We start from the raw sequence: 144,179 nt of genomic DNA, 5'->3' as shown, positions 1-144,179 counted from the left end.
AACTAGCTCCCCATGCTGACTGTGAATGAAACACTTCTAAGGCACTATTCCTGCAAAAGGTTTTTATGTGAAAACATGCTGGGATTTTTCTCATCCTTGTGACATTATTCAGTTGAAGAAAGGATGCTGCATATTACCGTTCTTTCTCTGTTGACAGAAAACTTCTTGAGTAATGAATTTGGGGACCGTGTGGAGCCAGACTATGGTAAGTGAAATGTGACCATTTACTTGCACATTCAGTTACTTATTCAGTCACAGAGGGATCTAGGTGTTCTAGTGTATGACTCACAAAATGTTATGCAGGTACAGCAAGTAATAAAGAAGGCTAATGGAATGCTATCCTTTATTACAAGAGGAATTGAAAATAAAAGTAAGGGTGTTATGTTTCAGTTATACAGGGCATTGGTGAGATAACATCTCAAATACTGTGTGCAGTTTTGGTCTCCTTATTTAAGGAAGGATATGAATGCCTTGGAGGCAGTTCAGAGGAGGTTTACTAGATTGATCCTGGAATGAGCGGGTTGTCTTATGAGGAAAGGTTGGACAGACTTGCCTTGTTTTTACTGGAGTTTAGAAGAGTGAGGGAAGACTTGATTGAAGTATGTAAGATCCTGAATGGTCTTGACAAGGTGGATGTGGACAGGATGTTTCCTCTTGTGGGGGAGTCCAGAACTAGGGGGCACTGTTTTAAAATTAGGGGTCATCCTTTTAGGACAGAGATGAGGAGAAATATTTTTCCCTCAGAGGGTTGTGCGACTTTGGAGCTCTGTGCCTCAGAAGGAGGTGGAGGCGGAGACATTAAATATTTTTAAGGTGGAGGTAGATAAATTCTTGTTAGGCAGGGAATCAAAGATTATCGGAGGTAGATGGGAATGTGGAATTGGCGACACAAACAGATCAGGCATGATCTTATTGAATGGTGGAGAAGGCTAGAGGGGCCGAATGGCCTACTTCTCCTAATTTGTATGCTCGTGTTTTCATATTTTCGAACAGAAGTTTCAGCCTTTGATACTTGGTCTAAAGTCTATCCTGGGATTGTTATACTTGTACCATTCAGTGATAGCTGGCCTTCACTTATTCTTTTTAGAGATACAGCACTGAAACAGGCCCTTCGGCCCACCGAGTCTGTGCCGACCAAGAACCACACATTTATACTAACCCTACAGTAATCCCATATTCCCGACCACCTACCTACACTAGGGGCAATTTACAATGGCCAATTTACCTATCACCTGCAAGTCTTTGGCGGTGGGAGGAAACCGGAGCACCCGGCAAAAACCCACGCGGTCACAGGGAGAACTTGCAAACTCCACACAGGCAGTACTCAGAATTGAACCCGGGTCCCTGGAGCTGTGAGGCTGCGGTGCTGACCACTGCACCACTGTGCCACCCGTGATATTTGCAATAAAATGTGATAGTGATTGCATGGAATTTTTCTGTCCAATAGTTAAACAGACACATTTATTTCAAAATGGTTTAATACCAATTCTAACAACAACTTGCATTTTTATGGTATCTTTAATGAAGTAAAACATCCCGAGGAGCTTCACAGGAATGATTATCAAACAAAATTTGACACCAAGTAACACAAAGAGATATTAGGACAGTAGCCAAAGCTCGATGAAAGTGGCAGGTTTTAAGGAGCATCTTAAAGGAGGAGAGAGAGAGGCGGAGAGGTTTAGGGAAGGAATTCCTGAGTTTAGGGCCTTGGTAGCCATAGAATGGTAGAGCGATGAATATCGGGGACGCTCAAGCTGGAGGACTGAACCAGAGATCTTCACTTTCCACCACATCAGCCTCCATATCCAAAGGATCATCCCCCGCCATTTCCGCCACCTCCAGCGTGATGCCACTACCAAATGCATTTTCCCCTCCCTTCCCCTGTCAGAATTCCGAAGGGATCGTTCCCTCCGCGACACCCTGGTCCACTCCTCCATTACCCCCACAACCTCGTCCCCGTCCCATGGCACCTTCCCCTGCAATCGCAGGAGGTGTAATACCTGCCCATTTACCTCCTCTCTCCTCGCTGCTCACAATGTGGTCTCCTCTACATTGGGGAGACCAAGTGCAGACTGGGTGACCGTTTTGCGGAACACCTCCGCTCAGTCCGCAAGCAGGACCCTGAGCTTCTGGTTGCTTGCCATTTCAACACTCCCCCCTGCTCTCATGCTCACATCTCTGTCCTGGGATTGCTGCAGTGTTCCAGTGAACATCAACGCAAGCTCGAGGAACAGCATTTCATCTATCGATTAGGCACACTACAGCCTGCCGGACTGAACATTGAGTTCAATAATTTCAGAGCATGACAGCCACCCATTTTACTTTCATTTTTAGTTCTTTTTTCTTTTTTACATTTTTTGCCATCTTTTTTTTGCATTTATTTCATTTCATCTTAGTTTGTTCAGTTTGCTTACCCACTGTTTTTTTTCCACGTTTGCACTTGCTGCTGTTCAATATTCAGTCCGTTAACACCTTATCTATACTAACGCTTTGTCTTTCAACACACCATTAACATATTGTTTGCCTTTGCTCCATGACCTTTTGGTCAGCTATGTGGCCTTGTCCAATCTATACCTTCTCCTTTGTTATCTCTTGCCCCACCCCCACCTCACTTGCTTATAACCTGTGACATTTCTAATATTTGTCAGTTCCGAAGAAGGGTCACTGACCCGAAACATTAACTCTGCTTCTCTTTCCACAGATGCTGCCAGACCTGCTGAGTGAATCCAGCATTTCTTGTTTTTATTTCAGATTTCCAGCATCTGCAGTATTTTGCTTTTATGATCTAGAGATCTTTCCCATTTGTACGGCCCAGCTCTTTACAGTCCTGCGACTGGTGACCATATCAACAACAGCAACAACTTGCATTTATCTAGCACCTTTAGTGCAGTAAATCCTCCCAATATGCTTCCCAACATAATGAGACAAAAATACAGTCACCAAAATAGCAGACTGAGGAACTTCATTGGACCACAGTAACGTGTTCTAGTATCACACAGCACAACATCATCCATTTGTTGGTAAAAACGTTCGCAGTGATACCTGAATATAAAACCTCTGACTAAAGTGAAGAGCTCCCTCCCTGCCCCATGCATCAGTGGGTAAAAGCAACTGTGAGGTGGAGGAAAGCCAGTCAGAACAGAAGGATCCAAGTTCAACACTGTTTCGCCATTCAGTTAGAGCATAGCTGATCTGTACCGCAACTCTATTTATCCGCCTGAGCTTCGTGTCCCTTGCTACTGTTGTCCAGCTGTGGAATTCAGTGAGGCCAGTGGGTGGTGGTGGTACGGTTATTTAATCATTGTCCTCTGAGGAAGGCTAAGGGCTTCCAGGACCCCCCCAAGCACAAACCCAGTACAAGCCCAACTCTTCCCAAAAGGAAGAAAGAGTGAAAAGAAAAGCATTGGATTAGGATTTCCCATGCTCAGGTTCTCATAAACAAGCTTGCAGAACACGATTAATAATTCACTATAAATACTGGACAGCAGAAATGTTTGGAATCCCATGCATTTAAAAAAAAAAGAATCATTCTTCGAGAGGCATTCATCACTGGCAAGGCTGGCATTTATTGCCCATCTCTAGTTGCCCCTTGAGTCGGTGGTGATAGGCCTTCTTCTTGAACCACTGCAGTCCTTGTGGTGAAGGTACGGTTCGGTTTGGGAGTTCCAGGATTTGGACCCAGCGATATTGCCACACCTAACAACCAGAACTATTGCTGGTTGGTGAGATCAGAGCTGTCCCGCGCACACTTGGGGTGCGGATGATGTATTCCCTTGCCAGCCACGTGTAACATAGGGCGGAATTTAATGGGCCGTGCTGAGACGGGTTAGGCAGTGGGGGGCCCATAGAATTACGAAGGGGTGGTGGCGCGGAGGACCTGTCACTTTCCTGTTGTACCGTGATTAGGTAGGGCTCGGGAAAGGCCAATCTGTAGCCACTTAAGGGCCTATTCCCGCCACTGCTGGAATTAAACAAACGGCAGGAGGGGGGTTGCTTCCACCATGTGGGGATGTCTTGTCATAAAACAACGTGGTCTCCCTATGGGCTTGGGGATGGGTGGGCCCCTCCATGGGCCTCATCTGTGTTCCACGGAGGGCCCCCGGTGGCAAAGGCTGTCCATCCGGTAACACCACCCACCACCTCCCCACCCCCACTGCACCAACCCCCATTGCCCACCCTTTCCCCAACAGTGCCGGAGCCTGCCGGACTGGCATATATGTGGACTGAGGCCCCGCATTAGGGTTGTCAATGCTGGCTGGATGCATTCCTGGAGGTCTTATCATGTAACCTTGTGCTTTCAAATGCCTCTGACACAGTGGCGCAGTGGTTAGCACTGCAGCCTCACAGCTCCAGTGACCTGGGTTCAGTTCTGGGTACTGCCTGTGTGGAGTTTGCAAGTTCTCCCTGTGTCCGCTTGGGTTTCCTCCGGGTGCTCCAGTTTCCTCCCACATGCCAAAGACTTGTAGGTTGATAGGTAAATTGGCCGTTAGCAATTGCCCCTAGTATAGGTAGGTGGTAGGGAAATATAGGGACTGGTGGGGATGTGGTAGGAATATGGAATTAGTGTAGGATTAGTATAAATGGGTGGTTGTTGGTCGGCACAGACTTGGTGGGCCGAAGGGCCTGTTTCAGTGCTGTATCTCTAAGCTAAACATCAATTGCTTAAATTATCCACCTTTGCGGTTTAACGCCTTGTCTCACCAATTTGAAGGCAAACAGATTCTACCCAATTGGATGATTCTTGGATGTCTCAAACTGTCTTTTTTCCAATCTCCTGCATGTTTACAACAAATGAATTTGTTCAAAAATAAAGACAAAACACTTTTTTTTGTTTAACGCCCCATGATTTTTCTCCTGGATGTTGCTCGTAGCAGTGTCTGGAACATTAATCTTTAGTTCCTGGAGAATATTCCTGTAGAATCCTGGACAGTTGGCAACCTTGTTCCATAACAAAATGGTTCACTCTTCTACGCCCTCTGAAGTGGCCAAGCAAACCACTTTAAGTGGCATCAAGAAGAAGACAGTGCACCAGCCCCTTCAAAGGGCAACTAGGGATGAACAATAAATGCCGAACTTGCCAGGGATGCCCAGACCCTGAGAATGAATTTTTAAAAAACTGTTGTAGAATGCTGGGTTCAGTTACATTTGTCACTGAGTTTCCGCTTTGACCCAAGCCAAAATTTCAGTTCCGTTGTGTCATCTAGGGAACTCATTTTAGAGATGGTTCCTTTTTGATTGTTCCTGCTGGAAACTGTTGTGCAAAAGGAAAGCTAGAATGATTCTAATCTTCACCAGTTTCAGAAAATGTGTCTACGGGGCCAGAGGTCAAGATTCACGCACCCAGTAATTCCGCCGATGACCAACACCACATGGTTGTGACAGAATCATCAGGTAATTTCTGACATCAGTAATTGTGTGATTAGAGCTTTTCATTCACGAGTTTAGACGACAATGGGGTAAAAATGTCTCTGGGCCTTTATTCCGTCTCACCAAAAGGCCTGAGACCGGCCTGAAAGTGGGCCTAATTTCACTCATTTGGGCCAATTGTCAGTGCCAGTCGCACCTTCACAGGCAGCTCACCCATCTCTTAAAATAAAAGCCAGGAGAGGTATAAAACAGGCTGCAATTTGCACGAAGCCCAATGCGTGATCATGGAAGTGGATCCTTGTCCCCACCGCTGTATGGGGAAATGTATCGGAACCATAGCCTCCTCCACTTCATTTACAGTTATTTGAAGCTTCTTTGTTCTATGGGCAAGGGGGTGAGTGACAACATTTACCTTTCCAGCTTATAAACGGAAATTGTTTCAGTGCTGAACTGCAGCCAGTCTGCAGTAAGGGGTGTATTCGAGGCACAACACTGACGTATTTGTCTTAGTTAGGGGCTTCCCCTCCATGCATTCTGTTAGTAAATGCATTGACCATTATGGAACTTAGTCATAAAGATCAGGAGGGTTCGATCGCTAGTCTGTTCTAAGTTGGCTGGTCACAATCTGGGCGCTGGTTAGGGGTAGTTTAATTGGCCTCAGTCAATCTGAGCTAGGGACGGGAAGAATTTATCCAAGATTTCCACCCCTGGAGGCTGTCAAGTGACTCAGGCTTGGTCCATATAGTCCCTGCGCTGAACAACCTGCTGATCGATTCTGTCTAAACTCACACGTGGAAAGTAGGATCTGGAATGAGGGCTGACGATGCCTGTGGAACTTTGGCTCTGCAATAATTAGCAGTATCAGCTAGAGTCATATATGGCATAGAAGGAGGCCATTCAGTCCATCGACTCCATGCCAGCTCTCCAAGGAGCAATCCAGTCATTCCCACTCCCCCACTCCATCCCTGTAGCTCTGAAAATGTATTTCCTTCAAGTGCCCATCCAATTTCCTTTTGAAATCATTGATTGTCTCCAGTTCCACCTCCCTCATGGGCAGAGAGTTCCAGGTCATTGCCACTCACTGCATAAAAAAGTTCTTCCTCACATTCCCCCTGCATTTCTTGCCCAAAATTTTCAATTTGTGTCCCCTAGCCCTTGCACCATCAATTAATGGGAACAGTTTTTCCTTGTCTAACTTATCTAAGCATGTCCTAATCTTGTACTCCTCAGCCAAGTCTCCCCCCATCTCCTTTGCACCAAGGGGAATAACCCCAGGTTTTTCCAACCTAACCTTGTAACTAAAATCCTGCATCCCTGGAACCATTCTGGTAAATTGTTGACTTGGTTTCACACAATGACCACATCGTGGTTTAGTGCAATTCTATTTTTATTCAATTTGGATGCTCTCGTGAGACAGTTAGATCGATTTTGTACATGTACGAAACTTCACTTTCAATCCACATTAAAGACACTTCTCTTGAGTACTCTAAATGCTAGCCTCTTGGCGTAGCTGATGCAAGTCCCTGACTTGTCACTTAAGCAATTCTAACTAAAAGCTCAAATATTACCCATAACCGGAATGGCTGGCCAGGCACGATATCCGACAGGTGATCCTCCTTCGATCCCTTGGCTCGAAGTCTGTAGTTCTTGTGTGATGGTTGGTCTGTACAGTTGTCGCTGAAGAGAGGCTCCGAACCTCCACTTTTATATGGTTTCCTTTAGTATCCAAAATGTTCAAATGTGCCCCCTCCAGTTATGAGGTCATCCGTGGGACTTATTTACTATTCTTTGTCACCTATCTGTCTTTCTGTAAACAATTTAATGCTGTGTTTTCAGAAGATATCAGTTCTGTGCAAAACAGGATAAACTGTTTACCACCTCCATTGTTTTGGTACCTCTCGTCTGTCCCTGAACGGCTGAGTTTGTTTCCTCTGGTTACAGACATGATGCAAATCGGCCATATTAGGCGTCTGCAGTTATCCACTGATTGATTTGCACCAGAACAAGTTCAAACTTGTTTCAGACTGTTGGGTTCGCTTTGCTTGGCCATTCTGCTTCCCAGCATGCTTCAGAAACGTCTCTGACCAGCCATTTTAGGTTACAGAGATTTATAATGATTCAGCATAACTTCCCTTCTTTTGTACTCTCTGCCTCTATTTATGAAACCCAAATCCCATATGCTTTGCTAACCACATTCTCAATATGTTCTGCCACCTTCAAAGATCGATTCACATGCACCCCCAGGTCCACCTGTTCCTGTACACTCTTTAGAACTGTGCCATTAAGTCTATACTGTCTCTCCCTATCTCTTCTGCCAAAATACATTACCTCATATTTGTCTGTATTAAATTCCATCCACCACTTGTCTGCCCATTCTGCCAGTCTATGTGCATCCTGTTGCAGGTTCCTATCATCCTCACTGTTTGCCACTCCTCCAAGTTTGGTATAGTTGACAAATTTTGAAATTCTACTTTGTATTTAAAGATGTAAGTCATTTATACCTAGCAAAAAAAGCAGAGGTCTGACCCTTGGGGAACACCACTGTCTACCATCTTCCAATCGGAAAAACAACTATTTACTACGACTTGCTGTTTTCTGTCCTTAAGCCAATTTTTTTATCCAGTTGGACACTGACCCTCCTATTCCATGAGCCTCAGTTTTGATTACCAGCCTTTTAAGTGGTACTTTATCAAACGTTTTCTTAAAATCCATATAGGCAACATCCACTGCATTCCCTTCATCAGGCTTCTCTGTTTCTTCATCAAAAAATTCAATTAGATTCGTCAAGCATGGATCTGCCTTTTACAAATTTATGCTGGTTATCCTTAATTAACTCAAACCTCTCCAACTGCCTGTTGATTTTGCCCCCCGATTATTGTTTCTACAATCTCACCCACTACTAATGTTAAACTAACTGATCTGTAGTTGCTCAAACTGTCCTTACACCCTTTCTTGAATAAGGTTGTCACATTTGCCACTGTCCAATCCTCTAGTACTTCCCCCACATCCAGGGAAGATTGGAAGATTATGGAAAGCCCTTCTGCTATCTCCAACCCCACTTCTTTTAGCAACTTGGGATGCAAGCCATCTAGACCAGGTGACTTGTCCACCCTAAGCGTAGCCAGCCTTTCCAGTACCTCCTCATTCTCAGTTTTTACCCTCTCCATCGCCTCTGCTGTTTCCCCTTCTGCTGATATTTTGTCAGATTCCTCTTCCTTAGTAAACACTGATACAAAGTACTCAAAAGTATTCTAGCATTGCCTTGTGCCTCTAAGCAGATATTATCCTCTTCGTTGCTAATAGGTCTCACTCCACCTCTTACTACCCATTTACTATTTACATGCAGGTAGCAGTTTTTGGGTTCCCTTTTATATTGACTGCCATTCTGTCTTCATCAGTAGCGGTCGGGGGAAAAGGAGGAACTTGTTTGTAAACTTCTAGCTTGCGTGGCTTGTCGGAATTTCTTGAACCAATAATCTTGTTTTTCAGGGATAATGCCCAATGTGGTGTACGTCATCATTCCCACAATTCCACTGCTGTTATTGCTGGTGGTTGCCCTGGCAACCTGCTGCATCCAAATGCTGAGCAGAAGGTATGTGAGCGATATTAGCCTATAGCCATGGCTGCGGCACTGGTTCTGGTGTGGATGGAGGAATGGGGGCCAATTGCTTCATAACATCCGCAAGAGGGTCAGATTTCATTCTGGTGTAAATCTTTTTATTTGAAAGAAAGGCTTGTATTTTGAATTGCGGTCAACGTTGCAATGTAGAAATACAGAAAGCTCCCACAAACAACCATATGATAATGTCCAAATATTCTGTTTTAGTGATGGGATAATTATTGTCCAGGACACTGGTGAGAATTCCCCTGCTCTTCTTCGAAATAAAGCCATTGAATCCGTTACGACCAGGTGAGAAAGAGGCCTAGGGTTGCTTTTCAGCCTTCACCTGGTCTTACTGTAACAGGGTTTAATTTTAAACACACTGTGTTTTGAGCTTCCCCTTGATGCATCGTTGTTCACCGCTTTCCAATTATAGGCAAAGAAATGAGCACAAACAGACTTTCTTAGGTTTAAAGAAGAAAAGTGAAATTTATTAAAACTTAAACTCTAATTTGGTTAGCGCCTACGGATACACATTATGCCCCATGCTAGCGTGCATACGCGATACACACATGCAAATAGAGACAGAAAAGAGCAGAAGAAAAGATAAAGTGGAACAGTTTGAGCAATCGCTGAGGAGGGGATTTTGTTACTGTGCTTTGAGCTCGCTGTAGTCCCTGATTCAAGATATGGTCTTGCTTTTCTTTGGGGCCCAGTATTCTTCTTAAACTTTGTTCACGGTAAGAGGTTCATGTGTCATCAATGGTTTTCAGTTCTCTGAGAAAGAGATGAAAGCAGACAGGAGAGGCTGTGGCAAGCCAGCCGTGTGAGGTCTTTTCAGTCCAGGAGGAAACAGCTTTCCTGCCAGTTCAAAACTCTGTGGCAAGTTCAAATTACTTCAACAGCCAGTTAGTCGTGTGAATTCGGCCATCTGAGCAGTTAACCTGGAATGCGAGCTCCTCCATCCTCAATGTCTGGTAATCAAAAGTCCATTGTGGATTAAATTGGAGCAAGGAGTAGCCCCTTTGTCCTTTCCAAGTACTGTGTGTTAATATGCAAGAATGTCTCTACAGCCAAGGATCCATTGTGGGTTTTTTTTTAACCAGTTCTATCTTCACTCCAGTGACAGTTTAAAATTAATGTTCATGTGGTGAAATTAATATTCCTCATTCTTGGCAGGTGGGGGCCTGCATGACAAATCTTTTATATGCGCCTGAGAGGGAAGACACGGTCTCTTTTTAACATCTCATCTGAAAGGCAGTACCTCCGACAATGCAACACTCCCTCAGTACTACACTTAGTGTGTCAGCCTGGATTTTACATCTCGTTTGACTTCATAGAGTCATTATGGCATAGAAGGAGGTCATTCAGCCCATCAAGTCCATGCTGGCTCTCTGTAGAGCAATCTAATTAATGGAAATAATAATCAGGAGAGATGTAAGATGGGCTGCTGATTCGTTCTCACCTGTTTTACACCATCACACAAAGCCAAATGTAGCCCCCAGAGAGTGTACAAGCTGGGGAACTGTAGATTTGAGATGCCCAGTGTCTGTATCTGGCACTGCTAAGTCAGGTCGAGAACAGCGGTGTGCAGAGTAAGGTTACCTTATTCCTGTCCCCATGTGACACTCCCAATTTCAGAAGAGCTCCTGCTACTGGACCTTAAATGCCACAGAATGCTTGTGATTTTTTGATGATCGATGTTACCACTTTTGTGCCCATTCTGTGGTAAATAACATATTAAGATTTATGCTGTGGGCCTCGGATCTAAATTGGGAACACTCAAATTCTTTGCACTTAAAATCCTTACAGCCATTAGAGAGAGATTTCCTTCCTGTTGTTCTTGGCTAGATTCAAATCAAAGTCTCGGTGGTGAAAGTGCAGTGTGGAAACCCATGGGGCAGTTGAGTCCATCTGCTTTTAGATGTGGGTGAGATTTGTTCTATTTTGACCCTGCTGCAGGAACTTCCCACTGGTCAATGCTGGTGAGATCAGGAGCCAATTAATGTGGCAAATAGTAGCATAGTGTTTAAGTTACTGGACTAGAAATCCAGAAACCGTGGCTAATGATCCAGGAGTATATGGGTTCAAATCCCACCATGGCAGTTAGAGAATTTAAACTCAATTAAAAAATAAATCAGTACACCCTGTAACTACCAGATTGTCATAGCAACCCATTTGGTTCACAGATGTCCTTCAGGGAAGGAAATGTGCTGTCTTTACCTAGTCTCTGGTGTATATGTGAGTCCAGACCCACAACAATGTGTTGCCTCTGAAATGGCCGAGCAAGCCACTCAGTGAAGTGCAATGAATACCAACAACACCCACATCCTGTGAATGAATAGAAAAAGTTGCAACAATAGCAGTCGCTAGTTGCTATTTGATGCTTGACATAATCACCTAGACTTGGCAGCTTATTATTGGACGGTACTGTAGGAAATAGACACGCTAACTGCAAGGTTGTCTCACTCACTGAAGACTTTGTTTTCTTTTATTGCTCTCAGCAAAGACCGATCGAAGAGCAGCCCAAACGAGTCGACTCTCTGGATATCCCCAGCTCCAAAGAAAGAGAACCAGGCTGATGTTTAGTAACCTGCAGGCCTGATTTAACCAGTGGAAAAGAGACAAGCAGCGACTATAGCAACACGTACCCAATCCCAACAGTCCGACAAGCTGATTATAGACCTCCAAGAGAATGCGCGCGTTGGCAAGACAAGTTTGATAGAAAGGACCAAGAAACATTCAACCAGCCCATCAAAAGAAATGGGAAAACAAAATCCCCTTCCTCTCGTCGATTTATTTTCATTGCTGTGTTCAGGATGGACCTCAGGAACCGGTGGAAGAGATGCAGTCACTGCAGGTAGTGGCAATGAGGCCAATCAGTACTGAGAGTATGCAGCTTTCGTACAAATTACAGGAGGCCGAAAAAAAAGCAAGTTCTAGACTGAAAATGTTGGCAGAGAATGGACTGCTTAGAGGTTTGAAAACATTTTGGTGGGCTGGGGATAGGATGCGGCAAAAAACACGCTCCCGATTGATAGCAGTGAATGGCTTTAGAACAATGAAGCGTTATCATTACTTCAAAGTCAAGCTTCTGGTGAAGAAGCCATGGTCAGTGATCCTGGACACAAGTGATAACCCTGACTAACAGAAAGTGGAAAGAGAAAGTCAAATTCCGCTTCACTACAAATTGGAATAGCTTCCAGAGATAAAACAAACCAGTCCTCGTTATGCCCCTCCCTTGTCCAAGCTAAGTATTTAAGTTTTTGGCATGTTCATTGCCCCTTGTTTGCTACAAATTGCGCTCGTTTTGTTGTGCTGGGAAGATATTAAGAAAGGGGGAAAAATGTGAAATATTTTTAATTAAAGTGGATTGTATGATTAAGTGAACTGTTTTCAGTTATAATTCTTCTCGGGGATGGAGGTGAGCAGAGTCAGTTTGGGGTTTGGATATTGGCATGACTGGCTGTGGTAGATTGGAACCATGTCAACCCAGCATACATCACTCAGTAATCCAATACCAGACATAGACGGGTCTGCCGCATTCGTTGGCACTAATTTAGTGATTAATGAGTTAGGCTGGTTAATTAGTGAGATCCAAAGAGTACACTTGTCACTAACCCTGAGGGTTCTTTCTACTCAGCTCTCGATCACCCAAAGCCAATGTCCTAATTGGTAGGGTGGCCCTACTTCGTCTGCCCCACCTCAGCTCATCTGCTGCTGAAATCTTCACCCATGTCTTTGTTGCCTCCAGGCTCGATTATTCCACTGCTCCCCTGGACGGCCTCCCACCTTGCATTCTGCATAAACTTGAGCTCATCCAAAACTCTTTTACCTTTATCCTAACCTCGCACCAAGTCCCATTTACCCATCATCCCTGTGCTATCTGACCTACATTGGCTCCTGTTCTGGCAACCCCGATTTAAATCTTCTCATACTTGTTTTCAATTCCCTCCTTGGTCTTGTCCCTTCCTATCTCTGTAACCTCCTCCAGCTCTGCAAAACCTCTGAGATCTCTGCACCCCGACAATTCTGACCTCTTGCATATCCCTGATTTTTTTGCTCCACCATTGATGGCCGTGCCTTCAGCTACTGAGGCCCTATGTTCTGGAATTCCCTCCATAAACTTCTCCGCTTGTCTCCTTTAAGACACTCCTTAAAACCTACCTCTGACCTGTCTCCTTATCACAGAATTGTTACAGTGGAGAAGGAGGCCATTCGGCCCATCATGTCTGCATCGATTCTCCTAATGAGCATTTCACCTAGTGCCACTCCCTGCCTTCTCCCCGTAACTCTGCACATTCTTCCTTTACATATAACTGTCTAATTCTCTTTTGAATGCTTCAATTGAACATGCCCCCAGCACATTCTCAGGCAGCGCATTCCAGACCTTAACCTTAATTTTCCTCATGTCACTTTTGCTTCTTTTACCTAATACTTTAAATCTGTGCCCTTTCAGTCTCGATCATTTCACGAGTGGGAACATTTTCTCCCGATCCACTTTGTCCAGACCCCTCATGATTTTGAATATCTCTATCAAATCTCCTCTCAGCCTTCTTCAAGGAAAACAGTCCCAACTTCTCCAATCTACATAACTGAAGTTCCTCTTGCCTGGAAACATTCCCGTAAATCTTTTCTGCACCTTCTCTAACGCCTTCACATCTTTCCGAAAGTGTGGTGCCCAGAACGGGACACGGAACTCTAGCTGAGGCCGACCTAGTGCCTTATACAAGTTCAACATAACTTCCTTGCTCTTGTACTCAATGCCTCTATTAATAAAGCCCAGGGTACTGTATGCTTTATTAATCGCCCTCTCAACCTGTCCTGCCACCTTCAATGACTTATGCACATATACACCCAGGTCCCTCTGCTCTTGCACCCCCTTTAGAATTGTACCCTTTATTTTATGTTGTCTCTCCATGTTCTTCCTACTTCACATTTCTTTGTATTGAACTTCATCTGCCACCTGTCTGCCCATTCCACCAACTTATCTATGTCCTTTTGAAAATCTACACTATCCTCCTTGCAGTTCACAATGCTTCCAAGTTTTGTATCATCTGTAAACTTTGAAATTGTGCCCTGTACACAAAGGTCTAGGTCATTAGTATATCAGGAAAGGCAAGGGTCCCAATACTGACCCCAGGGGAACTCCATTTCAAACATTCCTCTAGCTCAAAATACATCCATTAACACTACTCTTTGTTTCCTGTCATTCAGCCAATTCCATATCTGTTGCTACTATCCCGTTTATTCCATGAGCTATAACTTTGTTGACAAGTCTGTTGTGTGACACTATTAAATGCCTTTTGGAAGTCCGTGTACACCACATCAACTCTTCACTGTCAAAATGGTTTGATAATACTCCTGTGAAGTGCTATATAAATGCAAGTTGTTGTTGATTGAAGAAGCAGTGACGTTTACCATCGCTTTGTTCTGCTAGGCCACATATTTTTGGTTGGTTAAACTCCACAATATCTCTGTGGACACTTGAGGATATGCAAGCCTTGACATAAGCCCGCCTGGACCAACATGCCAGGCTGATTTCTCACCAACCCCACCTCCCTGATACAGGGATTCTGAGACCAGTTGTTCCACCCCGATCATTGCTCCCCACCTGAGATCAGTTAACTTGACATAAACCAGGAGTCAAAACTGGGACCTTCTCTTCTGCTTACCATCTCCAACCAGGAAGTGTGAGATTATACACTTTGGATCCAAGGAAGACAAGCATTTTTTAAATGGTGAGAAAGTAGGAAATGTGGAGGAGTAGAGATTCAGTTGTTTCAGTTGTACAGAGCCTTGGTCCAACCCCATCTAGAGTACAGCATTTAGTTCTGGGCACTGCCTCTCAGGAAGGCTATATTGACCTTAGAGAGAACGTGCAGCTTAGGTTCACTAGAATGATGTTAGGGCTGAAAGGATTAAATTAGAAGGACAGGTTGCATAACTTGGCTTGTATTTCCTTGAGTTTAGAAGATTAAGGGATGATCTAATCAAGGTCTTTCGAATGTTGAAAGGATTCAGTAGGGTGGGTACCATTTCCTCTGGTATGGGAATACAGAACAAGGGGGGGAATCATTTTAAAATTCAAGCCAGGCCATTCAGGAGTGAAGTCAAAAAGCACTTCTTCACACCAGGTGCTGTAGAATTCTGGAACTCCTTTTCCCAAAAGGCTGTGGATGCTGTGTCAATTGAAACTTTCAGGACTGGGATCGATAACTTGTGGTAGGGTGTGGGTGTCAGGGGATTATGGAGTAAAGATGGGTAAATGGAGGTGCAGATCTGCCAAGATCTAATGGAATGGAGCAGCAGCTTGAGGGGCTGAATGACCTCTCCCTGTTCCTATGTTTAGGATTGTCTGTTAGCCTACAAGTTCGCCCTTGCATCATATTCGGGAATACAAGTTAGAATAACAACAGTTTGCAGTTATATATAGCGCTTTTAGCATAAATAAAATCCAAATCATTTCACGGATGTGTAATAAAAATGGGTGTAATAAAAGAAGGGTGACCATAAATAAGTCTGGTCGAAAAAAAGTTTTTTTTTTAAGGAGGAGGATGATAGAAGATTTAGGGATGGAATTTAAGATTACAGGGCCAAGGCGGCTGAAGGCACAGCTGTCAAAGGTGGAGTGGAGGAAGGGAAGGCAGAAGAGTCCAGAATCAGAGGAATGCAGAATTAAAAAAAAATATTCTTTCATGGGATGTGGACATCACCGGCAGGGCCAGAATCCATTGTCCATCCCCAATTGCCCTTGATAACTGAATGGCTTGCTAAGCTATTTCAGAGGGCAGTTAAGTGTCAACCACATGGCAATGGGTCTGGAGTCACATGTAGGCCAGACCAGGTAAGGACGGCAGATTTCCTTCCCTTACGGACATCAGTGAACCTGGTGGGTTTTTATAACGATTGACGATGGTTTCATTGCACTATTAATGAGTCCCATTTTCATTCCCAGATTTTTATTAATGATTTGAATTTATTGATTAATTAAATTTAAATTCGACCAGCTGTTGTGGTAGGATTTGAACCCCTGTCCCAAGAGTATTAGCCTGGTACTCTGGATTACTAGTTCAGGGACATTACCGCTATGCCACCGCTCATAGGGAGGCCAGTTGACCCATTGTGTCCGCGTCAGCTGATAAGTAGCCATCAAACCCAATCCTCCTAAATCTCCTCTGTACCCTCTCTTGTGTAATCATTTCTGTCCTGTAGTGCTGTGACCAAAACTGCATGCAGTACTCCAGCTGTGGCCTAACTAGTGTTTTGTACAGTTCCAGAAAAACCTCCCAGCTCTTATATTCCATGCGTAGGCTAATAAATGCAAGTATCCTGTATGCCTTCTTGACCACCTCATCTACCTCTCAGCCACCTTCAGGGATTTGTGGACTTGTATTCCAAGGTCCCCCTGTTCCTTTACATCTCTCAGTATCCTTCCATTTATTATGTATTCCTTTGCTTTGTTAGCCTTTCTCAAATGTATTAACTCACGCTTCTCCAGATTGAACTCTGTTAGCCCACCTGACTAGTCCATTGATATCTTCCTGCAGTCTACAGCTTTCTTCCACATTATCAACCAAATGCCAGTTTATGTATCGTCTGCAAACTTCATCATACCCTCTACATTCAAATCCAAATCATTGATATATATATCATAAAAGCAAGGGACCTAGTACTGAGCCCTACAGCATCCCACTGGAAAAAACTTTCCAGTTACAAAACCACCCATCCACCATTACACAGTGGCGCAGTGGTTAGCACCGCAGCCTCACAGCTCCAGCGACCCGGGTTCAATTCTGGGTACTGCCTGTGTGGAGTTTGCAAGTTCTCCCTGTGTCTGCGTGGGTTTCCTCCGGGTGCTCCGGTTTCCTCCCACAAGCCAAAGACTTGCAGGTTGATAGGTAAATTGGCCATTAGCAATTACCCCTAGTATAGGTAGGAGGTAGGGAAATATAGACAGGTGGGGATGTGGTAGGAATATGGAATTAGTGTAGGATTAGTATAAATGGGTGGTTGATGGTCGGCACAGACTCGGTGGGCCGAAGGGCCTGTTTCAGTGCTGTATCTCTAATCTAAATCTAATCTACCCTTTGCTTCCTGCCACTGAATCATAGAACGATTACAGCACAGAAAGAGGCCATTCTGTCTGTTGTGTCTGTGCTGACTCTCTGCAAGAGTGAATCAGCTATTCCCCAGCCCTTTCCCATAGCCATGCAAATTTTCTCTCTTCAGATGTTTATCCAATTCCCTTTTAAAGCCACAACTGAATCTCCCTCCATAACACTATCAAGCAGTGGTTCCAGATCCTAACCACTTGTATAAAAAAGTTTTTCCTCATGTCGCACTTGCTTCTTCTGCGAATCATCTTAAATCGATGTTGTCCGGTTCTCGACCTTTCTGCCAATGGAACACTTTTTCCCTATCTTCTCTGTCCAGACCCCTCATGCTTTTAAAGACCTCTTTTTAAATCTCTTCTTAATCTTCTCTTCTCCAAGGAGAACAACCCCAGCTTCTACAATCTATCCACATAACTGAGGTTTCTCATCCCTGCAGCTATTTTCGTGAATCTTTTCTGCACCCTCTCCAATACCTTCACATCCTTCCTAAAGTGTGGTGCCTAGAATTGGATACAATACACAAGTTGAGGCCAAACTAGTGGTTTATAAAGGTTCATCATAACAGTCTGCCTTTTTGTGGGGTATGTCAAACATTCCCTGTTCCAGTCCTACTCAGGCCCCCTCCAGCAACTCTTATTGATGACTGTATCGGTGCCGTTTCCTGCTCTCGCCCAGAACTGGAAAGCTTCATCAATTTTGCTTCCAATTTCCACCCTTGTCTTACCTTTACATGGTCCAATTCTGACACTTCCCTTCCTTTCTTTGACTTCTCTGTCTCCATTTCTGGGGATAGGCTATCTGCTAATATTCATTATAAGTCCACCGACTCCCACAGCTACCTTGAATGCACTTCCTTCCATTCTCCCGTTTCTCTGTCGCATCTGTTCTGATGATGCAACCTTCCACAACAGTGCTTCTGACATGTCTTCCTTTTCCCACAACTGAGGATTCACCCCACTGTGGTTAATAGGGACTATGACTGTGTCCAACCCATTTTCCGCACATCTGCTCTCACCCCTTCCCCTCCCTGTCAGAACTGGGATAGGGTTCCCCTTGTCCTTACTTTCCACCCTTCACATCCAAAGGATCATCCTCCGCCATGTCAAGCATGATGCCACCACCAAACACATCTTTCTCTCCCCTCCCCATCAACATTCTAAAGGGACTTTTCCCTATGTGACACCCTGGTCCACTCCTACATCGCCCCCCGGCACCTCAACCCCTTTCCACGGCACATTTACCTCCTCTCCACCCAACGCCTTCAAGATGAAGCAATGATTTACTTGTACTTCTTTCAATTTAATATTCTGTATTCGCTGCTCACAATGCAGTCTCTAGATTAGGGAGACCAAACTGAGATTGGGTGACTGCTTTGCGGAGCACCTCCACTCAGTCCACAAGCTTCCGGTTGCTTGCCATTTTAATTCACCACCTGTTCTCACGCCCACATTTCTGTCCTGGGCCTGCTGCACTATTCCACTGAAGCTCTATGCAAGTTCGAGGAACAGCACCTCATCTTCTGATGAGGCAGTTTAAGGCCTTCCGGACTCAACATGCAGTTTAATAATTTCAGACCATGACTGCCACTTTGTTTTTACCATGTATTGGTCTTAAACTTGTTTGTTTTATTATTTTGCTTTTATTCAGTCAGTAACACTTTTTCTGGACAAATGCTTTGTCTTTTACTACAATTATTTAGAGATACAGCACTGAAACAGGCCCTTCGGCCCACTGAGTCTGTCCCGACCATCAACCACCCATTTATACTAATCTTACATTAATCCCATTACCCTCTCACATCCCGACATTCCCTCAATTCCCCTACCACCTACTTATACTAGGGGCAATTTATAATGGCCAATTTACCTATCAACCTGCAAGTCTCTGGCTGTGGGAGGAAACCGGAGCACCCAGCGAAAACCCACGCGGTGACAGGGAGAACTTGAAAACTGCACACAGGTAGTACCCAGAATTGACCCCGGGTCACTGGAGCTGTGAGGCTGTGGTGCTAACCACTGCGCCACCCAATTATTGCCAATTCCTTTGCCTTATGTTCCATGACATCTTTGACATTTAATTTCTCCTGTCCTCTGCCCTATCACAGACCTTCCTTTTCATTCTTCTTCCCCTTCCCCCCTTTCACTTGCTCAAAACCTATTACATTTCTAACCTTTGCAAGTTCTGATAAAAGGTCATCGACTTGAAACATTAACTCTGCTTCTCTCTCCCCAGATGCTGCCAGACCTGCTCAGTATTTCCAGCACTTTTGGTTTTTATTTCATCATAACTTCCTTGCTTATGTACTCTATGCCCATATTTATAAAGCCCAGGATCCCATATGCTTTATTAAATGCTTTCTAAACCTGCCCTGCTACATTCAATGATTTGAGGACATATACCCTAAGTCTCTTTGATTCTGTATCGCCTATAGAATTGTACCCTTTATTTAATATTGCCTCCATTTATTCTTTCTACCAAAATGAATCACTTCACACTTCTCTGTGTTAAATCGAGCCAATTTTGGATCTAACTTTCCACTTTGCCTTAAATCCCATGGACTTTTACTTTTGTGACAATTCTGCCATGAAGGGGGTGGAGGTGCTTATTTAAGCCTTGCTAAAATCATATAGACTACATCAAATGCACTACCCTCATCAAACCTCCTTGTTATCTCCTCAAAAAATTCAATCATGTTAGTCAACCTTCCCTTAACAAATTCATGTTGACTCTCTTTGTTTAATTCATGTCTTTCTACAGGAAGATTTATCCTGTCCCTCAAAATGTTTTCCAATAATTTTCCCACCGCTGAGGTTAGGCTGACTGGCCTGTAATTACTTGATCTATCCCTTTCTCCCTTTTTAAACATTGGTACAATGTTAGCTGTCCTCCAGGCCTCTGGCACCACACCCATAGCCAGACCGGATTGGAAAATTATGGTTAGAGACTCCGCTATTTCTTCTCTTGTTTCCCTTCACAGCCTAGGATACATTTCGTCTGGGCCTGGGGATTTATCCACTTTCAAAAATGCTGAGTCCTTAATACCTCTACACTCACTATGTTAATTTCATCAAGTATTTCACACTCCTCCTCCGATTGCAATGTCTGTATCATCCCTCTCTTTTGTAAAAACAGATGCAAAGTATTCATCACCAACGTCCTCCAACTCCACATATAGCTTACCCTAATAGGCCCTATTCGCTCTTTAGTTATCCTCTTTCTCTTTATGTATTTATGAACAATCTTTGGGTCTTTCTTTATTTTACTTTACAACATTTTTTCATGTCCTCTCCATGCTTTCCTAATTTCTTTTCTAATTTCACCTCTACACTTTTTATATTCCTTTAGGTTTTCTGCCCTCGGTATCTGTTATAAGCCTCCCTTTTTTCTCTTTATCCTCTCCTTTAAGCCCCTTGACATCCAGGGAGCTCTGGATTTGTTAGCCCCACCCATTTTCTTTAAGGGAACTGGCTTGCTCTGAATTCTCACAATCTTTTCTATTGAATGCCTCCCACTGATCTGGCACTGATTTACCTTCAAGTAGCTGTTTTCAGTCCACTATAGTTAAATCACATCTCAGCTTAGTAAAATTATCTTATCCCCAATTGAGAATTTTAAATCCTGGTCTATCTTTTCCTTTTTCCATTACTGTCTTAAATCTAGCTGAATTATGGTCACTTCTACCCAACTGATACCACTTCTTCCTGCCCAGCTTCATTCACTAAAACTATGTCTAGAACCGCCCCCTCTCTTTTTGGGCTTGTTACATATTGTGTAACATGTTCTCCTAAATGCATTTTAAGAATTATGCTCCCTATGTGCCTTTCTTACTAATTCTATCCCAGTTAATATTAGGGTAGTTGAAATCTCCCGCTATTAATTCCCTATTGTTTTTGCACTTCCCTGAGATTTGCCTACGTATTTGCTCTTCTATCTCCCTCTGACTATTTGGGGGTCCATAGTACACTCCCAGTAGTGTGATTGCCTCTTTTTTGTTCTTTAGTTCAATTCGTGTTTCCTCATTTGATGATCCTTCTACCATGGCATCCCTTCTCACGTTTATAATTGTTTCTTTAATCAATATTGTGCCCCTCCTCCTTTTTTTAATCCCCCTATCATATCTGAAAACCCCATAACCAGGAATGTTGAGTTGCCATTCTTGCACTTCTTTCATCCATATCTCAGTCATAGCTATAATATCATATCCCTATGTGTCAATCTGCGCTCTCAGCTCATCTGTCTCATTCTCAAGATTTCTAGCATTGTAGTATATACCTTTGAGCACTGCCAAGAACACAAGAATAGGAGCAGGAATAGACCATATGGCCCATTGAGCCTGCTCTGCCATTCAATATGATCATGGCTGTTCTTAGCCTTCAAGTCCGCATTCCCCTCCTGCTCACCATATCCCTTGATAGGAACATAGGAGCAGGAGTAGGCCATCCAGCCCATCGAGGATGCTCCACCATTCAATATGATCATAATTGATCATCCACTTTAATGCCTTTTTCCCACACTATCCCCATATCCCTTTATGTCATTGGTATTTAGAGATCTGTCAATCTCTGCTTTAAACATACTCAATGACTGAGCTTCCACAGCCCTCTGGGGTAGAGAATTCCAAAGATTCACAACCCTCTGAGTAAAGAAATTTCTCCTCATCTCGGTCCTAAGTGGCTTCCCCTTATTTTGATATTGTGTCCCCTGCTTCTAGACTCCCTAACCAGGGGAAACATCTTACCTGCATCTACCATGCCCAACCCTTTCAGTATTTTATAGGTTTCAAAGAGATCACCTCTCATTCTTCGAAACTCTAGAGAATATAGGCCCACTTTCTCCAATCTCTCTTTATAGGACAGTCCTGCCATCCCGGGAACAAGTCTGGTGAACCTTCATTGCACTCCCTCTAAGGCAATAATATCCTTCCTAAGGTAAGGGGACCAAAACTGCACACAGTACTCCAGGTGCGGTCTAACCAAGGTTCTATACAATTGAAGCAAGACTTCACGACTCCTGTACTCAAATCCTCTTGTGATAAAGGCTAACATACCATTAGCCTTCCTAATTGCTTGCTGCACCTCTTTGTTAGCTTTCAGTGACTTATTGATGAGGATACCTAGGTCCCTTTGTAGATCTACACTTTCTAATCTTACCATTTAAGAAATACTCCGCACATCTATGCCTCCTACCAAAGTGGATAACCTCACATTTTTCCACATTATATTCCATCTGCCATGTTCTTGCCCATTCACTTAGCCTGTCCAAATCCCCTTGAAGCCGCTTTGCATTTTCCTACTAACACACATTCTCACTTAGTTTTGTGTCATCCATGAACTTGGAAATATTACATTTGATTCCCTAAGAGACCAAAAATCTGTCTATCCCAGCCTGAATCAACAGTGGAGCATACAAACCCTCTGGGGTAGAGAATTCCAAAGATTCATAACCCTTTGAGTGAAGTAATTTCTTCTCAACTCAGTCCTAAATGATCATCCCCTTATCCTTAGACTGTGCCTTCATGTTTTAGGTTCCCTGACCAGCGGAAACAATCTCTCAGTGTCGACCCTATCTAGTCCCTTCAGAACCTTGTATGTTTCAATGAGATCGCCTTTCGTTCTTCTAAACGCCAGAGAATATAGTCTGAATTTACTCAGCCTCTCATCATAGGACAACCCCTTCATCCCAGGGACTAATATAGTGAACCTTCGCTGTACTGCCTCCAATGCACATATATCCTTTCTTAAATGTGGAGACCAAAACTGCACACAGTACTCCCAATGTGGTCTCACCAAAACCCTGTACAATTGTATCAAGACTTCTTTATTCCTGTACTCCAATCCCCTTGCAATAAAGGCCAACATGCCATTTGCCTTCCTAATTGCTTGCTGTACCTGCATGCTAACTTTTTGCGTTCCTTGTATGAGCACACCCAAGTCTCTTTGAACAGCAACACTTACAAGTTTTACAACTTTTTTAAAAAATTCTGCTTTTCTATGATGGCTAAAGTGAAGAACTTCACACTTCCCTACATTATACTCCATCTGCCATCTTGTTGCCCACTCCGTTAACCTGTCTATATCTCTTTGCAGCCTCTTCATGTCCTCCCCACAGCTTATCTTTCTGTTGCATGATCGCCTTAAGAATGATGTCCCTTTAAGAACTCAGTATGCTAATGAGCTAAGTACCAGGATGTAGTCATGTGGCTAGAAGTCATAGCCACTCTGCAACTGTAACACACTAGACAAAGGTTCTGTACATAGTTTGCTCTATATTGTGTCTACTAGTTTAGCTGTTAATAAACCTTGTGTTGCTTAAGGTAACACAAAGAACACATGACACTTTCCACCTACCTTTGTATCATCAGCAAACATAAATACATTACTCTCTGCCTCTTCATCTAAGTCACTGACATAGATTGTAGGTAGCTGAGACCCCAGCACTGATCTTTGCAACAGTCCACTATTCACTGCCTGCCAACTTGAAAATGCTCCATTTATGCCCACTCTTTGCTTCATGTCCATTAACCAATCCACTATTCATGCTAATATATTACCTTCAACTCCATGAGCTCTTATCTTGCCTATTAACCTTTTGTGTGACACCTTATCGAATGGCTTTTGGAAATATAGGTATACAACATCTATTGGTCCCCCTTTATCTACCCTACTAATTACGTCCTCAAAAAACTCTAATAAATTTGTCAAACTGGATTTCCCTTTAGTGAAACCATATTGACTTGTTCTAATCATACAGTCCTTTTCTAAGTGCATTGTTAAGACTTCCTTAATAATAGTTTCCAGCATTTCCCCAACAATTTATGTTAGGCTAACTGGCCTATAGTGCCAATGTTTTCTCTCTCCCTCCTTTCTTGAAAAGCGGTGTAACATTTGCCAACTTCCAATCTGATGGGACCGTACCCTGATCTAAGGAATTTTGGGAAATCATAGCTAAGCATCCACTATCTCTGCATCAGTTCCTTTTAGAACCCTAGGGTATAATGTGGCTATCGGGTCCCAGGGATTTGTTGGATTTCAATCCCCTTAAGTTTCTCTGCTGATATTAATTTCCTTAATTTCCTCACTTTTTTTAGCCCCTAGGTTATCGTCTGTTTCTGGTATGAAGCTTATGTCTTCTACTGTGATATTTGTTCCAAACTCCCTTATTGTCTATTTTCTAGCCTTTGTTTCCTCTGCCTTCCAAACATGCTTATTAACTTTCTGACTTCCATTTCCAACATTTCTTCTATCCCATCTGAATCTACTCTCAGGTTCTCATCTTGCTGCCAAGCTAGTTTAAACCCTCCCCAATAACACTAGCAAAACCCCCTGCAAGGATATTGGTCCCAGCCCTGTTGAGGTTCAACCCATCCGGCTTGTACAGGTCCCACCTCCCTCCGATATGGCCCCAATGCCTCAGGAATCTAAAGCTCCCACTCCTGCACCATCTCTCCAGCCACATATTCAACAGCTCTATTTTCCTATTTCTGTGCTCACTAGCACATGGCACTAGGAGTAATACGGACATTACAACCTTTGAGGTCCTACTTCTATCTCCCTAAACTCTGCCTTCAGTACCTCATCCCTCTCTCTGCCTATGTCATTGATACTATGTTCACCTTCCCCTCTCAGAATGTCCTGCTGCCGCTCGGTGACTTCCTTGACCCTGGCTCCAGAAAGGCCAGCATATAACTCTGGAGTCACGTCTCTGGCTGCAGAAGCGCCTGTCTGTTCCCCTCACCGTCTAATCCTAGACCACTATTGCTCTTCCACTATTCTTACACCCTTCCTGTGCAGCTGAGCGACCCATGGTGCCATGGACTTGGCTGTTCTGCACTCCCCAGAGGAACCGTCATTCTCACCAGTATTCAGAACTGAATACTAATTGGAGAGCGAGATGCACTCATGGGATCCCTGCCCTGCCTGCCTGGTCCTCCTTGTGCTTCTGGCAGTCACCTATTCCCTCTCTGCCTGCACATTTCACAGAATCACTGAATTTTTACAGCACAGAAGGAGGCCATTCAGTCCGTCGTGTCTGTGCTGGCTCTCCAAAAAGACCTATTTCCATACAAGTTTAACATAACTTCCTTGCTTTTGTAATCTTTACCCCTATTAATGAAGCCTAGGATCTGTATGCTCTATTAACCACTCTCTCAACCTGTCCTACCACCTGCAATGACTTATGCACATATAGACCCAGGTCCCTCTGCTCCTGCACCCCCTTTGGAATTGCACCCTTTATTTTATATTGTCTATTCGCGTCCTTCCTACGAAAATGTATCACTTCACACTTCTCTGCATTAAATTTCATTTGCCACTTGTCTGCCCAATCCACCAACTTGTCTATGTCCTTTAGAAGTTCTATACTATCCTCCTCAGAGTTCACAATGTTTCCAAGTTTCGTATCATCCACAAATTTTGAAATTGTTCCCTGTACGCCAAGATCTAGGTCATTAATATATATCAGGAATAGCAAGGGTCCTAACACTGACCCTTGGAGAACTCCACTACAAACCTTCCTCCAGCCTGAAAAACATCCATTAACAACTATTCTCTGTTTTCTGTCACTCAGCTAATTTTGTATCCATGTTTCTACCGTCCCTTTTATTCCATGAGCTATAACTTTTTTCACAAATCTGTTGTGTAGCACTTTATCAAATGCTTTTTGGAAGTCCTTGCATGCCACATTAACAACATCACCCTGATTAGCCTTCTCTGTTATCCCATCAAAAAACTCCTGCAAGTTAGTTAAATGAGTTGCCCTTCACAAGTCTGTGCTGGCTTTCCTTAATTAACCCGAATTTGCCCAAACCTGCGCAGTATCTTTTTCCTTGGTAAAGACAGATGCAAAGTATTCATTTAGTGCATCAGCCATGATCCAGAATGGTGGAGCAAGCTCGAAGGGCTGAATGGCCTACTCCTGCTTCTATGTTCCTATGTTGGATCCAATGTTTACTTGGAGGTCTAGATGTCAGTCAAGGCTAAGAGACTATAGACAAGACTAATAGTGGAGGGTCAAGAGAGGCAGTGGACAGACAGAACTGGCTATTGCTAGTGCACATGCAGAAGGTGCCCTCAGGACTGTGGATGATATCGCTCAGGGGCAGCTTCTAGATGAGGAAGAGAATTGGTGGCCAAGAATAGATCCTTGTAAGATTGCAGAAGTAACAGTGTGACGACTGGATGAGAAGCCATTACCAGAGACTCTCTAGCTATGATCAGAGTAAGAGTAGAGCCAAGTAAGGCCAACATCTGAGCTGGACAGTGGAGGAGAGGCTATTGGAGGAGGTCATGACATGGGAGCAGTAGTCACATCTTCAATGCACTGTACAGATTTTTCCTTTGGTAAAATTTTCATTAAGCAGCAATTTGTATGAACACAATTCTTTAATGTCCCATTAAATTATAAAATTCAGTAATTTAATAACAATTAATGTCAACATAGATTCCATTAAACAGATCTTTTGAAATACCTGCTGTGTGTCCAACACTGAGAGGTTTGATTTCCACTGGTAATGTTCTGTTTTAGCATATTCATATAAAATTTCTTTTTTTAAATTCATTTGTGGGATGTGGGCGTTGCTGGCTAGGCCAACATTTATTGCCCATCTCTAATTGCCCTTGACAAGGTGGTGGTGAGTTGCCTTCTTGGACTGCTGCAGTCCATGTGACATAGGTACACCCTCAGTGCCGTTAGGGAGGGAGTTCCAGGTTTATGACCTAGCAACAGTGAAGGAGTGGAGATACAGTTCCAAGTCAGGATGCTGTGTAATTTGGATGAGAACTTGCAGGTGATGATTTTCCCATGCTTCTGCTGCCCTTGTCCTTCTAGGTAGTAGAGGTCACGGGTGTGGAAGGTGTTGTTGAAGGAGCCTTGAGGAGTTGCTGCAATGCCTCCTGTAGATGGTACACACTGCTGCCACTGTGCGTTGGTGGTGGAGGGAGTGAATGTTTAAGGTGGTGGGTGGGGTGCTGGTCAAGCAGGCTGCTTTGTCCTAAATGGTATCACGCTTTTTGAGTGTTGTTGGAGCTACACTCATCCAGGCAAGTGGAGAGTCTTCTATCACACCCCTGACTTGTGCCTGTAGATGGTGCAGACTTCGGGGAGTCAGGAGGTGAGTTACTCACTGTAGAATTCCCAGACTCTGATCTGCTCTTGTAGCTGCAGCATTTAGCTGGGTAAATTTCTGTCGAATAGTAACTTCAAGGATGTTGATGGTGGAGGATTCAGCGATGGTAATGACATTGAATGTCAAGGAGAAATGATTAGATTCGCTCTTGTTGGAGATGGTCGTTGCCTGACCCTTGTATGGCGCAAATGTTACTTGTGCATTATTTTAACTCATGTGAAAGAAACAGGTTCAAGAACTGTAGCAAAATAGCACACAGGAGAAGTTTATCTGACTGCATTCACCAATGTTCTACCAGAGAAAATTAAACCCTTTGGTGTTAAAGCAAACTCTAAACTCAGCCACTACTTTCAAAGAGTGGCGTAAATAAGAAACTCTTGTATCCAATCCACAAATTCTGTAACACGCACATAAACCCCCGCACTGTTAGGAAGCCCACATCCATGTCCGAATGAAGTCACTCCAGCCAGAAACCACTGACTGTCTTGTTTACATACGAGAGGGCCTCCAGAATCTCCCTAAATAGAAACAATAAAGATTTAACAAAAATACATTTATATATTGCCTTGTTACATATCTCAATGAATTATTTTTGAAATGAGTTATGTTGGCAAAATTGGTAGCCATTTTTCAAACAGCTAGAACAGCAATTGTCAATCTGTTTTTGGTGGTGTTTTGGTAGCAGGAGGCATGTTGACCAGAATAGTGTGAAAGTTTTCTCCTCTTTGACTATAGAAAGCAGATCTTTAATGTCTACTTGAAGGACTCAGTTTGACATCTTATTCAAGGAGCCGAATCTCTGACAGTGTAGCACTACCTCGGTACTGGTGCCAGACCAGATTATGTGCTGAAGCCCTTGAACCTGCTGACTTTGAGCCAAGATTGTTGCCAACTGAGCCAGAAGATTAAGAAGTGAAGCTGGTATGTAAGGTTGGAGAGGTAGGGTCGAGTATGACCATGAGGAATTTGTAAACAAGGACTTGTTTTCGAGTAGGATGCAGATGTAGGAATTGTTTTGCATTTGAGCAGGTTTGAACCAGGGGTAATTTGGTTGAAAACACTGTACCACATTACAGTAGATATACTTTGAGGACATACTCAACTGAACTGGTAATTGTTACACCTGATATTTTGGAATAATCTTCTTTTGTATTTGTGCTGTTGGTACAAGAGTTTTACCTGGCACGTGTCCACGCCTCCTTCTTCATAACCAGCGCACATCATATTTCCTGTAATGTTATACTGTGGCAACTGCTGCTGACACTTTTCATTGGATACGAGAGGGATCGCTGCCTCTTGCAGGACACTTGCTGGTGGCCCTGGGTGGAAAGGGTGAGAGAAAGATCAAATGCAAATAATGGGGTTGGGGAGGGAAAGCAATCAAAAGTCTCCCTCAATTTATAGAATCACGACATGTTATAGCACAGGAACAAGCCCTATGGCTCATCAAGTGCTTCCCTCCATAGCATCCATCTAGTCTAATTTTCTCTCCTGAGTACTTCTTATAGCTTTTAATGTTCCTCTACTTCAAACATTTATCCAATTTCTTTTAAGAGCATTATGGGTGCTGCCTTAACAATAATTTGTGGAAGCGAATTCCATATTTTAACCACCTCCTGCACAGAGATTTTCTAAGTTCCCCTTTAATTATTGTTGCAATAGTTTAATATTTTTGCCCTTTCAACAGCAACTAGCATATATATATATATGTAAAATTTAGTGCCTCTGAAAGAAAGAATTTGCATATAAATGTCCACAAAAAGCAGGACAAATGCAATCTGGCCTATTACTGCCCCAATCAGTCTACTCTCGATCATCAGCAAAGTGATGGAAGACGTCATTGTCAGTGCTATCAAGCGTCACTTACTCAGCATTGACCTGCATACCGATCCTCAGTTTGGGTTCCACCAGGGCCTCTCAGCTCCTGACCTCATTACAGCATTGGTCCAAACATGGACAAAACAGCTGAAGTCAAGAGGTGAGGTGAGAGTGACTGCCCTTGATATCAAGGTAGCATTTGACTGAGCATGGCATCAAGGAGCCCTAGCAAAATTGAAGTCAATGGGAATCGGGGGAAAACTCTCGACTGGTTGGAGTCAGACCTAGCTCAAAGGAAGATGGTTGTGTTTGTTGGAGGTCAATCATCTCAGCCCCAGGACATCAGTGCAGCAGTTCCTCAGGGTAATGTCCGAGGCCCAAACAGCTTCAGCTGCTTCATCAATGACTTTCCCTCCATCATAAGGTCAGAAGTTGGGATGTTCGCTAATGAATGAACAATGATCGCAACTGCTCAGACACTGAAACAACCCATGCTTATATGCAGCAAGACCTGAACAACTTTCAGGCTTGGGCTGATAAGTGGCAAGTAATATTTGCGCCACACAAGTGCCAGGTAATGACCACCTCCAACAAGAGAGAATCTAACCATCTTCCCTTGACATTCAACAGCATTGCCATCGCTGAAACCCCAATCATCAACATCCTGGGGATCACCATTGACTAGAAACTGAACTGGACTAGCCATATAATACTGTGGCTCCAAAGCAGCTCAGAGGCTGGGAATTCTGCAGCAAGTAATGCACCTCCTGACTCCCCAAAGCCTGACCACCATCTACAAGGCACAAGTCAGGAGTTTGATGGAATACTCTCCACTTGCCTGGATGAGTGCAGTTCCAACAACACTCAAGAAGCTTGACACCATCCAGGAAAAAGCAACCTGTTGATCGATACCCTACCCACCAAGCTAAACATTCACTCTTTTACCACTGGTACAGAGTGGCAGCAGTGTGTACAATCTATAAGATGCACTGCAACAACTCGCCAAGCCTCCTGTAAACCTGCGACATCTAGCACCTAGAAGAACAAGGGAAGTAGAAGCATGGGAACACCACCATCTACAAGTTCCTCTCCATGTCACACATCATCCTAACTTGGAACTATATCGCCATTCCTTTACTGTCAAAAGCCTGAAACTCCCTTCCTAATAGCACTTTGGGTATATCTACACCAGATGGTCTGCAGCGGTTCAAGAAGGTGGCAACACCACCTTCTTAAGGGCAATTAGGGATGACAACAAATGTTGGCCTTGCCAGTGATGCTCACATCCCATGAAAGAATAAAAAAAATGCATAGTTAATATCTATATTTGCCTTAAATATAGAAATATGTATCCCAATATAACTGAGAGGTGTAAGAGCCAGTGGAAATAATCTATTGCCTTTAATGACTTGTATACCTGCTCCTCTACTCCATTTAAAATCTTGCCATTTAGGTGTATTTCCTTATCCTATTGTGAATTCTAAAATCTATTACATCACATATGTTTATGCTGAACAGCATCTGCCATCTACCTGCCCACCCTGTTCGCTTATCAATGTCCCTCTGCAGGTTCTTATACTCCTCATTACAATTTACTACTCCTCCAATTTGGAGTCATCAGCAAATCCTTGATATTAGTCCTTCACTTCTTAAATGCAGATCATGTATACATATAGTCAATAAGAATTATCCCAGTATAAATCTCACTCACCACATGTTTCTAGTCTGGTTGTATTCCCATTCCATATGACCTTTCCTTAATTCCATGTATCCTTAGATCTTGGCTATAAGTTTTTTATTTGATACTATATTAAATTGAAGATCCATATAAATCACATCCACAGCATTTTCTTAATCAGTTATCGTCATTATTTTTTAAAAGACTTCTAGAAGATTGACAAACATGATCAAACTAGCCTGATTAACCTGATTATTTAAATGCTGAATAATTTTGTCCAATGTGATAGACTGCAGTAATTTACCAACAGCTAATGTAAAGCTAACAGACTTTTGATTTCCTACCTCTCACACCATTAGGAACCCTACAGCTAGGGCAGCAGTGGCTATGTCCACAGTGCCTCTGGACTATTTAAAGTTTTAAAAGAAAATTAGAAGAGGTTTCTGCTCCTGATCATTATCCAGTAATCCTGTGGGAAATGGACAGAGTTAAATATCACATGAAGACAGAATTTGGACTCGCTATGATGGCTCCCACTGCCAAATAGTTTGCAGAAACTTTCTGTCTAAGTTCACAGATCAAGAAAGGCATTTTGGGTGAGGTGTTAGAGGTATTGGAGTGATCCCTTTGACCAGCGCAAGGATGCAAAGGGAGAAAACAAGTTGGAAAATTAAAAAATAACAACTACTTGCATTTACATAGCACCTTTAACATAATAACACATCCCAAGGGGCTTTACAGGAGCATTATAAAGCAAAATAGAGCCACATAAGGCAATATTATTGCGGATGGACAAAGGTTTGGCTAAAATGTTAGGTTTTAGGGGGCATTATTAAAGGAGGAAAGCGAGGTACAGAGGCGGGGAGGAGGCAATTCCAGAGCTTAGGACCTAGGCAGCTGAAAGCATGGTCACCAATGGTAGAGTGGAAACAAATCAGGGATGTTCAATAGGCTAGAAGTAGAATTATAACTTGGAAGGTTGTGGGGCTGGAGGAGATTACAGAGATGCTACAACTGTACAGGGCATTGGTGAGACAGCACCTAGACTACTGTGTACAGTTTTGCTCTCCTTACTTAAGGAGGGATATACTTTCATTGGAGGCAGCTCAGAGAAGGTTCACTAGGTTGATTGCTGGAATGAAGGGGTTGTCTTATGAGGAAAGTTTGAGCAGGTTGGGCCTATACGCATTGGAGTTTAGAAGAATGAGAGGTGATCTTATTGAAACATAAGATCCTGAGGGTGTTTGACAGAGTAGTTATTGAGAGGATGTTTCCCCTCAGGGGGGAATCTAGAACTAGAGGGTAGAGTTTCAGAATAAAGGTTCTCCTTTTTAAGATGGAGATGAGGAGGAAGTTCTTCTATCACAGGGTGGTTAATATTTGGAATTCTGTACCCCAGAGAGCAGTGAAGGCTGGGTCATTGAATATATTCAAGGCTGAGTTAGACAGATTTTGATCTACAAGGGAGTCAAGTGTTATGAGGGCCAGGCAGGAAAGTGGAGTTAATTCTAATCAGATTAGATCAGCCATGATCTTATTGAATGGCACAGCAAGCTCGAGGGGTCAAATGACCTTCTCCTGCTCCTATTTCTTATGTTCTTATGTTAAGGAGGCAGGAATGGATCCACAATTGTGTTGCCAACCCTCCAGGATCGTCCTGGAGTCTTCTAGACCCGGCTGCGAGAAAAACTGGGTGAGAAATCATAGGGGCGTTGAAAAAACAAGTGTATATTTTTTCTTTTTCTTCGTGTTCTAGTTTATTAGTTCTAAAAGTACTGGCGATGAGGGGAAAGTGGTTATTTGACTCGGAGGGGAGGCTGGAGGAAGGAGGTCATGTGATGAAACCTCCAGGAAGGCATCCAATTGGAGTAGGGTTGCCAACTCTGTTTGGACATAGGCCTAGAGGTTTGATCACATGACCTGCTGTCTACTTCTGCCCTGCCCCCACACACCTGTCATTGGTTGCCAGACATATCCATCCTCACAATGCATCATTTTCCCACACCAATCGGAAAGTGAACAGACTCTTCCTCTCCCCATTGCATGATTGTTGGTCAAACAGACTTTTTCCCCCATGTCTGATGTTTTTGTAACTTGTAAATTAAAGTGTTCAAAGAAGATTTAAAAAATCTAATTTTTTAATGTTCCAATGATTTTTTTTTTCTCCAGGGTGTTGCTTGCAGCTGTGTCCTGGAAATTAGTCTTTAATTCCCGGAACTTACACAATTCCAAAGAGTTGGCAATGCTAAACTAGAAATTAGTATTCCTCAATGGTAAACTCCCAACTTAGGCCTCTCTGCCCAGGCACCCACTCTGCTTCGCACTGTTAGCAAGTCCTGCCGAGCTTACCATTTTCTACCAGTGCACCCCAACCAGCAATGTAGCATCTCATTCCCGGCAAGAACTGTTGCTTTCTGTCTGGGAGGCAGACGGGTTGGACAAACTCTGAAAAATAAACACGCACAACCTGTTAGCAACCATACACTGCTCTCCCAAACTGATGTGGCACATTTGCCAGCACTTGATTAATTGAGCAACAGCGAGGAGTCAGAATGACTCCTTAACAGTTGTGAGAAGCTGAACTGAGTGTCGAAATTTTCTAAACTACTCTTGTACAGACAGTTGCACTACATGTTGTGACAGCGGACGTGCTAATTGCTAATGCAGTCAGTTGCTACTGTCTAATTCGACAGTCACCACATCTCCAAGGAACCTCTGACATTTCTTCAACTAGCATATGTATTTTTTGTTGTTGCTTGAATTATATTCTGCACCATCCCTCTAACTTGGTGACAAACAAGTTTTCAAGTCTGTGCTGTAGTCTATGGACCAGTTAATATGTTTTGATAGTATTGATTGTTGAATAAATATTAGCTCAAGACATCAGGGAGAACATCACTTTTTATCTTCGAAATAATAGTGGAATATTTTTTTATCTCCACCAGAGTGGGCAGACAGGGTCTTGGTACAATGTTCCATCCTGAAGTTGCATCTACAACAGTGCAGCACTCTCTCAGTACTGCACTGGGAGTGATAGATGCTTGGGGTTTGATCCAATGACCTGCTACCTCTGAGGTGAGAATGCAAATGCTGAGCCAAGGCAGACATGTCAGGTTATTGAATTGGGACAGCAGTAACATAGTGTATTCTCTGTATTGCTCTATTCAGGGGTCCAATCAGGTCGCTGAGCACTGCACCATTATGGTTGTGTTACTGGGCTAATAGTCAGGCGGGCTAAGCTAATGATCTGGGGATATGAGTTCAAATCTCACTGTGGTAGCTGGGAAATTTAAATAAAGTTAATTAAAAAGTTCTGAAATGAAAAAGCTTGCATCCATAATGCTGACCATGTAACTATTGGAGTTTTGTTGTTCACTAATGCCCTTTAGGGAAGGAAATCTGTCATCCTTCTCTGGTCTGGCCTACAGGTGACCCACAACAAGGTGATTGACTCTTAACCACCCTCTGAAATGGCCTAGCAAGCCACTCAGTTGTATTCAAGAAGGCAGGTCTCCAGCATCTTCTCAAGTGCAATTAGCAATGGGCAATAAATGCTGGTCTTGCCAGTAACTCGCACATCTCATGAATGAATAAGTTAAAGAGCAGAATCCATGCAAAACTAATTGCCCTCCACACCATTCCAAGTAAATGTTCTGTCACCTGTGACTGAGAGGAGGTAGAATGGTTGAAATGCAGCAGATATACCTGTGTAATTCACTGCTGACTCCAGATGCATCAAGGCGATGTCACTGTCTTTAGTCCGCTTGTTGTAATGAGGATTCATCAAGATGCGATCGATCGGTTGGCTTTGTGTCTGTGGGTAGGTAAGATTCAGTTGTGTGTACAGACCCAGCACTGCTGTCCAGTGTGAGGGTTTGAGGTTTCTCCTGGAGATGAGGAAGTGATCACAAGTCAACTCTTTATTACAATGTCTCCTGCTCTTTAGGCCTCTCCCATGACCAATTCTGCACTCAAACCTCTTACTTGAGACCTGTCATTATAACAAGCTCTGTTACTGACCCCTCATTAATAAACACCTTGTACTTTTCTAATCTAATTGCAAAGACGCATATATTTGTTGGAGTACAGTTCAGGACGGGAATGATCCTGTTCCCTTCAGAGAGGTGTGAAGAATCAATCACGCAGAAAGAAAAGAAGAACTTGCATCTGGGGTTTAAACCCACAACCCTCGAACTTAGATGTGAGAGTGTAACCACTGAGCCAAGGCTGACATGCAAGGTTATCAAGTTGGGACAGAAGCAATGTAGTGCTCCCCCTGTACTATGCCAGTCAGGTACAAGGCAGAATCAAATCAAAGCTCAGGACATCCCAAAGCACTTTATAGCAAATGAACTACTTTTGTAGTGTATTCACTGTTGTAGTGCAGGGAAACATAGCAGCTAATATGCACACAGCAAGATCTCACATCCAACAAGCAGACAACGACCAGATAATTTTAGTAATGTTGGTTGAGGAATAATTATTAGCCAGGACACCAGGGAGAACTCTCCTGTTCTTCTTCAAAATAGTGCCCTGGGATATTTCACATCAACCTGAAAGGACAAACAGGACACCTCTGGCAATGAAGCACTGGAGTGTTGGCCTAGATTTTGTGCTTTAATCTCCGGAGTGGGGCTTGAACGAATAACTATTGACTCAGAAGGTGAGACTGCTGCCCACAGCAGTGCTGAACTGTCAGAGGTGCCATCTTTCAGATGAGATGTTATATCAAGGTCCCATCTTCCTTCTCAGGTGCATATAGCTTTTAGTGATGTTGGCTGAAGGATAAATATTGTCTTGGACATTCTGGCCTTGCAAACACCAGCCAGATTAGGTCCCCTTCCTTACTTATCTGTACCACTCATTTCCGTGGAACAGTCAGCAGTGCTTTCTGCTGTAGCACGACTCCAGATTAGCAGTCACTTCCTTTGAAACTGATCCACTCCAAGATGAAGCTAAACAGTGGAGCAATTCAGAATACTGGCAGCAGTGTGTACCATCTACAAGATGCACTGCAGCAACTCATCAGGGCTCCTTTGACGGCACCTTCCAAACCCGCAACCTCTATCTTCTAGAAGGACAAGGGCAGCAGATGTATGGGAACACCACCATCTGCAAGTTCCCCTCCAAGCCACACACCATCCTGACTTGGAACTATATCGCCGTTCCTTCACTGTTGCTGGGTCAAAATTCTGGAACTCCCCTCCTAACTGCACTGTGGGTGTACCTACCTCACATGGACTGCAGCGGTTCAAGAAGGCAGCTCACCACCACCTTGTCAAGGGCAATTTGGGATGGGCAATAAAGTCTGGCCTTGTCAGCGGTGCCCACATCCCATGAAAGAAAAAATAAAGGAAGGGGATTATTGCCTCTTTATTGGACATGCTATATGTTCAAATCCATATTTTTTGCAAGCACAGATGACGGGTGGTTGTGCGAACACTTTAAACAGAAAGGACCCCCTATTATCCTTCTTTAAGATAGGACTAACAGGGTTAAGTTATGAGGACAGGTTGCATCGACTGAATTGTATTCCCTTGAGCATAGAACATTAAGGTGTGTTCTAATCGAGGTGTTTAAAATGATTAAAGGATTTGATCGGATAGATAGAGGGAAACTATTTCCCCTGCTGGGGGAGTTTAGAACAAGGGGCATTACCTTAAAATTAGAGCTAGGACATTCAGAGGTGATATCAGGAAGCACTTCTTCACAGAAAGGGTAGTGGGAATTCAGAACTCTCTCCCCCTAAAAGCTATGGAGGCTGGGGTTAGTTTACAATTTCAAAACTGAGATTGATAGATTTTTGTTAGGTAAAGGCATTAAGGATTACAGAACTAAGACTGGAGTTAAGGTACAGATCAGGCATTGAATGATGAAACAGGGCTGAATAGCCTCTTCCTAAACCTATGTTCGTAAGCCAGTGGTTACTACTCTCTTTATTGTGCTTGAAGTTTTCTGTAATTCCTTCTCATTGATATTGTGCATCAAGCCTTTGATAAGTTTCCTCAAGAATCCATGGATATGAGAGAATGATAAAATGAATCCTGAAGTAATTGTGGAAAAGAAAGCACAACAAGAGTTACCCATATACACAGTGAGCTGCTGAAACAAGCCACTGTTCATTGACTAGTGTAGCTCCACACACATAACGACCACCAAAATAAAGAGATACGATCCAGGGCCAAGTGCCGTCAATTGCATCGTTACCACCTACAATCTTTCCAACATCCTTTGGTGCAAGCAGACTCTTCCCACATGCTGAAAGGCAGGAAGCATAGAATCATAAAATCATACTATCAAAGCATCACAGAATCTTACACCATCATGTTAGTGCCAGCTCTTTGATACAACTAACCAATCAGTCCCACTCCCCTGCTCTTTCTCCACTGCCCTGCAATTGTGTTCTCCTTCATGCATTTATCCCAGTTGAAAGTTACTACTGAATCTGCTTCCACTGCCCTTCCAGGCACTGCATTCTTGATCGGAACAATTTGCTTTGTAAAAGACTTTCAACTCATCTCCCCGCTGGTTCTTTTGCCAATTACATTAAAGCTGTCTCCTCTGGTTGCCTTCCCTCCTGTCAGTGGAATGAGTTTCTCCCTATTTGTTTCTATCAAAATGTCTCACAATTTTGAACACCTCTACGAAATCTCTCTTTCTCCTTTTCTGCTATAAGGAGAACAGTCTCTGCTTCTCCAGCCTCTCCATATAACTGAGGTCCTGAATCCTTGGTGCAGTCTAGCAAACCTCCTCTGCACCCTCTCCGAAGGAGTGATTATTTTTTTACAAAGTGAAAGATCGGTGCTGAGAATTGGAATATTTTGTAGTTCAAACACTTAGGGCAGAATCTTATCAGGTCAGCAAAAGTGGCTTTGAAGGCAGGAGTGTGGAGAAATTTTTGAAAGTTGCACATTGGGTGAGTTCCCCGCTGCGCTCCCGCCTTCGTGCGATCTTGCTGGAAGCTGGCTGCCTCTGCCAAGCTCTTACGATCAGCTTGTGAAGAGGAAAATCTGCCTTAGTAATTTTAGTGCTAATTATTACAGAGCTATGTGTGCATTGTGGGCCCTAGTCCTTTAAGAAATTAGGTTCTTTAGGCACATTAAATGGTTACACCAAAGTTGATGTGCTTCCTCCTTCCAATTATATTTTTTATGAATTAGTTGTTCGCCGTTAGTGTCAGATGTTTAGTGTCAGCCTTGGCTCAGTAGTAGCTCTAACATGTCTGATTCAGAAGGTTGTATGTTTAAGTCCCACTCCAGACACTTGAGCACATCATCTAAGCTGACGCTCCCGAGCAGTACTGAGGGAGACGTCATCGTTTGAGTGAGACATTGAACCAAGGCCTCATCTATTCAGGTGGATGATTGGAAGAAGAACAGATGAGTTCTCCCTGGTATCCTGTCAATATTAATCCCTCAACCAACATCACTAAAGCAGATTTTCTGGTCATTTATCTCATTGTTGTGGGCCCTTGATGTGCGCAATTTAGCTGCTGTGTTTCCTACATTACAACAGTAACTATCCCCAAAAAGTACTTCGTTGTCTGTACTATGTTTTGGGACATCCTGAGTTTGTGAAAGGTATAAATGCAAGATCATTCCTTTTTTTCCTTTCTTTTGTTCTTTCATTCTTTCACCCTGCCTTGTTGCACAGAAGAGAGGGAGCACAGGAAATACACAGAGACATTAACTGCCTCAGCCCATCTGCTAGTGAAACCTTCATCTATGATTTTATCACCTCCAGACTTAACTGTTCCAAAGCACACCTGTCCCGTTTCCTATCTTCCATCCTCCATAAACTTCAGCTCACCTAAAGCTCTGAATCACACCAAGACTCATTCACCCAACAGTTGACCTACATTGACCTCCATTTGCAGCAATGCCTCAAATTTAAATTCTTATTCTTGTGTTCAAATCCCTCCATGGCCTCACCCCTCCCTATGTCTGTAACCTCCGCCAGTCCTACAACCCTTCCAAAAAGCCATTTTCCTCTAATCTGGCTTCTCGTAAAGCCTTGATTTCTTTTGCCTCTACATTGGTAACTGTGCCTTGAACTGCCTAGGCCCTTAGCTCTGGAATTCCCATTCTAAACCTGTCTGCCTCGCTACCTCACTCTATTCTGTAGCGTTCTAAAAATTGCGTTGTGCATCTTGTTCACTTGAGGCTTCTATACACACAAATGCCAGAAGAGGGGCTGGAAAGTGAAAGTAAAAAGAATAAAGAAGAATCCATTGTTCTTAACAGCATGCAGGCTCATATCTTTTACTAAACTCGGCTTAATCTTACTTCAAACCCAAGAACACCACAATGGCAATGAGGTAAATAGAAAACAGATGGTGAAAAACAGGAAACATTGCTTCCAGGTATGAAACCTTTGAAAGGTTTTTGTCTCCTTTCTGCAGTCAGCATTTTAAGTTGGAAACTATGTTAGACATACACAGGAACCTTGTACAGTGCATACACACACACTGATCTCTCCAAAATAACCATCCAATCAAAAAAAAACTAATCTTGGATCATTGCAGAGAAGTTTTCTCTGAAAGGAACGCGATCCCACATCCCTGATCATGCATTATCACTGCATTGCTGTTCAATATGGTGTTGTCTATGCCCAACCAACCACCATTTCATGTACATTCAAAGCCATCATCTGTATTCCCATGTTGGCAAAAGTGGCTGTGAGGTTTCGAAGGTGCAATGGCAGGTTTTGCAATCACAGATGACAAAAAGAAAAAGGCCTTGCTTCTACAATACAGAGGTGAAGAATTGGAAGATATCTTTGAGATACTTATGCCTGAGCAAAATGACTACAACTCAGTAAAAAATGCGCTGACAACCTACTTAACCTCTAAGAAAAATACCATACATGAAACTATTGTCTTCGGATGTACTAAGCAAGAAGCAAACAAGACAATTGACCAATATTGCATGTGATTGAGGCAACTAGCAAACAAATGTGGCTTCCGCGATGTTGAACACATCGAATGGGAAATCAAACCACAGATAATCAAAGGTTGTCTCTCTCGTCAACTATGCCGAAAAGCACTTGAGAAAGATAGACAACTGCCAGAGCTGCTGGAGTTAGCAAAATGACTACTGTTCTCAGAGTCCAGAGCTACTGAAGTTGAGCCTGCTAACAGTAGATACCACACTCCAAGTTCAAGTCCTGTGAGCACTATTCATTGCTCACATGCCAGGAAACCACTTGCAAAGCACCAAACAGAGTTGTGGCTTGTCTAAAGAATGTTTCCACTGTGGCAGTGCTTACCTACACCAGACAGAGTGTCCTGCTACTGGTAAACAGTGTAAAGCTTGTAGAAAACCCAACCACTTTGCTTATGTTTATCGCTCATCAGCAAAATCAACTACTCAGACTAATAACTACAAAGGGGTGCCACAGAAAAAGGCGAGAGAATGTAACTAACGTAGTGGCGGATGACCCAAAACATACTTTAGTCCTCTGTCTCAGACACAGCAAACAGCCATATGTGACTGTAATCACTGGCTGCTTGGACATGGATGTTGTCATAGACACAGGAGCATCTGTCAATGTCATGGGAAACAAAACATTCAACAAACTTGAGGATTTTCCCATTCTCTGCAAACCAGGGAATATGAAAATTTTCCCTTACAACAGTGCCAAACTGCTGAAAATTCTAAGAACATTTGAAAGGCCAGTCTCATTCAAAGACAGTAGAACAAATACTCTATATGTCACAGTCCTGTAGCTTTTTTGGAATATGCAGTTTGCCTTTAAGGCTTGCAAGGGATCAGTATTGGTTTAAGAGCCGGCAAGCCTTAGGAGTTACAGGAAGGTACATTTTCGTTGCCTTTTGGAGACTGCGATTCAAAGGGTGCATTCTCGATACCATGGAAACAGCCACTGGGAGTCAGCCTGATGCGATACATTTGTTAAAATTCAGTTTTGAACCGGCAGTTGAGGACAGTTTGTGCTAACAGAACACACTGACACAGAGGACACAGACAGCTGTGGTGTCAGCACTGAAAAAGAGCTCTCAATCACTTAAACTGAGGGAAATAGGATTTTTGTCTATTTAATTATTATCTCTCGAAATTCTAAATAGTCAAGCCAAGACAGAGATCTCAGGTAATTTAAATTGAAGAAAGGGAAGTTAGACTGTGACAATCTTTTTTCCCTCAAAAAACTCTAAAATCAGATTGATTCTGTTGAAAGTGTTGGCAAGTTGTTAATTGTTGAAATTCGCTGGAATAATAGCCGAACATCTGGAATTGGTAGAAGAAAATGACAATGGTAATACAGATGAGGGGCAATACGAGGAACAAGAAAGCAAATACGAAAGACATGAAGGTAGTAGGTCCGAGAGTAATGCAGTGGTATTGGCTAGGATTCAGTTAGAAATTAGAAAACTTGAACTTCAGAGAGTGAGTGAAAGAGAAGAGAGGGAATTTAGGTTAAAAGAGATGGAACTAAGACAAAGGGGTAGTCTTAAATCCAGGGAAAATTTGGGTCAGGAAGAATCTGAATTGAGATCAAGACACAGTGAGAAGTTGTTTAAATTTATACAGGCTCTTCCTAGGTTCAAGGAAAGGGACATAGAGGCATTTTTCATATCTTTTGAAAAAATAGCCAAACAAATGAAATAGCCGAAAGAAAGCTGGACACTGCTCATGCAGGGCAGGCTGGTAGGCAGAGCTCATGAAGCTTATGCCATACTTTCTGAAGAGGCTTCTGCAGATTATGAGATGGCAAAAAAGGCGATTCTCACTGCATATGAGTTAGTCCCTGAAGCTTACCTTCAGAAGTTTGGGAACTTACAGAGATTGACTGGGCAGACATATTTAGAATTTGAGAGGGTGAAGCAAATGAATTTTGACCGTTGGATGCGGACATTAAAGGCAGAAACCACATATGAGAACCTTCGAGAATGAATTCTCTTAGAAGAGTTTAAAAACGCCATTCCTTCAGTAGTGAGAACTCATATAGATAACCTGAAAGTTTTGAAAGCTAGGCAAGCAGCAGAGATTGCTGATGATTTTGAGTTTGTGAATAAGCCAACCTATTTTGTCCATCACACCCATAAACCCGAGAAAGATAGAAATTGGGAGAGTGAAAGGAACACAAGTAGCCAGGGACAAGAAGGAACAGCTGGGAATGCCCCAGGATCACCTCCTCTGGTCAGAAAGGAAGGTGCTGAGGGTAGAAGTAAGCTTCGCAAGCCAAAGTGTTATCATTGCAACAAAACGGATCATCTTCATTCAGAGTGCTGGAAATTGCGGGATAAACCCATAGGACTTGTTGGGGTACACAGAGTTAGTGCAGAGGAAAAGACTGACTGAGAGTACAGCAGACCAGGGTATAGCTTTAACAACAGCTGTGAATGTGAAACCAGATACTAAAACTAAGAGGAGTGTAGAGGTTAAGAATAAAATACCTGAGAGTTATAATGATTTTTTGTTAAAGGGGAGAGTAACTCCGTATCCTGTAAGTGAGGCAGCAAAACCTATCATTATACTCAGGGACACAGGAGCAACTCAAACACTCTTGCTGGGGAAAGATATGAGGTTTCCACCAGAGAGCGCCTTGAATGCTAAAGTTTTAGTAAATGGAATTGGCGGGGTGTGTAATCCCATACCTTTGTATAAAGTACGCCTAGACAGTGAATTAATAACTGGGATAGTAACTGTAGGTGTTGTCCACAGTTTTCCAGTAAAGGGAATTGATCTACTCCTAGGAAATGATTTGGCAGGATCAAAAATATCATTTTCTCCTATGGTTACAGAGGAACCATGTGCAATTAAGGAAACAGAGCAATTACTGGAGCAAGTTCCGGGAATATTTCTTGCGTGTGTAGTTACCCGAGCAATGGCTAAACAGGATCCATTGTTGGAGGTAAAAGGGGCACCACAAACAGATAATCAGGCATCTGAAACCTTATTTGGGGATTTAGATAATCCAAATGAGCTGTTTAACAGATCATCTATCATTGCAGCACAGCAAGCTGATCCAGAGATCAACTAAATATCACAGACGGCTCTGTCAGAAGCTGAGGTGAAAGGAGTTCCGGAAGGCTATTATATGGCAAACAGGGTTTTGAGGAGGAACTGGAAACCGTCTCATAGACTAGCTGACGAAGACTGGACAGTTGTTGTACAGATAGTGGTACCACCTAAATATCGCCAAGGATTATTAAGGTTAGCAAACGACATTCCTTTTTCAGAACATAGGGGAATACGGAAGACCAAATCACACAGGTGTAAACATTACTGGCCAGATCTTACAAAGGGTGTGAGACAATTTTGCAGGGCATGCCACACCTGTCAAACAGTGGGAAAACCACAAACTACCATAAACCAGGGGATGAGGCATTAGTGTTGTTACTGTCACCGGGAGAACCAGTGAAAGCATGGTTCAGTGGCCCATATAGAGTGATCAAAAGAGTGGGTATGGTAGATTACTTGATTGACACCCCTGATCACCGGATGAAGAACGGGTTGTGTCACATTAATATGTTCAAACCGTATTACCGCAGGGAGGAGGATAAGCCAGTACAGGTATGTCAGGTAATTGTAACTGTGGAGAAGGAAAAGGATAGTGAGGATGAGGCAGAAGTAGGCCGAGGAAATTCTCAGATTGAACCTCCAATTATCCCATTAGCGAATGCAGAATGGAGAGGCAAATCAAACAATAGGCTTTTACACTCAGAGGCAAAACAGCATGAAGTCCTAACCAGGGTTTCAAAAAGTTTGTAGGGATAAGCCAGGATGTACATCCTTGGCCACACATGATGTGTTTTTTAAAAATTCATTCCATGGGTTGTGGGCGTCGCTGGCCAGACCAGCATTTATTGCCCATCCCTAATTGCCCTTGAGAAGGTGGTGGTGAGCTGCCTTCTTGAACCGCTGCAGTCCATGTGGGGCAGGTACACCCACAGTGCTGTTAGGAAGGGAGTTCCAGGGTTTTGACCCAGCAACAGTGAAGGAATGGCAATATAGTTCCAAGTCAGGATGGTGTGTGACTTGGAGGGGAACTTGCAGATGGTGGTGTTCCCATGTATTTGCTGCTCTTGTCCTTCTAGTTGGTAGAGGTCGCGGGTTTGGAAGATGCTGTCTAAGGAGCTTTGGTGCATCTTGTAGATGGTACACACTGCTGCCACTGTGCGTCAGTGGTGGAGGGAGTGAATGTTTGTAGATGGGGTGCCAATCAAGTAGATTGCTTTGTCCTGGATGGTGTCGAGCTTCTTGAGTGTTGTTGGAGCTGCACCCATCGAGGCAAGTGGAGAGTATTCCATCACACTCCTGACTTGTGATTTGTAGATGGTGGACAGGCTTTGGGGAGTCAGGAGGTGAGTTACTCGCAGCAGGATTCCTATCCTCTGACCTGCTCTTGTTGTCACGATATTTATATGGCTACTCCAGTTCAGTTTCTGGTCGATGGTAGCCCCTAGGATGTTGATAGTCGGGGATTCAGTGATTGTAATGCCATTGAATGTCAAGGGGAGATGGTTAGATTCTCTCTTGTTGGAGATAGTCATTGCCTGGCACTTGTGTGGCACGAATGTTACTTGCCACTTATCAGCCCAAGCCTGGATATTGTCCAGGTCTTGCTGCATTTCTACACAGACTGCTTCAGTATCTGAGGAGTCATGAATGGTGCTGAACATTGTGCAATCATCAGTGAACATCCCCACTTCTGACCTTATGATTGAAGAAAGGTCATTGATGAAGCAGCTGCAGATGATTGGGCCTAGGACACTACGCTGAGAACACCTGCAGTGATGTCCTGGATCTGAGATGATTAACCTCCAACAACCACAACCATGTTACTTTACGCTAGGTATGACTCCAACCATCAGAGGGTTTTCCCCCTGATTCCCATTGTCTTCAGTTTTGTGAGGGCTCCTTGATGCCATACTCGGTCAAATGCTGCCTTGATGTCAAGGGCAGTCACTCTCACCTCACCTCTTGAGTTCAGCTCTTTTGTCCATGTTTGAACCAAGGCTGTAATGAGGTCAGGAGCTGAGTGGCCCTGGCAGAACCCAAACTGAGCGTCACTGAGCAGGTTATTGCTAAGCAAGTGCCGCTTTTTGGCAATGTTGATGACACCTTCCATCACTTTACTGATGTTGAGAGTCAGCTGATGGGGTGGTAATTGGCCGGGTTGGACTTGTCCTGCTTGTTGTGTACAGGACATACCTGGGCAATTTTCCACATTGCAGGGTAGATGCCAGTGTTGTACCTGTACTGGAACAGCTTGGCTAGGAGCGCAGCAAGTTCTGGAGCACAGGTTTTCAGTGCCGGAATATTGTCAGGGCCCATAGCCTTTGCAGCATCCAGTGCCTTCAGTCGTTTCTTGATATCACGTGGAGTGAATCGAATTGGCTGAAGTCTGGCATCTGTGATGCTGGGGACTTCAGGATGAGGCCGAGATGGATGATCAACTCGGCACTTCTGCCTGAAGATTGTTGCAAATGCTTCAGCCTTATCTTTTGCACTGATGTGCTGGCCTCCCCCATCTATGAGGATGGGGATATTTGTGGAGCCACCTCCTCCAGTTAGTTGTTTAATTGTCCACCACCATTCACGACTGGATGTGGCAGGACTGCAGAGCTCAGGTCTGATTTACCTGGTTTACCAGGATGTTGCCTGGTGTGAAGGGCATTAACTATGAGGAGAGGTTGGATAAACTCAGACTGTTTTCACTGGAACGACGGAGGTGGAGGGGCGACATGATAGAGGTTTACAAAGTTATGAGTGGCATAGACAGAGTGGATAGTCAGAAGCTTTTTCCCAGGGTGGAAGAGTCAGTTACTAGGGGACATAGGTTTAAGATGCGAGGGGCAAAGTTTAGAGGGGATGTGCGAGGCAAGTTCTTTACACAGAGGGTGGTGAGTGCCAGGAACTTGCTGCGGGGGGAGGTGGTGGAAGCAGGTACGATAGCGACGTTTAAGAGGCATCTTGACAAATACATGAATAAGATGGGAATAGAGGGATATGGTCCCCGGAAGTGCAGAAGGTTTTAATTTAGACAAGCATCAAGATCGGCGCAGGCTTGGAGGGCCGAATGGCCTGCTCCTGTGCTGTACTGTTCTTTGTTCTTTGATCCGTTGGTTATGGGATTGCTTAGCTCTGTCTATCGCATGCTGCTGACACAGTTTGACATGCAGATAGTCCTGTGTTGTACCTTCACCAGGTTGACACCTCATTTTGAGGTATGCCTGGTGCTGCTCCTGGCATGCTCTCCTGCACTCTTCATTGAACCAGGGTTGGTCTCCTGGCTTGATGGTAATGGTAGAGTGGGGGATATGCCGGGCCATGAAGTTACAGATTGTGGTTGAGTACAATTCTGCTGCTGCTGTTGGCCCACAGTGCCTCATGGATGCCCAATTCTGCATTGCTAGATCTGTTCAACATCTATCCCATTTAGCACTATGGTAGTGCCACACAACACGATGGAGGGTATCCTCAATGTGAAGCGGGACCTCATCTCCACAAGGACTGTGCGGTGGTCACTCCTACCAATACTGTCATGGACAGATGCATCTGCGGCAGGGGGATTGGTGAGGACAAGGTTAAGTATGTTCTTCCCTCTTGTTGGTTCCCTCACCACCTGCCGCATACCCAGTCTAGCAGATATGTCCATTAAGACTCAGCCAGCTCGGTCAGTAGTGGTGCTACCGAGCCACTCTTGGTGATGGACATTGAAGTCCCCCACCCAGCGTATATTCTGTGCCCTTGCCACCCTCAGTGCTTCCTCCAAGTACTGTTCAACATGGAGGAGTACTGACTCATCAACTGAGGGAGGGCGGTAGGTGGTAATCAGCAGGAGGTTTCCTTGTCCATGTTTGATCTGATGCCATGAGACTTCATGGGGTCCGGAGTCGATGTTGAGGACTCCCAGGGCAACTGCCTCCCTACTCTAGACCACTGTCCCGCCGGTGGGACAGGACATACCCAGGGATGGTGATGGCAGAGTCTGGGACATTGTCTGTCAGTATGATTCCGTGAGTATGACTATGTCAGGCTGTTGCTTGACTAGTCTGTGGGACAGCTCTCCCACCTTTGGCACAAGCCCCCAGATGTTAGGAAGGAGGACTTTGCAGGGTCGACAGGGCTGGGTTTGCCGTTGTTTTTTCTGGTGCCTAGGTCGATGCCGGGTGGTCCGTCCAGTTTCATTGCTTTTTATTGACTTCGTAGTGGTTAGATACAACTAAGTGGCTTGCTAGGTCATTTCAGAGGGCATGTAAGAGTCAACCACATTGCTGTGGGTCTGGAGTCACATGTGGGCCAGACCAGGTAAGGACAGCAGATTTCCTGCTAAAGGACATGAAGAACAAAGAACAGTACAGCACAGGAGCAGGCCATTCGGCCCTCCAAGCCTGCGCCGATCTTGATGCCTGTCTAAATTAAAACCTTCTGCACCTCCGGGGACCGTATCCCTCTATTCCCATCTTATTCATGTATTTGTCAAGATGCCTCGAAAACGTCGCTATCATACCTGCTTCCACCACCTCCCCCGGCAGCAATTTCCAGGCACTCACTACCCTCTGTGTAAAGAACTTGCCTCGCACATCCCCTCTAAACTTTGCCCCTCTCACCTTAAACCTATGTCCCCTAGTAACTGACTCTTCCAACCTGGGAAAAAGCTTCTGACTATCCACTCTGTCCATGCCGCTCATAACTTTGGAAACCTCTATCATGTCGCCCCTCCACCTCTGTCGTTCCAGTGAAAACAATCCGAGTTTATCCAGCCTCTCCTCATAGCTAATGTCCTCCAGACCAGGCAACATCCTGGTAAACCTCTTCTGTACCCTCTCCAAAACCTCCACGTCCTTCTGGTAGTGTGGCGAGCAGAATTGCATGCAATATTCTAAGTGTGGCCTAACTAAAGTTTTGTACAGCTGCAGCATGACTTGCCAATTTTTATACTCTATGTCCCGACCGATGAAGGCAAGCATGTCGTATGCCTTCTTGACTACCTTATCCACCTGCGTTGCCACTTTCAGTGACCTGTGGACCTGTACGCACAGATCTCTCTGCCTGTCAATACTCCTAAGTGTTCTGCCATTTACTGTATACTTCCCAACTGCATTAGACTTTCCAAAATGCATTACCTCACATTTGTCCGGATTAAACTCCATCTGCCATTTCTCCACCCAAGTCTCCAACCGATCTATATCCTGCTGTATCCTCTGACAATCCTCATCACGATCCGCAACTCCACCAACCTTTGTGTCATCCGCAAACTTACTAATCAGACCAGCTACATTTTCCTCCAAATCATTTATATATACTACAAACAGCAAAGGTCCCAGCACTGATCCCTCCGGAACACCACTAGTCACATCCCTCCATTCAGAAAAACACCCTTCCACTGCTAACCTCTGTCTTCTATGACAGAGCCAGTTCTGTATCCATCTTGCCAGCTCACCTCTGATCCCGTGTGACTTCACCTTTCGTACCAGTCTGCCATGAGGGACCTTGTCAAAGGCTTTACTGAAGTCCATATAGATAACATCCACTGCCCTTCCTTCATCAATCATCTTCGTCACTTCCTCAAAAAACTCAATCAAATTTTTGAGACACGACCTCCCCTTCACAAATCCATGCTGTGTCTCGCTAATAAGTTCGTTTGTTTCCAAATGGGAGTAAATCCTATCCTGAAGAATCCTATCTAATTATTTCCCTACCACTGACGTAAGGCTCACCGGCCTATAATTTCCTGGATTATCCTTGCTACCCTTCTTAAACAAAGGAACAACATTGGCTATTCTCCATTCCTCTGGGACCTCACCTGTAGCCAGTAAGGATGCAAAGATTTCTGTCAAAGCCCCAGCAATTTCTTCCCTTGCCTCCCTCAGTATTCTGGGGTCGATCCCATCAGGCCCTGGGGACTTATCTACCTTAATGCTTTGCAAGACACCCAACACCTCCTCCTTTTTGATAATGAGATGACTGAGACTATCTACACTCCCTTCCCTAGGCTCATCATCCACCAAGGCACAGTGGTGCAGTGGTTAGCACCGCAGCCTCACAGCTCCAGCGACCTGGGTTCAATTCTGGGTACTGCCTGTGTTGAGTTTGCAAGTTTTCCCTGTGTCTGTGTGGGTTTCCTCTGGGTGCTTCGGTTTCCTCCCACATGCCAAAGACTTGCAGGTTGATAGGTAAATTGGCCATTAGCAATTACCCCTAGTATAGGTAGGTGGTAGGGAAATATTGGGACAGGTGGGGATGTGGTAGGAATATGGAATTAGTGTAGGATTAGTATAAATGGGTGGTTGATGGTCGGCACAGACTCGGTGGGCTGAAGGGCCTGTTTCAGTGCTGTATCTCTAAAAAAAAACAAAAAAAGTCCTTCCCTTTGGTGAATACTCATTTAGTAGCTTGCCCATTTCCTCTGGCTCCACACATAGATTCCCTTCTCTGTCCTTGAGTGGGCCAACCCTTTCCCTCGTTACCCTCTTGCTCTTTATATACGTATAAAAAGCTTTGGGATTTTCCTTAATCCTGTTTGCCAATGACTTTTCATGACCCCTTTTAGCCCTCCTGACTCCTTGCTTAAGTTCCTTCCTACTGTCTTTATATTCCTCGAGGGATTCGTCTGTTCCTAGCCTTCCAGCCCTTATGAATGCTTCCTTTTTCTTTTTGACTAGGCTCACAATATCCCGCGTTATCCAAGGTTCCCGAAACTTGCCAAACTTATCCTTCTTCCTCACAGGCACATGCCGCTCCTGGATTCTAATCAACTGACGTTTGAAAGACTCCCACATGTCAGATGTTGATTTGCCCTCAAACAGCCGCCCCCAATCTAAATTCTTCAGCTTCTGCCTAATATTGTTAAAATTAGCCTTCCCCCAATTTAGCACCTTCACCGAGGACTTCTCTTATCCTTATCCACAAGTACCTTAAATCTTATGGAATTATGGTCACTGTTCCCGAAATGCTCCCCTACTGAAACTTCGACCACCTGGCCGGGCTCATTTCCCACTACCAGGTCCAGTATGGCCCCATCCCTAGTTGGACTATCTACATATTGTTTCAAGAAGCTCTCTTGGATGCTCCTTGCAAATTCTGCCCCATCCAAGCCCCTAGCACTAAGTGAGTCCCAGTCAATATAGGGGAAGTTAAAATCACCCACCACTACAACCCTGTTACCTTTACATCTTTCCAAAATCTGTCTACATATCTGCTCCTCTACCTCCCGCTGGCTGTTGGGAGGCCTGTAGAAAACCCCCAACATCGTGACTGCACCCTTCCTGTTCCTGAGCTCCATCTGTATTGCCTCGCTGCATGACCCCTCTGAGGTGTCCTCCCGCAGTACAGCTGTGATATTCTCCTTAACCAGTAATGCAACTCCCCCACCCCTTTTACATCCCCCTCTATCCTGCCTGATGCTTCTAAATCCTGGAACATTTAGCTGCCAATCCTGTCCTCCCCTCAACCAAGTCTCTAATAGCAACAACATCATAGTTCCAAGTACTAATCCAGGCTCTAAGTTCATCTGCATTACCTGTTATACTTCTCATATTGAAACAAATGCACTTCAGACCACCAATCCCGCTGCTCTTCCTCTTACTGGCCTTATTTACTCGTTCCCCTCATTTATTTCACTTGCTGTCCTACTGCTCTGGTTCCCACCCCCCTGCCACACCAGTTTAAACCCTCCCCAGTGATGCTAGCAAGCCATGCAATTTGTGCCCCTCCAGTTTAGATGCAACCCGTCCTTCTTGTACAGGTTGCATCTGTCCTTGAAGAGATCCCAATTTTCCAGATATCTGAAACGCTCCCTTCTACACCAGCTGTTCAGCCACACTACCTTCCTATTTCTAGCCTCACTGGTACAGGGAGTAATCCCAAGATTTCAACCCTAGAGGTCCTGTCTTTTAACTTTCTATCTAACTCTCCCTGCAGGACCTCGTCACTCTTCCTGCCTATGTCGTTGGTACCAATGTGTACCACAACCTCTGGCTATTCACTCTCCCCCTTCAGAATGCCCCCTGTCTGTTCAGAGACATCCTTGACCCTGGCACCAGGGAGGCAACATACCATCCTGGAGGATCTTTCACATCCACCGAAGCACCTATCTGTGCCCCTGACTATAGAGTCCCCTACAAATATTGCTTTTCTGCGCTTTGTCTCTCCCCAGATGGGTTTTTACAACAATCGACAATGGTTTCTTTCGACTAGCTTTTTAAATTCCAGATTTATTAATTGAATTTAAATTCTACTTTTTGCTGTGGTGGGATTTGAACCCATGTTCCCAGATATGGTCGCTGAGTTACTAGTCCAGTGACAGTACCACTGCGCCACCACCTCAACATAGGGGGAGCTATTCCTTTAAAATGACATCCTTGTTGCTTAGGTTCAGTTTGACAGGCCCAAATGGAAGCAGAGGTACAATGCATGCTGAAGGGCAGCTTAGATGAATGTAGTCAGGACAACTGGAATTTTTAAATGGTCTTAATGTCTAAACCTGGTGGGACGGCTCAAACTTGCCAAAATTCTAGAAAAGTCACTGTGGTAAAGAAGGTAGACTCCTACCCAAATTCTCATTTAAAGAACTGTATGGACAAAGTGGGCAACACAATGTGTCTTAAAGAGACAGATGCGTTGGAAGGATACAGTCAAATTCCTTTGACACCCAGGGTAAGACAAAAATCAACTTCTGTTACACCGGACAGGGTTTTCCAGTGTCAAGTGATGCCACATAGGTTAACGGGTACTTGAGAAACTTCTCAGAGAATAGTGAACCCAGTAGTAGTCAGTGGTCCTAGCTGTGCAGCTCATCTGGCTGAGGTGATGGACAATAGGGACACTTGGAAGGAAATCACGAAAGAATTGGAAGACTGTGCTTGGAAATTTAAAATGGGTTAATTGGAACAAATTTTGAAAATTTAAAGCCGAAATGCTCTGGTGGAACTTGTTGCTGTAGTCTAGACATTTGTTTTTAGAAATGTGTATATCTGTAAATGCGTGGAAAAAAAATGTTAGCTGTTTTTCAATTTGTGTTTTTTTTACCCATTGTAATGAAACGCATTTCAGGAATGGCGTTTCATTCTGCTAGGGGAGGAGGTGTCACGGTCCTGTAGCTTTTTCGGAATATGCGGTTTGCCTTTAAGGCTTGCAAGGGATCAGTATTGCTTTAAGAGCGGGCAAGCCTTAGGAGTTATAGGAAGGTGCATTTTCGTTGCCTAAGAAACAGCCATTTGGAGACTGCGATTCAAAGGATGCATTCTCGTTACTGTGGAAACAGCCACTGGGAGTGAGCCTAATGCAATACATTAATACAATATGGGCGGCACAGTGGCGCAGTGGTTAGCACCGCAGCCTCACAGCTTCAGGGACCCGGGTTCGATTCTGGGTACTGCCTGTGCGGAGTTTGCAAGTTCTCCCTGTGCCTGCGTGGGTTTTCACCGGGTGCTCCGGTTTCCTCCCACATCCAAAGACTTGCAGGTGATAGGTAAATTGGCCGTTGTAAATTGCCCCTAGTGTGGGGATGTGGTAGGGAATATGGGATTACTGTAGTGTTAGTATAAATGGGTGGTTGTTGGTCGGCACGGACTCGGTGGGCCAAAGGGCCTGTTTCAGTGCTGTATCTCTAAATATTTGTTACAATTCAGTTTTGAACCGGCAGTTGAGGACAGTTTGTGCTAACAGAACACACTGACACAGAGGACACAGACAGCTGTGGTGTCAGCACTAAAAAAGAGCTCTCAATCATTTAAACTGAAGGAAATAGGATTTTTGTCTATTTAATTATTATCTCTCAAAATTCTAAAAAGTCAAGCCAAGACAAAGCTCTCAGGTAATTTAAATTGAAGAAAGGGAAGTTAGACTGTGACAATCTTATTTCCCTCAAAAAACTTTATTTAATAAATAAAAAATACACTCTAAAGTCAGATTGATTCTGTTGAAAGTGTTTGCAAGTCGTTAATTCTTGAAATTCGATGGACTTCGAACAACATTCTGCGAGGACTTCGAACAACATTCTGCGGGGACTTCGAACAACATTGGACTGTAAATTTTCAAGGACTCTAATTTTTCTATTTTTAAATGTTCATAGTGTTTAAGACTTTAGTTCTTTTAATTAAAGAGTTAATTTGTTGATTTAAAGACACCTGGTTTAGTTAGCCTCATTCGGGGGTTAATAGATGGTGCAATTTGGCTGGGTCTTTCTTTAATTTGGAAAGTTTTAAATAATATGTTAGGCGATCTGTGGAGTGACGGGATTGAATTATCAGTGCATCTCTCCCACCACAATTAGAATCGTATATTTTGATTGGGGGCTTTGACAGGAGTGGTCGGTCGTAACGTATGTCATATTGAGAACGTGACACGCTTATCACTTTCCACACAGCAACAGATCTGCACATGATTGTCGTGACATATTTGATTCCTAAACATAAAAAAAATATTCTTGAACTGTATGCTGATCGCTTCACTGGTATAGGAAAGCTGAAAGAGGTTATGTGAAAGGTGCATATAAACCCTAATATGTCCCCAGTTGTGCATCAATGGTGACAAATATCATTTCATGTCAGGAAATAGTCAGAGAAGGAATTTCAATGCCTAATTGACCTTGCACTATTGAGAAAGTTGGGGATGAACCTACCCCTTGGCTCTCACCCATACAAATCGTCAAGAAACCCAAGACTGTGAACCAGATTAGAATCTGCATTGATATGCGATCACCAAACCAAGCCATACAACGAGAAAGACACTTGACACCGACAATCAATGATATAGAGAAAGTGAATGGTGCTAAATACTTTGCTAAACTTGACCTCAATGTAGGCTATCATCAAATCAAGCTTGCAAAAGAATTGAGATATCTTACTGTATTCTCTCCTCACATTGGACTTTTCTGATACAAGAGGCTCAACTTTGGAGTCAGCTCAGCAGCTGAGGTATTTCAGCACTTGATTTAATCTGCACTTCAAGGACTTGAAGGCATGCTGAACATCAGTGATGATATTCTCATCTATGGTCGCATTGAAAGGGAATTTGAAACATGCCTACATGCATACCTACAATGTCTCAGAGAATGTAACCTCACCTTGAACAAAGATAAGTGCTTGTTTAATGAAAACAGAATTGAATTCTTTGGTCATGTGTTCAGCAGTGAAGGAGCATCACCTGATCCACAGAAAGTTGAAGCCATTGCAAATATTGAGGATCCTACAAACATGCAAGAAGTCCGAATTCTGCTTGAACTCATCATGTACTGTCGTCGTTTCATTCCTGACATTGCTACGCTGTCTGCCTCCTACACAATCTGACAAAAGAAACCTTCAGTGGGGAATGGAATAAATCACACAAACAGGCGGTACACCAGATCAAACGACAGCACGTTGCTCACTTGCCTATTTCGATCCTAAGAAAACCACAGAACATACAGAATGACAAGACAGGTAATCAATCAATCGTTGCGATGGCAATCTGATCACTAGAGCAACATTATTTGCAAACAGATAGAGAAGCACTCTCAATCACATGGGATATGTTACACTTTCATCTCTATTTGTATGGATGCGAGTTTAAAGTAATAACCGATCATAGACCACTAGTGAGCTTGTTCAACAATCCACAGAGCAAACGACCCACTCGAATAGAGTGTTGGATACTCAAATTACAAGAGGACGAGTTCCGTGTTGAGTATCAACCAGGCAAGCTCAACCCAGCGGACTACCTTTAACAACATCCATTGTGACAGTCAGTCCTACTAGTCATGAGGAAAAGGTTGCTGAATGACATCTTAATTACATAAACATAAATGCGGTGCCAAAGCCACTAAAACTAGCTGACATCAAAGCAACAATGAAACAGGATGACACTTTGCAATTACGTATGAAGGCTATAGAATCATGAAACTGGAAAGACGTGATCGAGTGAATGTCTATGAACAAAATCGCTTACACACTATAGGTTCTTCACAATGTTTGAAATGAGCTCACTGTTACAACCACATCTGATCTCATATTATGCAACAAATGTATTGTCATTCCGTACTTATTGAGGGAATGTTTTGTCAATATAACACATGATGGACACCAGGGAATAGTCAAGACCACATAGCCCCTTAGGGAAAAGGAATGGTTCCCAGGAATTGACCGCATGGTAGAGCACCAAATCAATCAGTGTTTGCCCTGTCCAACCACAATGTCAAATCTTCATAATCCTCTCAAGATGTCTGAATTACCTCCAGGACCATGGATTGAATCCGATTCCAACATCAGCATCTCAGATGAAGAACATGAGTCAAATGAGACTATGCCTGATGGCAGATGATATCCTACTCGTGAGAGATAACATCCACCATACTTAAGTAACTATGTTGAGAAGTGAACTATTTATGTTGAAGTTTATTGTTTACACTTTTGGAAACAAACTATTGAAACATGCTATGTCTCTCATTTACTAAGAAGGGGAAGGATGTAGGGTTTTGAAAATTGCATTATGCATTTTGTAATTTGAGGCGACTTTCCACATAGCAGAGGGGCTGGAAGGTGAAAGTAAAAGACCAGTTGGAAAATTAAAAAACAAATTAAAATCTAATTAAATAAAATAGAGATGCAGGGCCAGGTGATGTGTTGTACCTGCATGATGTGGGAGCTGGTGGACCCCATTGTGGTTCCTAGTGACCATATCTGTAGGAAGTGTTGGCTGCTCAAGGAACTCCGGCTCAGAGTTGATGAGCTGGAGTCTGTGCTTCGGACACTGCGACACATCAGGGAATGGGAGAATTTCCTGGACTTTGTGTTTCAGGAGACAGTCACACCCCTTAGATTAACTACCTTGAATTCGGCCAGTGGTCAGGGACAGGAGGGTGTGACTATGAGTAAGGCAGGTAGAGGGATCCAGGAAGTAGTGTTGCAGGAGCCTCAGTCCTTGTCCTTGTCCAACCGGTTCAAGATTCTTGCTCCCTGTGTGGACAAGAGCAGGAACTGCAGGGAGGATGAACAAACTGACCATAGCACTGTGGTACAGGGAGCCATTCAAGTGGGGGGAGAAAAGAGAAATGTGGTCGTAATTGGGGATACTATAGTTAGGGGCATAGACACTGTTCTCTGTGGCCAGGATCGAGAGTCCTGAAGGCTGTGTTGCCTACCTGGTGCCAGGGTTTGGGATATCTCATCTGGGCTGCAGAGGAACTTGGAGTGGGAGGGGAAAGATCCATTTGTCATGGTCCACATAGGTACCAACGATATAGGTAGAATGAGGATAGAGGTCCTGCTGAGGGAATATGAGCAACTAGGGGCTAAGTTAAAAAAGCAGAACCAAAAAGGTAATAATCTCTGGATTACTACCTGAACCATGAGCTAATTGGCACAGTGTCAGTAAGATTAAAGAGGTAAATGCTTGGCTCAGAGATTGATGTGGGAGGAATGGGGTTGATTTCATGGGACAGTGGCACCAGAACTGGGGAAGGAGGGAGCTGTTCCGATGGGACGGGCTCCACCTGAATCATACTGGGACCAGAGTCCTGGCAAATTGCATAACTAGGGCTGTAGATAGAGTTTTAAACTAAATAGTGGCGGGGTGGTGGGAGGGGATGTGGGTTACAGTTGCATGGAAAATTATGAAGTCAAAGTTAAAGGAGCAGGTAGGAGTACAGGTTAGTGATGAGGTTGATTATTACCAGAAAATAAGAGGTAGGGACAGAACGTTTGAACGTCATATTGCACCAAGGAATCATACAAGAGTAGGGAAATTTGATAATAGAACAAACTTAAAGGCTTTGTATCTGAATGCACGAAGCATTCGGAATAAAATTAATGAGTTAACAGTGCAAATAGAGACAAATGGGTATGGTTTAGTGGCGATTACTGAGACGTGGTTGCAGTGAAACCAGGTTGGGAATTGAATATCCAAGGGTACTCGGTATTTCGGAAGGATAGGCAGGAAGGAAAAGGAGGTGGTGTAGCTTTTTTAGTAAAAGGAAGAGATCAGTGCTATAATGAAAAATGATATAGGCACTGGAGATCAAGACATAGAATCATCTGGGTAGAAATAAGAAATAGCAAGGGAAAGAAGACCCTGGTGGGAGTAATCTATAGGTCCCCAAACAGTAGTTCCACAGTGGGGCACAGTATAAACCAGGAAATACTGGGGGCTTGTAAGAAAGGTACAGCAATAATCATGGGTGATTTTAATATGCATATAGACTGGACTAATCATATTGGCAAGGGTAGCCTCGAGGGAGAGTTCATCAAATGTATTAGAGATTGCTTTTTGGAGCAATATGTTGTTGAACCAACCAGGGAGCAGGCTATTCTAGATTTGGTATTGTGTAATGAGGTGGGATTAATTAATGATCTCATAGTTAAGGATCCTCTGGGGAAGAGTTATCATAGCATGCTAGAATTTCAAATTCAGTTTAAGGACGAGAAACTGGAGTCCCACACTAGTGTTCTGGAGTTAGACAAAGGTAATTACATAGGTATGAAGACAGATTTGGCCCTAGTGGACTGGGCAGGAAGACTAAAAGGTCGGACAATTGATGAGCAGTGGCAGGTGTTTAAGGAGATATTCAATTCCTCCCAATTAAAATATATTCCAGAGAGGAAGAACCATTGTGAGAGGGGGAGAAAAACATCCACAGCTAAGCAAGGAAGTTAAGGATAACATAAAGACAAAAAATAAGGCATACCATATTGCAAAGGCCAGTGGCAGGCTGGAAGATTAGGAAACTTTTAAAGATCAACAAAGGGTTACTTAAAAAGTAATAAAAGGAGCAAAGGTAAATTATGAAAGAAAACTAGCGCAAAATATAAAAACGGATAGCAGAAGCTTCTATAAGTATATAAAAAGGAAGAGAGTAGCTAAAGTGAATGTTGGTCCCTAGGAGGATGAGACTGGGCAGTTAATTGTGGGGAACACAGAAATGGTGGAGACACTAAATCAGTATTTTGCCTCAGTTTTCACGGTGCAGGACACTCGTACCATCCCAATAGTAACAAGTAATGCAGAGGTTATAGAAAGGGAGGAACTTAGAACAAGCATCATCATTAGGGAAAAAGTACTGAGAAAACTATTGGGACTGAAGGCAGACAAGTCCCCCCAGGGCCTGATGGCATACATCCTAGGTTCTTAAAGGAAGTGGCAAAGGAGATAGTGGATCCATTGTTTACAATATTCCAAAATTCCCTGGATGCGGGGGAATAACGCTCTTATTCAAAAAAGGAGGGAGGCAGAAAGTAGGAAACTATAGACCAGTTAGTTTAACATTTGTCATTGGGAAATTGTTAGACTCCATTATTAAGGAAGTAATTATTTAGAAAGTCAAAACGCAATCCATCAGAGTCAGCATGGTTTTATGAAGGGTAAATCATGTTTGACTATTTGCTAGAGTTCTTCGAAGATGTAACAAGTAAAGTGGATAATGGGAATCCCGTAGATGTAGTATATCTGGGCTTCCAGAAGGCATTTGATAAGGTGCTGCGCAAAAGGTTAATACACTAGGTAAGATCACATGGGGGTTAGGGGCAATTTATTAACTTAGATAGAGGATTGGCTAACCAATAGAAAGCAGAGAGTTGGGATAAATGGGTCCTTTTCTGGTTGGCAAGATGTAACTAGTGAGGTGCCTCAGGGTTCGGTCCTCGAGCCCCAATTATTTACAATCTATATTAATGACTTGGATGCAGGGATAGAATGTGCTATAGCCAAATTTGCAGATGACACTAAAATAGGTTGGATAGCAAGTTGCAATAAAGAAATAAGACATTTACAAATGGATATGTATAGGTTAGGTGAATGGGCCAAAATTTGACAGATGGAGTTTACTGTGGATAAGTGTGAGGTTATCCATTTTGGTCAGAAGAATAGAAAGGCAAGTTATTATCTAAATGGAGAGAAACTTCAGAGTGCCTTGGTGCAAAGGGATCTGGGTGTCCTCGTGTATGAATTGCAGAAAACTAGTATGCAGGTGCAGCAGGTAATAAGGAAGGCAAATGGAATTTTCGCATTTATTGCTAAAGGACTAGAGTATAGAAGTAGGGAAGTGTTGCTGCAACTGTACAAGGCATTAGTGAGACCGCACCTGGAGTATTGCATACAGTTTTGGTCCCTTTACTTGAGGAGGGATGAAGTTGCATTGGAGAAAGTTCAGAGCAGGTTCACTAGATTGATTCCAGGGATGAGGGGTTTGTCGTATGAAGAGAGATTGAGCAGTTTAGGCCTTTACTCTCTAGAGTTTAGAAGCATGAGAGGAGATCAAAGATGATTAAGGGGATTGACAAAGTAGACGTAGAGAGGATGTTTCCTCCGGTGGGGCAATCTAGAACAAGAGGTCATAGTCTTAGGGTAAGGGGTAGCAGATTTAAAGCAGAGATGAGGAGAAATTACTTCTCTCAAAGGGTCGGTGAGTCTGTGGAATTCACTACCGCAGAGTGCGGTGGATGCGGGGACATTGAGTAAATTTAAGGAGGAGATAGACAGATTTTTTAATTAGTAATAGGTTGAAGGTTTATGGAAAACAGGCAGGAAAGTGGAGTTGAGGCCGAGGTGAGATCAGCCATGATCGTATTGAATGGCGGAGCAGTCTCGAGCGATTGAATGGCCTACTCCTGCTCCTAGTTCTTATGTTCTTATGTAATAAAGAAGAATCCATTATTTTTAACAGTGTCATATACTTTACTAAACTGGCTAAATCTTTCTTTAGTCCCGAGAACACCACATTTTCTTTTAAGACACTCCTTAAAACCTGCCTCTTTGACCAAGCTTTTGGTCACCTGACTTAATATTGAGCCCAATTTTAACTCTGTGTAAGTGGATGGGTTTTGAATAAGTAAAGATCGCACCCAATACTGCCTTATGTGGTTTGGTGTTAATTTTTTTCTGATAATGCTGTTGTGAGTTTTCTTGGGATGTTTCATAAGATCATAAGAAACAGGAGTAGGAATAGGCCATTCGGCCCCCTTAAGAGTATTACTACATTAAAGATGTGATATAAATGCATGTTACTACTGCAGTTACAGTAAGATTTTCTGACTGGGCTCTTACTCCTGCTCCTATGTGATTAAATCCAAAATTCCAGACAACCAATTGCATTCTGTGATTCAATCCAATTTCTTATGTGAAAATGGAAAGCCAGAGACCTTGCACATTATAGCTGATTTTGCCGTGCTTGGTGAGGCAGTGTAGAATGAGATCTACGCTCTATCTAAAATAGGGGGTGAAAACGAAGCACTTGTTAAAGTGCTTCTGTTGTATATCAGGAATGTTATGTGCTGCAATGACACTGATCCCAATGGAACCCAGCAGTGAAGAGAGTATGTATCAGTTGCATTTTAGCTGCATGTCAGTTCCAGTGACTGAGGCAGGCTCTGAGCTGTCATGTGTTTGAAGCTGTCAGTGGGACAGTTCACTTCTTGGGAGTTCAGCTACCCTTAGCTTATTTACTTACATTTCCTGTTGCACTTCAAGTACACAACGGTGTTGCCAGAACATGTCTCACTGGAAGGCAAAAAGATGAATTCACTTAACGCATTGTCACTTTCACTCTTTGCGGCTTCATGCTGAAATGCAGCAAGCCACCCATAGCACCAATTACAAATGTCAACATCACTCTCAATCCACACGCTGTCTATTGAGAAACAAAGCCGATTTTCTACAACAGACGTCATGTACAATTCCACTCCCTTCACTCTTCTCCCTTCCTCCCATGAAGTTATTGACTCACATTGGGATAAGACGTCAAGCTCAAATTGCCTAGGACCTTCACTGTAGAATCTCCTCCCTAAGTCCCTCTGCCTCTCTTCCTGTAAGACTCTTCCTCAAATCTATCTCTTTCACCAAGCTTTTGGTCACACTTACGAATCTCTCCTTTAGCTTGGCAGCCATGGCTCCAATTGATATTGCTGGTTAAACATCCACAATAGAACAAGACATTGCACCTTCACCTGGGATGTTGTAGAGTAGATTAATCCAGCAGATTGGAAAATTTGCCTGGAATTTTCTTATAGCAAGATGCACAGTCTTCATTGACAACACCTCCCAAACCCATGGCCTCCACCCTCTAGAAGGATGAGAGGAGCAGGTGAGTGGGAACATCATCACCTTCAAGTTCTCCTCCAAGTCACACACCATCCAGGCATAGACATATATCAACACTCCATCTTCTTCGCAGGGTCAAAAGGAACTCCCTACCTGACAGCACTGTGATGGCACCTTCAACACACGACTGCAATGGTTCAAGAAGGTGACCCACCACCACCATCTCAAGGGCAACTTTGGATGGACAATAAATGCTGGCCTTGCCAGCAATGCCCACATCCCAAGAATGAATGAAAACATGTTTTAAATACCTTGGTATAAGTGATGAGCCTCCATTTGGGTTCCTATCCACTTTTACAAAGGGCTCATTGCCAACAGCAGACGTTGTTGATGTTTTGTTGGTGTTCCTGTCATGTGAACATGAGATGTTAAATGAATGCTTTAGAAACACTTCCAGTTTCTTTATAGTTATACTGATTTAAGGGTGGCACCCACCCCAGCTCTGCAAGTTCTCTTCTCAATTGACTCAATTCATTCCTCCAAATGATGGGAAGGAACTATGGAGGACAGATCAGCCAGCGACACAAGTTGAGCAAAAGCTTGCGGACAAGTCGCCAGTTTGCTCTCCCAGTTATCAGGAACATAACTTAGAAATGAAAGAATTTGCATTTAAATAGCACCTTACTCAACCTCAGGATGTTCTAAAGTGCTTTACAGCCAATTCTTTTGAAGTGTAGTCACTGCTATCATGGAAATGTAGCCACTTGATACAACCAGTTCCCACAAAAAGAAGAAATAATGACTGTTAATTATTTTCTTCAGTGATGTTGGTAGAGGGATAAATATTGGTCCAGTATACCAGGGAGAACTTCCGTCCTTCAAAATAGTGCCAGAGGATCTTATATGTCCAGCTCAGAGGGGAGATGGAGCCTTGGTTTAATGCCTCATGCAGGAGATGGCACCTCTGACAGTGCAGCACTCCTTCAGTACTGCACTGGGAGTGTCAGCCTAGATTATGTGCTCAAGCCTCTGGAATGGGGGCTTGAACACACAACCTTCTGACTCCCAATCCAAGCAATTTGAGGGCCCATGATTTTCTGTTCATTTATTTAATGAAACATTCTGGGGCCATGAATTAGGCGATACCTTAATTGCCGATGTGAACTCCTAGCAGGGACCGGAGCTAAGAGCACTAAAGGCAAAAATAGGTAGATTAAGTGAGCATCAGGAATGACAGTTGATGTAACTTAACATAACTCGTACACTGTGGACATAACAATGGGTGATGAGAGTAGAGGGGTGATTTTCAAAGCATGGGCTGGCAGTCAATCACTACTAAGTGACAATTGTAGTGGCACTATCTGATTACTCCCATTGGATGGCGTACTGGTATTGTCACTGGACTAGTAACCCAGAGACCCAGGTATTGCTCTGGGGACATGGGTTTGAATCCCACCACAGCAGAAGGTGGAATTTGAATTCAATTAATAAAATCTGGAATTTAAAGCTAGTCTAATGATGGCCACGAAACCATTGTCGATTGTTGTAAAAACCCATCTGGTTCACTAATGTCCTTTAGGGAAGGAAATCTGCTGTCCTTACCTGGTCTGGCCTACATGTGACTCCAGATCCACAGCAATGTGGTTGACTCTTACATGCCCACTGAAATGGCCTAGCAAGCCACTCAGTTCAAGGGCAATTAGGGATGGGCAATAAACGCTAGCCAGCGACGCCCACATCCCATGAAAGAATAAAAAATAATGAAAGGCTGTGGAGATGTGATGGAGATTTAGGGCTTCAATTATGCTATCAAAAACTAGCTTTCAGGTACAAATAGTAATCAAAAACGGTTAACAGGATGCTGATCTTCATCGGAAGAAACTTAGAATATAAAGTATGGGGAGATGCTGTAAGTAGCAGACGGAATGTTAGTCAGCCCTCACCTGAAGCTGCGGTCGGAAATTCCCGTGTAATCAAGGTTCCTCCGCACCTCCTGTGAAGTTTCAGGAGCGATGTTTGAAGGTACAATGCCCAATGGGGTCCAGAGGCAAGTGATTGGGGTAATTTTCACCTGGCATATTAGCCTGTTGACCATTGCTAGTTGACCAATAATCCCTGCCTTGCGTACAGCAAGTTAAAATATTATTCTGACATGCTAGCTGAGCTTACAGATAACAGTTATAGTTTTGGACAAATGATAAAAAAGCTTACACATTGCAGAAACCTATAACAAGCCTGCAAGACAGAGTTGGAAGGCAAAGAGATCAGGACACTGCTTGAACAGCTCAATGTGGCATCAGTTTGGTAAGTTAATAGAACAATACTGTTCCAAGTACATGCAGCCCAAGGTAGCCGAATAGTATAAAGGTAGCAAAAACAAGAAATGCTGGATTCACTCAGCAGGTCTGGCAGCATCTGTGGAAAGAGAAGCAGAGTTAACGTTTCGGGTCAGTGACCCTTCTTCGGAACTCCGGAGAGAAGAGCAGAACTTCTTCAAGGTAGGCATTCCTGGAAGAGAAGTGGCAGTGAATTAAACACTAAAATAAAAGCAAAATACTGCGGATGCTGGAAATCTGAAACAAAAACAAGAAATGCTGGATTCACTCAGCAGGTCTGGCAGCATCTGTGGAAAGAGAAGCAGAGTTAACGTTTCGGGTCAGTGACCCTTCTTCGGAACTCAAATTATTAAGTATAAAGGTAGAACTTGTTAAAGCTCTCACGGACAGTTTGAAGTCCTTTCATGTTAACGGTAGCCCATGGAAGTGCAAGTCTGATCAGCTTGTACTTCATGAAAGAAACAGGTTGTATTAATTGCTTGTCTGTTAATGTAATACTATAGAACAACACTGTTTTAACTCAATGTATATTAAAGCTTGTTGTTTGAAACCACTCGGGCCTGAATCACGCAGAGCTTATTGTTGCAGGACTAACAATCCTTTGTTGTGACCATAACCATGGGAAATCCACTAACAGGGAAGATGATTGAAGGGGACAATGTCAATGAGGCAACTGGTGAAAAAACTAGCGATAAGCTGACATCAATTGAGAAGAAAATCAGGCAGGGTGTAAAATGATCGGACAATTCCAAATCACCAATTCACTTCCTTTTCCCAAAGTGAGGATTACACTCATTGAATTGCTGGCGACAGAATTGAGATATATGGTGAGAAGGTGGAGCTGGTGGGAGTTGGTCTGTCAAACCTGATGTAATTTTCCTTTGCCCAATAATTCTTGTCTTCTTTCAGTTAGTAATGGTAGCATTATGTGGAGTGTGCTCAATGCTCTCCTGGCCCGCGTCCTACCTTCAACCATCTCTAAACTTGAGTTCTTCCAAAACTCTGCTGTCCATATGCTAACTCACACCAAGTCCTGTTCACCCATCACCGCTGACCAACATTGGCTTCTGGTCCAGTAATGCCTCGATTTTAAAATTCGCATCCTTGTTTTCAAACACTTCTGTGGCCTCATCCCTCCTTATCTCTGCAGTCTGCTTCAGCCCTACAGCTCTCCGACATCACGGCACACCTCTAATTCTGGACTCTGGAACATCCCCAGATTTCAACACTTACAATCGATGGTCATTCCCTTCAGATGCCTGGGCCCTAAGCTCTGGAATTCCCTCCCTAAGCCTCTCTGCCTCTTTACGTCCTATTCCTCCTTTAAGATGCTCCTTACAACTTATCCATTTAACAAGGTTTTAGGTTCACCTGTTCTAATATCTTCTTCTGTGGCTTGGTGTCAAATTTTGTTTGATAATCTCTCTTGTGAAGCGGCTTGGGGTGTTTTACTACAATAAAGGTGCAATATAAATGCAAGTTTTTGCTGCTGAAGACGTCTAAAGTTGTTCTGCAACATGACTAAGATACCACTGAAGAGAGAAGCATAGCTTACCTAAAGCCTAACTCTGCACATAGAGAGGTTGATATCTTCTCTGACCAATTGTCTGCACATGATGAGCACCACTCATTCTTCACTTTGAACTGCACCAACCCATCACTGCTATGGGATCCATTCAACAGGCGCACTGGAAGATTGAATAGAAAATGGGAAAATGTCAACTTTCAAAAGAATCACTGAGAATGTGGACACCCATTTGTGAGGTTTCTTGGAGACTCATTGAGCTGAAGGGATGTTGGTACTGAGCAGTGGAGCAACAGGACACTGCTGCAGGAGCTCCTCAGGGTAGTGTCCTAGGCCCAACCATCATCATCAATGACCTTCCTTCCATCATAAGGTTAGAACTGAGGATATTCTCTAATGATTGCACACAGTGTTTAGCTGTATTCGCAACACCTCAGATACTGAATCAGCCCATGCCTGCATGCAGCAAGATCTGGACAACATCCAGGGTTGGGCTGATAAGTGGAAGAACATTCACTGCACACAGTGCCAGGCAATGACTATCTCCAACAACAGAGATTAACCACCTCACCTGACAATCAATAGCAGTACCGTCACTGAATTCACCACCATCAACATCCTGGGGGTTACTATTGACCAGAAATGTAACTGGATCAGCCACATAAATATTGTGGCCACAAGAGCAGATCAGAGGCTGGGAATTCTGTGATGAGTAACTCATTTCCTGACTCCCCAAAGCCTGTCCACCATCTACAAGACACAAGTAAGGAGTGTGATGGAATACTCTCCACTTGCCTGGATGGGTGCAGCTCAAGACGTCCATCCAGGACAAAGAAGCCCACTTGATTAGCACATCATTCATAAATATTCACTCCCTCCTCCACCAATGCACAGTGGCAGCAGTGTGAACCACCTACAAGATGCACTACAGCAATGCACCAAGGCTCCTTAGACAGCACCTTTCAAACCTGTGATCTCTACCACTTAGAAGGACAAGGGCAGCAGATGCATGGGAACACCACCACCTGTAAGTTCCCCTCCAAGTCACACACCATCCTGACTTGGAACTATATCACTGTTCCTTCACTGTAGCTGGGTCAAAATCCTGGAATGCCCTCTCCACACAGACTGCAGTCCTTCAAGAAGGAGGCTCACCATTACCTTCTCAAGGGCAATTAGGGATGGGTCGTAAATCAGGCCTTGCCAGTGTTCCCCCGACCTGTGAATGAATAAAAAAACTCTCCCATTTCAGGCATCCAGGGGGCAAATTTTAACCCTCAACACCATCAGCCTGAAACCGAGCAAGTGGGCAGTTAAAAAGTCAGGTTAAAAGTCCTCCCATTCCCGTTGCCTTTGGCACAGTATAATTGTGTGTGTAACACACTTGTACTTGATCTACTTATGCCAAGGCACTGTTACATGTGTCTCTGGAATGCAAGTACACAGTAAATTCCACCCCCATATTCTGAAGAATTCACCTATGTATAGAGCAGAATATGTTATGAGAAACAAAGTTCACAATCAAAATCGTCTTACCACAATGTTTCTCATCGGACCCATCTTCACAGTCTTGGTGGCCATCGCATAACTTGTCCACAGAGAGACATTGACCGCTTCCACACTGATATTCTGTGGAAATGCAAGGAGCTACAGAAACGAAAGTAAACAGCATTGAAATGAAAAGCAGGGAACACTGGGTCAAAACTAACATGCCTCAAGCAAGACTATTGATTGGATAAAATATTCTGCCAGATCTGTAGGAAAATCTGTTACCAAGAGTGCTATGTTGATGGGAAAATTAGATAATTTTGGGATAGTAGGATAAATATTTGAAGCAGAGGAAGGCACAGGGGTATGGGGAGAGAGTGAGGCAGTAGGATTGGCTCTGGATTGCTCTAGTAAAGAGCTTGCATTTCCACGACAGGCTGAATGGCCTCCTTCTGCACTGTAAAGTTCTATGGCTCTAAACATGGCTAAAGAAAATGATGGGGGAACTACAGAAATAATTGATCGCAAAACCAACATTATACCCCTGTGTTGTGCATGGTGTTGCAAATAGTACAAGCAACTGGCTCATTGGAGGCAATTTTCCAAGTACGCATCGATGACGGGGATCTTTGTCTCTTGTCAAAGCATGTTGGAAAATTGAACATGATTCTCTAATATGCACAGGCAGTGACTCTGCTTTCCCTCAAAAAATTTGGGTTGTTTTATCTTCTTTTTTCTTACCTCTCAATATTCTCCCACTCTCCGAAAGCCTCTAATGCATGTTGGGTATAGCTCGAAGGGGACTGGGGACTGGCAGCCCAGCAGTACTTTCCCCTGAGCACCCGTTCATTGTGAGTGAAGTGAGTCATAACAGGCAACTTCCCATGAGGGTGGACGACAGCCAGGACAACAGCTGAACAAGTACATTTTCCAGCTGGCGTCACTGAATGGACAAGAACCTTGGCTGGTACTTCCCCATAACAGAGCTCAGTGCCACTGAGACATGCTGATGCCCTGGCTGAAATCAGCTAACTCAGCACAGGCCAGAGATCTAACCTGAAACTTTCTTGGTTTATATCTCAAAATGACAAAAGTATGACAATTTTACACATTGGACTTGCATTTCTATAATGCCTTTAGCAAACTCACAATATCCTAAAGTACTTTATAGCCAATGAAGTACTTTTGAAGTGCAGTCACTGTTGCAATGTAGGTAACCATATTTGAGCCCATCAAACTTCCACAAACACTAATGAGATAATGACTAGATTATTTGTTTTAGTTGAGGTATAAATATTGGCCAGGATACCGGTGAGAACTCCCATGCTCTTCTTCAAAATAGTGCTGTGGGATCTTTTATGTCCCACTAAGAGAGCAGCTGGGGCCTCATTTTAATGCCTGATCTGAAAAAATGGCACATCTGACAGTGCAGCACTCCCTCAGTATTGTACCGGGAATATCATCCTAGATTTTATGCTGACGTGTCTGAAGTGAGACTTTTTTTACACGCAACCTTCTGTCTCAGAGGTGAGAGTTCGACAGCTGACCTAAAGTTTTACAATGCAGCCCTGTCTCTTTTTGTAAAATACTGGCAATATTTTGGCTGGTTTAATCTGTAAAACCTTGGCTGGATAAAAAAGGGACTGTCCTACCTGGCAGGCCTAAGTGATATCCGGTTGTGAAATTCGCCAGGAATCCCTTTTTGGTATCCGATTTGTCTGAAGTGAAAAAAACTGTCATTTCACTTTTGGTGGAGAAGAGGTCGTTCAAGGGGCCCTGGCCTGTATACACAGCTGGAATCAGAGAACAAAAAAAGAAGACACATTACAGGTTTTACCAACACAAAGCAATTCTTCAACTCTATCCTTCATTTCACCGTAAAAAGCCCTTCAAAACACTCCTGCAGGGGATGCAGAGACCAAGTGGGCCCACATCAGAGACGCCATCTATGACTCAGCCATGACCACCTATGGCAAACGTGTGAAGCGGAATGCAGACTGGTTTCAATCTCACTTTGAAGAGCTGGAACCTGTCATAGCCACTAAGCACATTGCACTGTTGAACTACAAGAAAGCTCCCAGCTAGTTAACATCCGCAGCACTTAAAGCAGCCAGAAGCGCTGCACAAAGAACAGCCAGGCGCTGCGCAAATGACTACTGGCAACACCTATGCAGCCGTATTCAGCTGGCCTCCGACACCGGAAACATCAGAAGAATGTATGATGGCATTAAGAGAGCTTTTGGGCCAACCATCAAGAAGATCGCCCCCCTCAAATCTAAATCAGGGGACACGATCACTGACCAACGCAAGCAAATGGACCGCTGGGTGGAGCACTACCTAGAACTGTACTCCAGGGAAAATGTTTAGTTTAGTTTAGAGATACAGCACTGAAACAGGCCCTTCAGCCCACCGAGTCTGTGCCGACCATCAACCACCCATTTATACTAATCCTACACTAATCCCATATTCCTACCACATCCCCACCTGTCCCTATATTGCCCTACCACCTACCTATACTAGGGGCAATTGCTAATGGCCAATTTACCAACCAACCTGCAAGTCTTTTGGCTTGTGGGAGGAAACCGGAGCACCCAGAGAAAATCCACGCAGACACAGGGAGAACTTGCAAACTCCACACAGGCAGTACCCAGAATTGAACCCGGGTCGCTGGAGCTGTGAGGCGGCGGTGCTAACCACTGCGCCACTGTGCCGCCCTCAATGCAGCCCAGTCTCTGCCAGTCATGGATGAGCTGGACGAACAGCCAACAAAATTGGAACTCAGCGATGCCATTGATTCTCTAGTTAGTGGAAAAGCCCCTGGGAAGGACGGCATTACCCCTGAAATAATCAAGAGTGCCAAGCCTGCTATACTCTCAGCACTCCATGAACTGCTTTGCCTGTGCTGGGATGAGGGAGCAGTACCACAGGACATGCGCGATGCCAATATCATCACCCTCTATAGGAACAAGGGTGACCGCAGTGACTGCAACAACTACCATGGAATCTCCCTGCTCAGCATAGTGGGGAAAGTCTTCGCTTGAGTCATTTTAGACAGGCTCCAGAAGCTGGCTGAGCGTGTCTACCCTGAGGCACAGTGTGGCTTTCGAGCAGAGAGATCCTCCATTGACATGCTGTTCTCCCTTCGCCAGCTACAGGAGAAATGCTGTGAACAACAGATGCCCCTCTCCGTTGCTTTCATTGATCTCACAAAAGCCTTTGACCTCGTCAGCAGACGTGGTCTCTTCAAACTACTAGCAAAGATCGGATGTCAATCAAAGCTACTAAGTATCATCACCTCATTCCATGACAATATGAAAGGCACAATTCAGCATAGCGATGCCTCATCAGACCCCTTTCCTATTCTGAGTGGTGTGAAACAGGGCTGTGTTCTCGCACCCACACTGTTTGGGATCTTCTTCTCCCTGCTGCTCTCACATGTGTTCAAGTCTTCAGAAGAAGGAATTTTCCTCCACACAAGATCAGATGGCAGGTTGTTCAACCTTGCCCATCTAAGAGCGAAGACCAAAGTACGGAAAGCCCGCATCAGGGAACTCCTCTTTGCTGACGATGCTGCATTAACATCTTACACTGAAGAGTGTCTGCAGAGACTCATCAACAGGATTGTGGCTGCCTGCAACAAATTTGGCCTAACTATTAGCCTCAAGAAAATGAACATCATGGGACAGGATGCCAGAAATGCTCCATCCATCGATATTGGCGACCACGCTCTGGAAGTGGTTCAAGAGTTCACCTACCTAGGCTGAACTATCACCTGTAACCTGTCTCTCAATGAATCAACAAGCGCATGGGAAAGGCATCCGCTGCTATGTCCAGACTGGCGAAGAGGGTGTGGGAAAATGGCGCACTGACACGGAACACAAAAGTCCGAGTGTATCAAGCCTATGTCCTCAGTACCTTGCTCTACGGCAGTGAGGCCTGGACAACGTATGTCAGTCAAGAGCGACGTCTCAATTAATTCCATCTTCGCTGCCTCCGGAGAATCCTTGGCATCAGGTGGCAGGACCGTATCTCCGACACAGAAGTCCTCGAGGTGGCCAACATCCCCAGCATATACACACTACTGAGCCAGCAGCGCTTGAGATGGCTTGGCATTGTGAGCAGCATGGAAGATGGCAGGATTCCCAAGGACACATTGTACAGCGAGCTCATCACTGGTATCAGACCCACCGGCCGTCCATGTCTCTGCTTTAAAGATGTCTGCAAACGTGACATGAAGTCCTGTGACATTGATCACAAGTCGTGGGAGTCAGTTGCCAGTGATCGCCAGAACTGGCAGACAGCCATAAAGGTGGGGCTAAAGTGTGGCGAGTCGAAGAGACTTAGCAGTTGGTAGGAAAAAAGACAGAAGCGCAAGGAGAGAGCCAACTGTGTAACAGCCCCAACAACCAATCTTATCTGCAGCACCTGTGGAAGAGTCTGTCACTCTAGAATTGGCCTTTATAGCCACTCCAGGCGCTGCTTCACAAACCACTGTCCACTTCCAGGCGCTTACCCATTATCTCTCGAGACAAGGAGGCCAAAGAAGAAGATCTGCCTATTATTTTACTATCTCACTAGTGAATTGCCTGTGGTGTTTTTTACACACAAGATATGACAGAGTTGGAAGAGAGACTTCTGAATCTCACTCTGCACAGCCATCTGGTGGCCAGAGTGTTTAACTACATTGTGACAGTTGACAGAGCAAAGATGAGTGTGAAATGATGACATTTCAGTTTATAATAGAAAGAAAGACTTGCATTCATCTAATGCCTTTCATGACCCCAGGGGACACCAAAGTGGTTTATAGCCAATTAAGTACTTATGAAGTGTGGTCACTCTTGTACTGTCGGATACATGGCAGTCAATTTACACACAGCAAGGTCCCACAAACAGCAATGTGTTAATGACCAGATATCTCTTTCTGGTGATGCTGTTTAAGGGATAGATATTTCCCAATACACATAGAATAATAGAATTATAGAATGATGCAGCACAGAGGAAGGTCATTTACGAGGCCTAGGAATCATCTGAGGGGAGAGAGAAACAGAGTTAGTGTTTAAGGTTTCATCAGAACCTTCATCAGGGCCTTTCATCAGAACAGTTCTAAATTCAGATTGGGTACTTCCTGGATTACGTCTGCAGACCTTTACAGTTCAGGAAACCCATAGAGGTCAACAGAGTGAGCACTGATAACCAGTATATACAGCTGGGTCAAGACATCAGTGCTTCTGCCACTCACATGTGTCATTGCCAGTGGTTTGCCTGGAGTTCTCTCTGGGGGAAGGGAACTAAATCACCTTGCCCTGCTTTCAGCTGCCAAGGCCCTGAACTCTACTGTTCCCTCCCTTAACCTCTCTCTCTCCTCCTCTTATAACCTCCTTAAAACTCAACACTTTGACCAAACCTTTGACAACTGATGGAGGGTCACAGACCTGAAAAGTTAACTGTTTTTATCTCCACAGACGCTGCTGAGTATTTCCAGAAATTTCTATTTTTATTTCAGATTTCCAGCATCTGCAGTATTTTGCTTTTATTTGATAACTCTCCTTTCATGCCGTTTAAAAAAAAATAATTCTTGGGATGTTGGTGTCACTGGCAAGACTAGCATTTATTGTCCCTCCCTAGTTGCCTTTGAGAAGGTGGTGGTGAGGCACTTTCTTGAACCGCTGCAGTCTGTGTGATCAAGGTGCTCCCAGAGTGGTGTTAGGGAAGGAGTTCCAGGATTTTGACCCAACGACAATGACTGTGATTATGATATATCTCCAAGGTGTGTGACTTGGCAGGGAACCTGGAGGTGGTGGTGTTCCCATGCACCTGCATCCTTGTCCTTCTAGGTGGCAGAGGTCGGTGGTGTGGGAGGTGCTGTCGAAGAAATGTTGGTGACGACCCTCGCAATGACCTGCCCTCACTTTTTTAGCTTCTGCTGTTCATCATGTCACAGTGGAAATCATGCAGGAAGAATCATAAGTGTAGACTCACATCTTACTAATTAGTGGAGTGATGTGTTGGAAATGCACCAGTGTAAGTTATAAATAGTTAAAGATCAACAAAAACAATGAAAGTTAGGTTCCTGTGACTCTTACCCATCAGTAATGAATCTTTTCCTCTCCCATCTCTCACCTCGAACACATCATAAATAGTTTCCAAGTTGAAGTCTTCAAAATGGAGTTGAATATTTTTACCTTTGTCTGCGATTAAATACCATGTACCTGAAAAAGCAAATGGAATATGGTGAGTGCCAATTTCTTTTTGATTTTTGTTAATTTCTATGAAAGATGGAGAAGGTGAGCAATGGGAATTGGAGCATTTCCTCATTTAATGCACCGTGTGTCATCTCGTATGTCTAGTTCAGGAACAACATGATGCATGTCTGTAGGCTCTGTAGGCTCACTTTGTTGGGAGGAGAACATCTGTAGGCTCTCTGAATATTGGAGAGGAGTCTGTAGCTTCTCTCTGTATTGGAGCGGGATTCTGTACCCTCTTGATTAGAAGGGAACAAGCTTTCCAGGCCCCTTATGGAAGAGGGAAACTGCAGGAGATGTGGAATCTGCAGACTTTGCTTCTTTGTGAATGGGACAGGAATGCTGCAAGCATTGGGGTGAGGAGGGGAAGAAGCATGTTGAGGCAGAGCATTGTGTTGGGGCAGGGAGCAGTCTCTCCCGATTGAACCGTTGTCCTTTTTCCTGGTGTGTGGCTGGAATTGAGCAGGAATGGAGTGGGAACGTCTGTGAAAGAGGAAAATGATGTGAATAGTAGGGGGAAAATATGCAAAAAGTCCAGTTTGACTGAGTCCTGCTTCAACAGCATGCTTAAGTCAGGAATTTGGAGAGTGTTGGAATTTTAAGGGTTGATCTCGTTCTACAATCTAGTGGTTCAGTATTAGTCAGCGATAGATAACTGCCTACTAGTAGCAGCTGCAGAGTTAGTTAGGTGAGTAGTTAGAACTGGTTACCTGATCAGCAGGGGCTGAGTCAGAAATTTTTTCTAGTACTAATACGGGAGGATTCTGCCAACACATGAAGTAAGTAGCATGAAGTCCAGTTCAATGGAGTACTTAAATTGGGAATTTGGTGAGTGTGCGAATTCAGTGCAGTGAGGGAGGAGGTGCTATTTTTTAGTTTAGTTTAAAGATACAGCACTGAAACAGGCCCTTCGGCCCACTGAGTCTGTGCCGACCATCAACCACCCATTTATACTAATCCTACACTAATCCCACATTCCTACCACATCCACACCTGTCCCTATATTTCCCTACCACCTACCTATACTAGGGGCAATTTATAATGGCCAATTTACCTATCAACCTGCAAGTCTCTTGGCATGTGGCAGGAAACCGGAGCACCCGGAGGAAACCCACGCAGACACAGGGAGAACTTGCAAACTCCTCACCTTTTATAGAACAAGGAGTGGTCCGAGAGAGGGAGTGGGACACAGCGAGACCTGAGAGCTGAAGTCCAGAGGCATTAACTAGATGAGCAGATAGAGGAGTTTTAAGGTTTCTTTTATTTTCTTGACACTGGGTCAGTAGTTTGTACTAGTATTGGGGGGATATAAGTACTGTATTAAACTTATAGCTTAACTAGTTAAACTACTTAATATATCTATTTCTAAACTTGAAACCCTAATTAGGTAAATTCAGTGGGTTGCCACGTCTGATTTGAGGTCTGAGATGAGATGATGGTGCACCCACCATGGTCAGCCTACAAAATGTTTTAAAATTCATTTGTGGATGTTGCTAGCTAAGCCAGCATTTATTGCCCATCCCTAATTGCCCTTGAACTGAGGCAGCGTTTTTTTTTAAGAGTCAACCACATTGCTGTGGGTGTGGTGTCACATGCAGGCCAGACCAGGTTAGGATGGCAGATTTCCTTCCCTATAGGATATTAGTGAACCAGATGGATTTTTCGAACAATCAACAATGGTTTTATGGTCACCATTAGACTAGATTTTAATTCCAGATTTATTCATTCAATTTTCACCATCTGCCGTGGTGGGATCTGAACCCATGTCCCCAGCGCATTAGCCTTGGGTCTGGATGACTAGGCCAGTAACATTACCAATATGCCATTGCCACCCAGCTGAATGTTAAATGCAAAACTTGACTAGAGGCAGTGGCGTAGTGGTATTGTCACTGAACTAGTAACCCAAAGACCCAGGGTATTGCTCTGGGGACATGGGTTCAAATCCCACCACAGAAGAAGGTGGAATTTAAATTCAATTAATAAATCTGGAATTAAAAACTAGTTTAGTGATGGCCATGAAACCATTGCTGTAAAAACCCATTTGGTTCACTTTAGGTAAGGAAATCTGCAGTCCTTACCTGTTCTGGCCTACCTGTGACTCCAGATTCACAGCAATGTGGTTGACTCTTCAATGCCCTCTGAAATGGCCGAGCAAGCAAATCCATTGAATCTAACTGCTATGACCTAGGCACCGGAAACGAAAATGGCAAACCCAGCCCTGTCCACCCTGCAAAATCCTCCTTACTAACATCTGGGGGCTTGTGCCAAAGATAGGAGAGCTGTCCCACAGACTAGTCAAGCAACAGCCTGACATAGTCATACTCATGGAATCATACCTTACAATGTCCCAGAGACCACCATCACCAACCCTGGTGGTGGCAAAGTGGTATGCAGTCGGGACGGAGTTGCCCTGGGAGTTCTCAACACCAACTCCAGACTCCATGAAGTCTCAATGCATCAGGTCAAACACAGACAAGGAAACCTCCTGCTGATTACCAACTACTGCCCTCCCTCAGTTGATGAATCAGTACTCCTCCATGTTGAACAGCACTTGGAGGAAGCATTGAGGGCGGCAAGGGTGAAAAATGTACTCTGGATGGGGGACTTTAATGTCCATCACCAAGAGTGGTTCGGTAGCATCACTGCTGGCCGAGTCCTAAAGAACATAACTGCAAGACTGGGTGTGCGGCAGGTGGTGAGGGAACCAACAAGAAGGACAAACATACTTGAGCTCTTCCTCACTAATCTGCCTGCCGCAGATGCATCTGTCCACGACAGTATTGGTAAGAGTGACCACCGCATAGCCATTATGGAGACAAAGTCCCATTTTCACATTGAGGATACCCTCCATCGTGTTGTGTGGCACTACCACCATGCTAAATGGGTTGGATTTCGAACAAATCTAGCAATGAAAAACTGGGCTTCCATGAGTCGCTGTGGGCCATCAGCAGCAGCAGAATTGTATTCAACAACAATCTGTAACCTCATGGCCGACCCGGCATATCCCCCACTCTACCATTACCACCAAGCCAGGAGACCAATCCTGGTTCAATGAAGAGTGCAGGAGGGCATTCCAGGAGCAGCACCAGGCAAACCTCAAATGAGGTGTCAACCTGGTAAAGCTACAACACAGGACTACTTGCATGCCAAACTACGTAAGCAGCATGCAATAGACAGAGCTAAGTGTCCCATAAACAACGGATCAGATTTAAGCTCTGCAGTCCTGCCACATCCAGTCATGAATGGTGATGGACAATGAAACAACTAACTGGAGGTGGTGGCTTCTCAAATATCCCCACCCTCAATGATATGGGAGCTCAGCACATCAGTGCATAAGATAAGGCTGAAGCATTTGCAACAATCTTCAGCCAGATATACTGAAGGATGATCCATCTTGGCCTCCTCCTGAAGTCCCCAGCATCACAGATGCCAGTTTTCAGCCAATTCAATTCACTCCACGTGATATCAAGAAACGACTGAAGGCACTGGATACTGCAAAGTCTATGGGACCTGACAATATTCCGTCAATAGTTCTGAAGACCTGTGTTCCAGAACTTGCCACGCCCCTAGCCAAGCTGTTACAGTACAGCTACAACACTGGCATCTACCCGACAATGTGTAAAATTGCCCAGGTATGTCCTGTACATAAAAAGCAGGACAAGTCCAACCCGGCCAATTACCGCCCCATCAGTCGACTCTCAATCATCAGTAAAGTGATGGAAGGTGTCATTGACAGTGCTATCAAGCGGCACTTGTTTAGCAATAACCTTCTCACTCACACTCAATTTGGGTTCCGCCAGGGCCACTCAACACCTGACCTCATTACAGCTTTGGTTCAAACATGGACAAAGAGCTGAACGCAATCGGTGAAGTGAGAGTGACTGCCCTTGAGATCAAGGCAGCATTTGACCAATATGGCATCAAGGAGCCCTGGAAAAACTGAAGTCAATGGGAATCAGGGGGAAAACTCTCTGCTGGTTGCAGTCATACTTAATGCAAAGGAAGATGGTTGTGGTTGTTGGAGGTCAATCATCTTAGCTCCAGGACATCAGTGCAGGAGTTCCTCAGGGTAGTGTCCTCGGCCCAACCATCTTCAGCTGCTTCAGCTGACCTTCCTTCAATCATAAGGTCAGAAGTGGGGATGTTCGCTGATGATTGCACAAGGTTCAGCACCATTTGCGACAGTGAAGGAACGGCGATATAGTTTCAAGTCAGGATGGTGTGTGGCTTGGAGGGGAACTTGCAGGTGGTGGTGTTCCCATGCAGTCCATGTAGAAATGCAGAAAGACCTGGACAATATCCAGGCTTGGGCTGATAAGTGGCAAGTAACATATACACCGCATAAGTGCCAGGCAATGACCATCTCCAACAAGAGAGAATCTAACCATCTCCCCTTGACATTCAATGGCAATATCATCACTGAATTCCCCATTATCCACATCCTGGGGGGTTACCATTGACCATAAACTGAACTGTAGTTGCCATATAAATACCATGGCTACAAGAGCAGGTCAGGGGCTAGAAATCCTGCTGCGAGTAACTCACCTCCTGACTCCCCAAAGCCTGTCCACCATCTATAAGTCACAAGTCAGGAGTGTGATGGAATACCCTCCACTTGCCTGGATGAGTGCAGCTCCAGCAACACTCAAGAAGCTCGACACCATCCATGCTTAATTGGCACCCCATCCATAAACATTCCCTCCGTCCACCACCGACGCACAGGGGCAGCAGTGAGTACCATCTACAAGATGCATTGCAGCAATGCACCAAGGCTCCTTAGACAGCACCTTCCAAACCTGCAACCTCTACCACCTATAAGGACAAGGGCAGCAAATGCATGGGAATACCACCACCTGCAAGTTCCTCTCCAAGCCACACACCATCCTGACTTGGAACTATATTGTTGTTCCTTCACTGTTGCTGGGTCAAAATCCTGGAACTTCCTTCCTAACTACGCTGTAAGTGTACCTACCCCACATGGACTGCAACGGTTCAAGAAGGCAGCTCACCACCACCTTGTCAAGGGAAACTAAGGACGGACAATATATGCTGGCCTAGCCAGCGATGCCCACATCCCAGATACGAATAAAAAAAAACAGTGGTGTAATGGCAATGTTACAGGGTTTCCATTTTTGGTTAAAACTTGAGAATGTATATTTTAAAAACTGAAATGGATTTCATGGACATTGAATCATCTGAAGATTGCTGAAATTTGTGGGTGTTTTTTTTATAAAGGAAGGTCAACAAACTGTTGACCAGTAAAATAAAAGCAAAATACTGCGGATGCTGGAAATCTGAAACAAAAACAAGAAATGCTGGATTCACTCAGCAGGTCTGGCAGCATCTGTGGAAAGAGAAGCAGAGTTAACGTTTCGGGTCAGTGACCCTTCTTCGGAACCAGCAACACCAGCCGTTCCTTCACTGTCGCAAATGGTGCTGAACCTTGTGCAATCATCAGCGAACATCCCCACTTCCGAAGAAGGGTCACTGACCCGAAACGTTAACTCTGCTTCTCTTTCCACAGATGCTGCCAGACCTGCTGAGTGAATCCAGCATTTCTTGTTTTTGTTGTGTTGACCAGTAAACATGTTTTTACTAGAAGGCACATGATTTCAAGTAAACACAGCGGGGAGTTGTGTGTGACAAGACAGGGTTTATGTTTATACTAGGACTTGCCTGGAAAAATTGGTTTCATTTTGAAATGTTAAAAGCCAGCTGGTTTTTGAACTAAGAGGCAGTTAGAATTTGCCTTTAGATGTGCCAGGAGATCAGAAGAAAATCCAGACAACTGTTACCTCTCTGAAGAATTTCTGCTCTTGAAAAGCAAAAGCCTGTATGACGTTGTGTTGTTGCCTCCCGTATTTTGATGAAATCCTGAATGTTTGCAGAAACCTTGCATTTTTAAAAGAACTTTGCATCGAATGTGTGAGAACTGAAACCTTAGTTGCTGCACACCTGATGGAAGACCTATGTGAAGCCTTCTGTAGTTGAATTTCTTTGAATACCTTCTCAAAGTAGACTTTTCATCAACCTTGCCAGGAAAGATTCCTAGTGGCAGCCACCTATTCGGCTTTCATAAGAACTAGGAGCAGGAGTAGGCTGTCCGGCCCCTCGAGCCTGCTCCGCCATTCAATAAGATCATGGCTGATCTTTTCGTGGACTCAGATCCACTGACCCGCGCTCCCACTATATCCCTTAATTCCTTTATTGTTCAAAAACCTTAGCTTTAAAGACGTTTACTGAAGAAGCGTCAACTACTTCACTGGGCAAGGAATTCCATAGATTAACAACCCTCTGGGTGAAGAAGTTCCTTCGTAATTCAGTCCTAAATCTGCTCCCTCTAATCTTGAGGCTATGCCCTCTTGTCCTAGCTTCACCTGCCAGTGGAAACATCCTCTCTACTTGTATCTTATCTATTCCCTTCATGATTTTATATGTTTCTATAAGATCCCCCCTCATTCTTCTGAACTCCAATGAATATAATCCCAATCTACTCTGTCTCTCCTCATAAGCCAACCCCTCAACTCCGGAATCAACCTAGTGAACCTCCTCTGCACCCTCTCCAGAGCCAGTATATCCTTTCTCAAGTGAGGAGACCAAAACTGCACATAGTACTCCAGGTGCGGCCTCACCAGTACCTTATACAGCTGCAACATAACCTCTCTGCTTTTAAACTCAATCCCTTTAGCAATGAAGGACAACATTCCACTTGCCTTCCTAATTACTTGCTGTACCTGCAGACCAACCTTCTGCAATTCATGCACAAGGACACCTAGGTCCCTCTGCATAGCAGCATGCTGCAACTTTTTACCATTCAAGTAATAATCATTTTTCCTGTTACTCCTACCGAAATGAATGACTTCACATTTACTAACATTGTATTCCATCTGCCAGTCCTTTGCCTACTCACTCAATGTATCTATGTTCCTCTGCAAAGTTTCACAGTCATCTGCACACTTTGCTCTGCCACTCATCTTAGTGTTATCTGCAAACTTTGACACCCTACACGTGGTCCCCAACTCCAAATCATCTATATAAATTGTAAATAATTGCAGTCCCAACACCGATCCCTGAGGCACACCACTCGTGACTGATTGCCAATCAGAATAGCACTCATTTATCCCCACTCTCTGCTTCCTGTTCGTCAACCAATCCTCTATCCATGCTAATACTTTACCCCTGACGCCATGCATCCTTATCTTTTGCAGCAGCCTCTTGTGCGGCACCTTGTCGAAGGCCTTTTGGAAATCTAGGTACATCACATCCACTGGGTCCCCATTGTCCACCTTGCTCGTAATGTCATCATAGAATTCCAAAAGATTTGTCAAGCATGACCTGCCCTTCATGAACCCATGCTGCGTCTGCCCAACGGGACAATTTCTATCGAGATGCTCTGCTATTTCTTCCTTGATGATAGACTCAAGCATCTTCCCCACTACAGAGGTTAAGCTAATCGGTTTATAATTCCCCATCTTTTGTCTACCTCCCTTTTTAAACAGTGGGATCACATCTGCTGTTTTCCAATCTGCTGGGACTACCCCAGAGTCCAGCGAATTTTGGAAAATTTCCGTCAGTGCACCTGCTATTTCTCCCGCCATCTCTTTTAGAACCCTGGGATGCATTCCATCAGGGCCAGGAGACTTATCAATCCTTAGCTCCATTAGCTTGCCCAACACTACCTCTTCCGTAATAATGATTGTTCCCAGGTCCTCACCTACGTTCGTCTCTTTGTCAATTACTGGCATGTTATTAATGTCCTCCACTGAGAAGACCGATACAAAATACCTGTTCAATGCCTCGGCCATTTCATCATATCCCATAACTAAATTCCCCTTCTCATCCTCTAAAGGACCAACGTTTACTTTAGCCACTCTTTTTCGTTTTATATATTTATAGAAACTTTTGCTATCTGTCTTTATGTTCTGTGCTAGCTTTTTCTCATGTTCCATCTTACTTTTCTTTATAGCTCTTTTTGTAGCTTTCTGCTGACCTTTAAAGTTTTCCCAATCTTCTAGTTTCATGCTGCTTTTGGCCACTTTGTATGCCTTCTCTTTCAATTTGATAGCCTCCCTTATTTCCTTAGACACCCATGGCAGATTACCCCTTTTCCTCCAGTCCTTCCTTTTCACTAGAATATACTTTTGCTGAGCACTTTGAAAAATTGCTTTGAAAGTTCTCCACTGCTCGTCAACTGTCCCACCGTAAAATCTTTGTTTCCAGTCCACTTTAGCCAAGTCCTCCCTCATTCCATTGTAGTCCCCCTTGTTCAAGCACAGGACCCTGGTATTGGATTTTATCTTCACACTCTCCATCTGTATTCTAAATTCAACCATACTGTGATCACTCCTTCCAAGAGGATCCCTAACCATGAGGTCATTAATTATTCCTGTCTCATTACACAGTACTAGATCTAGGATAGCTTGCTCCCTCGTCGGTTCCATTACATACTGTTCAAGAAAACTATCACGGATACACTCAACGAATTCCTCCTCAAGGCTACCCTGACTGAGCTGGTTTGACCAATCTACATGTAGATTAAAATCCCCCATGATAATTGCCGTACCATTTTTACAGGCATTAGTTATTTCTTTGTTTATTGCCCGCCCCAATGTGATGTTATTATTTGGTGGCCTATAGACTACGCCTATCAATGACTTTTTCTTCTTGGAGTTTCTAATTTCCACCCAAATGGATTCAACCTCATTCTCCATAGAACCTTTATCATCTCTCAGCACCGCCCTGATGTCGTCCTTGAATATCAGAGCTACACCACCTCCCTTACCTTCCTGTCTGTCCTTCCGAATAGTCTGGTACCCCTGTATATTTAACTCCCAGTCGTGACCAACCTGTAACCATGTCTCCGTAATGGCTACCAAATCATATTCATTCGCGATGATTTGTGCCGTTAACTCATCAACCTTGTTACGAATGCTACGAGCATTCAGGTAAAGTGCCTTTCTGCTAGCTTTCTTACCCTCATGATTCCCAACATCTCGAATAATAACTCCTGAGTTATCCTTCCTTTCTGCTTCTTTCATCGTCTGCCTTGAACCTAAACCCTCCTGCACACATGTTAGCCTGCTGCTTACCTTTTTATTTATCATCATACTCCCTGTAGTTTTCCCTTTCCCTTCCCCCCGAGTCACTAGTTTAAAGTCCTAGAGACCACCCTATTTATCCGTTTCGCTAGAACACTGGTTCCAGATCGGTTCAGGTGGAGACCGTCCCATCGGTACAGATCCCCCTGGTTCCAAAACTGATGCCAATGCCCCATGAAATGGAACCCCTCTTTCCCACACTACTCCCTTAGCCACGTGTTTACTTCCCTAATTTTCTTATCCCTAAGCCAATTTGCACGTGGCTCGGGCAGTAATCCGGAGATTATGACCCTCGGGGACCTGTTCCTTAATTTCGTTCCTAGTGCTTTATAATCCCCAAACAGGTCCTCCATCCTAGCCTTGCCTATGTTGTTAGTCCCAACGTGAACCACAACAACTGGATCCTCCCCCTCCCGCTCCAATATCTTTTCAAGCCGGTCAGAGATGTCCTGCACCCTGGCACCGGGCAGGCAACACACCATGCGGGACTCCCGATCCGGCTTGCAAAGGATACCATCTATCCCCCTAATTATAGAATCCCCTATAACTACCACTTGTCTTTTTGCTCCGCCCTCTTGAATGGCCTTCTGCACCATGGTGCCATGGTTAGTTGGCTCATCCTCCCCGCAGCCCTTTTCCTCATCCACACAGGGAGCAAGTATCTCATACCTGTTGGATAAGGTCAAAGGCTGAGGCTCCTCCACTCCTGAACTCAGGATCTCCCTACCTGCCTCACTTGCAATCACACCCTGTTGTCCCTGATCACTAACTGAATTTGAATTACTTAATCTACCAGGTGTGACTGCCTCCTGAAACAAAACGTCCAGGTAACTCTCCCCCTCCTGGATGTGCCGCAGTGTTTGAAGCTCAGATTCCAGATCATCAACTCTGAGCCGGAGCTCTTCCAGCATCCAACACTTGCTGCAGATGTGGTCCCTGCCTCTCACAATGGGGACAGCCAGCTCCCACATCATACAGCTACAGCACATCACCTGCCCAGTCATCTCTACTTAGTTAATTACTTTATTACTTTATATAAATTTATGAGTTAAATACTTTCTGATACTTCTGTCCTATGGTCTTTTTCAAATAACCAATAGATAAATCAAAAAAAGTAGTTAGTAAAAAAAAAAGAAAGTACATTTTTAACCAATCACACGATTTTTTTTGGCTTTGGGACACCTCGCCAAAACAAAAGGACTTCCTTTCATATCTTCACTGAGGTCTAAGTTTATTTTTTATTTCTTTGTAACAGCTGGAAGCAAAAATCCCTTTTTTCCAAGTTAATTTGTTCAGTATGTAAGTGTGTGTGAGGGCTAGGATAAAAAAAAGGGGCTTTAATATTTCAATTCAATATATATTTACTTCATTATTGGTTAAGACTTGGTTTATAATAAACAGATAATTTTGTTGTTTATTAAAGAAACCTGGTTGGTGTGCCTTATTCTGGGGGCAAATAGATTATCTAATTGGCTGTTTTGTTAAGTGGGAAAACTTATTGATCTGTTGTGACCTGTGGAGAAGTGGGACTGAATTAACAGTGCACTCCTTCCGCCTTGGTCGTAACAGTAATGTCACTGAACTAGTAATCTAGAGAGTCAGGCTCATGTCCTGGAGACATGAGTTCAAATCCCATAGCAACTGGTGGAATTTAAATGCATTTTTTTAATAAAGAGGAAAAACATCTGGAATCAGTAATGGTGCCATGAAACTGTCATTAGTTGTTGTTTTAAAAAAGGCATCTGGTTCACTAATGTCCTTTAGAGAAGGAAATCTACTGTCCTTACCTGGTCTGGCTTACATGTGACTCCAGATCCACAGCAATGTGGTTGACTCTTAACTGCCTTCTGAAATGGCCGAGCAAGACACTCAGTTGTCAATGACAATTAGGGATGGGGCAACAAATGCTGGCCTTGCCAGCTATGCCCACATCCCATGAAAGAATAAAAAAGGCAGAGTCAACATGGTTTTGTGAAAGAAGATCGTAGTTGACAAATTTATTAGAGTTCTTTAAGGATGTAAGAAACAGGGTAGATAAAGGAGAACTGGTAGATGTAGTGCATTTGGATTTCCAAAAGGCATTTGATAAGGTGCCACATGAAAGTTTACTACACAAGATAACAGCCCATGCTGTTGGGGGTAATATATTAGCATGGAGAGAGGATTGGCTAACTAACAGGAAACAGAGTGTCGGGATAAATGGGGCATTTTCAAGTTAGTAAAATGTAACTAGTGGAGAGCCACAGGGATCAGTGCTGGGGCCTCAACTATTTACGATCTATATTAATGGCTTGGATGAAGGGACCAAGCGCATTGTCACCAAATATGCAGATGATACATAGATAGGTAGGTGAGCAAGTTGTGAGGAAGACATAGGCCGGAGTTGCAGCAAGCCGGATGGTGGTGGGGTTAGTGTAAAATTGAGCAGGAGGTACGTGGAGGCCTTCCTGACCCGCTCCCACCTCCGCCCCACTTTATGTGGGCTAGCGGGGGAGGCGAGAAACAGGCTGCCCGCCCCAGGCCAATCAAGGCCCTTAAGTGGCCACTTAACGGCCATTTAAAGGCCTTCGCCGGCCTCCACGGGGATTTTACCTGTGGCAAGCGGGCATCCTGGAGATGTGAAAGGCCGCCCAGTGAAACCTGGTGGCCTGTCAGTGTATAGGGGCAGGGGGCATGGACAAACAGGCACAGGGTGCCTGCTTGAGGGCTGTCCCCACATCCCCAACTGCCCCCAGGCCCTGAGACACCCCCCTTCCCCCCAAATGACCATCCTTGCCTCGCTGGAGCATGACCGATTAGTCCGGCGAGGCAACCATAACTTACCTGGACTCCTGGCTCCATGTCCCCAGCTGGGCTGCTGTCCCAGCAGCGGCCACCGCTCCTGGTGGCGCTGCTGGGAGTAAGAGCTGCCGGCCTGATGATTGGCCGGCAACTCAATGAGGCGGGACCTCCTCCCTCAAGCAGGTGGAAGTCCCGCCTCAGAACAATTAAAGCCTTGAGACCCGTAAAATGCGGGACGGATCCCCGGGCTGGGCGGAAGCGCGTTCGCCACTGACTTTTATGTCGATGGCCAGCTCCCATCCGCCTAATGTAAAATCCAGCCCATGGAGTCTGCAAAGGGATATAGATAGGTCGTGAGTAGGTAAAAATCTGGCAGATAGAGTATAATGTGGGAACATGTGAGATTGTCCACTTTGGCAGGAAGAATTGAAAAAACAGAATATTATTTAAATGGAGAGAAACTACAGAATGCTGCAGTACAGAGGGTTCTGGGTGTCCTTATACATGGATCACAAAAATTAGCATGCAGGTACAGCAAGTAATTATGAAGGCAAATATTGGCTTTTATTCCAAGGGTGATGGAGTAAGAAAGTAGGGATGTCTTGCTACAAATATTACAGAGTGAGACCACATCTAAAGAACTGCGTACAGTTTGGGTTTCCTTATTTAAAAAAGGATATACTTGCATTGGAGGCAGTTCAGAGAAATTTCACTAGGCTGATTCCTGGGATAATGAGGAAAGGTTGAGCAGGTTGGGTCGATACTCATTGGAGTTTAAAAGATTGAGAGGTGATCTAATTGAAACGTATAAGATTCTGAGGGGGCTTGACAGGTAGATGCTGAGAGGATGTTTCTCCTCATGGGGGAATTTAGAACGAGGAGGCACAGTTTCAAAATAAGGGGTCTCCCTTTTGAGGCAGAGTTGAGGAGGAATTTCTTCTCTCAGAGGGTCGTTAATCTTTGGAATTCTCTATCCCAGAGAGCAGTGGAGGTTGGGTCAATGAATATATTCAAGGCTGAGTTAGACAGATTTTTGATTAACAAAGGAAGGGAGTAAAGGGCTCTGGGGCAGAAAGGAAAGTGAAGTTAAGGCCACAATCAGATCAGCCATGATCTTATTGAAAGGTGGAGCAGGCTCGAGGGGGCAAATGGTCTATCTCTGCTCCTATTTCTTATGTACAAAGCAGATAGAATAAGAAACACAATTAATTCAGCACAAAAACAGCATCTGTTCTCAAATTGCTGGTACTGTGAATAAAAATCAAATCCAACTGGTACTAAAGAAGAGTCTTACTTACAAAATGCTAAATTCACGTAGTTTCTGGGGTAGTTCATTGAACTGAAGGTCGTGTTTGGTTCCTTTAGTTCCAATGGGCCTCCACAGTCAGCTGAAAAAAGAAGAATTTTTCTATATTATCGAGTGCACAGTGTAACACTGCAGCTGTCAAGCTTTCAGCTTTCACCAGGCAGGACTGAGCCTCCAATTCTCGCGCATCTTCTCCTGTAAGCCCTGACTCTCGCTGGGCTGCTGGTTCCATGGACACTGACTGTCCCCTGTCCTCTGCCACCTCATGCAACACAAGAACATGCAGTTATATAGTATCCTATCACATCTTTCCGAGACTGTGCTTCAGATACAATGACTTAACTTGGAGTATGGTCACTCTTGGGGGAAGAACTTCAGCCGAGAGCCATTGGTAGAGATTATTGTAATATTGTTTGCATATCTGAGAGGGCAGGGGTAGCCTATAACTTGGACATGACTTAGCTCAGTTGGTATCATTGCTATTCTTGAGCAGATAGATTATAGGTTTGAGCCCTATTCTAGGTCTTGAGTATCTAATCTGGGATGTCACTCCACTGTGGTCTAGAGTATTGGAGCTGGTTGTCCTTTAGATGAGATCTCAAAGTGAAGTCTAGTTTGCCTCTTACTGTGGATTGTAAAGATTCCATGATTTAATTTAAAGGTGATCAAGGCATTGACCAAGGTATCCTGTCCAACATGCTTTCATCAGCCAACGCAACCCAAAAACTAGATTAACTGGTGAATCATCTCATTGTAGCTGTGGGACATTGCTGGTGGTGGCTGGTTGTTGCATTTGTCTACCGGAGAACAGACAATTCAAAAGTGGTCCATGATATAAAGCACATTGAGATGTTTCTCTGTGATAATGCAAAATAAATGATTATTCTAGTTGCAAATGCTATTATCTCAGACAAACCCAATCTTGCTTTATATTTCAATTTGACAGCATTCAGGATTGGGAATCTTGGATGACTTTCTCTCCTGGTCCTTAGCTCAGGAACCAATTGAGGCCAATTGCAGCACTTTGTGTTTTCTGACTAAAATCTGCTAACTCAGCGCAGTTTGGGAATAGAACTTTGATTCTTCCTGCTCTCAATGGCTCACTTGCTGCATCTGACCCAATAAGCTAACAGGGAGTGCTTTTTAAAAGTTCATCATTCATTCTCTTGTCTATAGATATGTACATGTATATATATCTCAGGAATGTCCTTTCATACTCACTGGGCCCTGGTGGGGGTGTTGTGGGTTTTGGTTCAGCTGTTGGTTCTGGGTATTCACTCTCTTTGCAGGTGCCATTTGTCAGAGATATGTCATCCAACGCAATGTCAGAATACAAGCTAGTGCTCTTAATAGCTTCAAAGACAACCTGAATAATGAATAAGCGAGTATGCAGAAACACGCATTATAGCACTGAAACATTAACACCTTGGCTGACCCCCACCTTCTTCTTCCAGTGGAGTCTTGGCAATGCAAACCCTGTTCTGCTGTTACTGGATTGTTTTTTGGGGTAAATTCTCCCTCTCTTTGAGGTTTATTTTTCTCCCCTTTCAGGCCTTCCCACATCATGCAGATTTTGGCGCCAATAGGGCAGGTTAGGGATGTGCCCTGCAGCCCATCTGTTGGTGGGGACAGGGGTAGCCCTAGGACATCACCCTCAGCCCAATTGCTTTCTTCCTTCCACCCCGCACCATGTGAGGCAAGGTGTCTGCTGTTGCTCGGCGCATCTCCATGTTGATTCCATTGGTGTCGGGAGTGCACAGCAATAGTGAGATGTTCTTGAAAGTTGTTTAAATTCTGATTCAATGTGTTGGTCTACGATTGCATGGGGTATCTCAGATCAACAAGAAGGTGGCATCAATTTGCCATTTTGATCAGTCCATTAAAGGGGGAGAAACACAAGAAGGAGGCCAGCCACTACCATGCGGGACCAGGATGGAGAATATCATAAAGAGAGATCTGTGCAAACTGTCAGTTGTGCATTTTTTAAAATACTTTTGTGGCTTATGGGTGTCACTGGCAAGGCCAGCATTTGTTGCTCATCCCTAATTTCCCTTGACAACTGAATGGCTTCCTAGGCCATTTCAGAGGGCAGTTAAGAGTCAAACGCATTGCTGTGGGTTTGGAGTCACATGTAGACCAGACCAGGTAAGGATGGCAGACTTCCTTCCCTAAAGGACATTAGCAAACCAGATTGGTTTTTATGACAATTGATAATAGCTGCATGGTACCATTACTGAGACTAGCTTTTGATTCCAGATTTTTATTAATTACTTGAATTTGAATTCCATCAGCAGCTGTGGTAGGATTTGAACCCAGTCTCTGGATTACTAGTGCAGTGATATCACCACTAGACCGCCAGCTCCCCTGAATGTGAGTATCATTCAACTCAATGTCAATGAGGGGTGAGCTCTTCTCCCCCTATAGATGGATCAAGAAGTACTGTTGTCTGAAGTGGCCGAGCAAGCCACTCAGTTGTATCAAACCATCGCAAAGAATAACAAGGGAGTATTTTGGAAGCAACTTCAATACACAGACTACAGCAATTCAAGACAAAGGCTCATCACAAGTCAGGATGGGCAATAAATGCCGACCTTGCCAGTAACGCCCACATCCTGAAAATGAAAAATAAACAAAATCTCCATGGCTCTGTGGATTATTAATCCAATAAGAACCACTGTCCTGAGGAATGGGGATGATGTTGATTACTTAATTCAATAAGATCATTTCAAAAACCTCAGGGCATCCATTGACAGTGCTGAGGAATGGAAACAATTCTCATGCTACTGCACAGACCCCACAGCCTTTACAATGTTGACTAGGTCCCAATATCTTAACCAACCAAATGTACCTCAGCAGCCTGATTGTCTACTGTTATGGTCTCTTCTGAGTGAGGCTGCAAAGACATAACTATTAATTGTGTTGAATGGGGAAAGGTTTATCCTGCCAGCCTGAGCCTACTACAAGCTGAGCCGAAACCAAGGAAGTTTCAATGAACGCCCAAAAAGCACCATCAAAGAGGCTTTTGTCATATGTGGCTTTGAACCCGATTCAACCCAGGTAGGTAGAGATAGACATTTCACCAGCCTGTCTCCATCAGAGGGAGGAGAGCCCTTCATTCTGAACTGCATGAGCTCAGGTCCCAGAAGTGAAAAATCAAAATATGAATAATATATTATGGGGATTAGGTGATGCACAGAAAGAAAGAAAGAAAAAACTTGCAAGACTTCAGAATGTCATCATGTGCTTTGCAAAAGATGAAATGCTTTTGAAGTGCAGCAAGATTTCATAATTAGCAATGAGATAAATGAACAGATAGTGCTGGTTGAGGGACAAGTATTGGCCAGGACACCGGGGAGAACTATTCGATTCTTTGAAATAGTGCCATAGGATCTTTTGCATCCAGCTGAGAGGGCAGACTAGGCCTCGAGTTAGTGTCTCATCTGACAGAAAGGCATCTGTGATGGTGCAGCACTCCCTCAGTACTGCATTGGAGCCTTAGCCCTGAGCTGGTAAACTGCCCTTGAACCTCTGGGAGTTTAAATGTGACTCAGCTGAATGGAGTGAAAGTCTCTTTTGCTGTATGATGAATTTGTGGCCATCTCAATCTAACCCTTGATGAATATTACAAAAACTGCCCGAAATTTATGATTGAGACAGCATTAAACTAGAAAGTTCCTTCAGAGAGCATGTAGGAGTTAAATGGTATGAGAAATGTAAATGTTAGACAGATGAAGTCAGGGTGCCTTTTGAGACAAGATAAATAAGGAGAATCTATTTCGACTGGCAGGAGGGTCAGTAACCAGAGGCCCCAGATTTAATACAATTGACAAAAGAATCAGAGGGGAGACAAGAAGAAATTTAATTATGAAGCAACTTGTTACGATCTGGAATGCACTGAAAGGGCATGGCAGCAGATTCAATAGAAAGTTTCAAAAAAGAATTTGGTTAAATATTTGAAAGGGAAACGAATTTGCAGAGCTGTGGGGAAAGAGCAAAGAAGTGGGACTAATAGGATAGCTCTATCAAAGAGCCAGCACAAACATGATGGGCTGAATGGTCTCCTTCTTTGCTGTACAATTCTACGAAATAAACAGAACAAAATGGAACAAATTTTACTCCCTGGCAGCAAAGCTTTTGCTATCAAGAGTGAGGTGCGGCCCGAGGAAACATGAGGAACAAGGATGTTGCGTTAAGTCACTGGCGGAAACTGACCCTGACTGCCACGGTTTCATTTATTGTCAGCTGCCCGTAGTTCCACTGATTCCCGTAATTTCCGTCCTTCTCAAAAGCTGTCCGCGATTCGTTTTTGTCATTGATGATGTAAACACGTAAGGGGGAAACGTCAAATCCGTACATGTGGTACCTGAGAGGAGAAGAGAATCAGAAGACCTCCTGAGTCTGTGCAGAATACATGGGAATAGTCACCCTGTCATTCCATAGAGACTGAAAACACAAGCCTAGATTCAAGCAACACAGAAGGAGGTCCAGTGTCTGTGCAGCTCTTTGAAAGAGCTATCCAATAGTCCCACTCATTGCTCTTTCTCCATAACCCTGCAAAATTTTCTTCAAGTATTTGTCGAATTCCCTTTTGAAAGTTACTATTGAATCTGCTTCCACCACCCTTTCAGGCAGTGCATTGCAGATCATAACAACTCGCTGTGTAAAAAAAGATTTCTCCTCATCTTCCCTCTGGATTCTTTTGCCAATTATTTTAAATCCCTGTCCTTAGGTTATCGATCCTCTTGCCAGTGGAAACAGTTTCTCCTTATATACTCTATAAAAGTCTTTTATAGCAGAATCACAGAATTATTACAGCACAGAAGGAGGCCATTCAGCCCAACGTGTCTGCGCTGGCTCTCCAAAAGAACAATTTGCCTATTGCCACTCCCCAGTCTTCTCCCCGTAGCCCTGCACATTCTTCCTTTTCAAAAACAATCCAATTCCCTCTTGAATGCCTCACTTGAACCTGCCTCCACCATAGTCTCAGGCAGTGCATTCCAAATCCCAACCACCTGCAGCATCAAAATGTTTTCCCTCATGTCGCTATTGTTTCATTTGCCCATTACCTTAAATCTGTGCCCTCTTTTTCTTGATCCTTCCACCAATGGGAAGAGTTTTTCCCTATCTGCATTGTCCATATCTCTCATGTTTTTGAATACCTCTATCAAATCTCCTCAACCTTCTCTTCTCCAAAGAAAACAGTTCCAATCCCTCCAATGTATCCACATACCTGAAGTTCCTCATCCCTGGAACCATTCTCGTGAACCTTTTCTGCCCACTCTCTAATGCCTTCACTTTTTCCCTAAAGTATGACACGCACAACTGGACATAATACACCAGTTAAGGCGGAACCAGTGTTCTATATAAGTTTAACATAACTTCCTTGCTTTTGTACTCTATGCACCTCTTAATGAAGCCGAGGATACTGTACGCTTTATTCACCATGCTCTCAACCTGTCCTGCCACCTTCAATGATTTATGTACATGTACACCCAGGTCCCTCTGTTCCTGCACCCGCTTTAGAATTGTACCCTTTATTCTATATTGTCTATGTTCTTCCTACCAAAATGAATCACTTCACAGTTCTCTGAATTAAATTTAGTCTCCCACTTGTCTGCCCATTCCACCAACCTGCCTATGCCCTTTTGAATTTATACACTATCCTCCTCACAGTTCACAATGTTTTCAAGTTTTGTATCATCCACAAATTTTGAAATTGTGCCCTGTACACCAAGGTCTAGGTCATTAATATATATCAGGAAGAGCAGGGGTCCCAACACTGACCCCTGGGGAACTCCACTACAAACCTTCCTCCAGCCCGAAAAACATCCATTAACCACTGCTATTAAGTTGAAGACTTTCCCTTTAATCCTCTCTGCTCGAAGGAGAACAATCCCTAGCCTGTCCACATAACTGAAGACCCGCATCCCTGGCAGCATTCTACTAAATCTCCTCTACATCTTCCCCATTACATCCTTCCTAAATTGTGGTGCTTCTTGGATAATTAACATGGTCTATTGTATAATGTTTTATAATAAATGCAGTTGAGGTGCTGTAACCTAGAGGGCTATGGACCAAGAACTGGAAGGTGAGATTAGACTGGCTAGCTCTTTATTAGCCAGCGCAGACACAATAGACTCCTTCTGTGACATATATCTCTGTTTCTGTTTCTATCTTTCTAAACATGATAAACAGAAATTTAATGAATTCAGTTCACCTGATACATTATAGTTCAGTCACAATAAATGGTTTTATATCTCAGACCAATCTGAAATTAAAAAGGATTACGTGTTTATTTTCTCCCCCTCTGCCAGATTTTGATTAATTTGCTGTTGAAAGTGCTCACTCCTATAGTTGTTATTAGAACATGGGTCTGGACAGTGAGGGCATCTGCCCATCATGGTGGCATCTCAGTGAAACCTGATTCTATCTTTAATGTTTGCATGCCCAAAAGCACATTCATACTTACCCATTAACTCACTAACACAAGCTCACATGCCTCAATACAAACACCAATGCACTTAACACATTTACACGCCCAAACACACCCTTACACTTGCTCATATGTGCACATTTACATCCCCCCCCGATGGCCTCTTCAAAACCCAAACTCGGCCTCATCTCAACCCTATTTTCTGGAGAACGTCATTGCTTTTACTCTTTTAGCTCCTGGTGGTTATTGGGCCTTGGGTCTTCAATTGGTTTCCCAATAATGGTTTCTCAATTACCTACCAGAAACTGAGGCATGAAGGCTCGGGCTCGACAGATAATATAGGGCTGAAGAGACGGATCTTTCTGATCTTATTGAATGGTCGTATTGGTGTCATAATATAATACCCTGAAATTAAAGAGAAATCATCAAGATATCAGTGCAACAGCAGAAACTTGCATTCACTAGCGCCTTTAATGTTGAAAAACATCCCACTTCACAGAAGCACAATCGAACAAGAAGTGGGCGCCTGACCAAAGAAAGAGGGGTGAAAGAGGTGGCTTTTAAGGAGGAGAGGGAGGTGGAGAGGGAATTCCAGAGCCTAGGCAGCTAAAGGCACAGCTGCCAATGATGATGAAGGTGGTGGAGGGATGCACCAGTCAGCTGTGGGTCACAGCAGGAGGCTGTGGGTTCAAGTCACACTCGAGACTTGAGCACAAAAAGTTAGTCAAACACTCCAGTGTAGTATTGGGAGAGTGCTGCACTGTCAGAGGTGTCGTTACTTGGTTCAGGTGAGAATGCTACCCTCTGAACAGCAGTTGAGGCCCTGACAATCCTACGGCACTATTTCAAAGAAGAGCAGGGGAGTTATCCCCAGTGTGCTGGGCAATATTTACCCCTCAGTCAGCATCACGATAACAGCACATCTAACCTACATCTCATTGCTGTTTGTGTGAACTCGCTGTGTGCAAATTCACTGCTATGTTTCCTAAATTACAACAGTGTCTATGTTTCAAAACTTCTTAATTGGCTGTAAAATGTTTTGGAATGTATTATTATTACTCGAAAAGGTAGACACCTGCGTGTGACATCTTTTAACATGGAGAAACTGTTGCACACCTGCTTCCACAAGTATCTTGATAGAACAACATCTTGATGCAATAGCAAGGAAAGCATGACGATTGGGGGTTTCATTCTATTGCAGTCTTTGGCCACCAGAACAGCCCTTGAGATATTTCAGATGGCACATCTTCCTCCACCTGTTCTGCCATTGAGGACTTTGGAATGTACTGAGGTTGTGAAAGGTGCTATAGAAATGCAAGTCTTTCTTTTCAATCAAGGTGGTGCGTGATCGCCTGTGCTTTTTAATCAGAGGAAACACTTTATTAAAACACTCTAGAGATAGAGCAGAGATAGTCATGATATCAGCCAGAGGCTAGACACTGCCCAAGATTTCTACATCTGAAAATCTCAGCTGTCTTAATACTGCAAGAGTTTTCACGGCCATTTCTTGTATTACTGGGGGATATTGATCTAGTTTAGTTTTAGTGCTGCTCTCCTTTTCTAGCTCTCCAGTAAAAACAGCAAGAGAATACTATTGGGAGACAAGGTTATCACAGCTTTCATACAAGTGAATATACTGCATTAAGATACAATGGAGATTCAATCATCTGCCAACAACTTTACGGATTCCAGGGGTTTAGGTGAAGAGGTGAGCAGGAATGTTGCTATAACTTATTTGACTAAAAACTAAGACAAAAGAGAAGTCTATTTAAAGAAAGACTTGCATTTCTATTACACTGTTCATGACCCAAATGCTTTGCAGCCAATTAGAGTCATAGAGTTCTTACAGCACAGAATGAGACCATTCAGCCCATCAAGTTCGTACTAGCTCTCTGTAGAGCAATCCAGTAAATTAAGTACATTTGAAGTGTAGTCACTACTGTAGTGTCAGAAATGTGGCAGCCAAATTGCACACAGCAAGATCCCACAAACAGTAACATAATAATGATCAGATAATCTGCTTTAGTGACGCTGGTGGAGGGGTAACTATTGGCCAGAACTCCCTTCCTCTTCTTTGAAATAGTGCCAGAGGATCTTTTACATCCACCTGAGAGGGCAGTCGGGACTTGGGTTCAACATCTGATCCGAAAGACAGTACTTCCAACACTGCAGCGCTCCTTCGGTGCTGCACTGGGGCTGTCAGCCTGGATTATGTGCTCAAACCTCTGGAGTGGCACTTAACCCTATGACCTTCTGACTCAGCTGAGAATACTACCCACTGAGACAGGGTTGTTGAAAGGAGATTTGAGGACTGGTTGCTACTTCCACTGGAAAATTCTTGTATTGGAGGTTGACTTTTAAAACTAGCTCGCTAAATTACTGGGCTAATTTTTTTCTCTAACCTCGGTGCAAAAAAGCAGAGAAAGCTCCATGCATAGCTCCAATTCTAGATTGAAGTCAGTAGGGGGCGATTTTGTTCCACATTCTCTACACTTGCACATATTCACAAGACACTCCCGTTCAACTGCAGGAACAGACTTGGTAGCAAAACTGATACACCTACCCCCGGCTGCTAGCTTTTGCTATGGTGCTAAGAGGAAATAGGTTTGGTAACATGCTGATCTTCTGGGATGTAGCATTTATAGGAGAGGGTTGTGTTAAATGAGTGAGGGACAGCAGTGACAAACACAGATAGTCTCTTTCCAATAACAACAACTTGCATTTATATAGTGCCTTTAATGTAGTAAAACATCCCAAGGTGCTTCACAGGAGCGTTAACAAACAACATTTGACACCAAGCCACGTGAAGAGATAGTCGGGCAGGTGACCGAAAGCTTGGTCAAAGTGGTAGGTTTTAAGAAGCATCTTAAAAGAGGCGAGAGATAGAGAGACAGAGTGATTTAGAGAGGAAATTTCAGAGCTCAGGGCCTTGGCAGCTGAAGGCATGGTCACCAATGGTGGGGCAATGTAAATTGGGGATGCTCAAGAGGCCAGAATTAGTGCAGCGCAGAGATCATGGAAGGTTGGAGGGCTAGATGAGAACATAGAGATAGCGATAGGCAAAGCCAGGGAGGGATTTGCAAACAAGGATGAGAATTTTAATATTGAGGTGTTGCCAGACCAGAAACCAATGTAGGTTATTGAGCACAGGGTGAGTCGGAAACATGGACACTGTACAGCAGACATCTCAAAGCCCTGGAGAGATATCACCAGCGGTGCTTCCGCAAGATCCTGCAAATTCAGTGGCAGGACAGGAACTCCAATATCAATGTCCTTTCTCAGGCCAACATTCCCAGTATCGAGACACTGGTCATGGCTAGTCAGTTACATTGAGTGGGCCACATCGTCCGCATGCCTGACACAAGACTCCCAAAACAAGCTTTCTACTCCGAGCTCCGTCACGGCAAGAGGCTACCAGGAGGGCAGAGGAAAAGCTACAAGGATGTCCTTAAAGCGTCCCTGAAAAAAATGTGACATCTCCACTGATTTGTGGGAATCTCTTGCCTGAGACCGCCCAAAATGGAGAAGAAGCATCTGCGAAGGTGCCAGCCAGTTCGAACAACGTCGACATGCCCAGGCAGCGACCTAGCACAAACAGCGGAAGGAGCGTTTGGAAATTCGAGAATCCTATTCACTCGCCTCAACAAACACCACCTGCCTGACCTGTGGCAGAGTGTGCGGATCCGGAATAGGACTATTCAGTCACCTAAGGACCCACAATTCTGGAGTGGAAGAAAGTCATCCTCGTTCCTGAGGAACTGCCTAAGAAGAAGAGTCAGAATACAGGCAGCAGAGTTTTGGATGAGCTGAAGTTTACTGAGGGCAGAAAACTGGCCTAACCTCTTAACCTTTATTCTGATTGAATCATGTTGGACCTGTCATCCATGATCCGAAGAATCTTCAGAGCCCTCACTTTCTGTTCATTGTGTACAGAGCTGCAGAGATAGCTTGTGGCCTCATTGCTGTAGAGGTTAAATCAGGGGAGAAGAGGGAGCCAGACAACTCCCCAGTTATACCTGTGAGACTCCAGCATGTTTTAAGTGAGCAATTCACTTTCCCCCTTATCTTGCGATCACGGCCCTGGTTTTCTCCCTGCTTTGTGCAGTATAGAAGGCTGAGTGGTGGTCTTTAAAATTAGAAAAAGGATTTGATAGGGTAGATATAGGGAAGATATTTCCACTTGTGGGGGATTCCAAAAGTAGGGGCCATAAATATAAGATAGTCACTAAATAAATCCAATAGGGAATTCAGCACGAACTTCTTTAACCAGAGAGTGGCAAGAGTGAGGAATCTGCTACCACAGGGAGAAGTTGAGGCGAGTAGCACAGATACATTTAAAGGGTAGCTGGATAAACATCCGAGGGAGAAAGAAATAGAAAAAGATAGGCTAATAGGGTGAGATGAAGTAGGGTGGCAGGAGGCTCTGGTGGAGCATAAATACTGACATAGTCCAGGAGGGTGGAATGTCCTATTTCTGCACTGTAAGTTCTATATCATGGTTAAAACAGAATCATTAATGAAGGGTGTAGGAGGGCGTGTCAGGAGCAGCACCAGGCATACCTAAAAATGAGATGTCAGCCTGGTGAAGCTACAACACAGGACTACTTGCATGCCAAACAGTGGAAGCAGCATGCAATAGACAGAGCTAAGCAATCTCACAACTAATGGATCAGATTTAAGCTCTGCAGTCCTGCCACATTCAGTCGTGAATGGTGGTGGACAATTAAACAACTGACAGGAGGAAGAGGCTCCACAAATATCTCCATCCTCAATGACTGGGGAGTACAGCACATCAATGCAAAAGACAAGGCTGAAGCACGAGCATCCATCTTCAGCCAGAAGTGCCGAGTGGATGATACTTCTCGCCCTCCTCTTGAGTCTTCAGACAATCTGATTCACTCCACGCGATATCAAGAAGTGGCTGAAGGCACCGGATACTGAAAAAGCTATGGGCCCTGACAACATTCCGGCAATAGTGCTGAAGACTTGCACTCTAGAACTAGCTGCACCCCTAGCCAAGCTGTTCCAGCACAGCTACAAAACTGGTATCTACCCGGCAATGTGGAAAATTGCCCAGGTATGTCCTCTGCACAATAAGTAGGACAAATCCAACCCAGCAATTAACACCCTATCAGGCTACTCCCAGTCATCTGAAAAGTGATGGAAGGGGCCATTGACAGTGCTATCACGCAGCACATGCTCAGCAATAACCTGATCACTGATGCTTAGTTTGGCTTCCGCCAGGGCCTCTCAGTCCTGACCTCATTACAGCTTTGGTCCAAGCATGGGCAAAAGAGCTGAATTCCAGAGATGAGATGAGAGTGACTGCCCTTGACATCAAAGCAGCATTTGACCGAGTATGGCATCAAGGAGCTCTAGCAAAATTGGAGTCAATGGGAATCAGGGGAAAACTCTCGACTAGTTGGGGTCATACCTAGCACAAAGAAAGATGGTTGTGGTTGTTGGAGGTCAGTCATTTCATTCCCAGAACATCACTGCAGGAGTTCCTCAGGGTAATATCCTGGGGCCAACCATCTTCAGCTGTTTCATCAATGACCTTCCCTCCATCATAAGGTCAGAAGTAGGGATGTTCACTGAATACTGTATAATGTTCAACACCATTCACATCTCCTCAGAGACTGAAGCAGTCTGTACAGAAATGTAGCAAGACCTGGACAACATCCAGGCTTGGGCTGATAGTGGCAGATAACATTTGTGCCACACCAGTGCTAGGCAATGACCATATCAAACAAGAGAGAATCTAACCATCTCCCCTTGATGTTAAATGGCATTACAATCACTGAATCCCCCACTATCAACATCCTGGGGGTTACCATTGACCAGAAAATGAACTGGACCAGGGACGTAAATGCTGCGGCTACAAGAGCAGTTCAGGGGCTGGGAATTATAAGACGAGTAACTCACCTCCTGACTCCCCAAAGCCCGTTCACCAGCTACAAGGCACAAGTCAGGAGTGTGATGGAATACTTGCCTGGATGAGTGCAGCTTCAACAACACTCAAGAAGCTTGACACCATCTAGGATAAAGCAGCCCACTTGATTGGCACCCCATCCACAAACATTCACTCCTTGCACCTCCAATACACAGTGGCAGCAGTGTGTCCCATCTACAAAATGCACTGTAACAACCCACCAAGGCTCCTTTGACAGCACCTTCCAAACTTGCGACTTCTACCACCTAGAAGGACAAGAGCAGCAAATGCATGGGAACATCACCACCTACAGGTTCCCCTCCAAGCCACACACTATCCTGACTTGGAACTATGTCACCGTTCCTTCACTGTTGCTGGTTCAAAATCCTGGAACTCCCTTCTTAACAGCAAGAACTGCAGCAGTTCAAGAAGGCAGCTTACCACCACCTTGTCAAGGGCAATTAGGGATGAACGATAAATGCTGGCCTAGCCAAGGATGCTCACATCCCACGAACGAATAAGAAAAAAGCAATCTTACCTGATTTGTTTCCAAATGTGTGATCATCATTCGGGCCAGTTAAGGGTGGGTAGGAAGGTCCATTGATTCTCTCCCAATCACCCTGGTCTGAGGGATCTTGTCTCCAATAGCAAAATCCATCTTGAAAATTGCAGTCTATTTTCTCCTGATCTACAGACATAACAATCACAGTTTTATGAAAAATTCTGACCGGAGGGTAAACCCAAATTAAATTATTACTGACAATTAGTAAATTCTCCCAGTAAGAAGCTCATAATTGACTGCATTTGTTTTAAAAACATGACACAGACAATGCTTATACTAATGGAATTTTCCAGACCTTTTGGAGATGGGCTGAGAGGTGGGAAGGCTGGCAAAATGGTACAGGAAGGCTTCGGGGGGTGGGGTGGGGGAAGGTGGTGGGGGGTTGGGGGGAGGGGTGCTCAAAGTCGTCCTGATGCCAAGCCATTTTCTTGCTACTGGCTGGCGTGTCAGTCTGCCAGCATGTTCCGGCCTCTGGACTATTTTCAGAGACTTGGCTTCGGGGGATGATGGCTACCAAACCGCCAACAGGAGTAGTCAATTGAGCCAATTAAGGGCATTCTTCACTCGGCGTCTGGATTTTACAGACATCTGACAGGCCCCCCCCAACCGCCCGCCCACCCCCAGAATGTGACTGCTGCCCATAGATAGAATGGTGGCAGACTCCAGCGGCAGGTGAATGGGCGTGCATAAGAGGCACATCTTGCAAAGCAGCCCAGCGTGGATCCGCTGGGCTGTGAGGGCTACAGCCACGTCCGCAGGCCATCCTGTGGAGATGTCCCCTCTCCGTTATGATGGCCTGGCAGCTACGGCCACAGTATATTTTGTGCAATTACACATCTTCAGAGGGCAACTCTGTCTTGAGTCCCCCTCTCGGTCTCCCACCTACATTGGCAGTGCCCACCTCTTCCGGTGGGTCTTTCAGCTGCCCAGAGCCTGCGGAGGCCACCTGCCATCCTTAATTGGATGGGGCTCATGGAGGCAGCCTCTTAATTGGACACCTCCTTGAAAATCTCCTCCAGGGTCGTGGCACGGGCACTTCCGGGTTCCCTACCTGGAATTCAGCCTAACATCAGGATTGGGACCCTGGACCTAAAATTGGTTTTCCAAAGCTCTCCACCACTGGGGAGTTTCCTCGCCTCATGTTTTAGACTAATTGGTGTGAACAGTTGCACCGGGGGAGGCAGTGGCATAGTGGTAATGTCACTGGACTAGGAAGCTAACAACCCAGGCTATTGCTCTGGGGACATGGGTTTGAATTCCACCATGACAGATGGTGAAATTTGAGTTCAATTAATCTGGGAATTAAAAGTTAGTCTATTGGTGACCATTGTTGATCGTTATAAAAACCCATCTGGTTCACTAATGTCCATTAGGGAAGGAAATCTGCTGTCCTTACCTGGTCTGGCCTACATGTGATTCCAGATGTGGTTGACTCTTAAAACGTCCTCCGAAATGGCCCAGCAAGACACTTAGTTCAAGAGCAATTAGGGATGGGCAATAAATGCTGGCCTGGCCAGTGATGCTCACATCTCACAAACAAAAAAAAACTATCATTGTATCATGTGATTAGCAGGATGGTCAAAGGTGTCATAGGTGGACCTTGGTCTCTTCTGCATCCTTGATTTTAATCGCTCCACCATTGGTGGCCTTGCTTTCAGCTGCCGAGATCCTAACCTCATGAGTGCCCTCCCTAAACTTCTCAGCTTCTCCACCTCACTTTCCTCCTTTGAGACGCTCCTCAAAACCTACCTTTTTGACCAAGCTTTTGGCCACCTGCTCTAATATCTCCTTACGTGGCTCGGTGTTGAATTTTATTTTATATTGCCTCTGTCAGGCACTTTGAGACATTTTATTATGTTAAATATGCTATAGAAATACAAATTGTTTTTGTGGTCCCTCCAAGCGAGGAGATGGAATGGATAGGAGCTTTAATCAGACTGTGGATGCCATAGAGTGTGCAATCCTGCAGATAATGAGGAGTGCTGAGCTGGACTCCAGCTGTAGAGAGAGACAGAGAGGCATCCCACTGCTCCCAGAAACTTTGGCGGGCTTAGCGCCGGAGGGCACTGGCAGTAGTGACCCTGGCATAACTACCAGGATCATATCGCCCCTGAATATTTGGGTCATAATAGTAGCCTGCAATTAATTGGGGGACTGACATAGGATGATAGGGACATTAGGAAAGGAAGGAGGCCATTCGGTCCCTCTGAACTACTCCAGCACTCAACTAGATCATGGCTGATCTTTACCTCAACTCCATTAGGCTGCTTTTGCTCCTTGATATCCTGACCTCACGAAAATCTATAGAACTCTGTCTTGAAATCTCCAATTGTCCCTGGCACCCACGGCCTTTTGTGGGAAAGAGTTCCAGATTTTCACTGCCCTTTGTGTAAAAATGTGCTTCATGATTTTTGTCTGAAAATAGCATCGCTCTGTTTTTAAGATTGTGTCCCCTTGCTCCCAATTTGTATCAAAGCACTGATGTTACTGTCGACTGGGTCCTGTTTTAATCTGATGTCCCTGTTTTAACCAGTGCGAGCCATCTGTTGGAACAGAAGATTTTGATCAATATTCTAATGAATCACAATAATTAAACAATAGTGGGGACTTACTGCTGGTGTCACTGATGTTAAAAACTGTAAAGGTTGCATTGAAACCAAAATCAGAAGATGGAAAATTATCCGTCTGGAATTCTGCCGTAGCCTGGTTGGAAAATATTCTCACAGATCCGGGATGGGAACCTGAGAGTGAAGCTAAGTGAAACAGAACAAGGTTAGGTTTGGGTGAGTTTATCTAGACAGTTGTTCATTAAAAACCAAACCATTATGATTTTTTTTTGCCCAGGTTCAGATTCCTTCCTCTTTATTTAATTTCTCCCCAAGTTCCTCTCCTGACTCACTCCAGGTCTACTCCCATGGGAGCCACCCTTCCCTCCCATACCTCGACAGTTTCTCTTTGGAGTCCATTATTGACCTTCAGATGCCCAACCACTGAAGCAAGCAGTTGTTCGCCCGTCTCCGAGGTGAAGAGGCGGCTGAGATCATGAGGAGGCGTATTTGCTTGTGTCGAACTGGTGAACTGAGAGGCATACTATGGGATGAACAGTGCAGGCAAGGCTACCAATCCCATTGTGAAATTGGGAAGTGTCACATGAGTGCACTAGGATTGCTTCTTCAGAGACTGGGGCACATTATTGGGGCAGAATAGAGGGACTTCATTACAAATACACGGTGCTGATATCGAGAGGGTGTGGGTGAGGGTTGAATTTTGATTAGGAGCCAGTTTCACTGTGGGGGTGAGTGACCAACACACCTGAACTCATTAGTTTGAGCTTTGGGCTATTTTCACTGCTGGACCTCATTCACATTCTGCCAGCTAGGTGTCCTCCCAAACAGGTGGAAGAAGGCAGCACGCCAGGTCATCACCACAGGCTTTGAAAGCTGCCCTCTGGCTCCAAGGAAAGCCATGGTTGGGGGAGGGGCTATCGGGGCCATTTAGTGGGTGGGATAGAGGGAAGCCTGAGGCAGCAGAAGTCTAGTCTCTCTTTATGGGGCCAGGGCAGCAATCCTATTGCTTTCGACATATTTGAGAGGGCCTCCTCTTCTTCCCTGCTCAATAAACTGGCATCTGAATCTTATGACGCCCATTGATTGAGTCAAGTAGGGACCTCAGCCACCTTAATAAAGGGCCCAGTTCGGATGGCAATGGGCAGGAACTGAACATGAATAAGTCTTTACATTGCTAATTGTAAGTGTGCACCGGGCAGGCTGGGAAACAATTTGGCTCTGAGTGTCTGAAATAGGACAAATTCTCCATTCTCCAGCACTAACACCTCTTACCTTCAAAGAAAAAGAAACTAAATTTAATGTAAAAAGCAGATGATTGCTTACCAATTAATTCTTTACTGAAACCTGTTCCCCGGTAGAGGTCAAGATGGTCAGTCCATTCCTCTGTTTGGAAGTCAGTGAAATTCACCTTTATGTAAAGTCCTGGTTCAACTCTAGCCATAAGCACACACACAAGTGAGACTTTAGAGGCTTCCAATTTCAGCATAAACTTACCAGCTCCAATTGTCCCCCAGTCAAATGCATAACTCTTGGGGTGTGTCTAGAGGCAAGCCCACCACCCCAGTGAGTTCTGCCCAATGCACCACCAGCAGGTCCAATTGTTACGCCAGCAGCTGACCTAGGTCCTGTACTGTTGCTGCTTTCATATCTTTGTGTTCTTCCTTTGGAGGGTGGGAGAACTCTCAGGCTCATTAACAGTCTGACAGCCCACAACCATCTTTATAGCCGCCGACAGGGTGTTCGTCCGATTTGGGGGGGTGGGTGGCGGTGGGTTTTTGGGCTCCCACAACCCATAAGATGAGCAAGAGCTGGACAGACCCATTGTCAACTCTGAAATCAGAGCCACAGGACTGAGTGGAGTGGGGTTTGAACCCTTCATCCTCTGACTCATATTTAGGTTATTCTTGGGGCCATATTAAGGCCAAAAATGCTTGCCACCAAGGTAATCAGTCCCATAAACTTAAAATCAATGGTCATGGTTCCATTAAGGAAACGAAAAGAGGAATTAGGCTGTTTTCTTGCCTTCAAAAGGGGATGAGAGGGGAGGGAGAGGGATTGGAAAGGGTGGGTAGGGAAGGGAGGGAAAGGAGGAAGAAGAGGGGAAAGCAGGGGAAATGGTGACTGAGGGGGAGGGGAGGGGAAGGGAAGGGCATGGGAGGAAGAGGAGGGGAGGGGATGGCAGGGGAAAAGGAGATGGTGGGGGAGGGGGAGGTGAAGGGAAAGTGAATAAAGGGGAAGGGGAGAGGGTGGGGAGAGAAGGTGAGGGGAGAAGTTTCCATGTAACTGGCAGCAGTCTAAGAGTTAATATTAATATATGAACTGAAAAGCTGGCAGTTACCAGGGCCAGACTGAGACAGAGGAGGCATATTTTTCCTCCTTTTTTGAAAAGTATATATTTACTTATTAATATTTTATGTATATATTCTGGATTTTAATGATGGCAAATTTGTTGTATCCAATTCTACGTGATTTCATTAATGGGAATGCTAGACGGCAAACCATGCATAAAACATATTATAGCTTGCTCATTTTATGCTTTGTAAGCTGTTGATGAGCTGCTTAATAACCAAAAGACTTGATGAAGATTTGGTTAATGTGGATGTGGAGAGTGCCAAGCTTTTCGCCAGTAGCTCAGCATGGCATTTGCTCATCAGGCCAGGCAGAATGCATTGCATTCTGGGAGATACAGAGTGACCATTTTGGTTCTATAAATTGACTCATGTTCCTGCTCCAGTAATTGGGAGTACCCAGCTCTGGTTGGTCATATTCCTGGAGGTTTGAACACATGTCCTCCCACCTTCAATCACACTGTGCATTAAAGCAGCTTGTTTTTACCCCAACCTCAGTAGTTTTATAACTCCTAAATAAAAATGCTTGAAGAAAATTAACGGAAATCACAATTTTCATTTTTAATGCCTTTCTACGATCTTCTCCTCCAGTGTTTGGCTCACAATGTGTCCAGGAGGTTAATTTGTAATTCCTGGAGACATGAGGACAATCCTGGAGTGTTGGCAACCCCTGCCTGGAAATAATGGGCTTTCATTTTCCTATAAAGGATGGAGGAGTGGTAGGGCAGGACTTCCACCCCGCCCTCCCCCCTCCCCCACCGTGACTCAGCGGTTTGAGTGGGGTCCGGGGTCCAGTTGTTGACCACACACACAGGTTTCCATGCAGCGACTCCCATCGCTGAGAGGGAGCCTGCTTGCTGCCCAAAGGAAAATAACAGATGCTGCAGCAATGCAAGGGCCAGGGGCAGCATTAAAGGGGAAGAAGGAAGAAGGAAGGAAGCATTGGATTCCAGAACGGAGAGACAGGAGGTTGCTACAAGGCCCTTTCCCTCCATGGGCAGAGCAGGTTTGAGGCAATAGGTTGGAGACTTCAAGGCTATTACCATCATTTCCTGGTGCATCCTGTCAACCTCCACATGGTGGCCCCAGGAAGCAGTGCTAAGTAGGGCAAATGGGAGGCAAACATACTGTGGACTCAGGCTTCATCCCTCCTCTTCCAGGGTCTAGCGATGATTACGGCAAATCCTGGAGAGGACGACATGAGTTGCACCGGAGTATTCACCACCTGAATTTTCCATCATCCTGTGTCATGATCCCATCTTGCATTGACCAGAATGGTGAAGGAAAAAACAGCCCAATACATCGCTGATCGCATTGGGGACACGCTGGCGTAGTGGTAATGTCACTAGACCGACAATCCAGAGGCCCAAGCTAATTCACTGAGTACATGGGTTCAAATCCCACCTTGGCAGTTGGTAGAATTTAAATTCAATTAATCAATAAAAAAAAAAATCTGGCATTGAAAGCTGGTTTCAGTAATGGTGCCATGAAACTACCATTGATTGCCATAAAAACCCATGTGGTTCACTCATATCCTTAGGGAAGGAAAATCTGTCTGGCCTACATGTGACTCCAGACCCATGGCAATGTGGTTGACTCTTAACTGCCCTCTGAAATGGCCTAGCAAGCCATTCACTTCAAGGGCAATTAGGAATGGGCAACAAATGCTGGCCTTGCCAGTGATGCCCACATCCCATGAAGGAATTTAAAAAAGTCAACTACTGTGAGGTCTATAAAAATGTTATGGCATGAACAAGAAATAAAACCTTGAAGTAAAGTTAAATGCTCTTCATTCTGGATAGTTCCAGATCATCTAACATGGACATAGAAACAGGAAGAGGCCATTCAGCCCTTTGAGCCTGTTCTGTCATTCAATGAGATTATGGCTGGTCTGTATCTTAACTCCATCCATCTGTCTTATATACCCTTGCCTAACAAACATCTGTTGATCTCATATTTAAAATTATTAGTTGAGCTAATATCTACTGCTTTTAATGGAGAGGGTTCCACACTTCGACCACCTTTGTGAAGAAGTGTTTCCTAAACTCTCCTGAATGGCCTAGTGCTGAGTTGTCAGTCATGATCCCTTGTTATAGAGTCAGAGAGATACAGCACTGAAACAGGCCCTTTGGCCCACTGAGTCTGTGCTGACCAACACCCACTTATGCTAATCCTATATTAATCCCATATTCCCTACCACATCCCCACCATTCTCCTACCACCTACCTACACTAGGGGCAATTTACAATGGCCAATTTACCTATCAACCTGCAAGTCTTTGGCTGTGGGAGGAAACTGGAGCACCCGGCAGAAGCCCACATGATCACAGGAAGAACTTGCAAACTCCACACAGGCAGTACCCAGAACCAAACCTGGGTCGCTGGAGCTGTGAGGCTGCGGTGCTAACCGCTGCACCACTGTACCACCCTTTCCTTAAACCTCCCCACCAGTGGAAATAGTTTCTCTCTTTCTACCCCATCAATTTCTGTCAAAATCCTAAAAACGTCAACCTTCTATATTCCAGGATTACAAGCCTAGTTCATGTAATCTCTCATAATCTAACCCTCGAGTCCTAGTAACCTTCTGGTCAACTACGCTGCACACCTTCCAGTGCCAGCAGTTCCCAGAACTGTACACAGTACTCCAGATGTGATCTAACCAGGGCTTTGTGTAGCTAAACCTTCTCCCCTTTATATTTTAGCCGTCTGGGTATAAAGCCTGACATTACATTAGCCTTTTTGATTTTTTTTTTAACCAGACTAAAGCACTACTTTTCAGTTATTTAGTGTACATGCATCAATGGTCTCTCGATGTTTATCATTTAAATATTACTTGGATCTATCTTTTTTTGGTTCAAAGTGGATTACCTGTTACTCACCTGTGTTGAAATCCATCTGCCAGAGTTTTTCCCACTTGCTTAATCTACCAATCTCTCGGTAATTTTACACTACTTACTATACCACCAATCTTGATGTCATTGGCAAACTTAGACATATGGCTCTCTACTGTGTTATCTAAGTTATTAATAAGTAAGCTGAATAGTTGAAGTACAGGTTCTAGTGGGACTCTACGAGTTACTTCTTTCCAATTCGAGTACATACCCATTATCCCTACTCTGTCTTCTACTGCCTAACCAATCTTTTAACCAGGTCAATAATTTGCCTTGATTTCCATGAGCTTTAATTTTACCTAACAGTCTTTTATATGGAACCTTATCAAATTCCTTCTAAAAAGGACCATATAGACATTTTCCAAAAGGACAGTTCCTGAGTCAAGATAGCTTTGGAAGATTATGGCCAAAGCACCTGCAATTTCCTCGCCGACTTCCTTTGAAGTGCTCACATTACCTTTAACTACTCTTTGTCTTCTAATATTTTTGTAAAACTTTTTGTGTTAGTCTTGACACAAGTTTCTTTTTGCAGATCTTACTATCATTTTTATCTTCCTTTACTGTTCTTTCTCTATCCCAGTCACCTGGATTTGCACTACTCTTTACACTTTTGTATTCTCTATCCTTTAGTTTTACTTATCTCTCACATCTTTTATAGAGCTTGGCTGTTTTATTTGGTAAGTGAAGATCTTGTCCCTGAGGGGCCTCAACTGGTCTTATATTAATCTAAATTCTTTTTGAACACTTCCCACTGTTCATCTGTAGTTTTATTCAATAACAGTTTTTCCCAATTTGCTGTCATGAGTATTTATCTCATCCTGTTAAAGTTAGCCTTATGAAAATTGAGAATCCGAGCAATTAGTTGTTTCATTCAGGAACAGGTGGCAAGTTAACCTCTCTTAATATGAATATGGCTGACATATATGGAGATGAAGTTAAGTGCTCTGTGTCTCAATCTCATCCATATCATTATAAATGACCCATTCAGCAGAAATAGCTAACCTTGTGTACAATTGGACAGGAAAAAGAGGCTCTCAGAGGAGTTGGGTTGGTTGATGTTGGATTTTTTTGTAAACCATTGTGTGCATACCATATTAGTCACATATTCTGTGATTTGCACCATATGTTACATGTGCATCTGTGTGCATCAATTGTGTATAAGTGCTTAATAGTTCATGTAATGACAATGCAATAATCAAATGGATAAGTATGCTTAAGTAATCCTAATGACCCATCTGCTCTCTTCCTAGAGTAAGTCGAGGCAAATGTTTTATGCAGGCAGTGAGGGATGGTAAGCAAAGCAATGACCATATTTCCAGGAAACAGTAGATCCAGATACTGAGCGGAATATATATTATTATATAAATGTACATGGTGAAGAAAAGAACTCTGATGGCAGATTTCTGAAATACTGCATGTCCCTCGTGATCTTAATGTAACTGTTTCCTTAAGGTGGACTCGACAACACATAATTGCTTCCCACCCTCCGCATCCAAGTTAAATGGGATGCTCAGCAGGGGGTTAAGATAGAGGCAGCACGCTCCACTCCTGCTTGGCATCATGGTCTCACCGGCTGTCAGCTTAACATCTGGGTTTCAGGAGGCACTATTCCAATGTTCTTCTGGTCAGCCTCCCATATTGCACCCTCTGTAGACTTCAGCTCATCGAAATCTTTGCTACCTGTAGCCTAACTTGCACCAAATCCCAATCGCCCTTGCATATGGTGACGTAATTAGGCTAACATTATAAATTCTCATCCTTGCTCTCAAATCCTCCCTATCTCAGTAACCTCATCCACCCCTACAACCCTCCAGCATCTTTGTGCTGCTCTACTTCTGGCCTCTCTTGCCTGCACCATTGGCGGCCATGCCTTCAGTTGCCTTGGCCCTAAACTTTGAAAATCCCTCCCTAAACTCTCTGGCTCTCCATCTCCCTCTCTCCTCCTTTTTATGCTGCTTATAATCTAACACTTTGACCAAGCTTTTGGTCACCTGTCCTAATATCTCCTTATGTAGCTTGTGTTCAATTTCTTCTGTTAACACTCTCGCGAAGCACTTTGGGACATTAAATCTGTCAAACGGTCCATTTTCTACCACTTCAACCATCACAATCATTCTATTATTCATTATAATAATAATCCTTACAAACAAGCTGCAGAAACCCATCTGAAACAATACAAACTAATTTTAAGTATCCCTCAGCATTGCACTAGGAGCAGCCGCCTAGATTTTTTGTTCATGGGTAGATTGGAAAAGCTGGGTCTGTTCTCCTTAGAGAAGAGTAGGTTAAGAGGAGATTTGATAGTGTTGTTCAAAATCATGAGGAGTCTGGATAGAGTAGATCAGGAGAAAATGTTCCTCTTGCTGGAAGGATCAAGGACCAGAGGACACCAATTTAAAGTGATTGGCAAAAGAACAAGAGCAACATGAGGAAGAACTTTTAAATGCAGCAAGTGATTAGGATCTGGAATGCACTGCCTGAGAGTGTGGTGGAGGCAGATTCAGTCATGGTTCTCAAAAAGGAATTGGATAATTATATGAAGAGAAAAAAAAATTGCAGGGCTATAGGGAAAAGGCAAGGGAATGAAACTAGCTCAGTTGCTTTTGCAGGGAGACAGCACAGACATAACAGGTTAAATGTCTTCTTTCTGTACTGTAACCATGCTATGACTTTATACGTTCATGGAGTGGAAATTGAACCCACAATCTTCTGACACAGAGATAAGAGCTTTACCCACTAAGCACAGCTAAGCAGCCTTAAATAAGACAGCGGCATCTAGGTGTCAAGTAGAAGAGTAGGGAGAAAATTGATACAGTACTCAGAATGAAGAAGTATTCTGCTAATTTACCTTATAATCCATTGGCAGAAAGTGTCAGGATCGTATGGTTTGGGGAAATTAGTCGAATGGAATGTGTCAAAAGAGCCAGTCAGCAGAAACTTTCCATCACAGGACGTAGCTGTGAAAAAGTTGAGATGGATATTAATTAACATCTTCTACCAATGCAGGGTGTACACCACCAATTTAGAATCAAATTTGTAATGGAGACAGAAAATGTTGGCGATTTACAGCTGGTGCATTCGAATCAGAAAGAAGAAAGGAAGGACTAAGAGACTAGAACTAGGGACACAGTTTAAAAATAAGGGGTCTCCCATTTAAGATGGAGATGAGGAGAATTTTTTTCTCTCAGAGGGTTGTTAGTCTGTGGAATTCTCTTCCCAGAGAGCAGTGAAGGAGCGGTCATTAAATATTTATTAAGGCTGCGTTAGATAGATTCTTGATTGACAAGGGAGTCAAAGGTTATAGCAAGAAGACAGGAAAGTACAGTGAGGCCACAATCAGGTCAGCCAGGATCTTATCAAATGGCAGAGCAGTCTTGAGGGGGACAAATAGCCTACTTCTGCTCCTAATTCGTATGCTCGTATGTACTGGTGGGGACCTGGATCCACAGGAAGAGGAGAAAAATGTCCATAGTGTACCAACAGTTTTATTCCATTGGTCTATTTTAATGGGGTACTTTTACTTGTTGCATGGGAACTGAGAAAGACCTGCCTCATTTTAGCTGGAGAGCAAGGAAAGGGGAAAGAGAGGGCATGGAATCCCAATGAGATCAACATCTCAGAGAGGGGCAGGCTTTGGATGGAGGCTCAGTGGCCCATGAGGCTGCCAGTCTGCCAAAGAGAAAGGTGAAAGGAAGACTGATCACAATTGGCCACTGGGCTGAAGTCTGCGAACATAAAACCTTACAGCATAGAAACAGGTCATTCTGCACAATAGCTTCCTCCCACTCCTCCTACTTCATCTCACCCTATCATGTATTTATGGCTGTTAATTTTGGTCTCACCGACAAGTAGAAACATCTTCTCTATGTCTACCCTATCCAACCCTTTCATAATCTGGAAGACCTCTATTAGGTCACCACTTGGCCTACCCTTTTCTAGGGAAAAGAGCACTAGCCTGTTAAGACTTCCCTGATACTTATTCTTGGATCCTTGAATCAAACTTACACATCAAATCTGAATGGTACACCAATTGGAATAGGAATGATTAAACCAAATAAGTGATAAAACCAAATAAGTGATAAGTTACCACGGCTAGATAGGATGTATCCGAGGACACTGAGGGAGGTAAGGGAGGAAATTGTGGAGGCACTGGCCATAATCTTCCAATTCTTCTTAGATATAGGGGGTAGTGCTAGAGGACTGGAGATTTGCTAATGTTACAGCCTTGTTCAAAAAAGGGTGTAAGGATAAACCCACAAAGCAGGCTTGTCAGCAAAGTTGAAGCCCATTGAATAAAAGGGGCAGTGGCAGCATGGATACAAAGTTGACTGAGTGACAGGAAACAGAGCAGTGGTGATCGGTTGTTTTTTTGGACTGGAGGAACGTATACAGTCGGGTTCCCCAGAGATCAATACTAAGACCAATGCTTTTCTTGATATATGTTAATGACCTAGACTTGGATGTACAGGGCAAAATCTCAAAATTTGCAGATGACACAAAACTTGGAAGTTAAGAGGATAGTGCTCGACTTCGAGAGGACATAAATAGGCTGGTGGGATGGGTGGACAGTAGCCAATGACATTTAATGCAGTTAAGTGTGAAGTGATGCATTTTAGTAAGAAGAATGAGGAGAGGCAATATAAGCTAAAAGGGGTGCAGGAGCAGGGGGACCTGAGGGTATAGGGACACAAATCATTGATGGTGGCAAAACAGGTTGAGAAAGTAGTGAAAAAGGCATAAGGAATCCTGCACTTTAGAAATAGAGGCATAGAACACAAAAGCAAGGAAGTTATGATGAACCTTTATCAAACTCTGGTTTGGCCTCAACTGGAGTATTGTGACCAATTCTGGGCAGCACATATTAGGAAGGTTGTGAAGACTTTAGAAAGGGTGCAGAAAAGATTCAAAAGAATGGTTCCAGGGTTGAGGGACTTCAGTTCCATGTATATATTGGAGAAGTTGGGGTCGTTCTCCTTAAAGAAGGAAAGGTTGTGAGGCGATTTGATAGAGGTGCTCAAAATCATGAGGGCTTGAGACAGAGTAGATAGAGAGAAACTGTTCCCTTTGGTGGAAGGGCCAAGAACTAGACAATAATGATTTAAGGTGAAAGGCAAAAGAACCAACTATGACATGAGAGAAAACTTTCTTATGCAGTGAGTGATTAGGATGTTAAATGCACAGTTTAAGAGTGTGGTGGAGGCAGATTGAATAAAAAAGAAATTGGATAAGCATCTGAAGAGAAAAAAAATGCAGAATTATGGGGAAAGGGTTGGGGAGTGGGACTAGCTGAGTTGCTCTTACAAAGATCTGGCACAAACATGATAGGCTGAATGACCTCCTTCTGTGTTGTAACCATTGTATGATTAAAAGATGCATCAGCAGGCAATATAATCCCATCAATGGGGGACAGTTTTACTGGGCAATAAACAGGGTTTAAAGTTAGTGCTCATCATTGTGTCAGCTGTGATCCAGTTAAAGGCACTCTTCTCTCTGAGCCTAGAAGGTTGTGGGTTCAAGTCCCATTCCTATTTGACATTCCAGTGCAGAACTGAGGGAGTGCTGTGCTGCCAGAGGTGATGTCTATGTGTAAGATGTTAAATCAAGGCCACATCTGCCTTCAGGTGCATGTAAAAGATCCCACAGCACTATTTTGAAGAAGAGCTGTGGAGTTATTCCTGGTGAAAAGCGCTATATAAATATGTCATTCTTTATAAGGTTCATTTACCCTACACACATTAAACTGAGAGCAAATTGTTCCCAATTTCACTGCAATTATGGAGAACTGATGTACACAGCTTCTTCCAAGCCCCTCCTCAGTTCCTGTTTGTGAACATTAATTGATAGATTGTGTCACCACTTGATGACGTTACAGGCCTATTGTGGGAAAGTAAATCTGTGTTTCGTCCTGACCTACTGAAGTTCACATTTACACAGTGGTCAGGTGTTTATAGTTGAGGTTTCACACTCTCTAGTTTTGCTTTCCCATCTCAATGTGACATCAGATGGCTGACCTGAATCCATGCATTCAATCCAAATCTGGCACCATTGCCAATATGGGAAGCACTTGGCAGTGATGCCAATGTTAGAGAAAGAAAGAGTTGGCAATTCTATAGCACCTTTCATAACCTTTCAGGGCACCCCAAAGCACTCTACAGCCAACTAAGGAATTTCAAAGTGTAGTTGCTGTGGCAATATGGAATATAAACATAAACCATCAATTAGCAAATCCAAACCAAGAAACCACAAGAAAGATTTCAGATAACTACCACAATGTTGATCGCTTTCATCCGAACTGTCAGGACAATCCACTGCTCCATTGCAGAACAAGGTCTGATTGATGCAGGTTATACCATCGGCACATTTCCTATTTCCTGGGAGGCAATGTCCTTTTTCATAAGAAAATATAACAGTAAGTGAAGCTGAGTTGCTGTGACAGTAAAACCCTTTCTTTTCTCCTCTTCCTTTCCTGCCTCCTCTCCTGAAATCACTGACTGCTGTTGGATACTGTTGCATAGGTGCTTGCTGCCCTCTGGTATTTTGCTCCCTTGGCCATCCTTCATGTGTGAGCTAGGAGTGAGAGCTGCAATTAGCTGTTCACTTGTACAGTGCATCACATACATACGAACATATGAATTAGGAGCAGGAGTAGGCCACTTGGCCCCTCGAGCCTGCTCCGCCATTGAATAAGTTCATGGCTGAACTGATTACTCCACAGTTCCACCTACCCCCGATAACCTTTCACCCCTTTGCTTCTCAAGAATCTACCACTGCCTTAAAAATATTCAAGGACTCTGCTTCCACCGCCTTTTGAGGAAGAAAATTCCAAAGACTCACAACCCTCTCAAAGAAAAATTTCTCCTCATCTCTGTCTTAAATGGGCGACCCCTTATTTTTAAACAGTGACCCCTAGTTCTAGATTCTCCCACAAGGGGAAACATCCTTTCCACATCCACCCTGTCAAGACCCCTCCGGATCTTATATGTTTCGATCACATCTCCTCTTACTCTTCTAAATTCCAGCGGGTACAAGCCTAGCCTGTCCCATCTTTCCTCGTAAGACAGCCCACCCATTACATGTATTAGTCTAGTAAACCTTCTCTGTACTGCCTCCAACGAATTTATATTCTTCCTTAAATAAGGAGACCAGTACTGTACACATTACTCTAGATGTGGTCTCACCAATGCCCTGTGTAGCTGAAGCATAACCTCCCTACTTTTGTATTCAATTCCCCTTGTGATAAACAATAACCTTCTATTAGCTTTCCTAATTAGCTGCTGTAACTACATACTAACCTTTTGCGTTTCATGCACCCAGATCCCTCTGCATTTCAGAGCTCTGCAATCTCACATTTGAGCCCAATCCTGTCCACAGGCATAAAATAGGAACCTTAATACATAAGAAATAGGAGCAGGAGTAGGCCATTCAGCCCCTCAAGTCTGCTCTGCCATTTAGGCTTGGGGGCCAAACGGCCTTTTCCTGCTCCTATTTCTTATGTTCGTAGGTTCTCATTCTAAGTATCCAATGTAGCAGGTAGCATATGTATGCACATTCTGCCACCCACCATGTTGGTAATGGCTGAAGTATAGGCTTCCAGGGCCCAGGCCTGAAACAGACATTAGGCCCCCTGGCATGGAGGGGAACGGGGGAATGTGGCTCACATACTTTTCAAGATACTTTCCCATTAGGCTGCCCTGAACACATCCAACGTCGGGTTTTCTGTGTTCAGGATGATCATGTGACCAATCCAGACTTGTCAACGTTGCCCAGGTCCAAGAACAAATCACGGTCACTGGAATGTAGTCATGATCAGCAATACCCCCAGCCCCTCCTTAGCCCAGGGCCACACCAGCCAACTCTAGCTCCGTCAACTGTTACATTGGCTGGGATCAACTGATTCAGCACGGACAGGGAGTTTTGAACTTCTTTAATGGGATCGATTTTACAAATGCATGCAGAGCATTTCCTGTGCAAATCGGGAATATGTGGGCTCATTGCTCATTAATTCTGCAGTTAGCCTGGGTAAAGACTGCTCACATCCATTAATATTTCTAATGAACTCATTAATCTCAATACAGGGCACCCACCTGTTGTTGGCGTTGGTTCGCTAGATGGTTGCTGTGTTGTCCATTCCCCTGGTGCTGGAGAGTATACAAAAATCAGCTCAGTTAAACATCAAATCCCAGTGGTGAAGTAGACATAATGGCTAATGGTCTTACCAAACATCACCCTGTCACTGTTTAGTCCTCAGTCTATTTCCTTACCTGGGATCTGAATGCTGTTCGTGTCAATTCGGAAGTTTCCCAGAAATGACCCCTGGTTAGTTTCGATGGCAGTCACCATTTCAGTCTTCACCTCAATGTTTGACACAGTGGTGGAGAAATGGAGGTCAAACAATGCAACCACACTCCCATTTCTAAAAAAACACAAGCAGTAGCAACAACTTGCATTTATATAGTGGCTTTAACAGTGATGACCAGAAAATCATTTGACACCGAGCCGCATAAGGAGATATTAGGGCAGGTTTGGTTTACAGGAACTTCTTAAAGGAGGGTCGAGAGGTAGCAAGGCGGAGAGATTATGGGAGGGAATTCTAAAGCTAAAGTAGGTTCGAATGATGCTTTATTTTAAATTCAGGTAGTAATTGTTATTAAAGCCAAGTTAAATGTAGGAAAGTTATTGATTCAACGCCCTTTCACCTCTGCAAGGCTCTGCACTTTACTTCAGTCCTAACTGGTGTGATAATAACTGGAAAGTTTGTCCCCTGATGTGTGTTGTGTTTATTTTAACATGCAGCACTGCAGGTGTGTTTGTATTGGAGTTGCCAACTCTGTTTGAATATTGTTACGCCAACTTGTTTTGTTGAATGATAATTGACTTTAATCCACTGACTGGAGATCTGAATTTAAAATTTTTTTAAAGAAATTTGAGAAAAGCACAGATAAAAGATGACTTTTCTAGCAGCTTAAGGTGGCTACCTAATTTGCAACCCTGTATCCTACATTGCAAGGCTTGTGAGGTGGGAGACAAAGAGCTAAATTTTATCAGCGTGCCGTGCTCCGCTGCGGCGCACTGTGCAGTCGGGGCCTTCTGACACGGAAACGTCGCCGCAGAGCCCCCGTGATATTACATGCGGGCGCTCATTTAAATGAAGGGGGTGGAGCGGCCACCCCTGATGACATAGAGGGGGCGGCCGCCGCGTCCCTGACAACAGAGTCTGGCACCATGGCACCGGCGCCATTTTTAAAGGGCTTCAAGCCCTAAGGAACAAATTGGAGTCTTAAAGCGATATAACCTTTCATTTGCATTTTGAAAATAAATAAAAGCTGGAGGCCCCTTCCCTGTGTGTTTTGTATTGCCAAAAATGTAGAGATTAAACTTTATTAGCAACCTGAACTTCCCCCACCCCCACAACCTCTTCACATTTGCCCTTCAACCCCTTCCCACCATCCCCCCAGCCAATAAGAAAGGTTTTCCCTGCTCAGCCCACCCTGCACTGATAATTTCACTCCTCCCCCCTCCTCACCAGTGTCTCGCCTCAGACCGCCGTACGGAGTTCTGAATGCGGATGAGTTGTGTCCGACGGATCTAAAATTAGCGTGGGACGGCCACCAACTGGAGGTCAGTTCATTTGCATGCTTATTACCCTCATTTGAATATTTTAATGAAGGTCCCGCTGCCAAGCGGTGGGGGGCCGCACCGAGGCGTCATGGATCGTGGCGAGCTGCTCCAGCTAGCATTTTAGGGGCCTACCCACCGTGACCTACGCGTTGAGAGGCTGGTAAAATCCAGCCCAAAGTGTCTGTTCATTCCGATAAGAACCAAGATCCAGGAAATTTAAGGGAACTGTTTGTTCTTTTTCTTTTAGCAAGAAGAAATACTGCTAACTAATATGCTTGAATCACTGAGTGACTGTCATGTGACAAACCACTCCCTATCTGTGGTTTTAAGCTTGTGTTTCTCTGCAGCAGCAAGAGAAGCATCTGGACTGTGACACGTGCAGACCCAAGTGGGGGTCCCTGCTCTCTGTCTCTCTCCATTCCAGCTTGCAAGCTTCAAATCCTGCCTGCTGACTGACCACCTTTACATACTCCGGCTACAATCAGAACCTTTGTTCGAGGTATCATCTGCATCGCTGTCCCCAAGAGATCCACAGAACCCGTCATCTACCTCTTCAAACTAAAAGTCTCAGGACCATCAAATTCAGCTAGAAACCAGCCGAGTCACCAAACTCAACAGACTGGATACTCCTTTTTTTCTGTGGACTCTAACTCAACCAATCTACATTTCCCCACACTGTAACCTATTTGTGTGTGTGTGTGTGTGTGTGTAAACCTCTACTGTGTGTGTGTGTGTGTGTGTGTGTGTGTGTGAGTGTGAAAGTTGGGGCATAATTTATTATTTTCATTAGTTCGGTTTAGGTACAATAAAGTTAACCTCTTTCTTTGTGAACTCAAGAAAACTTGTCCGATTGCTTCTTGTTATGATCATAGCAAGTAAGTAATCAAACACCTACTGAATTGACCAGTACATCCACTTTAAAAAAGAATTAAACCTGTTGTCGTAAAAAAGGGAGAGGGAAAAGAGGGAAACCCTTCGACTCTTCCTCATTTGACCTTAACAATATATTCCTGGAAGTTTCATCACATGAACTCTTGCCTCCATCTACCCAGTGAAACAACCTTTTTTCTCCTGCAGCAAAATTTTTACAACTAACAAAGGTTCAAAGAAAATTTTAAAAAACTATCTTTTTAATACCCCAATGAATTTTCTTCTGGGTTGCCCACACTGGTGTCCAGGATATTAATTTTTAACCAAGACCCTGTCTTGTCTCTCAGGTAGATATAAAAGATCCCAGGCCACTATCCAAAGAAGAGCAGGGGAGTTCTCTTCAGTGCCCTAACCAATATTCATCCCACAATCAACATCACTAAAATAAATTATCTGGTCAATATCTCATTTTGTGGGATCTTCCTATGCGCAAAATGGACCGAATTTAATGAGCCCATTGCAGGGACCAGCGGTGAGCCGGAGAAGGGTGCCATTCCCATCCTCGATCATGCGGCAGGTGGCCATTTTGCATAATGGAGGCACGGGGCCCCCCCAATCACATGGTGGGGGCGGACGGCGAGTTGCCAATTATGGCATCAGATGACTCTGGAGCAGGTGCTGGCACCATATTTAAAGGCCTGCTAGTCCTGCATTCAATCCTGCCTCAGGATGGAGAGGGTGGCACTACAACGTCAATGGCAGAGGGGCTAGGGTATTACCTCATCATGACAGATACATGGCTGCCTCTTGGCCACAGGCCACTTTCCTTCATAGCTCACCCCTATTAACTCCCCTAACAGCGTGTGTCAGCATGAGAAATACAGATCCCCCTGTAGGGCATAAGGGGCTGACATTAGCAGAACTGTCATGTTGATCACTGACAGTTACTGCTATCTCCATCCTTCCTTGCAAGAGGGCCCACAATAGGAGGGAGATGGCCCGGACTGGAGGAGGATTTCTGGATCTGCATCCTCTCACCATCGCCGAGGAAGAGGCTTTGGAACTGGCGGGTACCCAGAGTAGCCACGCAATCTCAGATGGGGAGACTGGAGTCCCTGTGCAAGAGAGTGAGGATTGGCTTCCATCGATATACACATCACTTCTGGAGACCCACTTCACATATGGTTGACATTAGGAGATCTGCACAGCCTAACCCACACATATTTGTGTTCTATTTTGCAGGTTGGTGTGCACAGGATACTGCAGCCAAAGTGGGACTGGCGAGGAGCACCACTCAGAGGATGCACCGTTCCAGGAATGGCCCAGAATCTGATGGACCTCTCGGGCTGACTGTCAGAGGTGATCTGGTAGCACACATAGTTGCTGGCCTTCTTGAACAGGACATTGGTCACCTTCTTGATGCAGCAGTGGGCTGCTGCCTGGGAGACCTCACACATTTTTTTTATTGTTTCATGGGATGCGTGCATCGCTGGCTAGGACAGCATTTATTGCCCATCCCCAATTGCCCTTGAGAAGGTGATGGTGAGCTGCATTCTCAGGGTATTGATCTGGAGACGTGGGTTTGAATCCCACCACAGCAGAAGGTGGAATTTGAATTCAATTAATAAATCTGGAATTTAAAGCTAGTCTAATGATGGCTATGAAACCATTGTCGATTGTTGTAAAAACCCATCTGGTTCACTAACGTCCTTTAGGGAAGGAAATCTGCTGTCCTTACCTGGTCTGGCCTACATGTGACTCCAGATCCACAGCAATGTGGTTGACTCTAACATGCCCTCTTAAATGGCCTAGCAAGCCACTCAGTTGTACCTAACCACTACGAAGTCAATCAAAAGGAATGAAACCAGACGGACCACTCGGCATCGACCTAGGCACCGGAAATTACAGCTGCAAACCCATCCCTGTCGACCCTGCAAAGTCCTCCTTACTAACATCTGGGGGCTTGTGCTAAAGTTGGGAGAGCTGTCCCACAGACTAGTCAAGCAACAGCCTGACATAGTCATACTCGCGGAATCCCCAGCTTGTACACACTACTGAGTCAGCGGCGCTTGAGATGGCTTGGCCATGTGAGCCGCATGGAAGATGGCAGGATCCCCAAAGACACATTGTACAGCGAGCTCGCCACTGGTATCAGACCCACCGGCCGTCCATGTCTCCGCTTCAAAGACGTCTGCAAACACGACATGAAATCCTGTGACATTGATCACAAGTCGTGGGAGTCAGTTGCCAGCGTTCGCCAGAGCTGGCGGGCAGCCATAAAGACGGGGCTAAAATGTGGCGAGTCGAAGAGACTTAGTAGTTGGCAGGAAAAAAGACAGAGGCGCAAGGGGAGAGCCAACTGTGCAACAGCCCCGACAAACAAATTTCTCTGCAGCACCTGTGGAAGAGCCTGTCACTCTAGAATTGGCCTTTATAGCCACTCCAGGCGCTGCTTCACAAACCACTGACCACCTCCAGGCGCGTATCCATTGTCTCTCGAGATAAGGAGGCCCAAAAGAATACCTGACAGACAATATCCCAGACCCACCCCTGGATATGTCCTGTCCCACTGGCAGGACAGACCCAGCAGAGGTGGCGGGACAGTGTTCTACAATAGGGAGGGAGTTGCCCTGGGAGTGCTCAACATCAACTCTGGACCCAATGAAGACTCATGGCATCAGATGAAACATGGGCATGGTAACCTCCTACTGATTACCACCTACCGCCCTCCCTCAGCTGATGAGTCAGTACTCCTCCATGTTGAACATCACTTGGAAGAAGCATTGAGGGTGGCAAGGGCACAAAATGTACTCTGGATGGGGGACTTCAATGTCCATCACCAAGAGTGGCTCGATAGCACCACTACAAACCGAGCTGGCCGAGTCCTAAAGGACATAGCTGCTAGACTAGGTATGCGGCAGGTGGTGAGGGAATCAACACGAGGGAAAAACATACTTGACCTTGTCCTCACCAATCTGCCTGCTGCAGATGCTTCTGTCCATGACAGTATTGGTAGGAGTGACCACCGCACAGTCCTTGTGGAGACGAGGTCCCACCTTCACATTGAGGATACCCTCCATTGTGTTGTGTGGCACTACCACTGTGCTAAATGGGAGAGATTTCAAACAGATCTAGCAATGCAAAACTGGGCATCCTTGAGGCGCTGTGGGCCATCAGCAGCAGCAGAATTGTACTCAACCACAATCTGTAACCTCATGGCTCGGCATATCCCCCACTCTACCATTACCATCAATCCAGGAGACCAACCTTGGTTCAATGAAGTGTGCAGGAGAGCATGCCAGGAGCAGCACCAGGCATACCTCAAAATGAGGTGTCAACCTGGTGAAGCTACAACCCAGGACTATCTGCGTGCTAAACTGTGTAAGCAGTATGCAATAGACAGAGCTAAGCGATCCCATAACCAAAGGATCAGATTTAAGCTCTGCAGTCCTGCCACATCCAGCCGTGAATGGTGGTGGACAATTAAACAACTAACTGGAGGAGGTGGCTCCACAAATATCTCCATCCTATGGGTCAAAATCCTGGAGCTCCTTTCCTAACAGCACTGTGGGTGTACCTACTTCACATGGACTGCAGCGGTTCAAGAAGGCAGCTCACCACCACCTTCTCAAGGGCAATTAGGGATGGGCAATAAATGCTGGCATAGCCAGTGACGCCCACATCCCATGAATGACTAAAATAAAAAACAGTGCCGTGAGGAAGGGAGTTTCAGGATTTTGAATCGGCAACAGTGAAGGAACGGTGATATCGTTCCAAGTCAGGGCGGTTTGTGACTTGGAGGGGAACTTGCAGATGGTGGTGTTCCTATGCATTTGGTGCCCTTGTCCTTCTAGGTGGTAGAGGTCACGGGTTTGTAAGATGCTGTTTAAGGAGCCTTGGTGCGTTGCTGCATTGCATCTTGTAGATGGTACACACTGCTGCCGCTGTGCGTCAGTGGTGGAGGGAGTGAATGTTTGTGGATGGGGTTCCAATCAAGCGGGCTGCTTTGTGTTTGATGGTGTCGAGCTTCTTGAGTGTTGTTAGAGCTGCACCCATCCAGGAAAGTGGAGAGTATTCTATCACACTCCTCACTTGTGCCTTGTAGATGGTGGACAGGCTTTGGGGAGTCAGAAGGTGAGTTACTCACTGCAGGATTCCTAGCCTTTGACCTGTTCTTGTAGCCACGGTGTTTATGTGGCTACTCCAGTTCAGTTTCTGGTTAATGGTAACCCCCAGGATGTTGATAGTGGGGGATTCAGCGATCGTAATGCCATTGAATGTCAAGGGGAGATGGTTAGATCCTTTCTTGTTGGAGATGGTCATTGCCTGGCACTTGTGTGGCGCGAATGTTACTTGCCACTTGTTAGTTCAAGCCTGGATAATGTCCAGGTCTTACTGCGTTTCTGCACGGACTGCTTCAGTATCTAAGGAGTCGCGAATGGTGCTGAACATTATGGGTGCAGCAAGTTCTGGATCACAGGTCTTCAATACTGTTGCCGGAATGTTGTCAGGGCCTTTGCAGTATCCAGTGCCTTCAGCCATTTCTTGATATCACACGGAGTGAATCGAATTGGCTGAGGACTGGCATCTGTGATTCTGGGGACTTTAGGAGGAGGCAGATATGGATATCCATTCAGCACTTCTGGTTGAAGATTAATGCAAATGCTTCAGCCTTATTTTTTTCACTGATGTGCTGGGATCCTCCATCATTGAGGATGGGGATATTTGTGGAGCACCTCCTCCCATTAGTTGTTTAATCGTTCACCACCATTCACGACTGGATGTGACAGGACTGCAGACCTTAGATCTGAACCGTTGATTATGGGATTGCTTAGTTCTGTCTCTCATCGCATGCTGCTTATGCTGTTTGGGATGCAAGTAGTCCTGGGTTGTAGCTCCACCAGGTTGACACCTCAGTATCCAGCTGTGTAGAAGTTTAGTGTGACGGTAATCTTCAAGGCCACTGGCATAGGGTGACCCCCAAATCCCAGAGGCCGCAACTTGTCCTGCTTCTTGGCACGTAAGTTGGTGACCGTCTCCCCGGAGAGCCATAGACTTCACATGTACATTTGGATGTAGCTGATCTGAGTCAAATAGACTCTTTGGCTTATGTGGGCCCTTCTCAGTATGGCCGGTTGTGTTGCTGTCGTCGTGGAACTTCACTGATAGGACCAGCAGCCTGTTGTTCCCCCGACCCCCGCTATCAGAGGCACTGTCTCCAGCCATGTGGGTCCAGAAATACAGGGTATATGAGACCCATGTTGGTGACCTTTGGGCCTGCAGAGCACTATCAATGCAGAGACAACCCTGCCTTGGCAACTGAGGTATTGACAATTCTCTCGGTGAAGTCACTGATGGACCTCAGAGCCCAGCCTTGCTGATGGCCCGCCATCTGTTCCAGCAGTGAGAGCAATCAAACACATCACACAGCTGTTTGGTAACCCAATATAGCAGGCCCCCCAAACCCACACAGAAAACCACAGCAGAGCCCCCAAGACCCTGAACTCCCCAGCAGAGCCCCCAAGACCCTGAACCCCCTTGCAGAGCCCCCGAGATCCCGGACCCCATTGCAGAGCCCCCGAGATCCCAGACCCCATTGCAGAGGCCCTGAGATCCCGGACCCCATTGCAGAGCCCCCGTGATTCCGGGCCCCCTTGCAGAGCCTCCGAGATTCCGGGCCCCCTTGCAGAGTCCCTGAGATTCCGGGCCCCCTTGCAGAGCACCCCCGAGATCCCGGATTCCCTTACAGAGCCCCGGGATCCAGGACCCCCTTACAGAGCCCTTGAGATCCAGGACCCCCTTGCAGAGCATGCAGTAACACAGTCCCACAATGGCCTCCAATACCCCCTCTTCCCCTATGCAGCAGTGCTTAGGGCTGCTTCCCCGTCGTGGCAATGTGGTGTCTCGCCTCGCTGCCTCCAGGTTTTAATGGTCATGAACCCGAAAGCACCTGCCACCTGCCATTCTCAAAATTGCAGGTCAATCATTAAATTGGAATTAATTATATTTAAATGCATTTAAAACAGCATTTCAGCAATTTAAAATAGCTTCCCGTTGTGTTGGGGTGGAAATGCCGCCATGGTGTTTTCCCGCTGCTGACAAAATCTGGAACTGACATCACGATGCCAGATGTCCGGGCAGACGGTTCCAATGCAATTCTCTGTCCCCCCCATGCCACCATACCCACCTTCAACAATCACATTAATTTCAGCCCATTGTTTGCCACCGTTTCTGTATTACAGCCATGACAGCATTTTGTAAAGTAATTGACTGCAAAATTCTTTGGGACATCCTGAGGTTCGGCACATAGGAACATAGGAGCAGGAGTAGGCCATTCAGCCAATCAAGCCTGCCCTGCCATTCAATATGATCATGGCTGATCATCCACTTCAATGCCTTGTTCCCACACTATCCTCATATCCCTTTATGTCATTGGTATTTAGAAATCTGTCAATCTCTGCTTTAGATATACTCAATGACTGAGCTTCCTCAGCCCTAGATTCACAGGTTGTGAAAGTTGTTATACAAAATGCAAGTTTTTTCTTTCTTAAAGTTATAAAAGTGTTAGCATCTTGCAACAAAGATCCTGTCAGCAAAATTGCAACAGTAACATTACTGATAATTTAGTAGGGCAAGTAATTTAGGTAGTCCAAAATAGGGGACAACCCAAATCAGAGAATGCACATTATGGGCTGGATCTTATGGCCCCCCTGAGGCGGGGTCGGAGGCAGGGGTACTACAGAATTGCGACAGGACCTGGGGTACCAGAGGGCCTGTTGCCTCTGTTATGAAAGTGCTTCCAATTTTTTGTTAAATATTTTTTGAGGACTCATATTTAAATTGTGGAAGTGGATTCATTTTGGAAGGCTGAAGATTTCATAGATGCTGGACTTTGTTTTTGTTAAAAGTTCACTGAAAGGTCTTGTTTGAAAACAACCTTTACTGGAAGTCACATGCATTAAGCTCAATAAACAATAGAAACCTTGGTGACTTGGGGAAGATGTTTACAAGAGAAGTGACATGTTAAGATTTATGACGGTCAGCACGTCGCTTTTGGGATATTGTTTTGACTTTCCGGTTGGGTTGTGGACTGTTTTGTGTTAGTCGGAGGTCAACCTTCCAAGAGAAACACCCAGCTCATCTCTTTCCTCTTGTCTCTGTGAAACCCTGCAAAGATCTAGTCTGTAGGAGCTGAAACCCCTGATGCTGCATTTTTGCTGAGAAGCTGGAAAAACCTGCTAGATTAATTCTCAATGCCACTTGAAAAGAAGTGAACAATATGTACAATGCAATTCTCAAAACATTACACCCTCGAGGTCCACAAGAAGGTTTCAAGGGGCCCGTCAAATCTTTAGATTGTTTCTAAAATAATTACATGTTGACTTTCTATTGTTTTATTTGGATGTAGGATTGCTGGGCCAGCTGCTCTTTTACCTTTTAGCATCGCATAACACTGTGAGACAGACATCTGCAAACAGTGATTGCCATTTTTGTAACGTGTTTATTAAATAAAATGATTAATTCCTGAACGTGTTAGAGCAATGTGAAGGGTATTACTGAACATCTTGCTCTGACATATACCGCAATGATTGTTCTTGCGTGCTTTTGTAGAACATTTAATTTTAATTCTACACACTGGCTTAATATCCATGAAATGGTTTGCCAGTCAGCCCATGTAATGTGGTAGAGGGCTGCCTGGCTTTAAAAAGGATTGCAATGTCAGGGGTAGTTATTTCATGGGGACAGCTTGACATACATTGCAGTGCGATCTGTTTGATCTCTCTGGAGCTGCAGCCAATGTAAAAATACATTTCATCTGGAATAATGGCATCACACTTCTTGATATTATGAACAATTGATTCCTAGTTAAATAAGTGACAGGCTAAACACATTAAACTATCATTTTCTGCTTTAAAGCCACAAAACCATCTCCTACTGTTGCATCGTCCCATTTAGCTCTGGAGTGTTAACATTAACATTGAGATATTTGGTTCGACGGGTTTGGTGTTTCAGCAAGTTTTCAGATATGAGAAGCAGAATACCAATTTATCATTGTGAGATTTAAATACTTATCTAATTGGGAAAGAAGATTTGATAGTTGAATCGTAGTTATTGAGCATTTTAAAGTTGCAGAATGCTAATTCACATAATGTGCCTGATTTATCTTAACTCTGGTGCAGTTAAGTTTATAAAGAAGGGTGAGTTTATTAAAGACATTAGTTGCTTGCTTGCCATATTTTCAATAAATAAACGCAGCCACTAAGAATCTTGCCAAGCAGCTTAAGACAACATTTTTCTTCTAACACAGATTTGTAAGTAAAACCTCTGCATTTTAGGAATTTGAGAGCATACAGATAATGAATATGGTTGCATGACTGTGCTGCAGATCACTTCATCCTCATCAATGTGTACACACTGACCTTAACCCGCCAGAATTCATCAAATCTTTGCATCAATTATACATCATCTGGAAATAAAGTCTATCTAAAATTAAAGTCAGTTGTTTACATCTAATGCCACGAAATATTTTTGCTGCCTGTCATGGGGAATGTTCCAGAATTATCACTAAATAATGCTAATATTCTGATGGTGTTTGAGTTACACATTGTTAACTTGTTGAGGTATCTTATGGCCTGGCGTGGGGTTTCTGTGCATTTGTAGCAAAATCATATAAACCTGCTCTTTATAAATAAATAGATTCTTGTTATTGTTAAATGAGGTACTGAGGGAGTCTTTCTCCTCAGTGAGACATTTGGAGGATGCTACCATTTGTACTCAGACTGTACAAAAGTGATTGATCATCTTTCATAGAATCATAGAGCACAGGAGTAGCCCATCATGCTCATGCTGCCTCTTTGCTTAACTGTATAACTTATTTTTATACAAAAAGATATGTTTCTTGTGTTACAGGGGGTCTGTGGAATTTTTATAACATGGGAGGGGTTCCTGAGAAGCAGAAAAAGGTTGGGAACCGCTGGGCTAAGGGCTAATTCTTGCCACAGGGCTCTGGGTGATCTCCTCGCTCTCCTTCAAATAGTGTTCTGGGATCTTTGGCATCCAGTTGAACTGGAAGACAGGGCCTGGTCACATCCAAAGACATTGGGCTGAATTTTATAGAGCCCTCGACCTCAGGAACAGAGGCTTGGGGGGTGCGGGGGCATGCAAATCATTGCGGATGAGGCATGCCACCGACCCTGATGTCGGCTGGGCCCAGCCCGATCTCAACGGAGAGAGAGAGGCCTTCTGGCAGTCCCAAGTATGCTAAGAATTACACTAACAACCACTTTAAGATTATCTGTCGGGCTTGCAATGTGGCTCACTTATGCTTGCTGGAAGCTGCATCTATTCATACACAGGGACGTGTCCTCTGCAGGCGAAAGGAACATAACCAGGCTTCGCACCTTATTTTGAAGTGAATAAAAGCATGGGAACAATAGTTTCCTGGTGCATTCTCCATGGCAATGCCTCGACCAGATTTGACATGCCAACCAATCAGCATCCATTTCACATGCAGGCATTCCTGCATCTGTCCTGATGAGTGCAAGCTTCGACAGCATGTCTTTTTTTTTCAGCAGTACTCAAGCTCGGTACTACCAAGCAACTATTAATATAAATGTGTTTGCATTTTTGTAGGAAGTGTCTCAGTTAAAGAGTTAATCTATTTTAAATATGTTTAAAATGCTTTAAGAGAGGCCAGAGGAACCTTATAGGAAATAAAAACAGAAAATGCATGAAACACTAAACAGGTCTGGCAGCATCTGTGAAAATAGAAACAGAGTTAACATTTCAGGTCTGTGACCTTTCATCAGAACTGGAAGAAGTTAGATGTTTAACAGATTTTAAACAAGAACGGAGGCAGGGAAAGAGGGAGGGGTAAGAACAAAAGGGAAGCTCTGTGATAAAGTGGGAGGCAGGAGTGATTAAACGACAAAAGTGATAATGGTGCAAAGCGAATGTGGGTAGTAATGGTTCAAGTGACGAAACAAAAGATGGGTCTGGAGGAGCTGTAAGTCAGAACAGCAGAATCATTGTCAGACCAGCATGGGTCCTAGCTATGCCTGCCTTTTTGTGTGATATGTGGAACATTCCGTGCTCCAGTCCAACTCAGGCCCCCTCCCTCAACTCTTTCTCCTTCACATTTGATGACTGTATCGGTGCCGTTTCCTGCTCTTGCTCTGAACAGGAAAATTTGCTTCCAATTTCTACCTTTCTCTCACCTTAACATGGTCCATCTCTGACTCTTCCCTTCCCTTCCTCGATTTCTCTGTCTCCATTTCTGGTGATAGGCTACCAACAAATATTTACAAAAAGCCCACTGACTCCCATAGCTACCTTGACCACACTTCCTCTCATTCTGATTCCTGTAAGGATGCCATTCCATTCTCCACTTTCTCCATCTCTATCACATCTGTTCTGATGATGCAACCTTCCACAACAGTGCTTCTGCTATGTCATCCTTTTTCCTCCTTGTGGACTCCCCTGCCTCTTTGATTGACAGAGCCCTCGACGATGTCCCACCCATTTCTCACACTTCTGGTTTCACCTCTTCCTCCCCCTCCCAGAATCACAATCGGAATCTCCTCTCCTTGTCCTCACGTTCCACCTTACCAGCCTCCATATTCAACGGATCATCCTGTGCCATTTCTGCCACCTCCAGCGTAATGCCACCACCAAACACATCTTTCCCTCCCCTTTCAGCATTCCAAAGGAACTATTCCCTCTGCAACACCCTGGCCCACTCCTCTACCATCCCCAACACCCCATCACCATCCCTTGGCCCCTCTCTATGGAAGCACCAGAGATGCAACACCTGCCATTTTACCTCCTCTGTCCTCACTATACAAGGCCCCAAACACACTCCTTCTAATTGAAACAGCGATTTATATGTATTCCTTTCAATTGAGTATACTGTATTCGCTACTCACAATGCAGTCTGCTTTACATTGGGGAACACCTCCATTGAGTCTACAAGTGGGACCCTGAGTTTCTGGTGGCATGCCATTATAATTTTCCACTTTGCTCTCACGCTGAGATCTCTGTCCTTGGTCTCGTGTAGTGTTCCAATGAAGCTCAATGTACGCTCGAGGAACAGCACCTCCTCTTTAGATTAGGCACCCAACAGCCTTCTGGACTCAACATGGAGTTCATCAATTTCAGACTGCAATCTCTTCCCCTAATTTTGTTTCCCTTTTTTTGCATGTTTTGGTTTTAATCTTGTTTTTTCTCTTGTTTTTCCTTTCAGACCCCAGCTGTTCATCATTCTGCCATTCACACCTCCTCTGGACACATCTTTTGTCTGTTTACTTGTCCCATTACCACTTCCTGCACCACCAACTCCTTTGTCATTTAATCTCTCCCATCTTCCACCCTATCACATACCCTCATTTTGTTCTTTTTCCACCCTCCTCTATTTGACCTACTTAAAACCTATTACATATCTAACTTTTCCCAGTTCTGATGAAAGGTCATTGACCTGAAATATTAACTCTGTTTCTCTCTCCACAGATGCTGCCAGACCTGCTGAGTATTTCCAGTATTTCCTGTTTTTATTTCAGGTTTTCAGTATCCGCAGTATTTTGCTTTTGACATTCCCAGACCTGCTGGGCTGGATTTTATGGGCCCCCTGAGGCAGGGTCAGACTCCATGGGTGGGGGGAGGGGGGATGATGGAATATAGGTATAATAGGCTTAATGAGGTAGAATTTAGAAATAGTTAAAATATTATACCTTTTAGAATTAAAAATTGAATAAATGGTCAGGTTTTCAAGACTCATTGAAATTCCCCTTTAAGAAGGGGTTGTTGCAGACAGGTCAGTTCCGGAGGTTGCTTTAGGGTGCCATGGAAAGGGCAATTATAGATAATAAAACAATAAATGGAATGGACTTACAGAAACACGAGGTCAAGTAAACATAATTATAAACATTTTGACCAGATAAATGCTCAACTTCAAAAGCAAGAAAATTCCAGTAAAACATTAAGTGGAGCTGGCAGCTCTTGGAGGCGGGATCCCTGTCCTTAAATGGGTTCCCCCGTCTTTTCAGACCGGCACTGGGAATCCTACCAGTGCCACAAAATCCAGCCCGCTGTCTGTAAAAAGGGGGACAGTGGTTATGATGTAAAGCTGTTGAGCTCAATGTTCAAGCCGGAAGGTTGTAAAGTTGTAAAGGTTGTAAAAAAGGTTGTAAACTGAAAGCTCAGTTGCTATTCCTCGAGCTTGTGGTGGGTTTATCGGAAAACAACAAAAGCTTGCTTTTATATAGCACTTTTAACATGTAAAAGGAAGATGATAATGGCTGTACATTATGTCACCACCTTGAGTTATCAGTGAGTTACTTACTGGAACTGTAAAACTTGACAGTCCTTGTATTCATCACGGAGTCCACCCTGCATGAACACCTGCCGTATCTACAGAAACCAATAATAGCCGTATTACACCACAGCTATGATGCTAAGATTCTACATTGGCAGCAGTCCATAATGTTTGCCATTATTTTATATTTACAACCATTTAATAACCAGAAGGGGGATAGGATTGGAGGTTGTTGGATTGCCCCGTCACAGCAAGAGAGCAGTCAAGGAACAAGTGGTCTTTCATAAATACCGGCACAGACATGAAGGGCCAAATGGTCTCCTTCTTTACTGTAGACTCAATGATTCTATATGTAATATTTATTTATTTCGAGATACAGCACTGAAACAGGCCCTTCAACCCACCGTGTCTGTGCTGACCATCAACCACCCATTTATACTAATCTTACATTAATCCCATATTTCTACCTCATCCCCACAATTCCCCTACAGCCTACCCACACTAGGGGCAATTTATAATGGCCAATTTACCTATCAACCTGCTAGTCTTTGGCTGTGGGAGAAAACCAGAGCACCTGGCGAAAACCCACACGGACACAGGGAGGACTTGCAAACTCCGCACAGGCAGCACCCAGAATCGAACCCAGGTCGCTGGAGCTGTGAGGCTGCGGTGCTAACCACTGCGCCACCCTAAGAAGTGGTGAGATGGGTTACAAAGTTAAGAGGAAAGGAGAATGGTTGAAAGTGTACTTACTGCACCCCAGACGGGACTTGAACCCACAATTCCTGGCTTAGGAGGCCAGTGCCGTATCCATTAGGCCACTGGGGCTGTTAAATATGTGGTGCTTAATGAAAAAAAATCTCAAAAATCCATCTTGTTTGCTTTCTACCATACTAATAATTGAATGATACAACAATAGTGGAGTTGTTGACTAACCATAGTAATCAATCTCTATCTTTTAGTCCAGAACAGACCCAGATATGAGGTAAGGAAAACCCCCAGTGTTGGAGAGCTTTAAGAACACTATGTCCAAAGACACCTGTTTTTCCCCAGCACGCTATGCTCACCATGTGTCATGTCTCAAATTACTCATATACTGTATCTTAAAATATTACTTGTTGAAAGAAATCTAATTAATTTACATTTGAATACATGAATACTAACTGCTTTGACTGTCTCCCTAGAGAGTTTATTTCATAGATTGACCCACTCACTTACTGAAATATGGTTTCCACAGATTAGTTATGAATATAAATACAGATAATGCTGGAAATACTCAGCAGGTCTGGCAGCATCTGTGGAGAAAGATCTCAGACCAATGATCCTTCATCAGCACTGTGTTCTGATGAAAGTTCATCAATCTAAAAACGTTACTTCTTTCTCTACATCTATTGCCTGGCCAGTTGAGTATTTCCAGCACGTTCTGTTTTTAGTTCAGATTTCCAGCATCCACAGTATTTTGCTCTTGTATTAGTTTTGAATGTTTCAGGGGCAGGCCTCTGGTTCCCTGTTCTGGACAAGATGAAACAGCTTATCATTTCCCCACCATCAAAATGGTTGACTTTGAACTGCACTCACAAGCTACTCAATTGTATGGAATTGCTACCAGCCGCTCAATAAGGCAACTAGGGCTGGGTAAACATGATTGAGAAAGGAATAGAAGGCTATGCTGCTGGGGTTAGAAGAAGTAGATTGGGAGAAGACAATGTGGAATTTACCAGTTGGGCCAAATGGTCTTTTTCTGTGCTGTAAATTCTATGTGGAATAGTAATAAGAAACACAGACCCAGGAACTGAACCTGGCACAAACTCTGACAGTGAAGCATTCCCTCAGTACTGCCATTGAGTGTCAGCCTAAGCAGACCTGAGTACCAGCACTAGCAAATTCAACAGTCTCATTAAGTCCCCTATACTGTGACAACTTTCTGCCAACAGCGAGCCCTGCTGTGCAACTAAAGGATGACTGAATTATCTCCTCCACTCCCCAAGTAACATTAACCCAAGGATTAAAGGGAATAAATGAATGCTAAATCACACATACCAGGTGCTCGACATCAAAGGCGAGTGCCTTGAATTGCAACGATGATTTATTTTGTAACTGAGTTGTGTACGAGGCTCCTTGGGTGATCTTAAAGGAGCCCCTTGAGACTTGGGAAGACTGGTTGGTCATGTTGTGGATGTCTGTGAATAAAATAAGAGCAATAGGCGAATTAAAATGAGAACATTATCAGGGTTTCATTATAGAGCAGTGTCAATTCTGTCTATTCATTTCAATCAAGAGAAATCAGGATTCGTGATCAGCGATATGCTGACCAGTGACCCCAGTGAATAAAAATCCTGATCAAGGAGTAGATCACTTTATTTCCAAAACAAGCCACCCAGTTTCCCACAGAGACAGGCCACCAGCAATAATGTGGATACCGTACAGATTATAATAATATAATGGAAACATACAAACACACCTGAATACTGCAGCCATCTCTAACATGCACCTAAGGAAGGCTGCATTGGTCTTGGAGGGAATGCTGCATAGATTTACCAGAATGATAGCTGGATTTCAAGGGTTAAATTAAAGGAGATATTAAACAAACTAGTTTTGTATTCCCTGGAATTTAGAACATTAAGGGATGATCTGATCGAAGTTTTCAAGATCTGTATATCTATACATATCTATTAAGTGGAACAGATAGGATAGATAAAGGGGAACGATTTCCACTGGTTGGGGAATCTAGGACTGGGGGCATAGTCTAAAAATTAGAGCCAGATATTTCAGGAATGAAATTATTAAGGATACAAGTAACATCCCAGTATTAGCTGTAAGTCAGGAAATAGAAGGGAGGGAGGAACTCAAGAAAATTACAATCAGCAAGGAAGTGGTACTGAACAAATTGTCGGAGCTGCGGACTGACGAGTCCCCGGGTCCTGATGGCTAGTGGGATAGTTGATGCATTTCCAAAATTCCCTGGATTCGGGGAAGGTTCCGTTAGATTGGAAAATAGCGAGTGTAACTCCTTTATTCAAAAAGGGAGGGAGGCAGAAAGCAGGAAACTACAGGCCGGTTAACTTAACATCTGTCTTAGGGAAAATGTTAGAAGCTATTATTAAAGATGCTATAGCAGGGCATTTGGAAAACTTCAAGGTAATCAGTCAACATGGTTTTGTGAAAGGGAAATCATGTCTAACCAATTTATTGGAGTCCACGTGTGCTGTGGATGAAGGGGAACCGGTGGATGTATTGTACTTAGATTTCCAGAAGGCATTTGATAAGGTGCCACATCAAAGGTTTTTGCAGAAAATAAAACTCATGGTGCAGGGGGTAACATGTTGGCATGGATAGAAGATTGGCTAACTAACAGGAAACAGAGAGTAGGCATAAATGGGTAATTTTCTGGTTGGCAAGATGTAACGAGTGGTGTGACACAGGGATCTGTGTTGGGGCCTCAACTTTTTACAATTTATATAAATGACTTGGATGAAGGGACCAAAGGTATGGTTGCTAAATGTGCTGATGGCACAAAGATTAGTAGGAAAGTAACTTGTGAAGAGGACGTAAGGGGGCTGCAAAAGGATATAGATAAGTTAAGTGAGTGGGCAAAGATTTGGCAAATGAAGTATAATGTGGGAAAGTGGGAAATTGTCCACTTTGGCAGGAATAATAAATAAGAAGCATATTATCTAAATAGTGAGAGATTGCAGAGCTCTGAGATGCAGAGGGATCTGGGTGTCTAGTGCATGAATCGCAAAAGGTTAATATGTAGGTACAGCACGTAATTAGGAAAGCTAATAGAATATTATCCTTTATCACAAGGGGAATTGAATACAAAAGTAGGGAGGTTATGCTTCAGCTAAGAGGGCATTGGTGAGACCACATGTGGAGTACTGTGTACAGTACTGGTCTCCTTATTTAAGGAAGGATGTAAATATGTTGGAGCCAGTTCAGAGAAGGTTTACTAGACTAACACCTGGAATGGGCGGGCCGTCTTACAAGAAACGATTGGACCGGCTAGGCTTGTATCTGCTGGAATTTAGAAGAGTAAGAGGCGACTTGATTGAAACATATAAGATCCTGAGGGGTCTTGACGGGGTGGATGTGGAAAGAACGTTTCCCCTTGTGGGAGAATCTAGAACTAGGGGTCACTGTTTAAAAATAAGGGGTTGCCCATTTAAGACAGAGAAGAGGAGACATTTTTTATCTTAGAGGGTCATGAGTCTTTGGAATTCTCTTCCTCAAAAGGTGGTGGAAGCAGAGTTTTTAAATACATTTAAGGCAGTGGGAGATAGATTCTTGATAAGCAAGGGGGTGGAAGGTTATTTGGGGGGTAGGTGGAAATGTGGAGTAAACAGTTCAGCCATGAGCTTATTGAATGGTGGAGCAGGCTCGAAGGGCCTGTGATGGAATATAGGTATAATAGGCTTAATTAAGTAGAACTTGGAAATAGTTAGTTAGAGCGTTATACCTTTTAAAGTTAGAGATTGAATGGATGGTCAGTTTTTAGAACTCACTGAGATTCCCCTTTAAGAAGGTAGAGTTAGAAAATTTCAAGGTCCTGGTTATAATAGAATTTCTGTTGCCAGGGAATTGGAAGATAAACACCCATATTGAAATATCCTATGTGACATCAGTAAGTGGTAACAATAAACTTAGTTTATGCAGTTGTTGATGCAGACAGGTCGGCTCTGGACGTTGCTTTAAGGTGCAATAAGGTGCTGGCTGGAGTCATACCGAGCGCAAAGGAAGATGGTTGTGGTTGTTGGAGGTCAATCATCTGAGCTCCAGGACATCACTGCAGGAGTTCCTCAGGGTAGTGTCCTAGGCCCAACCATCTTCAGCTGCTTCATCAATGACATTTCTTCAATCATAAGGTCAGAAGTGGGGATGTTCGCTGATGATTGCACAATGTTCAGCACCATTCGTGACTCCTCAGATACTGAAGCAGTCCGTGTAGAAATGCAGAAAGACCTGGACAATATCCAGGCTTGGGCTGATAAGTGGCAAGTAACATTCGCGCCACACAAGTGCCAGGCAATGACCATCTCCAACAATAGAGAATCTAACCATCTCCCCTTGACATTAAATGGCATTACCATCGCTGAATCCCCCACTATCAATATCCTAGGGGCTACCATTGACCAGAAACTGAACTGGAGTAGCCATATAAATACCGTGGCTACAAGAGCAGGTCAGAGGCTAGGAATCCTACGGCGAGTAACTCACCTCCTGACTCCCCAAAGCCTGTCCACCATCTACAAGGCACAAGTCAGGAGTGTGATGGAATACTCTCCACTTGCCTGGTTGGGTGCAGCTTCAACAACACTCGAAGCTCGACACCATCCAGGACAAAGCAACCCGCTTGATTGTCACCCCATCTACAAACATTCACTCCCTCCACCACCGACGCGCCGTGGCAGCAGTGTGCACCATCTACATGATGCACTGCAGCAATGCACCAAGGCTCCTTAGACAGCAACTTCCAAACCCGCGACTTCTACCAACTAGAAGGACAAGGGCAGCAAATGCATGGGTACACCACCACCTGCAAGTTCCCCTCCAAGTCACACACCATCCTGACTTGGAACTATATCGCCGTTCCTTCACTGTCGCTGGGTCAAAATCCTTTTACTCCCTTCCTAACAGCACTGTGAGTATACCTACCCCAAATGGACTGCAGCCGTTCAAGAAGGCAGCTCACCACCACCTTCTCAAGGGCAATTAGGGATGGGCAATAAATGCTGGCCTGGCCAGTGACGCCTACATCCCATGAATGAATAAAAAAAAGGTAATTATAGATAATAAAACAATAAATGAAAATGGACTAACAGGAATAAGAGTTCAATTAAACACAATTATTAACATTTTGACCAGATAAATGCTCACAACTTCAATAAACAGGGTATTTCCAGTAAAACATTAATTGGAGACTTCGTTAGTGATACTACCTAATATGGATTTTGAAAGCAAGAACAGCACACACACAGGTAGCACCTACATGCTAAGAGGACATATGACACCTTAGGAATAGTATAAACATGAAAGGTTCTGAAGTAAACACTTAGAAGTGTTGAATTCCTCCAACAATACTTCTCATCCCATGCCTTACTTGAGGCATTTAAGGTAAAATTTACTTTAAATTTTGATGGATATTCTGGATATTTTAAGATATTTTGCTGTAACATTAACAAGGTTAATGATTCAATGTTAGAAATAAGAATATGTGTTACATCTCGCAGTAATATTTGATATTGTGATATACTTATCCAGTTAAGAAGTTTATTGCATGTTAAATTCTTTAATAAATATATAAAAGTTAATAAATCATCTCATGTAGTATTCTGTATAAAACTAGAAGAACCCGCCTCTCTGTGTCTCTAAGTGGAGAAATACATATTGGAGAGTTTCTCAGACCCTTATAATATCTGGGATATTTATGACTTAGCCATAATATTAAAAATAGGCTATCTGAAAGATGGTAATATTCTCCATTAGTTTTCTTTCTTTGAGGGAAAGCTAGTTCAACTCTTTGGACCCAAATAAGTGTCTATAAGAGTCTGTCTGGTTTGAACCTAATTAAAGGAGATTCATAGGGATGTACTCCTTATTTGGTTTAGTCCCTATAGGTTAAAGTCATAAATCACTTCAGGCCGAGTGGCCTACTCCTGCTCCTAATTCATATGTTCGTATGTTAGGAAACACCTCTTCATACAAAGGGTGATAGAAGTTTGGAACTCTCTTCCACAAACAGAAATTGATGCTACATCTTTACCCAGAGAGTGGTCGGGGCATGGAATGCCTTGCCTGGGGAAGTTGTTGAGTCAGAAACTTTAGGGACTTTCAAACGGCTTTTAGATAGGTATATGGATAAAGGAGAATGATGGGGTATAGATTAAATTGTCCTTGACAGAGGACAAAGGATCGGCACAACATCGTGGGCCGAAGGGCCTGTTCTGTGCTGTATTTTTCTATGTTTTCTATGTTCTAATTGTTAATTTTAAATCTGAGTTTGATAGATTTTTGTTAGCCAAAGGTATTAAGGGATATGGGGCTAGGGCAGGAGTATGGAGTTAGGTCACAGGTCAGTCATGATCTTATTATATGGCAGGACAGGCTCAAGGAGCTAAATGGCCTCCTCCTGTTCCTATGTTCCTAAATTCTACTTAATATGCAAATATTGCCAGCAAGAAAACACCTTTAAAATGCAACCAGCCCTTAATATTGCAACCAACTCCGAACATTGCAGACATTCCTAATGTACAAACACCCCCAAGACATAAACTCATTTCAGAACGTAGGTGGCCTGACTTGTTCTCCAGCTGTGGCTGAGAGGTCAGGCAGCTAACCCAGTCAGAGGCCTCCCTGGAGCTTGTTTCAATTGATCCACAGGCAAGGCTCCAAAGCAAATGCTGTGCTAATTGTCCCTCCCTCTCAGTGGAGAAGAGCTTGTCCTCTGCACAATAGCATGCCTGAGATCGGGAATTCTGTGGAGTGAGAGAATGTCGCAACACTCCAAGGTACACGAATTACCAGAGTTAATGCACCACGAGGGGTTAAATATTCCTTTCAAATAGTGTACGTCCAATAGGTATGTCAATCGGATTTAAAATACTTACCCACAGCATGCGGTTGCTGGATCGCAAGCCATCCGACGGCTATTAACCCAGCGCACACTATCAGCAGAATGAGAAAGATGCTAACAAGCATGATTTCCAGCATGCTGAACTTTCCCCTCTTTCTGGAGCCTTTTAAGCTGCCACACATCTTGTAAATGCTGTCGGCACTTCCACATAAAATGTGCCTCAATGGTGCAGGGATTTCGCCTAAAACTACCAGCTAGCAAAGCAAATGACTTATATATCAATCAGCTGGTAGCTGATGGCAACATTAAACCTATCACATCAATACTGATCAATACATTTTTAATGAGATTTAATTGCAAGATCTGTATGGTCATTGAATCACAACAGTCCAAAAGGAAACTTCTTATCTGTTCAACTGTGCGTGTAAAGAAAGTTGTAAATGTTAATTATCAGCTACGCATTGTGTCACTTAGGAATAATAAAGAAAGAATTTGCATTTATATAGCACTTCTCACAACATCCCAAAGCACTTCACAGCCAGTGAAGTACTATTTTGTGTAGCGTTGTCACTATTGTCATGAGGAAACATGGCAGCCAATTTGTGCATAGCAAGCTCCCATAATCAGCAATGTGACAATGAGCAGATAATCTGTTTTGGTGTTGTTGGCTGAGGTATAATTATAGACTGGGAAACTGAGGATATATCTCCTGCTCTTCTTTGAAATAGTGCCGTGGGATGTTTTAGATCCACCAGAGAGGGTTTAACATCTCAATTAAAAGACAACGCCTCCCACAGTGCAGCATTCCCTCAGTACTGCACCCGACAGTCAGTTTGGAGTATGTGCTAGTATGTCTATGGAGTGGGACTATGACCCACAACCTTCTGCCTCACAGGCATAAATGCACCAAGTGAGACAAGGCTAACAGCTGTGCAGTTGTGCAGCTCCACGGTGCACCATCTATCCTACTCCCTCAATTATTAAAGTTTTCTACTAATAAGTTAATGGCTGATGTGATAGCTTCAGACACAGAACAGATGGGAGGAGAGCACAATAGGAATCCACTGTTGGAGGCCTTGATACCTTGGCTCAGTGGATAGTTCTCTCACCTGTGTGTTCTAAGTTTGTTGGTTCCAGCACAACTTCAGGCACAAAATCTACTTTGACACTCCAGTGCCTCCTTTCAGATCAGATGATAAGCCAACACCACAGCAGGGATTTTATGCCTCCAAATTGGATGGTAATGGAGGCGGGGCGGGGGGTGCCATAAAATTGCATAGTTTGGCGTCGGGTCAGACCTCTGACATCATCATGCCGGGGCCGCATTTTACCAGCAGTGGGCGGGGGCCCACATGGGCAATTTAGAGGTAGATAACGTTGTTAAAGAGCCAACAGACTGCGATTTTATGGGCTTTCCGGATTTAACGATGAGTGCATCAGGGACACAGGGCATCAAAACCTCAGCAGCTTTTGAAGGATGGCAGCACACAGGAGCCTGAGGCCATAGCTTCAATTGGCAGCTGTGGAGTCAGGCAATTTTCCTTCATAAGTAGGAAGGTCCAGCGCAGGCACAGCATTTATCGTGCAGGAGTAGTAGGTGGGAAGCCATTGATCAGGGGTCAAGCCTCCCCCGATGCCGTTGAGGTCCTGGCAGGAGGATCAATTGAAAGGGGCCTGGGGTGATGGGGAAGGGGGGAGGGGTGTAGGGTGGGCAGTATCGCAGCAGCTACTGGCAGGCTTGCCCTTCAGACTGGCAGTGCCCAAATGCCATGGGCATCGTTCTTTCAGGAGGAGGGTCCTCCAGCTAGGAAGAAACCTTGAGAGGGAGGGAGGTGGGAGCAGATGGCTCAGGACAGCAGAAACCTCATGGTCACCTGCAGGGGCAGCCTCATAATGTGGAAGCAGCAGAAGGTCACAGAGGGGTCTGTGAGTAGGCACCAGTGCGGAGACAAAGGTACCCTGTGGCCAGAGGATACCGTCAAATGATGAGATACCTGCAGATGTGAGAGAGGCAGTGTTGCTGAAGGCTGCTCCTCTCCCGAGACACCATGGCCCATTTTTGTGCCATGTTGGCGGAGGAGGTGAACTCTGGTTGCATTGGTGCCAGTGGCTGTCAAAATCACGATGGTCCTAAGTTTTATGTCACAGGTTCATCCCAGGGCGCACTGGAGATATGTGTGGCATCTCAAATTAGCTGCACATCATCGCAGTCAAGCTGGTGTACGATGCCCTCTTCAGAAGGCCCAGCCAGTACATACAGTACCAAACTGATGCAAACAGTCAGGCTAAGAGAGCCATAGGATTTGGCGCCATCACTGGATTCCCCTGGAGTAAGGTCTCATCGACTGCACGCAAGTGCCCATCAAGACTCCCACAGGCCAGCCAGCAGCCTTCATTCACCAGAAGGGATTTCATTCCCTCAATGTGCAACTGGTCAGCTACCACCACCTGCAGATCCTGCAGGTATGTACTCCTTATCCTGGCAGCAGCTACGATCCTTACATACTCCTGCACTGACTGGTCTGCTGGATGTGGCTGTCCAGCACAGTCACCAATCTCTAGATAGAGGAGGCCACGTGCACAGATGAGAGAGAAATCATAGCACTCATGGCCTGGATGGACTCCTCCACTGTCCGAGTCGGGGTGCATACCTTCTGGAAGCTACGCCAGATCTTCACACACCTCGTGCTGGATTTCCAGAATTTGCCCCCTCACAGATGACTCCAGAGGCACGTCAGCAGCCTGGGGCTCAGCATGGGCATGGTATCCTCCACTCCTCCGAGTGTCGGTGGCCTCGGCTATCGCAGCCTCCGACAGCTGGTCAGGCGCGCATGTGGTGCTCTCACCAGGTTGTGAGACTGAATCTACCCGCAAGCGCATACCCACAGAGGTGAAAGTATCTGGCTGGTGGAGCATGAGGGCGAGTCATGTGACGCGGCACCCTCTGAGGTCCCCACCTCCTCAGCCTCAGAGGTGGGTGCATATCCCCCGGAGAAGGCAGCTCTCTGCTCTTCTGCTTGGAGACATAGAGTCATTTACAGCACAGAAGGAGGACATTCACCCATCGAGTCCATGCCAGCTCTCCATGGAGCTATGCTGTCAGTCCCACTCCCCGGCTTGTTCCCCGTAGTCCTGCAAGTCTATTTCTCTCAGGTAGGCATCCAACTTCCTCTTGAAGTCATTGATCGTCTTCACTTCCACCACCCTTTTGGGCAGAGAGTTCCAGTGCATTAACACGCATTGTGTAAAAAAGTCCTTCCTCATTTCCCCCCTGCATATTTTGACCAAAACTTTCAATCTGTGTCCCTTAGTCCTTGTACCATTTATTAATAAAAGAACACAAAAACACAAGAAATAGGAGAGGAATAGTCTATATTCCGCATCAAGGCTGCTCCGTCATTCAAAATGATCGTGGCTGATCTTAGGTTTCAACTCCACTTTCCCACCTGCTCGTCATTTCCCTTGATTCCCTGAGAGACCAAAAATCTGTCTATCCCAGCCTAAAATGTATTCAACGATGGAGCATCCACAACCCTCTACGGTAAAGAATTCCAAAGATTCACAACCCTTTGAGTGAAATAATTTCTCCTTATCTCAGTCCTAAATGATTGGCTCCTTAGCCTGAGACTGTGCCCTAGTGTTTTAGATTCCCTGACCAGTGGAAACAATCTCTCAGTCTTTACCCTCTCCAGCCTGTTCAGAATCTTGTATGTTTCAATGAGATTGCCTCTCATTTTTCTAAACTCCAAAGAACATAGGCCTAATTTACTCAGCCTCTCATCATAGGACAACTCCCTCATCCCAGGGACCAATTTAGTGAACCTTAGCTGTACCACCTCCAATGCAAGTATATCCTTTGGAGACCAAAACTGCACACAGTGCTCCAGATGTGGTCTCAACAAAACCCTGTACAATTGCCCCAGCACCAATCCTTGCGGCACTCCACTATTCACTGCCTGCCAACTTGAAAATGCCCCGTTTATGCCCACCCGTTGCTTCCTGTCCCTTAGCCAATCCTCTATCCATGCTAATATATTACCCGCAACACCATGAGCCCTTATCTTGCCTATTAACCGTTTGTGTGCAACCTTATCGAATGCCTTTTGAAACTCCAGGTACACTAAATCTACTGGTTCCCCTTTGCCTACCCTTCTAGTTACATCATTAAAAACTCTAATAAATTTGTCAAACAGGACTTCCCTTTAGTAAAACCATGTTGACTTTTTCTAATCATTTTGTGCTTTTCTAAGTGCATTGTTAAAAATTCCTTAAGAATAATTTCCAGCATTTTCCCAACGACCAATGTGAGGCTGACTGACCTGTAGTTTCCTGTTTTCTGTCTCCCTCCTTTCTTAAAAAGTGGTATAGCATCTGTTAATTTCCAATCTGATGGGACCATTCTCGAATCTAAGGAATTTTGGAAAATCATAGCTAGCGCATTCACTATCTCTTTAGCTATCTCTTTTAGAACACTACCGTATAGGCCATCAGGTCCCGGGAATTTGTCAGATTTTAGTCCTTTAAGTTTCTCCAATACTTTTTCTCTGGTGATATTAATTTCCTTAATTTCCTGACTCTTTTTAGCCCCTAGGATAGTGTCTATGTCTGCTATGAAACTTGTGTCTTCTACTGTGAAGACAGACACAAAATATTTGTTCAATGCCTCTGCTATTTCCTCAATCCCCATGATAATTTTTCCTGTCTCTGCTTCGAAGGGACTAATGTTTACTTTAGCTACTCTCTTCCTTTTTATATATCTATAAAAGCTCTTACAGTCTGTTTTTATATTACTGGCTAGTTTACTCATTCTATTTTTTCCTTACCAACTTTTTGGTGGCCCTTTGCTGGTTTCTAAAACACTCCCAATCCTCAGACTTGCTACTCTTTTTTGCAACATTGTAAGCATCATCTTTGAATCTAATACTATCCTTAATTTCCTGAGTCAGCCACGGATGGGTCTTTCTGAGTTTCTGGCTGAGTTTTTGTTTTTCAATGGAATGTACTTTTGTTGAACATTTTGAATTGTTTCTTTAAAGGCTTTCCACTGTTCATTTACTGCCACAACTTTTAGTCTATTTACCCAATTTACCTTCGCCAGTTCTCCCTCATACCTACGTAATTGGCTTTAAGTTTGAGATTCTTGTTTGTGATGGAGTATGTCACTTTAACACTTAACATGGAATTCAATGGTATTATGATCACCTTCCCAGTGGATCTTTTATGATGATATTACTCATTAAGCATGCTTTACTACACAATACTAGATCTAAGATTGCTTTATCCCGAGTCATTTCTATATGTATTGCTTCAAGAAACTGTCCCAAAAACATTCTGCAAACTCATATTCTAGACCACTCTTGCCAATTTCATACTCCCAATCTATATGAAGATTAACGTTCTCCACAATGATTATATTGTCTTTGTTACAAGCTCTAATAATTTCTTGTTTAATGCTCTGTCCAATGGGATAACTACTGTTAGGGGGCTGATAAACTACTCCCAGCAGTGTTTTCTGACTCTTGCTATTCCTAATTTCCATCCATACTGATTCTGCTTCATGATTTTCTGAGGCCAGATCCTTTCTCACTAATGTCCTTATGCCATGCTTCAATATTAAGGCTACCCCTCCTCCTTTGTCATTCTGTCTGTCTTCCTGAAATATTATGTAACCTGGAATAGTTACTTCCCAACCTTGTAACCATATCTTTGTAATGGCTATTAGATCTAAATCATTTACCTCTATTTGTGCCACTAGTTCATCTATCTTATTGCAGATGCTTTTCGCATTCAGATAAAGAATCTTTAATTTCATTTTTTTACTATTATTCCCTGCCATGACATTATTCGCTGACGTACAATTTTTGTTAAACTCTCTGTCCCTTCCTGTCCCATTCAGCATATCTTTACCCACAATGCTATACTGCTCCAATGCCTCAACCTTTCTGTTTAGATTTCTAAATCACCCTTCACCCAAACGCTCCCCCCCACCATTAGTTCATAACCTCCAGCCTTATCTGTTGGTGCGCTTTTAAGTTTGTACACACTGTCTCTTCCTGTCACACCCTGATTATGATTATCCTTATCGCTATCTTTCTCTCTTGCCTGCTCCTCTCTCTTTAAACTATCACATCTTCCTTCACTTGATCCTTCACCCGCACAATTTAGTTTAAAGCCTTCTCTGCTGCCCTAGTTACACGACTTGCCAGAACACTGGTCCCATCACTGTTCAGGTGAAGAACATCCCAATGGTACAGCTCCCACTTTCCCCATTACTAGTGCCAGTGCCCCATGAATCAAAATTCATTCCTCCACACCAATCTTTGAGCCACTCATTTAACTCTCTAATTTCAATGACAGTGTGATGCTAGGTATATAGGCCGTATATTCCAAAGACTGGCAGATCATATCAAACAACATGTCCCTTCTGCTGTTCGCAACAGGGAAGGTACAGGCCGTACCCAACCAGCCCATGCTTGCAAAACTCAAAACACAGAGTCCAACATTAGATATGATTCCACGATTGGACAACATTTACTAAATAATCCACAGTGTGCTAAAAATTACGCTGACAACCAATTTCAGATTGTCAGTAGGGCTCACAGTGTGGCACATTTGCGCATACCGGAAGCTACATATATTAATACATAGGGCCCTGTTCTTTGCAGACAGAAAGAATATGGACAAACGTTGTGCCTGTTTCAGGTGAACAAAATAAGTGACAGCCATTCACTGGTTCATTCCTCAGGGCAATGCCTTGACCAATCAGAGTCAAGCTGCCTGGCTTAAATTTTAAACAAAGCTTGGCAGTTAACTGTCAGTCACTGTAAACTGGTGTATTCGCCATGGCAACGCCTCTCCAATCAGAGTTCCAACCAATTAGCACTCTCTTCTCTTGCAGTATAAGTTGTTGTTTTCCCTTACATTGGTTATTCTTGCAATTGTCTTGATGAGTGCAAGACGAAAAGCTTCGACAACATGTCTCTATTTTCAGCAATACTCAAGTTCTCTAATTTTATTTACCCTATGCCAATTTGCTCATGGCTCAGTTAATAATCCAGGGATTATTACCTTTGAGGTTCTGCTTTATAATTTAGCCTCTAACTGCTCATACGCCCTATGCAGAACCTCTTTCCTAGTCTTATCTATGCCGTTACCTTATCAGACCCCTTTCCTATCCTGAGTGGCGTGAAACAGGTCTGTGTTCTCGCACCTAGACTGTTTAGGATCTTCTTCTCACTGCTGCTCTCATATGCGTTCAAGTCTTCAGAAGAAGGAATTTTCCTCCATATAAGATCATATGGCAGGTTGTTCAACCTTGCCCGTCTTAGAGCGAAGACCAAATTACGGATTGTCCTCATCAGGGAACTCCTCTTTGCTGATGATGCTGCATTAACATCCCACACAGAAGAGTGTCTGCAGAGACTCATCGACAGGATTGCAGCTGCCTGCAACGAATTTGGCCTAACATTAGCCTCAAGAAAACAAACATCACAGGACAGGACGTCAGAAATGCTCCATCCATCGATATCGGCAACCACGCTCTGGAAGTGGTTCAAGAGTTCGCCTACCTAGGCTCAACTATCACCAGTAACCTGTCTCTTGATGCAGAAATCAACAAGCACAT

General features: G+C 44.1%; 2 protein-coding genes across 2 annotated transcripts in view; one reads left to right on the top strand and one right to left on the bottom strand.

Moving 5' to 3' along the window:
* chodl (chondrolectin) overlaps positions 1 to 12,263 on the top strand; it is a 22,068-nt gene extending 9,805 nt beyond the window's left edge. The window contains exons 4-7 of the mRNA XM_068040064.1: positions 158 to 205; positions 5,296 to 5,391; positions 8,857 to 8,959; positions 11,473 to 12,263. Of these exons, the coding sequence (XP_067896165.1) occupies positions 158 to 205; positions 5,296 to 5,391; positions 8,857 to 8,959; positions 11,473 to 11,557 (332 nt within the window). The 3' untranslated portion in view covers positions 11,558 to 12,263. The remainder of the gene's footprint in view (positions 1 to 157; positions 206 to 5,295; positions 5,392 to 8,856; positions 8,960 to 11,472) is intronic.
* A 15,295-nt stretch (positions 12,264 to 27,558) lies between these two features.
* Positions 27,559 to 138,653, bottom strand: tmprss15 (transmembrane serine protease 15). Its single transcript, XM_068040023.1, has 26 exons — positions 138,550 to 138,653; positions 136,590 to 136,756; positions 131,026 to 131,165; positions 129,013 to 129,080; positions 114,449 to 114,600; positions 114,268 to 114,325; positions 112,454 to 112,614; positions 109,036 to 109,144; positions 102,273 to 102,382; positions 100,995 to 101,135; positions 98,359 to 98,508; positions 92,188 to 92,293; positions 89,668 to 89,818; positions 86,677 to 86,821; positions 85,448 to 85,537; positions 72,112 to 72,237; positions 67,681 to 67,821; positions 66,077 to 66,187; positions 64,571 to 64,703; positions 60,991 to 61,086; positions 60,090 to 60,139; positions 36,788 to 36,962; positions 34,410 to 34,591; positions 33,054 to 33,149; positions 28,388 to 28,527; positions 27,559 to 27,726 (listed from the first exon to the last, which is right to left on the bottom strand). The coding sequence occupies exons 1-26, from the start codon at positions 138,651 to 138,653 to the stop codon at positions 27,559 to 27,561; spliced, it is 3,270 nt and encodes a 1,089-aa protein (XP_067896124.1).
* Positions 138,654 to 144,179: the final 5,526 nt, after the last annotated feature.

This window comes from Heterodontus francisci, chromosome 10 (assembly GCF_036365525.1).
Source record: "Heterodontus francisci isolate sHetFra1 chromosome 10, sHetFra1.hap1, whole genome shotgun sequence".
Lineage (NCBI taxonomy): Eukaryota > Metazoa > Chordata > Chondrichthyes > Heterodontiformes > Heterodontidae > Heterodontus > Heterodontus francisci.
Note: the sequence above shows the minus strand (reverse complement) of the source record. Positions and strands in the feature narration are given on the sequence as shown.

Bases quoted from the DNA above. Each gene is read 5' to 3' on its own strand.
- tmprss15 (XM_068040023.1), bottom strand. From the start codon at position 138,653: ATGCAACCAGAGTTCACCTCCTCCGCCAACATGGCACAAAAATGGGCC. The intron at 131,166-136,589 runs GTAAGTATTTTA...TTTTATTCACAG, and splicing joins CCAGCAACCGCATGCTGTGG to ACATCCACAACATGACCAAC. The intron at 101,136-102,272 runs GTAAGCAATCAT...TGTTTCACTTAG, and splicing joins TTTCAGTAAAGAATTAATTG to CTTCACTCTCAGGTTCCCAT.